The sequence below is a fragment of the Gopherus evgoodei genome, chromosome 7, assembly GCF_007399415.2.
Source record: "Gopherus evgoodei ecotype Sinaloan lineage chromosome 7, rGopEvg1_v1.p, whole genome shotgun sequence".
NCBI classification, from domain to species: domain Eukaryota; kingdom Metazoa; phylum Chordata; order Testudines; family Testudinidae; genus Gopherus; species Gopherus evgoodei.
In genome coordinates this window covers 15,016,302-15,160,480 of record NC_044328.1, presented here as the reverse complement: position 1 = coordinate 15,160,480, position 144,179 = coordinate 15,016,302, and the positions used below count along the sequence as shown (strand labels likewise).

Sequence of the window (144,179 nt, the reverse complement as noted above, 5' to 3'; positions counted from 1 at the left end):
ATACAGTTACATAAAGAGAACAATAGGCCCAGCAAGAGATGAAATAAGCAGCATGTTTCTGAATATGCTAAATAAATAATAAGCCAAGAGGGCAGCAGAAAGACCATTAAAACAGTTATTCTGAGAAACAGCTAAGGCAAATGCTAGAGCATTCAGTAGCAGAAAAAAATCAAAGCATTTTAAACAAATGAAACCTACAAGATCATACAAGACAACTAATGTGAAGAGCAAAAGATAAATCTAGGTTAAACGAGATCTAGGACTCCTTACTGTAGACACCAGTGAACTTAGGGGGAGATATTTGGGGGGAGATTTTTCAAGGGGAGTTAGACAACTCACTCTTACTGACTTTCAGTGGGAGCTGCGGCCTCTTTGTCTTGGTGTCTTTGAAAATCTTCCCCTAATTAAATTATAGTGTCTGTGATGAGGCTTGAGTTGGGTATTTGCTTATGCACATAGCCACACATTAGACTTAAGACTCTTTCAGGTTGGCCTAGGGAAGGGCAGAATGTTCTTTGAAAGCACTGCTCTCAGTTGGAGACTGCTCATTCACTGCCGATAGTGGGAGTTACCTGAAGGATGACAAAAGCAGCAGATACCTTTTGGTGCGTGTCTGACCGGATACTGGACTATTAAGTGTTACAGAAACCATTTTCTAACACATAATGTCCTGTTTTGCTCTCCAAGGACCTAGAAACCACTGGAGCATATTATTATTATTGTCCCTGCTCCCAACCACTATCATAGTTGCAACTAAAGGTTATCATCATGTCATGTAGACAGAGGTTGGTATCCACAGACTCCAGCAGCTATTGTTACATCTCCCAATTTTAAATAAATCAAATGTAAATGAAACACAAATCACCTACTATCAATAATCTCAAACTGTTAAAACAAACACATAAATTGAGAGGTCTAGAAGGAAGGTCAGAATAGGTAACCTGAGCCCTCTAAACAGACGAGATCATTCTGCCTTTTTGTGAGTAGCTGCTAGCTCTGAACCTCAAAGATTTTCTGATCATGTGGGTTCTTCTTGTTCTCAAAACCTTCTGCAATGGCTGTTCAGTTGCGATGGTGGATCCATCATCTGGAGCCTGTGTCTGCTGCTCCAGTATGTTTCATTGTCACGCATTACTTCTGCCAGCACAGGAACACTAACAGTAGCATCTTCGATGTCCTCAAGAACCAGAGAGCCAGTGGCCTCCTTCATTTTGTCTAGACACATATTCTGTTGTTCTTATTGGACTGACCTTCAGGGGTGAGTATAATGTATGAGCTTGATGTATATGGTATAATCGTTAACTTGGTAGGTTGCAAGCCACACTCTGGTTGAAAACTAACATTCTTTCCCACTTGCAATGGGGGTAACTGTTTGGCATTCTTACAGCATTTTTTCTTTTCTAGTTTCCTGACTTTATGGCTTTTCAGTAGCTACTTCACACTTATTTATCTCTGACTCAATAAGCTTTTGGCATTAAGGTTTTCCCCTTTCTGTTCAAAAGTCTCTGAGTCAATGATTCTAATAAACCATTGAGAGGTGTTTTGTGATATTCTCACAATAGAAACTCCTTGACTCTGCCAGCATTTGGGTTTTGTTTATAATTTTCTTTACTATTTGTACTGATTTTTCTGCTAAGCCATTTGACTAAGCAGAGTGAAGGTTTGATGTGGTATACTTGAATTGATATACTGAAGACATTTGCTGCAATGAAGCACTCATAAATGGTAGTCCATTATCTATTATTAATTAATCTAAAATCCTGGAACACACAAGCTGTGATTTACAGTATGTTATATAGCTACTTAATGTGTTGTGCATCATTGGATCATTGTCCTCCACTTGTATGCAATGTGTCCTCTATATTCTCAATCTTTACAATCGATCCTCACACGGAAGACTCTTCATACCGCTAAGTATTTTTGTCACACAACTCTGTACCACACCAGTTTCTGATGTATCTTTTAAGTGAGGGTGAGTGGAACCGAATAAAATATTTCAGGTGAAGATGTCCTCTTGGTTAATACAATGGCTTTATAATATTTTCTGTATTATTTTCTATGCAGTTCTTTATACTGTCTACCATTTTGTTTGTTTATTGTGATGGCTGCTGAACATTTTGTTGGCTTATTTGGTGGCTGCTGCACATTTTGCTATTCACAGTGACACCAAGGTCATCTAACAGCATGGCTGAACTTAATTTAGAATTCAGCAGTGTGAGTGGTTCAAATTACACCTTTCAATGTTTTTGCATTTGTTTGCTTTGGAAGATCAAACTCCTAATTTCAGTTTGTGCACAATATGGGGGCAAGACTGCTAATGCAAATATATCCTTCTAAAGATTGCAGTACCTGCTAGTTTAGTCATGCATTTAAGTTGGTATTAGTTTTGAAGATGCCAACTAGACATTCCCCTATTAACCTGGCTGACTTTTGGAAAGACTGATTCTCTTAAATTGAAATCTTGGCAACCTGTGCAGCTGTCTCCCAAATGCTGGGCCCAATTCTGTCTTCAAACTGATGTCAATTTAGAGTCAGTCAGATTGCTGGTGATTTACATCAGTATAACTGACAGCAGACTTTGGCCTATTCCTTAAATTAGCTAAGCTTCCATCTTGACTTTGTCAAGGTAAAAAGGCACATCTAACTGAGCAAGATAATGGGTAGCCATCACATCATCCAGTACCTCTCAGGCATCTATTGGGCACTGACTGCTTATCCTTTTGATCTTTAACTATTACTGCTCCCATGATGAACTGTGCCCCATGTGTCAGAGATCATAAGTGGGGATGATAATAAAATGGACACTGTGGCAAAAAGCACTAGCCATAGCATGTTATATACAGCAGGGTATTGACTGCTTACCTGGTTTGATTGTGGCATTGAAACAGAGCTGGAGGCCACTCTGTGCATCAGTGGGCTGAGGAGGTAGTGTTAGGAACCAGGTTTAACATGGCATTCAGGTTTCAGGCTGAATAAGGGTTTCAACAATGCAGAAATCTCACATGTCCTTGTGAGGTTTTGGGACAACTTTGCAAAAATCTCACTCAGGAGACTGCAGTATCTTGAGTGGATTAAATGTAATTAAAGCAGTGATAATCACAAGATTTTTGTCTATCTTTGTTGGTTCTCAATCTTGTGAGGCAGATATTCTTATGAGATTTTAGATGCCACTAAATCAGAACTAGAAATTAATGTGCTGGCAGTTTTGGGTCCACCAGGGAACCAAAATCAACAGGGGTGTCTAGATCTGGAGATGCAAATCTAAACCACTCAGCAAAATTGTGAACTGATTCAGATTTGACAGTCAAGTTTAGGCCTGTCTACAGTAATTTGATAATTAGTAGATTTCCATTTCTTTCTTCAGTTATGCACTTTTAATTCAGTTGACTGACAATAAAGGGAGTTATGCAGGATTATCTGAGGGCTGAATTGAGCACTGTGTGAACAAATTAGATAGTTGGAGAGGAGTTTCTAATGATCACATCATGTTATTTTGAAGATGTCCTTGGCTGCTTTGGAATGCTTAAATAGCAGCAGTAGCCAAGAATTTTTTATCATCTGTATTTGCCCAAGAGTTTGCAATCTTTCCTTTCACATATGGACCTTGCCATAGTTTTCTATTCCTTTGTCGCCTTCAGATTAGATTATTGCAATGCACTGTACATTGTCTTGCACTTCAAGATCACTTGGAAATTTCAGCTGGTGTGGACTGTGGCTGCTCATTTAAAGATATTGATTTTATCCTATAAAGCTCTAAATGATTTGAGTCCGGATTGATTCTGAAAGCACCTTTCTCCCACACTACATCAGGTGGGATAACCCAAGAGGCTTGGACTAACAGCCCCCTGGTTTAAACAAGAGGGAGCTAGAGACGGAGTCTTTAGCCAGGGGTTCTTGACTTTGGCACTTGGTTCCCCTGTTGATCCACCAGCATCTATTGATTGGGTCATACCACATCTATTGGGTCACACCACAAAGTTTTTATGTTCTCCCAGGTTTACCTAAGGAAATGTTTGAATGAGGGAGAGGGGGTGATGTGAGGATTTAGCATGGATTTTAGTTTTAAATGTTGACCCAATTGTACAGTGGTACATAAGAACTGAATAGAAAAGATTTTAATTAATTGTCTATGTATATCTCACACTTTAATCAGATTGAGTGAATAAAGACTGTATTTGAGATTTGGTGGCCCCACAATTTTGGGTTTCTCTCTCAGCTGTTGCAGGCCTAGCATTGGCATTTTGCAACTCAGTCTTACCTACATGTGTTATGTAGACTTAGTTATATGTGTCGGTTAAGGTGATGGAATTGCATTACATAGCTTTGTGAGTTTCTGTTATGTAAGAGAGATGCTAAGAGAAGATACCATTCTCACGTTGAGAAGTAGCTTAGATTCAGAATAGCCTCACCAATTTCAGTGATACTACTCATGGAGTAAAGTACTACTCAGCAGGAGCTAGAGTATGAAAATCTGGACCTAATATTTTAATAGGCTTTATGTGTAGGTTCATTGGGGTGGATGCCATACAGGTAAGTGTGACAATTACAACATTTTGCACTGCAATATAAAAATAGAATACTAATGCATTATTCCTTTTGGGTTATTTTAGTTGTAATTCCATGTTTGGCATCAGCTTTGCATTCTAAGTGTATTCAGATTCAGGCATTTGATTATAATGTGGTAAAGCAGTGCTCCGGGGGGCACTGGGCACTCCGGTAGATCAAAGCAAGTTCGATATAACACGGTTTCACCTATAACGCTGTAAGATTTTTTGGCTCCCATGGACAGCGTTATATCGAGGTAGAGGTGTACAATATTCCTGTTACTACCCCCCAGAATGATACTAGCTGCCTCCACCAACTACATCATATTGTTGACTGATATTCAATTTGTGATCCACTATAACTCCCAGATCCTTTTCAGCAGTACTGCCACCTAGCCAGTTATTCCCCATTTTGTACTTGAACATCCCATTTTTCCTTAGTAAGTGAAGTACTTCGCCCTTGTCTTTATTGAATTTCATCTTGTTGATTTCAGATCTATTCTCCAATTTGTCAAGATCATTTGGAATTCTAATCCTGTCCTCCAAAGTACTTGCAACTGCTCCCCGCTTGGTGTCATCTGCAAATTTTATAAACATACTCTCCGCTCCATCATCCAAATAATTAATGAAAATGTTTAATAGTACCAGATCCAGGACTGACCCCTGCAGGATCCCACTAGATGTGTCCTCCTAGTTTGACAGCAAACCACTGATAACTACTCTTTCAGGTCCATCTGTCAACCAGTTGTGCACCCACCTTATAGAATTTCATCTATCCCTAGTTTGCTTATGAGAATGTGTAAAAAGCCTTGCTGAAGTCAAGATATATCATATCTATTATTCCCCCCATCCCCTTTCCACTAGGCCAGTAACCCTGTCCAAGAAGAAAATTAAGTTGGTTTTGCATGCTTTTTTTTCTTGACAAACCCATGCTGGCTATTCTTTATAATCCTATTATTCTCTAGGTGCTTACAAATTGATTGTTTAATTTGTTTCAGTACCTTTCCAGGTATCGAAGTTAGGCTGATGGGTCTATAATGCCCTGCATCCTCTTTGTTCCCTTTTTTACAGATAGGTACTTTGCCCTTCTCCAGTTGTCTGGGACCTTACCTGTCCTCCATGAGTTCTCAGATATAATCACTAATAGTTCCAAAATTGCTTCAGCTAGTTCTTAAATACCTAGAATAATGTGACAATAACATATTTCATTACTCATTGAAATAGCTGCATCACTCACACACGTGGTGTCTATACGTTCAGTTTGTAACTTGGAATATAATTTATAGATAATATCATTCCCGATTCATTTATCTAAGGAAAAAGCCTCTCAGAACTCACATCAGTGAACAGAAAGCAGTATTAGACATAAGAAAACTTGTTTCCTTATAGCTATTTATTTCACATCTCATCAACATAATGTATCCACATTGAAGTTTATAGGCCTTGACAGAGTAGCACCTTGGGGGAGAGAGAGGATGACAGATAAAATTTACTTTTACAAAGTCAATCCTTTTGGATCTGTTTTGGACAGGTTAACACCAAAGGCTATAAACCCAGACAGGAATCTGAAACCTTTTCTGCAGTGACCTTGTTTTGGAAAACAGTATTCTTATCTCTCGGCACTATTCTCTGTGCAGTCACTTCTCACTTGTATGTTCCTCATGGGACATTCCTTCAACTGGCAGCAGAAAGATTCTATTGAAATCACTTGATTTCTTGTTTCTTTTTCTTCTTTACCACCACAGTTGTGCCTGAGGCCTTATCCAGGTGGGGGCCCCATTGTGCTAGGCACTGCACTAGCAGATACTAAAGAAGAGTGGTTTTCTTTCGTTGCCTTTGAAATTATACACTCGCTCTCAGACCCTGATATCCTTATTCAGACAAGCTCCCTCTGAAATCAGATATTTCACATTTCATTGAAGTCAGTGGAAGTTTACCCAAGGGCTGCCTGGCTTCCAATAGGCAAGAAGGATATGTCTTTACTGCAGAGCTAACTCATGTGAGCAGCCGCACTGCAAAGTTGTATCTAAGTTGCTCTGTTCTCACTGGTGCTGCATTCATCTGTGTATGTTCCTAGGACTTCAGGGCACACATCCCATTGATCTTGTGCTTGCAGTAAGCTGAGGCACTCTGATTCTTTCCCAGTGAATTGTAGGAGAACGTGTCAGTCTTTTTGGGCCCATGATTGGAACAGTGGGAAGGTATTGGAGGACTATCAGCACTAAAGTGCTTAGCCTGCATCCTCACTGCAGAGTGGGCAGGTTCCAGCCCAAATGAAAGACTCACTTGGGTGTTAGCCTATACCCCAGGATGGACCAGCTAGCTCTGGTTAAAAGCACCACACACTTGGCTCAGAAGTTGCATATGTGGATGGGAGCAGGGTTGGAGCAACACCCAAGTAAGAGCCAGGGTTAACTCTGTGGTGAAATTCTTCCTACTGCCTGGCATTTGTTAGAGGTGGCCTCTCCTTCCTAGAGGCCCCCATTGTTTAAATGTGTAATGTAAGATTGTGCCCATTATGCTCAGCAGTCTAAAAGCAGCCAGAGACTGATTCATAATCCTTTTTTGTGGTAGGGAGCTCACATACAATACAATTGATGTCACAGCTTTGAACTACATGGCTATCATTAGCAATAGGCTGAGAGATGTCAAATGTATTGTAAAAATTGTTTTCACACACATTTGACTATTTCTAAATAGTGCTGACTATTCCTCTTCCTGTGACTGTTCAAGATACTGGGCCAAGCAAGCAGTTATTTTTGGAAATGACTTATTGACTGGACTTTCACCTGGTCCAAACGTACATATTTTTTTCCCACAAAAACTATTTTAACAAACATGTAAACTCGCTTTAAAAACACTTTCCTCTTGAACCAGGCAACCTTATATCAGTCAGGATAGTCGAAGGACCGCTCACATAAATCTCTGTGCATTTGATCTGCTTGGGTTTCCAAGTGTCCTTGCTAAGATCAGCTGGGCTTGCAGGATCCTGAAGTCAATCTTGTCTCTTTTTCAGCTTACATTCCCTTTTTAACAATGACCTAGAACAATGTCCCACCATGTAGCATACTTTAAATGAAAATAAAACCCCATCCTTCGGTGAATACAAACTGTGACCATTAGTCTGATGATGCACAAAAGTGCAGTTACTATGAAATAATACGCATTAATAAAGTGATAGATAAATAGTAACTGTGTTGGAAACACAGGTTCTTGTGTTATCTTCACCATATTTTGTCCAGATATCCATGTACTTGTAACACCAGTGCTTTGAGGCCAGAACCAAAGTTCATTGAAGTCAATTGGAGTCCTTCAATTGATTTGGATGAGGCCATGTATTAAAGTTGTGATCACAGACCTTCTGTGGATCTTGGAATAATGAGGCAGACCTGAGTAGGTCCATGCGTCCCCGTTTGATCTCAGATATGGCCATAGAGAATGTATAACATAATCAGATGCATCTTTTGCAAGATGGTTGCCCGCATAGCTGAAATAGGAAACAGACCTTTTGCCTTTTGTTGCAGCTTGTCATGTCAATATGATACATTTCTCTTTTTATCAGTGAAGATGTGGATCAATATGACGTCCGTGCATTTCCTATAGGAACTTCAGCATCATCTTTCTGAAAATAAGAAAAAGTAGTTCGTGGCAAACATTTTAAGGGGAATATTAGTTTTTCTTCTGAATAAATTCTTGGTTTGTTAAATTAACAGACTAAAGCAGTTTAGGCTAAATGTTAGAAGACACATTAACAACATTCTTTTCTGCTGGCATGGATGACTGAAATCAGAAATATTTATTGGGAGTACTGTGAGCACATCCAATGGATGTAAAAGTGGGGAAAGACATTTCTGGTCTTTAAATGTTTTAGTGCAATTTTGCTATATTTAAATGATGCATAAATAGCATATTTATCTTAATCATAGCATTACCCGCACTTTGTCAAAACAAATATTTCAGAGACAGAGGCTTATCTCAGTTATGCTTATGTAAAGGGGAGCCTCTCTGTATTTACACTTTGTAACCAAGAACAGAATCTGTGGTTCAGCCTAATCATTATTTTGCATGAAATAATGTTAAAGAAAGAGAGAAAGAAAAAGAGGTGTTTTTTTGTTCTCTGTTTATGTAGCAAAAGCAGCAGTAGTGTCACATTCCAGTATTCATGTTTAGGCAGCCTTTATATAAAATTATATAAAAAATTATTCTGTGAAACTAATTCTAATAAGGTGCACAGTGTTCCTTAGAGAAAGAATTGTCATGCCCCACTTCTCTTTGACGGCACTGTTCCTGTTGCAGAATATGGCCTTTTTGTTTATTATTTGCAACCATTCACGTTAAATTCTTAAATTCACAGGAACAGACTGGCTTTCTGGTTGGTGTGAGGTCTTTCGGTTTAGTTCTAGACAGCTGTATCTAGGGATCTCTGAAAACTGGCATTGATCTGTTATTTCAGAATGGCCGACTATTGGAGTTAGTGATGGAGTGATCTGGTCTTCTGTATCTGATGAAATGCCAATTCCATGAAAAGATTGTGCTCAAGGGAGAAGAAAGCTAGCAGACGGTCTCAAGGGCTGGCACCTAAAGAATGTGAAATTTAGATATTAAAGTTGCAATGTTTATTTTGGACTTCTTGAAATTGGAGTCAGTGTGGGGGGAGGGAGGATTTTGGGAAGGGAAATGTGTGGTCATCGGAAATGAAGACAAAGCCACATGTTAAGGACTTTAGAAACCCTGGTAACAATCATCAATACACTATTCATTTCAGTACTTCAGAATAGCATTGAGCAAATTATTTGTAATTATTAATTTACAGATGATTTTAGCCCTTTATCTGTTAGCAAATTGTACTTCACTTTGATTTTTACAAATCTGTTCATTATTTTAAATTGTTTGAATACATTGTGTGAACATATTTCAGTCTCAAATATTCCCTTGTGCTATTAGAGTAGTTTCTATTTTGTTTTTCCTGATTCATGGTGCATGATAGGTCACTTTACTCACATGGCAATATTTCCACTCCCTGACTGGATAAATGACACTTTTTATAAGAATATGATTGTCTCAAACCTTTCTGTGAATAACATTCCACAAACAGCTTACACTTTGGCTTTCTAAAAACATTCTTACAAACACAAATCACTGGCATGAATGTTCATAGAAAATAAATCTAAAACGATGCAAAGCCTGTTGACACCAACTCATAGTCTGTAGCCTAATTAATGTTCACAAATACATCTTTGCAATATTTGTCCAGCTCTGTTTCTGACCTGGGTAATGGCTTTTGGTTGATAAGTATCCATCTCCATCTATAAACTACAAGAATTCCCAGAGTTAAAGCCCTATGGACGCTGCCAAATGTCTATTGGAGGTCAGTAGACTTCATCATAAATTCCTTCTCCTTATTCAGTGCACTTTTCCATGAGCACTATCAGACTTTGGATCTTATTGATGTATTTTCTTTCCACATGAAAGAGTATTATTCTCCATCTTTTAAGTCAGACACTTGGGGAATTCAGTGATTCAGAATTAAAATAGGGGAGGTGTATCATTCAGTGTAGTATGGAGTGGTGCTCATCACCAGTTAATATAGGGCTTGTCTATGCACTGAAGAGGTAAACAAAACCAACATAAGAGAGAATTATATTGCACTGGTTTAACTGAAGTTCTGCTTGCATGTTACTGGTGTAGTCCATACAGTTACTCTGGATTTTCACCAGTGTAAATGAGAGCACCACTTGGTCCAATAGCTCTTCTCTTTCCCTCAGAGGTAATCATAGAACTGTAGGGCTGGAAGGCACCTCAAGAGGTCATCAAGTCTAGCATCCTGTGCTGTGGCAGGACCAAGTAAACTTGGACCATCTCCTACAGGTATTTTGTCTATCCTCTACTTAAAAAAATCCAATGATGGGAATTCTGTCTTGGAAGCCTATTTCAGAGCTTAACTCCTCTTATAGTTTGAAAGCTTTTCCTAATTTCTAACCGAAATCTCCCTTGCTGCAGATTAAGCCCATTACTTCTTGTCGTACCTCCAGTAGACATGAAGAACAATTGATCACAGTTCTCTTTATCTCATTACTCCTGGGGGAATTCTGTGCCACTGCATGTGCACATAATTAATGAGCTGTGCATATTTTTAATTTTTTGTGCAGAAAAAACTTCTGTTGAAAAGTTGCTGCAGTTCTGCCTTTTGCCCACCAGAGGGGGGCTGTGGCAATAGAACACAGCAGCAGCTCACAGCCAGCTAGGGAAGAGTAAGAGCCTTCTTTACAGTGGGCCATGTCAGCAGACAGGAGATATGGGGAGACAGCTCATAAGGGCTAGTGGGGGAGGACAGACTGGGGCAGGGGCTGAATGGGGGTGGAGGGAGGTGCAGGGCCACATGGTGATAGGGGAGGGCGTGCAGAGCTACATAGGGATGGGAGGAGTGGATGTCTGAGTGACGGTGGAGGGAGACATGTGCCTGGCTGAATGGGAGAGACTAGGAGTCAGCCAGGGTTTGCATGGAGGAAGCTCCCTAACAGTCCTTCCCCACCCCACAAAAAACTGTTTCATACTTTTTTCCCACCCACACCCAACAATCCTCCAAGTTCAGACCCAGGCTCCTTCCCAGCAATTATTTCTCTCCCCCTTAGCTCCTCCATTACTCCTGATGCCCCCAGCCGTTACACTGCTTCTAGGGTGTGTGTGGAAATATGGTTCTGTATTGTAGTTTAAATAAATTATTACTCAGGGTTCTGTATTAATACTGTATGCCTAGGAAGGAATCTCTTTGTCTAAAAACATTTTCTAAATCTTTTTTGTTGTCTGTATTGTTACAGACATACTTGCTGACAGGTATTTTGAAATAATTTTCAAGATAATTGAAACTGGTGTGATTAAATGGTGTTATTTTGACAAATAAAATATGCAGAATTTGAAAAAATTGAGCATAGAATTTTTAATTTTTTGATGCAGGAGTAATCTTATTTATCCCATGAAACTCCTTGTGCAGAGAAACCCAAGTTTATAGTTCATCCTTATGAGAAAAGCTGTACCTTTTTCTTAACCCAACAGATAGTGAAATACAATTCAAACCAGAAATAAACATCGAATTTTGTTTGAGAATAAAGGCTTGATTCACCACTGCACTGCTCCATATTTTTTTTTTTTTTTTTTTGCTAGGGGGACTCTATTCCACCATCTTAAAACCAGAGTAACAATGGTGACTCAGACCCAAAATGTTTAATTACAAGTGTCATTCCTAAATTTAGTACTTGGGGCAACCACCTTGCTAAAAAATAATATCCCTGCTTAGAATGACAATATAGAAACCCTGTATCAGAGCTTCTAAACTAGTTACAAATATGTTTTATTACCAGTTTAACTACAGTGAAAACTATACAAAGGGCCACCCTTATTAAGCATCATCAAATACACGCTTACCTTTCTTAGAAGACCACCTCCATTAATTAACCGATTTGGTCAAGCTTTGGTCAGAGATGCAAGATTCACTGTATGGTGTAAATATCTGGTTTTAAAATTAATCATTTTGTTTCACTTATTTGTCCAATACCACCATTGAACATCACTTGCTTCTTTTTCAGTTGACTTTTGAGCTTATTTTATTCCTCCACACAAAATGTGTATCTCACTGTGATATCTATCTTGCCTCCTACTCATTCAGTGATATGGGCGCCAAGAGACAGACACAGGGACGGTGAAATCTAATGACCTTTGAAATGCACACTGTAAGGCTATGATTTACTATTCTCTTTTATCCTCTATTAATCTTGAGACTCTGGTGGGATACATTCTTCTATTGTTTTTGCGTATTCTAAACACATCTCAGATGATCTGAAAAAATGTAACCAGACACATGCCTTTGGAAAACAGTTCTTGGGAACTAAATCTGAGACAATATTTTTCTCTGAGATTATTCAGTTTGTGGAAATTTTATATCCTCCAGTTGAAGATTTTCCAGTTTTATTTAATTTTTTTTTGAGCATCATGCGAATCATGCGCTGATTAACTTGCAGCATTGTTGCTTTTTATTCTGGTATTTAACTGAACCACGGAAAACATGCTTAGATAGAGTCTGGTGCTTTATGTATTTCTGTGATGACAACTGTGTGCCTAAATGTTTGTGGATGTTGATCAGTTTCTGAATCCTCTCCCCTAACACAACCCAATGTTACCTTTTTAAAGTCACTCCTTGCTGGGCATATTTTTAAAGGACCAGATTCTGCTGCTCTTACTTACATTGGGTAGTACTTTACAACTTGAATAGTCTTATTCAAATCAATGAGACTATTTGCAGATGAAAATACAGCACAATGCCCCCTATTCAGCACAGCACTTAAGCAGAAGCTTGAGAGTTTTCCTGACTTGAGGCCATAGTGAGTAAGGGTGCCAGAATCTGTCCCTATCTGTCTAGTAGCCTAATTTTCAAAGGTGTTGAGCACTTATAACTCCTGAGGAGTTCAATGGGAGCTGCAGAGCTTAGCCCTTCTATAATCAGCCTACAAATTCTTGTGCATCTTACATATCCTGTAAACAAAACTATGTTTCTCTATTGTGCCCTACACACATGCAGCTTTGTTTCGGTTAGGAGCTACAATAAGAAATGGGCTATAAAAGAAGTCATTGCAGAGGCAAAATTAAGTTGACCTTTTAAAGATAATATGAAACATCTGTTGAATTTTTCACTATATTTATACAATATGGTGTGTATGCTTATAGAATAATGTGCTCACAGTAAGTTATATAATGCATGTAAACTGTACCCTTATCACCAATTCTTTTATTTTTTTCAGTAATGTTAGTGGTGGCAAAAGGCACTGGATTTGATTGACAGCTACCGAATAGGTACAGCATGATTGTAAGCTCTTTGGGACAGGGACCATCTTTTTGTTCTGTGTTTGTACAGCACCTAGCACAATGAGTCAATGACTAGGGCTTCTAGGTGCTCCACAGTACAAGTAATACATAATAATAACTCAACAATGGAAAAACTACAGGTTGGCAAAGTTGCAATGTGTTCATTTTTCTTTTGGCCAGTGCAACTTTTTCAAAGTTGGAGCCATTTTGAAAAGTTACAGAGTGGAAAAAAGGAAAATAAAAAGTGAAAAAGCAATGGAAGTTAGTCACTTAGTTATCATTTGTGCCTTTGAAAATATTTCCCTAAAAATGAATAAACCTTTTGAGAGAAGGTCTGTGCCGTTGAAGTCTGTATCATATGAGCATTGGAAACACTCTTGTAATATCTTCAACATAGCAGATTTGCCCTAAAGCCTATTCTGTTAATCTGTGCAGGGATAAAGTGAATCTGTGCCGAGAATAAGGAATTGTACATCTTTCATACACACGCTCTGATACCACAGAGATAGGTAATTTTATAAAACAGATGGACGGATATTGGAGAAATGGGATTGGAGGAACATCCTCCTTTTGGAGAAACCACTCATCTGCTTCAATGTGCCCACTTAGTCTTTGCATCCAAGGCTTTCTTACCTTTTGCAAAGGACCAACTAGCAATACAAAGAAATGGTTTTAGGAATGGAAAAGATTCTCCAGTGCCTACTTGTTCTTGGGGGGAGCGATATTAGAAGGAGGAAGAGATTGGTACGTGAACCAAGAGGAACTGAGAGAATTTTAAAAGTTTTGAGACCTGGAAGAGTATCTACAGTCAGCATAAAGTATGGAATTTGAAATAATGGTTGTGAAAATCCAACCAAAAAATCAGACAGAGAATGCGTCGTATGTTCCAGAAAGTGTATGGTGACAGCTCTTTGGACTGTGAATCCATTGCTTACAGAATACCAGGAAAGCAGTAGACAATGCCCTAGGTCAGGGATTGTCATGCTGTCATTACTTTCAACAGGTTTAATGTATGCAACTTTCCTTTATTTTGCTTTAAATTCAGTGTATTTTTAGGGCTTTATATAATCAACTCCCACTGACACCAATAGGAGCTGTGTGGTAGACTTCAGGGTATTATATGGTCCTTAGTGTTTGACTGTAATAACTTCTGTCAGTCTCGCTGTCACAAACACTAAAAGGGCTATATACTGCCCTTGATTTGCTCAGGCAACTTCAGTTGATGCTAACAGGAGTTGTGTGTGTGGATAGCGAGTTGTGTCTGGCCATTAGTGTTTGAGCGAGAGACTGACAGCACTTGTTAAAGTCATAGTTTAGAAAGAGTTGTTATTACTCTTATTTATTTCTGCCAAAGCATCCAAGTCCCTCTTGTTTCTGTGTCATCATTTCAGGGTTGGGCCCACTGTCAGTGACTTTCCAAGGCTAGCCCCACTCTGAAGTCTTGCCGGCAATTGGCTCTTTTGCTTCAGATTTCTCACAAGTGCTACCACCAGTTCAGCTCCACCAGCATTAGCAACCATGGGAGTGTTGGCTTAAATAAGGCAGTGGCATCCTAGTGATGTAAGCATGGTGTCAGATAGACATGCTGTGAGCAGGGTTAAATCATGGGTCTTGAGCTGGAATTGGTCATTTATAATCCAGCTCCATTAAATGCATTCTGCTGACTTAAATTCCCTCTGCAGTTTGAACTGGTAGAGTATTCTTCACTCCCTGCCCTGAAGTGCTGTGTAGAGTTCCTGTGAGAATAGTTGCTGTGTTTCACCCCAGAGGTAGGTACATTTCAGCATGGCTGAATTAATTGATCTAGGTATCAATTTAAGTTTGCATAGGGCTTTGGGATCATTTGGGATGGAAGGTGCTATGTAAATGTGAAAAAAAATGATGTATTAAGTCCCAGTTCCAAGTAGGGTTCAGAGATGGAATATAGCCCACACACCTAGCTATTTTTAGGCTGATGATGCATCCATTTTGGTCAGATAGCTGTAAATTGTAATTACAGGATTTGATGCTTAGAATCTATGCTGATGGATGCCCTGGAAATACCAATGGTCCATCAAGTCAGAATCATGCTTCTGAGAATGGCCAATACCTGATGCTTCAGTGGGGAAACAAACCTCTCCTCTCCTGCCCTCTCCATCTCTGCTCCCCCATAAAACACACAGCAATTGGTGTAGTACTGTACTGGAGAAGGTAAGAATTTCTTCCCATGCAGTGATCAAATCCCATGCATCAGGACATAAGGTGGTTACCTTATTTGAGACTTCATAACTACAGAGGATATTGCTTGTCATATAGCTATCCAGTCTTTTTAGAAATCAATTCACAATATTTATCTTTGTGTTTGTATTTATTTATGTAGACTAATTTCCGGTTGTGCTTATCAGAATCTCAGCCATTAAAACCACAAATTCTAAACAGCATGTCAAAATGACCATAAAAATGACAGACCTTCTAAAGAAAAAAAGAAAAGAAACCTTCCCAGCTTCAAATCAGGCTCAGTGACCTTCTGTGAAAGTTAGTTCCACCATGCAAAATGTTTCTTTTTATTTGTTGAGGAGGGAGAGAAATGGCAAAGGGAAAAGATCCTTCCTTCACCCCTTTATTTTTCTATAACCTAGTTTACTCTATTAATAAAGTCTCAAGAAAAAATAAGGTTCCACAGTCTTGTGTACGCTTTTTGCTCTGGACTAGGGACATATATTTTAGCTGAAGTAGATTTCTTGACATGGTTCAACTCATTAGATTTTTAACAGTGATGCTAAGTGTACAAGAAAAAGATTTGATTTTTGTTACCAGTTGCTACACACATTTGGATATGCTCTTTCTGCATTATTCACAATACCTACAACTGAGTCTGTAACTTAGGCAACCTGGTGCGATATTGAGTAATGTAGTCACTGCCTTGACATTCAAAAAGATGTTTGTATGTAGCAAATGCTATTTTTATGTGGGCATTTTGGTTGCTTCAAAGATAAACAGGAAAACTTGCTTGTATGTCATATTTTCCCTGCAATGCCAGATTTTTGTGACATGCATCTGATGAAGTGGGTATTCACCCACAAAAGCTCATGCTCCAATACATCTGTTAGTCTATAAGGTGCCACAGGACTTTTTGCTGCTTTTACAGATTTTTGTTTGTTGTTTAAATACATAATTGTAAAGCCACAGATCAGTTGCAGTTAAAGTGTATTTAATTGTATGTGAAATTTTTAGCTTGTCAGGAAACCATGACATTAACTGAAAGTTGTTTTGTTTCCTATTTCCAATGCTGATTAATAACAGTTCAATTTTTGAGCCAGACTCTAAATATATAATTAAAGCAGACTAAAGGCCAGATGTTCTCCTCTGCTGCATGAGTGGAGCAGAGGAAAGGGGGAGGGAAGCAGCAGCTCTGTCATAGGCCACGTCCACACTACAGATTAAAATCGATATTAGTAAAATCGATTTTATAAAACAGGGTTTATAAAATCGATTTTACGCGTCCACACTAGGGCACATTACGTCGGTGGTGTGCGTCCATGGTCCCAGGCGTCCATCGATTTCCGGAGCGTTGCACTGTGGGTACCTATCCCATAGTTCCTGCAGTGTTCCCTGACCCTTGGAATTATGGGTTACTACCCCAGTGCCTGATGGGGCAAAAATCACTGTCGTGGGTGAGTCTGGGTACAGCCTCACCCCCTCCCTTCCTGAAAGCAGCAGACAGCCATTTTGCGCGTTTTTTACTGGGTGAAGTGAGCAAACGCCATTTTACAGCAAGCATGGACCCTGGTCTGATCAGTACCTTGATCGTGGACGTTGTAAACAGTTCACGCATTCTCGTGCTGTCTATGCTGAACCATGAACAGCAAACGCAGGAGAGGAGGCTGCAGCTACGGCAGTGCAGCGACGAGAGTGATGAGGACCTGGAGACTGATTTCTCCGAAACCACGGGCCCCCGCGCTTTGGAGCTCCTGATGGTAATGGGGGAGGTTCTACCCATTGCTCAACGATTTTGGGCCCGGGAAACAAGCACAGACTGGTGGGACCGCATAGTTTTGCAGGTGTGGGACAATTCGCAGTGGCTGCGGAACTTTCGCATGCGTAAGAGCACTTTCTTTGAACTTTGTGACTTGCTTTCCCCTGTCCTGAAACGCCATAATACCAGGATGAGAGCAGCCCTCACAGTGGAGAAGCGAGTGGCAATAGCCCTCTGGAAGCTTGCAATGCCAGACAGCTACCGGTCAGTCGGGAATCAATTTGGAGTGGGCAAATCTACTGTGGGGGCTGCTGTGTTGCAAGTAGCCAAAGCAATCATTAAGCTGCTGCTACGAAAGGTTGTGACTCTGAGAAACGTGCAGGTCATAGTGGATGGCTTTGCTGCAATGGGATTCCCTAACTGTGGGGGGGCCATAGATGGAACCCATATCCCTATCTGGACACCGGAGCACCAGGGCACCCAGTACATAAACCGCAAGGGGTACTTTTCAATGGTGCTGCAAGCACTGGTGGATCACAAGGGACGTTTCACCAACATCCACGTGGGATGGCCAGGAAGGGTTCATGACGCTCCTGTCTTCAGAAGCACTACTCTGTTTAAACGGCTGCAGCAAGGGACTTACTTCCCAGACCAAAAAATTACAGTTGGGGATGTTGAAATGCCTGTAGTTATCCTGGGGGACCCAGCCTACCCCTTGATGCCATGGCTCAGGAAGCCATACTCAGGCAGCCTGGACAGTGGTCAGGAGTTGTTTAACTACAGGCTGAGCAAGTGCAGAATGGTGGTAGAATGTGCATTTGGGCGTCTCAAAGGTCGCTGGAGAAGTTTACTTACTCGCTCAGACCTCAGCCAAACCAATGTCCCCTTTGTTATTGCTGCTTGCTGTGTCATCCACAATCTCTGTGAGAGTAAGGGGGAGATCTTTATGGCGGGGTGGGAGGCTGAGGCAAATCACCTGGCTGCTGATTACGCGCAGCCAGACACCAGGGCAATTAGAAGATCACACCAGGAAGCGGTGCGCATCAGAGAAGCCTTGAAAACGAGTTTCATCATGGGCCAGGGTACGGTGTGACTGCTGTGTTTCTTTCCCCTTCCTGAACCTCACCCCCCGTATTGACTCCTGTTGCAAGCAACCTACCCTGCACCCTTCCCTAACAGCTTGCTTATGGAAATAAAGTTACTATCTTTTAAAAACCTTGTATTCTTTATTAAAAGTCAGTCCCTGTAAGCAACCCACCCTCCCTCTTGCTTTAAAAAGAATGTAATTAAAAATAGATTACAGAGAAATAACAAGGTACACCGCTAGTGGTTTTGGAGGAGGATGGGAGGGAAGAAAAAGGCCATTAAGGAAGCCTTGAAAACGAGTTTCATCATGGGCCAGGGTACGGTGTGACTGCTGTGTTTCTTTCCCCTTCATGAACCTCCCCTCCCGTACTGACTCCTGCTGCAAGCAAGCTACCCTCCACCCTTCCCTAACAGCTTGCTTATGGAAATAAGGTCATTCCCTGTAAACAACCCACCCTCCCACTTGCTTTGAATAGCATGTCATTATAAGAAGAGTAAGAGAAATAAAAAGGTACCCCAGGAGTGGTTTGGGAGGAGTATAGGAGGGAAGAAAAAGGCCATTAAGGACATTTCAATGTAATGACAGCCTTTTGGTTGGACTGTCCACGGGGGTGGAGTGGGCAGGTGCAGAAAGCCTTCCCCCACGCGTTCTAACACGTCTGGGTGTGGAAGATATGGGACATGGTGAGTACTGAGGGAGGTTAAACATGGGCTGGAGTGGCACTCTGTGACCCCGCAGCTCTTCCACCAGACTTCGGAGGATGTCAGTTTGATCGCGCAGCAGCTCCAGCGTTCCATTCCGCCACCGCTGATCTTTCTGCCGCCACATCTCATCTTGAGCATCCCTCCTGTCTTCACGTTGGTCCCTCCTGTCCTCACGTTCACTTGCATCTTTCCTGTACTTTGCTGCCACGTCTTTCCACTCCCCCAGATGAGCTCTTTCACTGCGGGTTACTGCCATGATTTCTGTGAACATCTCCTCCCGTGTCCTCTTCTTCCTGAGCCTCCTTATCTGACCTATTCTTCGGACTGGAGTAGGGAGGCTTGAAAAATATGCAGCTGCATGAGTGGGGGAAAAGAGTGATAGAAGGATCATAAGAGATACATTTCACAGAACAATGGTTATACTCTTTCACAGTGAACTACACTATTCACCGTACATAGCACATGTCACTTCACTACAAGGTCGCCTTTGGATTCTTTTAGTATTTAGTGCTTGCGGCTGTGGTGTAACAGATCAACACAGACGCAGGTCCGGGGATTACAAATCAGCTTGCAGGCGGACATGGTAAGGCATACATCTAATGGCAGTTAACCGTACACCCTCCTCCTTTCCCCCCACCCGTGGCTATTAGCAGGTAAAATTCATGCTGGGCAGCCAAACTGCTAAAAAGCACATCTTTTGCTTCTTTTCTTATGCCATCAGAAAAGTTAAGCACTAGAGGAAAATTGTGAATGGTTTTCCCCCCCCACTCTGCATGTCTGCTGTAATGGCAGGTCACTGAAACCTTACCCCCTCCCCCTTACCCCCCCTCCCCTGGCAATTAGCAGCGAAAATTCCTGCTGCCCAAATGCTAAAAAGGGCAGCGCCATTAGAGACACCTCCCGGTAGGAATGGGCTGCTTTCTCCCTTCCCCCCGCATGGCTAACTGCAAGGGAAGGATTTCTTTTAAGCCGCAGGAAAGCATCACTGAAGGAATGGTCATCTCTGTCCCCTTAATAAAATACATTAATTTTTACCAGGTGACCATGAACGATATCACTCTCCTGAAGATTACAGACAGAGAAAAAGAAATTATGCTTCTTGAATGCCAGCAATCCCCGGGACCATACGCAGCTAGGCTTTGTCAAGCAATGATACCCGATTATGTGCTCCAGGCATGGCGTGGTAAAGTTTCGTACCATGGTGGACGGAATAAGGCTGCCCTGCCCAGAAACCTTCGGAAAAGGCTTTTGGGGTACCTACAGGAGTGCTTCATAGAGATGTCCCTGGAGGATTTCCGCTCCATCCCCAGACATGTTAACAGACTTTTCCAGTAACTTTAATGCCAGCTATTGCATGCAAGCCCTCATGGCAAATCAATCATTAAAAAACGCTTGCTTTTAAATTATGTTTTATATTTAAAAAAGTACACTCACCAGAGGTCGCTTCCATGGCTTCATTGTCTGGGCTAGTGGCTTGGGAGGGCAATTCTGTCTGGGTGAGAACAAGCTCCTGGCTGTTGGGGAGAATGGAGTGCTGTGTGGTCTCTGCCATCTCGTCCTCCTCTTCCTCCTCCTCATCTTCACCCTCCGCAGAATCATCAGCAATGGCTGAGATTATTACCCCCACCTCGGAATCCACAGACAAGGGGTGGGTTTGTCGTGGCGCAGCCCCCTAAATTGCATGCAGCTTCGCGTAGAAGCGGCATGTTTTTGGCCCAGATCCGGATCTGCCATTTACTGCTTTGGCTTTCTGTACGCTTGTCTGGGCTCCTTCACTTTAACTCTGCACTGCACCAAGTCCCTGCTATGGCCTCTCTGCCTCATGGCATTAGAAATTTTTCAAATTTTTTTTCATTTCGTCTACTGGAACGCAGTTCTGATAGCACAGAATCTTCTCCCCATACAGCGATCAGATCCAATAACTCCTGTGTGTTCCACGCTGGAGCTCTTTTCCTATTCTCAGGAGACTGCATTGTTACCTGTGCTGCTGAGAGCTCCACGCTGGCCAAACAGGAAATGCAATTCAAAAGTTCCTGGGGCTTTTCCTGTATACCTGGCCAGTGCAGTAGAGTTCCTTTACCTGTCCAGAGCGGCCACTGGTGCACTGTGGGATACCTCCTGGAGGCCATTAACTTCGATTTCCGTCCACACTAACCCTAAATCGATTTAGTAATATCGATTTTAGGGTTACTCCTTTCGTTTAGCTGGAGTACAGAAATCGATTTTAAGACCCCTTAAAATCGATTTTAAGTGCCTTGTAGTGTGGACGGGTACAGCGTTAAATCGATTTAACGCTGTTTAAATCAATTTAACGCTGTAGTGTGGACCCGGCCATAGTGTCCTCACCTCCCTGGGAGATCCTTATGTGAACCTGGAGCAGTTGGGGCTTCTGCAAGAGTGTCTGCTGATAGTATAAGTATTGGGGTGAGACACTCTTTAGCACCAATTCTTTGTGCAGGAGAGAATACTGCATGCTTCCTTCTCTCTCTTCTTCCTGCCAGTCAGTGCAGGAAGCTCCTTTTTATGGTTGACTTGCAAAGGAGGAGGCAGCAGGGTCGGGAGCAGTAACTGCACTACATTCTCCCCTAGCCGCACAGGGGATTTTTAGGCTGAAGTCTGTCTTTCTAGGTGCTTTTAAAGGGCTCATCAATATAATATCTGTCAGATGCACACGTTTATTGTAAATCTTCTGCCACAGCTCCTCCTTCACAGAGGGACAGTGCATAGCCACAGGGCTTGGAGCTAATGGCATGAAGGATACTGTGACAATCGTGCTACAGGGGAGGTATGGAAGACAAGACCTGGCAGCAGAAAGGAGAAGCAGGCATAGGTGTCCTGCCATATGCGCGGTTTTAAGGATGCTCTGTCTTCTGGGGTTTCACAAGGACCCTGCCTTCTCTGAGGGGCAGCTTTAATGGGAGGATTCAGTAGGAACTCTGGGTGGAATTTTTGAAAGCATTCAGTCATTGACATAAAGTCAGTAGGAGGAGAGATGAGCCAATGGCTAAAGTGTTTATACAAATCCCACTTTCTAAACCCAAGGTCCGAGGACCTGTTTCTGTCTTGCCTTGCATCTTGTATGGTCATTTAACCAGCACCAAGTCGATGTAATTGCTTCACAATCAGAATTGGTAACATTAACACCCACTTTGGATTTACTGTCTATGGGTGTGAATAACCACACAGGACACAAGGTACTGGAGGCTCAGGCTAATGGAGTTTCAGGAGAACTTTTTCTTCTACTAAAAGGTTTATTTGTTGTGGTTGGAAATTAGCCCTCATTTTATTTTCTTGCTTCTAACGGACTCTTATCCAATGTTGACAACTCAGGATTTTAGCATGAGGCATGAAATATTTGATGATTTTCTTGAATCCCTAGCTCATGGAGTCATGTGACTGAGTTTCTTGGCTTATTTTTATATTTTCCTAATGAAACTTTCTAGCCCTTATGGCTGTGGAGGAGAGTTTGAAGATGTCTCAAGTGCATGCTAAAGGCCTGAAAGCCAGAAAGCAAATAAGTTATTTTTTAAAAAAAATCTCAGTTTTTGAACATTCAGGGCTGGCAATACTGTTTGTCACAGAAAATGCAAATACCCCATGCATCTTTTGCAAATGATGTTTGCCCTTGCTCCAACTCCTTATTGCGGTGGTGGTGTTTTTCTGTGCACAAAGGCCAGCCCATGCTATAAGCAGCATGCCCCAGTTGCCAACCACTCAGCCATGTGCAGGGTGTTTGGTTGTAGAACTAGCCTCATGACGCAGTCAGCTTCGTTTGCGCACCGAAAGCGATAGCAATGACAACGAAATACACATTCAAAGCTAGGCTGGCTCCCTCCCCTGAGCTTCTCCGTCCTTTAGCAGCTCCCCGAGCGAGTCTGTCAGTCGCAGCCTGGGGTACCCTGTTTGAGGGAGAAGCGGAGGGCGAGCGCACGCTCGCAGGGGAGGGGCTCTGCAGCAATCTGAGCAGCCGTAGCCCAGCAGCCCGCAGGAAAGCACAGGGGTCAGATGCTGAGCCGTCTCTCTGGCTCTCTGCACCATCGGTGGGAAGGCGCTACGAGGGTGGGGGAGGGAGCGAAGCCTCGTCTGGGCTCCAGCCTGCTGAGGAGGCAGCAGCAGCCGGGGATGGCTCAGGCTGCAGAGTGAGGGGCGCCCCGCGTGCAGCTGCAGGACGGAGAGGGGCGAGTGGCGGCTCCAGCCATGGCCGAGACGGAGGGCGGCACCGCAGGTAGGAGGAACCGCGTTCCCTAGCGCCTGCAGCGGGGAAGCCCCTGCCGGCCGGGCACGGAGCAGCCGCTCCGCAATGCAGGAAACCCCCGGGAATGCGCATGGGGCTGCGGCTCACCCCAGCCTCTGCAGCAAGGGGCCGGGCACGAGTGTGGCTCCGGGGCAGCCGCGTCCCGTCAGGGGGTGCGCTGCATGCAGAGGGCTCCCTGCTGCAGAAGGACACCGGCGGCGGGAGGCGACACCCGTGCTGCGCGGGGCAGAAACGGCTCCGACCGCCCTTGTCTGATGTATCGCCCCGGGCCAGGCCCGCCCCGCCACGCCACAGCTCGGCGCGCGGGCGTAGCTGGACCGAGCCCTCCGAGTGGCGGGGCGGGGCAGGGCTGCGCGGCCGCGGGGCGGGCTCAAGCCCGTGCAGCGCTGCTGAGGCTGGGGAGCGCTCCGCTCCCGGCACGGGGAGGGGATACTGGCCTGGGGCTGGACGGATGCTGAGATTCAGTCGCGCAGTGCAGCCGAGCGGTTTCTCCCGGGCTGCCTGGCTCTCCTGGGCGGGGTGGCCAGGCATTTCCCGAGCCTGCTGCAGTCCTGCTCCGGCACCGAAGAGAGGAGTTTTAGCCTGACATGACCCCTGGAGGGGCCGCTGCTGCTCATCCAGTGCTGTCTCGGAGGGGAATCAGTGCAGCAGACTGGGAGTTAAAAAAAAAAAATAGTTGGAGTTATACCTATCTCATCGAACTGGGAGGGACCCCAAAAGGTAATTGAATCTAGCCCCCAGGACCAAGTACTGATTTTGCCCCAGATCCCTAAGTGTCCTCAAGGATTGAACTCACAACCCTGGGTTTAGCAGGCCAATGATCAAACCAGTGAGCTAGGGTGACCAAATGGCCCAATTTGATAGAGACAGTCCTAATTTTTGGGTATTTTTCTTATATAGACTCCTATAACCTTCCACCCTGTCCCGATTTTTCACACTTGCTGTCTGGTCGCCCTAGATGGGAGGGGGCTGATGGTGGAAGCCAGGTGACAAAACAATGCAGAGGAACATGATGCCCCTGCTCACCCATCTCCTCTCTGTCCCCGGGCTGCCCCGTGGAGCCACCGCACATATGGCTGGGCAGGGTGCAGCTGGGTCGGTGGCGATCAGACCCCAACAAAGCTGCCAAATGCAGCAGCTGTTTCCCAAAGGCTAGTACAGCACCCAGCTAGCCCAGGCCTCTCTTGCTGTGTCTCCCACTGGCCAGTCTCCTAGGATAAGGTCAGACTCTGGGCAAGGGCACACTTTGTAATTCAAGTCAGGTGCTGCTGCGATTGAAATAAAGGGAAGCGGCATGTTAGACTAATAGAGAGGCAGGCCTGTCAGTGCATCAATATGCCCTGGGGTTTGTGATAAAGAATCCTCTTTCCCCCCGCCCCCCTTTGGATCACATCATATCTTCAGCATCCTGGAGCAGCCAGATAGCTCTGAATCTAAGGAGTCTCAGAGATGGTATAAAACCAGAGGCAGTTTTGCACAACCTTGAACATGGGGTTTTGACTTTGTAAAATCAAAAGCAGGAGCTGTTCTGGGTCTCCTTTTATCCAGCTCAGGAGGATTCTAATAAATTAAAAAAAAAGAAAGGAAAAAAGGGTCTATTTGTAATTACAGTGCATAGGAATAAAACAGTGATTTTGGGGGGGCAGGAACTACAACTGTGAATGCATATGTCTGTGAAGGGTGCCAGCACAGTATGGGTATTACCAGAATGCAAATAATAATTATAGGGGAATAAAATATAGCCAGTGTGATGTACTTGCTTCCTCTCCATGTGGGTGCTGCAGAGGTTTGAAAACATTGCAATTTTGAATCCCAGTCTCTGCACAAATGAAATTCTAGATGATGATGTAGAGAGAAATAAAGGGCTAGGTTTATATGAGATTAGCATGTGGTTTAGAGGAGTATATTCCTGAATAAAATACTTCAACTGCAATGCATCTTAAATGGGAATGTCTGAGAGCATCCATTTTGAAAACTCTAGAACAAAACATTGTTTGAAAAACTAGTTGAATCTTAAAGATATGTGCTTTGCTCTTTTGTTGCTTTGCTTGCCAAGAGTTGCCGGGAACTCCAATACTCTCCTTCCCCTCATGTAAAATTTTTTTTTTTTTTTAAATAAAGGCTGTAATGATTTGTCTGTCTGGCTTGATGAAGTTAACTATAATGCTGTTATAGCAGACAGCTGACAAAGGGAAGAGTAGAAAGCAGATTTGCTCATCTGTTAGATGACAGTATATTACATATTTTTACACGTAGTTAGTTGCAAATCTGATGTATTGCAATGTTTAAATTAAATGTTCCGAGATAGAACCTATGCAGGAAGGATTCCATCATAAGAAGGAATATGATGTAACAAAGTCATGATTTGTCATACCAGGAATACTTACATCTTCTGTAGTCTATGGAACACTGAAACAGTTGGAGAAAAAGGAATCTGAAGAAAAAAATACTGCTGAATGAGAGCACGTATATTGGTAGTATTAGGGCTGCAAAAATTTATAGCAGTGTGGTGTGCTGCAAAAATGACACACACCTATGTAAAATAGCAAAATGCTGTATGCGCCAGCTGTTAATCATTTTTATGGCTCCAAGTAGCACAGCACTGCAGTGTTTGCAGTTTGGCCAGCATGAGCGTGACTAATTTTATTCATAGAAACTGTTGTGTTAAAGCTTTAATAATACTGTCTTAAAGAAATATAAACCATTGGCTTATATTTGAATGACACCAGTTTAGCAGATAAGTTTTTTTCTTTAGTTTGTTTTGTTTAAAAAAAAAAACAGTGCACAGTGTGATAAGCTTTTAACTTGAATGTCTAGCACATTTTAGCCCCTAAACCAGATCCTGGTAGGGCGACATTTTGCTTCTCCATGGATGCAGTTTCCCTAAAGCCTATCAGGCCCCAGAGGATTCATCCTACACTGGGTTTATGGAAGATAGGTCCTGTCAAACTAACTTAATTTTTTTTGATGGGCTTACAAGTTTGATTGATTAAGGTAATAGTGTTGATGTTATATATTTAGACTTTTTAAAGTATTTGACTTAGTACAACATTTTGATTAAAAAACTAGAATGATACAGAATTAACAAGGTCCTCATTAAATGGATTAAAAACTGTCTAGCTGACAGGTCTCAATATGTAATTGTAAATGTGGAATCATCATCAAGCAGGTATGTTTCTAATGGGGTCCCTCAGTGATCGGTTCTTGGCCCTAGCCTATTAAACGTTTTTTTATCAATGACCTGGAAGAGAATATAAAATCACCACTAATAAAGTTTGCAGATGGCACAAAGATTAGAGAGAAGTAAGTAATGAAGAGGACAAGTCACTATTACAGAGCAATCGGAATCGCTTGGTAAGTTGGGCATGAGCAAACTACATGCGTTTGTTTACACTAGATATAAATGTATACATCTAGGAATAAAGAAGATAAGCCATGCTTACGGGATGGGGACTCTATCCTGGGAATCAGTTACTCTGAAAATCATTTGGGGGTTGTGGTGGATAGTCAGGTGAACGAGCTCCCAGTGTGACACTAGCCGGAAGGGCTAATGGTACCCTTGAATGAATAAACAGGGGAATCCTAAATAGGAGTAGAGGTTATTTTACTTAAATATGTGGCACTGGTGTGATCACTGCTGGAATACTCGGTCCACTTCTGGTGTCCACAGTTCAAGAAGAATGTTGATAAATTGGAGAAGGTTTGGAGAAGAGCAACAAGAATGATGAAAGGATTTGAAAACATGCCTTATAGTGATAGACTCAGGGCTTGTCTACATCACAAAGTTGCAGCGCTGGTGAGGGGGTTACAGCACTGCAACTTAGGAGGTGTACACATCTGCAGGGCATTACCAGCGCTGCAATTCCCTGTTTGCAGCGCTGGCCGTACTCCCGTTTTGTCTCGGGTGTAGAGGATCCAGTGCTGGTAATCAAGTGTAGACACTTACCAGCGCTTTTCTTGACCTCCGTGGAATAAGCAGGTATCCCAGCATACCTGAGGAAGCCTCTCTGGTAATCAAGCAGGTCTCCTTCCCCGCGGTTTGCTCCGGTGTTCTCCGAATCCCCCCCCAAGCGGGTCTCCTTCCCCGCGGTTTGCAGGGGGGTTCGGGGAACGCGAGAGCAAACCGTGGGGAAGCAGGTCTCCTTCCCCAGTTTGCTCTCGCGTTCCCCGCACCCCCGTGCAAGCAGGTCTCCTTCCCCGCACCCCCGAGCAAGCAGGTCTCCTTCCCCGCCGTTTGCAGGGGGGTTCGGGGAACGCGAGAGCAAACCGCGGGGAAGGAGATCTGCTTGCTCGGGGGTTCGGGGAACGCGAGAGCAAACCGCTGGGAAGGAGACCTGCTTGCACGGGGGTTCGGGGAACGCGAGAGCAAACCGCGGGGAAGGAGACCTGCTTGCTCAGGGGTTCGGGGAACACTGGAGCAAAACCGGGGAAGGAGACCTGCTTTCCCGCGGTTTGCTCTCGCGTTCCCCGAACCCCCCTTGAAGCCGCCCAACAGCGCTGCAGTGTGGCCACATCTAACACCACTTGCAGCGCTGGTTGCTGTAAGTGTGGCCACTCTGCAGCGCTGGCCCTATACAGCTGTACTAATACAGCTGTAACAACCAGCGCTACAAAATTGTAGATGTAGACATACCCTCAAGGAGCTCAACCTATTTATCTTAAAGAGAAGGTTAAGGGATGACTTGATCACAGCCTATAAGGGTATGTCTACATCTACAATTTTGCAGCGCTGGTTGTTACAGCTGTATTAGTACAGCTGTATAGGGCCAGCGCTGCAGAGTGGCCACACTTACAGCAACCAGCGCTGCAAGTGGTGTTAGATGTGGCCACACTGCAGCGCTGTTGGGCGGCTTCAAGGGGGGTTCAGGGAACGCGAGAGCAAACCGCGGGGAAGCAGGTCTCCTTCCCTGGTTTGCTCCAGTGTTCCCCGAACCCCCCTGCAAGCAGATCTCCTTCCCCGCAGTTTGCTCTCGCGTTCCCCGAACTCCCCTGCAAACCACGGGGAAGGAGACCTGCTTGCACGGGGGTTCGGGGAACGCGAGAGAACACCACGGGGAAGGAGACCTGCTTGCACGGGGGTTCGGGGAACGCGAGAGCACACCGCGGGGAAGGAGACCTGCTTGCACGGGGGTTCGGGGAACGCGAGAGCAAACCGCGGGGAAGGAGACCTGCTTGCACGGGGGTTCGGGGAACGCGAGAGCACACTGCGGGGAAGGAGACCTGCTTCCCCGCGGTTTGCTCTCGCGTTCCCCGAACCCCCCTGCAAACCGCGGGGAAGGAGACCCGCTTGGGCGGGGGATTCGGAGAACACCGGAGCAAACCGCGGGGAAGGAGACCTGCTTGATTACCAGAGAGGTATCCTCAGGTATGCTGGGATACCTGCTTATTCCACGGAGGTCAAGAAAAGCGCTGGTAAGTGTCTACACTTGATTACTAGCGCTGGATCACCAGCGCTGGATCCTCTACACCCGAGACAAAACGGGAGTACGGCCAGCGCTGCAAACAGGGAGTTGCAGCGCTGGTGATGCCGTGCAGATGTGTACACCTCCTAAGTTGCAGCGCTGTAACCCCCTCACCAGCGCTGCAACTTTGTGATGTAGACAAGCCCTAAGTACCCTCATGGGGAATAAATATTTGATAATGGGCTCTTCATGGGCAATTTAAAAATCAAGATCGGATTTTTTCCCCCCAGATATGCTGTCGTTCAAAAGAATTTCGGTGGGGAAGTTCTATGGCCTGTTATGCAGGAGGTCAGACTAGATGATCACAATGATCCCTTCTGGCTTTGGAATCTATGAACGTAGGGGAATACTCAGGTGGTATAGAGCTGATGTAACAGCTCCTATTCCCCACACTCTGAGCCAATGTAACTGAAGTGTAGGGATACCTTAGCCACAGTCGCTGTCACCAGGAGCTGGCGTGACCTCTTTGGGACGTGGACAGTCACTGCATGTTAGAGCAGCCTTTATGCTGCTCAGTTTTACGCAGGAGGACAGGACTGTCACTTCAGGTGCATCAAATCTGGCCCCATAACGAAAAGGTGGCATTTGAATCCATTCAGTTCTCTGACATCTTTTTTATTGAAATTAGGATAATACATTTTAGAAGATTTTAATGAAATACATCACCCCCATCATTTTCTGTTGAATGCTTGTTTTGCATGATCACAAATTTCCTCACTTGAAGTCCTCATGTGACTTGCCAAAGTCAGCTTCTCATTGTTTTGGGCATGTTGGTGTCAACTTTCATTCCTATTATGGGCTTCACCTCTCCTGCTGCATTAGGTTCCGGCTTCTAGTCCTTTCCTTCAAAGCTGTGCACAACTTCTGTCCTGGCCACATGCCAGATTTTGTCTCCAGTTCCCTATTCCAGGGGTTCTCAACCTTTTTCTTTCTGAGGCCCCTCTCAACATGCTATAAAAACTCCACAGCCTGCGTGTGCCACAACAACTCTTTCTCTGCATATCCAGTAGATTCAAAGCCAGGGCTGGCCTTACGGGGTAGCAAGCAGGGCAGTTGCCTGAGGTCCCTGCCACGGGAGGCCCCGCAAAGCGAAGTTGCTTGAGCCTCGGTTTCAGTCCAGGGCGATGGGGCTTGGGTTTTGGCTTCATCCCTGAACCCCAGTGAGTCTAACTCTGGCCCTGCTCTCTGGCTTATTTTGGCCGACCCACTGAAACCTGCTTGTGGCCCCCCAATGAGCCCCAGGCCCCTGGTTAAGAACCATTGCCCTGTGCCATACCAAACCTCTCTCACAGCCACTCCCTTTGTATCCTTCCCACTCTTTTTCCCATCTTGCATGGTGTTCCCTACTCTCCATGTGCACCAAACCCTCCTTTGCTCATTCAAATCCTCCCTTAAAACACAGTTTTTCTGCAAAGGCTTGCAGAGTGACCCATGAATGGTTCCAGCACTTCCTTACTATCATGCTGGTATCCCATCCACCTTCATTACATGTGTCTGGACTCTTCTCACACAATATTGGCTAAACTCATCACTGACATTACTCTGACTTCAGTGGAGGAACTCCAGGCAGGAAATCAGCCCTGTAGGTGGGATTTCCAAAAATGGTGTTAGCATAACTCTAACAGTGGGAATTTTACCTTTGACTTCAGTGAGAGGTAGTGTTGGTCTACTATTATTAAGTGTTTTTGAAAAGCTCTCACTGTCTATACTAGATTGTATGTTCTGTAGAACAGAAGCCATGAATATTTGTATGTTTACACTGTGCTAAGGTCGCTCTTGGTCTCAATAAATAATTATTGAAAGCATAAATAGAAGAAAGGAGTTTCATGTAAGTGCACTGTTTCTAGATTAGGAGAGGAAAGATCTTAACTCATTGACGTACTGTTCTGTAAAGTATTAGCAAATTTTGTGAGGAAACTGATGGGCTGTATTCCTTTTTCTTTTTTTTTTTAAATGTCAATTTAATTTGACAATTGCCACAAGTTTGCAAGTAAGTACCTCTTTGTTAAATGCTAAGTTTTGACCTATTTGTCTCTTCATAATTATTTTATTTACTCATTTATTAGGCATTTGTATAGCATTCATCAGCTTTCCATCTAACAGCTTCATTTAAGTGTTTGAAGCACTAGGAAAGAATCGAGGTGACTGACTGACACTCAGGTCTGTTCAGCTTGAATTCACCAACAGGAAAGAGGATGGAGTGTCATGCAGAACTAATAGGAGACAGTTCTAAAGCTCTTAAATATAGAGGCCCCAATCCTGGCGTGCACTATGAAGCCACTTTACACAAGCACACTGGTGCACCGTAAATAATGAGGATATGGCCGTTGGAGGAGAGGTGTCACCATCGCATAGGGGGAAATCTGAAGTGGTATTGGGCCTCTGTAGCATTCCCGTGGCTGGCATCTCTGTGTCCTGGTGACTACCAGCCATCATAAGTGCTCCTGGGAGCCTTCGTTTTGCTCTACACTGTGTCAGAGCAGCCTCAGGATGGGGGGAGGAGGATATAGTGGGTACCATTGAGTCTGTGCCTCAGATGTGCCGAACACTCCTCTGCTGTAGCTGACCCACAGAATCTGTTCCTACCAGCTGTGCTCATAGGAACACATTTTACTCAGTCCCACTGAATTGAGCTGGACGAGTCACCCGATTAAGATTTATGCTCAAGAGCAAAGTCAATGAGTAGATCAGACTCTTACTTTGGTTAATAAGGAGTGATATTATGTGTCTTAATGACAAGATATGAATGCTGATAAATATGCGCATTTGCTATGGTGATGAGTGGCATAGTAATGCATGTATGTAAGACAGAGAAAATAAATGGAAGCTTTTCATTATACCATAAGGTATTTTTAAAACAGAGAATGCAGTGTTTTAAAAGTAGGATTGCCACAGTGAACTGGTAGTGGTGGATACATAGATGTTGTAACAGGAAATTCCTCCCAAGTCAGGTTCAGAGGATTTTTAAAAAATGTTATCACATAACCGAAAAGTAAAATGCAGTCAGTCTAAAAATAGAATGCACTAAAATATTCTTTACAAAATGAATCTAAAGGACAGGAGAGAGAGCTCTCAGCACAGAGGGCCTTTGTTCTCGTCTCCCGAGTAGCCCTATTTAGGACTGCATAAGGGTGGGTCAAGGACGTACGAAAATTGCCTTTGGAAGTTGCTGGGTCTGATTTTCCACTGCCTTGTACCCTGTGTACCATTTGGGTCTGGCAGCAGGGCCGGCTTTAGGCCGATTCAGCCGATTCCCCGGAATCGGGCCCCGCGCCTAAGAGGGCCCCACGCCTTAAGCGCCTTTTAAATTTTTTTTAATTACCCCAGCTGCAATCTGCTCTGGGGTCTTCCATGGCCCCGCTCCCCTGATCAAAGCGCCGATGGGAGCGCGGCTGCCCCACAGCCCGGCTCTCCCAGCTGGAGCCCCAGCCGGAGCGCAGCAAGCCCCTCTGTCCCGGCTGGAGCCCCAGCCGAAGCGGGGCAAGGCGCCCCGCGGCCCCAGCCGGAGCGGGGCAAACCGCCCCTGCAGCCCCGGCCAGAGCGCAAGCCCTACCCTGCAGCCCTGCTCTCCCGGCTGGAGCTCTGGGCCCTTTAAATAGCCCCCAAAGCCCTGGGATAGCGGGGGCTCCGGGGGCTATTTAAGGGCCGGGGCTCCAGCTGCCTCTGCCACCCCATCCTTTAAATAGCCACCGGAGCCCCCACACCCCCATGTATTCTCCAGGGCTCCCGCGGCTATTTAAAAGGTCCGAGGGGGGTAGAAGCAGGGGAGCCCCAGGCCCTTTAAATAACCCCCAGAGCCCTGGGATAGCGGGAGCCTTGGGGTCTATTTAAAGGGCGGGGGCTCCAGCTGCCTCTGCTGCACCCCCTGCCCTGCCCGCACCAGCCCTGCCCCCCTGCCTGCAGCCAGCTCTGCACCCCGTGCCCACAGCCAGCCCCTGCCAAACCCCCTGCCCTGTATCCAGCTAACCCCTGCCACACACCTCTGTGGCTCTGCTCAAAGCCAGCCAGCCCCACACACAGCCCTGCCCGCACCAGCCCTGCACACCCTGCCCGCCCTGCCCACACCCATCCCCGCACCCCCTGCCCTGTCTCCAGCCAATCCCTGCAGCACCCCCCTGCCTGAAGCCAGCCAGTTCCACACGCCTCTGTCTCCAGCCCTCTCAACCCCTGCTGCATCCCCCTGCGGCCTCGCCTGAAGCCAGCCCACCCCACACCCCCCTGTCTCCAGCCAGCCCTGCACCCCTTGCCCTGCCTGCAGCTAGACCCTACCTCCAGTCAGCCCCTGCCCTGCCTCCAACCAGCCTCATGTCCACTGCTGCCCTGCAGTTCCCAGGGCAGTAACCCTTCACACCTGCTTCAATGGGGGGGTAGGGAGCAGCTGGGACCCACCCATGTGCACACCCACAGGGAGTGGCAGGGACCCACACATGTGAAATGGCAGTCATTAATAAGCAATCAACAGCATATATGATGCAATGTACATAATATATAATTGTATTATTTATATAGTTATGTAAAGTAAATAATACATGGAAGAAATAAAAGGCTTTTTTTTTTTACACTTTATTTTTTTTTTTTTAGTCATCCTTGCCAGGGCCCCGCCGAAAATGTTCGAATTGGGCCCCGCACTTCCTAAAGCCAGCCCTGTCTGGCAGTGTGTTACATTACCCACTTCACACTCACTGTCCCAGATCCTTGGCTTCGTTATGGCTGATTTGCACTGCTGTGGTGTCACGGCAGCTTTAAAGCCAGTTAACTGAGATTATAACTTTGAGCAACCTTGAGGCTGTGATAAATTACACCAGGGTCTAGACTGACTCTCTGCAGCTCCAGGATCCCGCAGCCACAAAAGTGGCTGTCCCTCCCCTAGCTCTCACCCCTGTGCCCCCATGCCCCCAGCATTGAGCACAACTTGGTCACTGCAGAGGACCTGACACTTTGCACAGGTGAAAATGACTGTATATAGCATGCAAGACAGTGAAGAATTGGGACCAAAGCCAGGAAGACAGCTTTATTTGCCCTTTAGAGCCACTGTGACAGCTCAAAGGCTCTGGATTTGGGGCCAGAATCTGATTTCCAGACTACACAAAGCATAGTTTACCCAACACTACTGGAAATTCCCTACTCACAGCTATAGTTAAAAGAGAATCCTTAACAGTAACACTCCACATGTTAAGGGTGAACTCTGTTCCTTTTCTCCCTTCCATTGTTGCCTACACACATTATTGTTTCCAGCAGCAATTCTCCAAAGACCCAGGAGCCAAGACCCAGAGACTCTAAAGCAGTGCTGGGTGACCTGCAGGCCTCATACAGCCTGTCATAGTAATCGGATTGCGGGCCCCAAGACATCTTGCTGACATTGACCATCCGCAGGCATGGCCCCCTCAGCTCTCAGTGGCTGTGGTTTACCATTTCTATCCAATGGGAGCTGCAGGCTTCAGATTGCCCACCACTGCTCTAAAGAATTGTTCTGTATATCTTGCTGAACTTTTAAGTTATTTTAAAATTGCTAGAAGGACCTTTAAAAGGTTTGGGGTTCAGATAAGCACCCAGAACGATACATGCTTAACTGACCATGTGGATGCCATCATCCCACCCATGAAAACCCATATTCCTCCATCCCCCAAACTCCCTCAATGAACTGTCCTACCTGCAGTTGCCTTTTTGGAAGAAGAAACCTAGAGGCCCACTGTTTATTACCTTTCAGTGAAGGATCAGTGTGGGGAAATCTGTACCATGCCCCATGCCCCACAGCATCTTCTGGGAGCATCGCCTGCATTCTCTCACGTTCTGGGGGTTTAGATCATCTATCCCACACTCCTACTTTCTCTGCTGGGGTTTGGGCACCACTCACCCACTCCCTCTCTCCACTGGAAGATGGGGATGCGTAGAGCATGTCATTCACCTACTCTCTCTCCATTGGGAGGATCTCCAGTTCCTTGTACCATCCAGTGTTCCCTATGCTGCCCTCTTCTTCATGGTCTTATGTCACGTGACACCAGGTATTGGCATCCTTTATCTTGGGAGCGAGTGGAGAATTTGAGCTATCCGTGTTCGCTGTAGGGACTGGGCTGGTTGTCTGTAACACCAAGTATGATAACTTAAATATCACAATTTCTTTAAAATGTTCTTGATGTCCTATACTACCGGGTTAGGTGGGAAATGTATTCCTGGTCTATCTGCTAACTGTTTGATCTGTTGGATTTCATCTTAGCTGTCTCCACTCTTAAAGATTTAAATAGCTGTAGTTGTACCAGACAGACTGGCAATTAGCCCCATTTCCCTGTGCCAAATAGATCTAACAAATCTAACACTTCTTTCTTAAGTTTCCATGGATACCTTCGAAGAGCGCACACACTGTAATCAAAACAGTAGGGACTGCAGTTTACAAAAGCTTCCAGTATTCTCCTCATGGAACTGTTACGTTCACGAAATAAGTCTTTGTAATAGCGCTCCCACTTAGTCAGCTCTGTTCCCCTTATGTTTTTAGGCTTATCAACTTCTTCGCATCTCCCAACTGTAGAGATGTAACTTTCATCTGCTTAGTCAATAACTTTTGCCTGATTCAAAACTTGTTGCCTGATATAGCTAAGGCACTTGGATATTACAGTGATGGCACAATACAGGAACTACACAGGCATGTTTGGGCCTTGTCTACATTACCGCTTAAGTTGATTATAAGCTACGTTGCTCAGGAGTATGAAAAAGCCACCCCCCTGAGTGACATAACTTACATTGACTTGATGTGGTGTCTACACTGTGCTATGTCGGCAGGAGATGCTCTCCCACTAACATAGCTTCCGCCTCTCATTGAGGTGGATTAATTACGTCAACTGGAGAATGTGCTCCCGTCAACATAGTGCATCTTCATCCAATGTGCTAAACTGACACCACTGCACCAATCGCAGCAGCGCCAATTTAGCGTGAAGACATGTCCTTGGTTTCTAATATACAACTGCTTGGAGTTGCAACAATTTAATGGAGTATTCTTCCATGTGTCTTAAGGGTCTGCTGTCTTCTGCCGCTGCATCATGCTTTCAAATGTAGTTTATTTTCTTCTGAGATCTACAACTATTAATACCACTTGTTACCAAAAAATCCATTTGCTGAAACATTTTCAGTATCATAAACAGGCAATAAAGATAATATATGTTAGTTCTTGTTTTTGCTATGAGATGTCACTTAGATACTAACCCCCTAATCCTAGTCTACAGACTCACTGTTGGCTCTGCCAATGAATGTTGAAATTTGACACCATCCTTGTCCTTCTGCAACTGCTGACATTCTCTTATTTCCCCATCTGTGAGCAAATGTAGGACTTTTAGCTTTGTAGAATGTCAAGGGCTTTACTGATAACTCTCATTGCCATGTGACCATCTGTTGTTTGTTTATTTATTGCTTTTCACAGTTAGACTTTTCCATACTAGCCTGTTCTACTTTTCTTCTATAATATTTTTGCTTTTATCTGGATCCAAGAGCATCTTTGGTATTCCCAAAAACTGTGAAAGGGAAAATGTTTCCAAATATAATGCACATTTAAAGACGCAAAAGTAATTGATGTCATTCTGTTTAGTGAATGACAGAAGTTTTTGTGTTCATCTAACAATTGTGGTGAAAGCTGAGTAAGTGACTAATCAGCAAAAGATAGTAAACAATACATCCAGAGTAGTTTTCTGTTTGTTCACATTAGTTGTATTTTCTATACCAAATCTCTTGCTTTATATGTAATGCTTCAGATCAGGAAGAGCTCTGTGTAGCTCAAAAGCTTGTCTCACCGGCAGAAGAAGTTGGTCCAATAAAATATATTACCTCACTCACCTTGTGTCTCTGATATCTTTAGACCAACATGGCTACAGTAACACTGCATATATTTATCTAGCAGCCCAGGTTTGCATGGAAAAAAATTAGGGCATACAGTGTGTCCTGAAAAGCTTGCAATCTAAGCCATTTGGATGATATGATGAGAGATGGAATGAGGAGAATGAACATCAGGAAACTGCACTTAGGAGAGGATAGTTTTACACAACATCTGGATTCTGTTTCTTTGTGTTTTCTATTTACTGGGGGGAAAGAGGAGGTTGCTTGTTTTTTATGAAGATGTGGGCAAAGGTAATGCCTGATTGGAGATTATAGTGCAGGGATGCCAGAAGGAAGTGAGTTTGAGGGAGTTTTCAGGGGGAAAAGGAGGTTGCTTGGTGCGCAGAAAAGGTGCCAGGCATAGGGTACAGTATGACAACAGGTGTGAGTGGGAGATGGCAAAGGAGGAGCGTGATTGTTCTTTTTCATCCAGCCTCCAAGGTATCACTGGGCTGAATTCTGTGTTCCTTCAAGAAGACAAGATCTCAGAGAGGGTGAAATTCACCTCTGAGCAGTGTGCCAACACAAAGCCAGTGGTCCACTTAAACTCTGATTAAGTTAGCTATCTGCACAGGATTATCACCCATAGCAAATACATTGAGGTTGTACGAATCCAAAATTCTTTCTGGTAATAACAGTGTAAAACTGAAAAGATCTTGAGAATACTTGATGAAAGAGCATAGATGTGGCTCCTGGGTTGAGTCATAAAAATGATCCAAAGCAGAGTAGTTATAATAAACAGGAAAAGGCATTGGTTCTGGTGAGACAAATTTTATTTGTAGATGTTTACTTCAACTGTGCAGATATCTTAGCATTTAGAGCACAGTAATAGTGTGTTAAAGGCAATCAGTGAGATTGCACAGCAGTATTCTGGCTGATTGATTGATTATTATGAAAAGTTAACAGAAAACCTAGATTTGGAATGGTCATTAGCTGGGGCAATCTCCATGGAAGTGAAAGGTATTGTACTCTTCAAGAAATAAGGTGGGAAACCTGCTGATGTTTAAAATAAAGTACCTTACCCTATTTTCATTGAAGTTAATAGCAACACTCGTTGACTGCACTGAGAGCAGGAAGTATTTATTTTTTATGCTGAATATGTTCTTTTCATTTATATATTGAAATGTTTTTAATTTTTGTATTTCTGTCTCTTTTTGATTTTCCCTTTTTTCCTTTCAAAGCATTTTTGTGTCTGCACTAAAACCCTCCAGGCTGTAGATTGTGCCAGGTTGTTGTGACACTTTTGTAAGCTCTGACATTTTGCGTTCAATCTTGTATTTAAGGTGAGGTAGTATCCCAGCAATACTTTACTTAAGTGTAACCGAATAATATTGTCTGCCTCAATACAGTTTTTGCCAGCTGTGTTGCTTCCCAAACAGCCATGTAGTAAATCCTGCATTTCCTGTTGTGCGAACATCACTGACAATGTGAACTATACAGACTCACCCGGCTTTGCTTCCAGGAAAATTCTCTAGATAGTTAAAATGAGTCAAAAGAGTTTTGAATTGCAGTTTGTACTTACTTTACTGTGAGACCCTATGGTCTAGAGGATTGAGCACTGGACTTGGGAGTTTGGGGTGACTGAGGTTCTGTTCCTGGCACCTTCATTGACCTGCTGTGTGATCATTGAACTCTCTGGGCTTCTGCTCTCACTTTTTAGTCTGTTTTGTCTTTTTATATCTGTCATTTTTTGGAACAATTTAATTCCATTACCTGAAGTCTTTGAATAAGATAGGATGTCTTTCTAAAAATATGCTCTAGCTCAGCCAGATATGGGTTTCATGCAGAAGCTACTGGGTCAAATTCTGTTGCCTGGGTTTTGAAGGAAGTTGCATGAGATGATCATAATGATCCCTTCAGGCTTTAAAATCCACAAAATCTTTTTAGATTGTAAATTTTTCAGGGCAAGGCTAGTCTCCCATTATATCTTTGTACAGAACCTCTCATAATGGGGCCTCTCAGCTCGAAGGCAATGCTAGTAATAATAATTGTTTAAAAAACTTTCTGTGTTTATTCCAGATAAAATCCTAGCAGGAATACAAAGGACATTGTTAAAATTCATAAGGAATAAGAAAAGATCAAGAGTGAATGCAGATACTTTATACAACCCCATTAAACAGGCTGGGCTAATTGTTCCAAATATTCTGTGGTACTGTCAAGCCAGCTGGTTCAAACCAATAGCGGACTGGGGCTTTTTAACCCAGTCAAACACTGGGCCCTTATTGAATAGGAAATTGGGGCAGTGTAAACATTGCTAGGCTAACACAGATTAATAAAAAATCATGCCATCCAGAAATTGATATGCCTATTTAGCAAAGGCTACTCCATGTGTTTGTGATTGAGCTAGAGTTAAGTTCTTTTTCCTCACCAATGACAGCCTTGCAAATAATCCAGATCTTAAACCAAATCATGAACCAGAGATCTTCAAAGATTGAATACACATGGAATACACCTGGTTAGCTAGCTGTTCAGTAGAGGAACTTTTCTAACTTATTTAGAGATGAAAACTAACTTTAACTGGCCCTCTCTCTCCTGGTATCAGTATTTCAAGTAAGGCATTATATATCTCAAGTTTTTAGACAGTTAACTTTAATAGACGTTATCGCATCGTGTCAATTAAGAAACAAAAAATTGTCACTAATGTATATGAATTTTTGCAAGCAACTCTCCTAACAAAAAAAATCCAAATATGACACTCTAGGTAAAGGACCAGGACAAATTGCCCAAGAGGAATGAGGTTTGAGCTGGAAAAGAGTACCAGCAACCTCAGTCTATAGCATAATAAAAGAAAATGTCTTTAAGATCCTGTTTTGATGGTACTTCACACCAGTTAGGTTAAAAGATATATAGAGATTGAATGGGAATAAATGTGGGAGAAATTGTGGTGAAAGAGCAGCTTTTATGCATATATGGTGGACATGTCCAGGCATTACAGAGTGTTGAGAAGCAGTCCATAACCAAATACCACAAATTGTTGGATATTTACCAAATGATCCTTTGGTAATCCTTTTAGGGCTCTCTAGCTGAAATGGTCACATAACAGGAAAAAGAATTAATCCTTGCTAGTAGCTGCTTGGCTATTGGAAGCCTCTCACTGAAAAAGAGAAAAATAGCCCAATAGAGGAATGTCTCAAAAAATATGTGAGGTTGTGGTAATGGAAAAATTAATATGCCAATTACGTATGCAGTAGAATAGAGGAAAGATAGATACTAAGATATTTGGTTACTTTTTTTTTTCAACACTCAGACAAAGCACATTCATCTGCAACAAAACCAGCAGACTTGTCCTTTTTTTTTTTTAATATTAACATTTGATAGACAAGCCTGGTCTAGTATATAGGTGAGTATATAGGGATTTTAGTCAATTTATTAAAATCTCTAGAAATGACATACCGTATTATAGGCTTTGTAATGATGCTTACTCTGTAATATGGTAAGAGCTTGTTAAATAGAAAAATCTGATGGGTATATTTCTGGATAGTGTCTCTTTAAACAAAAGCTAACTGTTTTAACAATTGTTTTAATATAGTACAATAGCAGATTGTAATTCTTTATATTGTACCAGTGGTCTGTAGTAATAAATAAATGTTAAGGAAAATACAATAGTTTACTACATGAATACAATCCTGTGTATGCTTCTTAATAATGGAACTAAAATTTTAGAAATGCAGAAATGAAATAGGGAGCAGAATTGATCGTTTTATTAATTCAGAAGTGGGTATGAGTGTGGGTAGCAGGCATTTGATATGTATGGCTGTCCCTGCAGAATCATGGTGGGCCCAGCTGACTTTGAGGTTCAAACACTGGGACTCACCACCATAGGAGGGCTTTAGATGTTAAGCATGGTTTCATTTAGAGAGAATATGTCACAAGAACCCATCCCCAGTTCTTTGTGCTACGACAGTAATAAGAGTTTCAAATCAGTGTAAGTTCCTAGTTGTTCACCCTCCATGATTTCAGTAGTAGGCTTTATAGGCGGGGGTCCTCACGGATCAGGTTCTGGAAGAGTGTGCTACTCCCAAGGCCCTAAGCTTTCTTTATGAAGCATATTTCTAAAAGGACCACAGTAAGAGCATAAACAACTCCATGCTAGTGATCTGAAGGAAATCTTGGGATTCTGTCAGTACCTAATAAAAATGCCATGTTTGTTTATGTTTTTAAGTTGCTTCTTTACATCTCTGTAAGCTGGTGATGTGAGGCACATTCCATGATGCTCCTAAACCTGTTCTGATTGCAGTATATTGTGCTGGTTAACAGCATGCCCCACCAGCTGAACAACTGCTTCCGTTTGTCTGGTGAAATTCTTATTTAGAAACCTTTATGCACTTGCAAAATCTTCAGCTTATCTGTTGTCTAAACTTGAGGTTGTGAGGAACCTCCTGCTGAGATTGAATGCATTGTTATGGCATGCTACTTTGCTGTTGAAATGAGCGATTTCCCCAATATGTGAAGCAGAAAATCTGCCATTGGTGCCTTACGTATCAAAAGAATGCAATAAAGAGAAAACAACATATTGAATCTAATGAAGGAGGAAATAGTCTGTGCATTTGGTTAAAATAATTTATACCTAGCATTAGCATCATTTCTATTACTTACTTACGGCATTTACAAGCTTACTGCCTTGAACTAATCATCTAGGGGAAAATTCCTAAAGACTTCAGAGATTAAGATAAATGGAATCCCATCATAGTGAAATGATAGTCATCTATCTAGAGTTTCATTTATGGAACACTAGAAGATTGACAGATGACAAGAAAGAGAATGACGCAGTTATGGGTCCTCTAAAATCTGTTTTTATGGAGAGTCCTATAGAATATAATAGACAATTATAGCTTTTTCTCTAGCATTTTATTTATATATTTATTTTTGGTTTGAACTATTCTATATAGTTTAATAGAAAACTATTCTCTAGAAAACTATCATTATCAAATTCTATAAGATGGTTAAAAAGCCAGTAGAATGGATATTATTTTCCATTACATTCTGTAGACTATTAAAATAGTTCCTATAGAATCCTTTTATATTTCCATAGGGCTTTTCTTGAAGGCAAGCACAATACTCCATCAGGGAGCTAAGGAAGGCACTGGAGAACTCAGGTACAAGAGGATGGTTAATTCTGAACTTCTTAACCTTTTTCATTTCCTGTTAGAGCCATATTCTTTTTCTGACGTAGCTTTCATTGGGTGCAGTTTGAAAGACAGTGAGCAGCGATTCTGACATTGTGCATATCCTATGGCTAGACCTGTGGTGACTAGCTGTTCTTGTATCAAATACTACAAATAACGATGCTTTTAATGGGAAGAGTAATACTAGTAACCTCTGCTGCTTTCAACTCCACAAGGTGCTACTAACCCATCCACATGATGCTACTGACCCATCCACGTGATATAGCTGGAGTAGATGGCCCAGCACTGAAATGGCTCCAGTCAGTCCTCTCCAACAGGTCCCAGAGAATGAGAGACCCTTCTCCTTTCAAAAAGTCCTCACCTTCAGAATTCTGCAGGGATCCATCCTGTCTCCATTGTCCACATCCACATGAGACCATCTGAAGAGGTGGATGAAGGCCACAAGTTCCACTGACAGTTATATACCAGTTGTACCAAGTTGTGTATCTCACTGTCCACAGATGCAGTTAGTGCCATGACAAGGAGATCAGAATGCCTAGAAGAACAGCTGGATCAAACTGAGGTGGTGCTGGTAAAAAGGGGACTATCTAGCTATGACCATGTCTTCCCTATCCATCCTGCCATTTGTCAAAGAAGTCATTGCCTCAGGGCCATATTCAGCCCACCACTGAGCCTAGAGGATGAGGTAGTAGTAGTGGAAAAAGCATTCTCCTGTGTGCAGCTTGCTAGGTAAATCTTCCTCTAACGCCCAGATGAAGATCTGGGTGTAGTGATCCATGTGTCAGTCACTTTCTGATCAAATTGTTGGAACTTGCTGTGTTTGGGACTGAACAGGGAAACAGTGCAGGGGCTCCAACTTGTGCAGAATGTGGCTGCTCATCTCAGTGGGGTTAGCTGCCCCAACTCTCTTATGTACTGATCCCTCCATTGCCTTGGCAGAGAGCTTGGTACTGCCTGAACTCCAAAGCCATCAGTGGGTCAGGATCCAGTTACATCTGGGACTACGTCTCCCTTATTTCATCTTTATCTGGTCAGGAAATTGTGAGGGTTTATTTCAGATGTGGACTTCACCATTGTCATCTGTACCTTTGTTGCCTAAAGATTAAATAACTGCATTGGACTGCACCTTAAGTCAAGTCTAAAACGGATGCTTGTGAAGATTGGTGCATCACTTATCCAGTGGTTTATCTCTCAGGAGATGCACAGCACTAGCGCTCTGCGATATGCATTGGCTGCATATTGCTTTCCAGGTGAAGATTAAGGTGTTGGTTTTATTTCATAACTGACCTACATGTCATTCTGCCACTGTTGCAGTCAGCTGAGGCTCTCAAGCTAGATACTCTTCAGGATAAAATACAAAGTAAAGACAAATTGCTTTTTGTATGCATTATGCCTTTAAATATATAAATATGAATATTAAAAATTTGGCTTCAGTGCATGGGCAATATAGTCTCCTCTTGTCATGTTTACATCATACATGCAAAGACATTAGATGAAAACATACAATTGCCTTGCTGGAAGCTTGCAATTTAACACTGCTTCATTTCTTAGAATTCAGAACACACAAGAATCAAAAACAGAGAGAACCAAAACAGGCTGCTCCCTAAAGCAGAGAAACAGAACTCATGACACTTTATTGTAAGTTGGTTCTTCTTCAGACTGGGTCTTCTAGGCCAAGATCTCTCAATTCACTATAGAGCCCCCTAGCCTGGAAGCAGGACCAGCCTTTAAAGTGAGAGCTTATAATTTTTACAGTTTTCAATATACCACACTCTTGAGCTGATACACTGAATTAACATCTGATCAAGTTTCAGGAGATATGGGATGAATTTTTGTATATAAAAATGAGCAAGAATATAAAGTATTCTTTGCACTAGATGAGGAGGGTGGCAGATACCACACATTTATGGTTTTTCTTCTTTTTTCTCCTTTCTATCCTAATTCTCTTTCTGCAGCTCTTCGATTTTCCAAGGTGTTCTTTTGAGTCTGTGTATTTTCCCATATTATACATCTGCTGTTTTGTTCTCCTTGCACATGTGTGTATGCATGTTTACATATATACATGTTTATATATGTATGTGTATGTATAGGCATGTGTATATTCTCAAACCATAATAAATGATCAGTAAATAGGCAGCACACAGATAATGTGCACAAGTGTAGTGTACTTTGTGTGCTGAAATGTGGTTGCCAGAGTTTTTGTATCTGAACAAAAATGCAGCCAGCATAGAAAAAATTGTGTGGACTAAAGCCATTTCGTTTTGATGACTGTGGGCTAGACACTGCAACTCTAACTCATACAAGTTATGTTGAAGTCAATGGGACTACTCCCATTGAGGATAATCTGGTCTTTGGTAGACTATTAAAAAGCTGAAAATGTATTTTGACTGATGCTGATTTATTTGCTGAGGCACTATGGTATGAAAAGATCTGAATTTGAATACCGGTGTCCTCTTCTCAACTCCTGCATCTGGAAGCTCAAAGGTAGAACTCCATGCTGCCTGTTAGGTATGTGAAACCTGATTCTCCACCTTGTGTCATCACTTACGTCTCTGCGCTATGTGTCTCAAACAATATAATCGTCATTGGATAATATTTTATATTTGCTTTGCACTGGTGCAAATGACAAACCATGGGGGGAGGCCAGGGGTGGGCAAATTACAGCATACGGGCCAGGTCCGGCCCATCGAGGCTTTGGATCTGGCCCACGGGATTGCCACTCCCTTGGCGCTATGGGCCCCACGCTGCTCCCAGAAGCGGCCGGCACCATGTCCCTGGGGCCCATGGTGGGGGGAGAGAGGGGCAGAGGGCTCCATGCGCTGCCCTTGCCTGTGGGTACATCCCCCCACAGCTCCCATTGGCCGGGGAACCGCAGCCAATGGGAGCTTCAGGGAGGTACCCACAGGCGAGGGCAGCGCGGAGTCCAACCCCCTCCCCCAGGGGCTACAGGGATATGGTGCTGCCTGCTTCTGGGAGCAGTGCGGGGCCAGGACGGGCAGGCAGGCAGGGAGCCTGCCATGGCCCCTGTGCGCGCCACTGCCACCCTGGAGCAACTCCAGGTAAGCAGCGCCAGGCCAGAGCCCAAACCCCTCCTGCACCCCATGCCCCAACGCCCTTCCCTGAGTTCCGTGCTGCACCCTGCCTGCATCCCAACCCCACACCCCTCCTGCACCCCAACCCTTGCCCTGAGCTCGCTCTCTCTCTTCCCTGCATCCCTGTCCTGGGCCGCCTCCTACACTCTGCACCCCAACCCCCTTCCCTGAGCCCCCTCGTACAGCCCACACCCCTCCTCTGCCCCAACCCCTTGCCCTGAGCCCCTTTCTGCACGCTGTACCCCCACCCACAGTCCCTCCCGCAGCCCAACCCCCTGCCCCAGCGCTACATTCATGGCCCTGCATGCAATTTCCCAACTCAGATGTGGCCCTCAGGCCAAAAAGTTTGCCCACCCCAATGTAGATTCTCTTTTATTTAAAAAAAAAAAAAAAAAAAAGGTCAAAGTCCAGGAGCATTTGGCTTCCTGAGTTTTACCCAGATTTTGAAACAGCGTGGAACAAAATGTGGAAATTACAATAAGAAATAAACGTGCAACTGCAGTAGAGTTAATGAAATTGGTAGATGTTAAAAGCTTCATGTGAGGAACTCTGGCTTCCAAATCCCATAACAAAATAACTTTTTGATGTTTCTGGAAACTCAGAAATTTCACTGTTATAATCAAATCAGTTTCAAAATAGATTGAGTTAAATCTGTACAAATCACTTGTGTCGATGTTCTTAACTCATTTTGAGAGAGGCTAACACTGATAAAGCTAAATTGATTTCAGCCACTCTGTAACTGAGTTAAAAATGTCCATGCAAGAAGGTTGCATCCCAATTTAACTAAATTTATTTTTATTTTAAATGTTAATAGTTTGTTTCGGGGACTTGTAGTAGTCCAGATTTCAATCTGGACCTATGACCAGACTCTTGCAACTGCCTTAGGTGAGCAATTTTCAAGCTATCAGTGATTAAATATTTGTTTACCATATATCATTCAGCCACTAGATGTCTGTGTGCTATGTAATGTGATAAAAGATATGTCCCTGATAAACAAGGGTGATGAATCTGGAACTTGAACTGTGTGAATGTCTGTTTGCTTGTGTCTGTAATTTAACATTTTCTTTTATAAATATCCCATTTAAAAGGACTATTATTCTATATCTCATGGCACTATCCAGAATAAAGTTTTTTTTAATGGAGAAAACACCCCCCCAAGTTCTGGCTTCATCTTTTATTGCCGCTTAACCGCGTGGCCTGTAATTCTTATTAACCATCTCCTCTTCCTGCTCCCTGTTCCTTTGCAAGAACTCTCAGTCAGGGTTCTGTGGCTACAAAACACATTCCCAAATACTAGAACCTTCCTAAGCCTTCACTGTCTTTTCTACTATTAAGACCAGACTTGTAAAATTTTGCCACAATATTTCCCCCAAAAGGACAGTATGAGGCTAACATTGTAAAAATAAAATATGCAAACCCCAGTATATTTTAAAACATTTCAGTCGGGTCCTTTTGACAGATGAAATCTTGTGCTGCAAAGTTCCTACGCATAATTAATCATTCACTGGTTAGCAAATCATTTCCGTACTTGTACTGAAACACTTACCATTAATCCAAAGATGAATGGAGTGTGAGAGGCTGGATTCCTGCAGCCTCTTTCTATAAACACCTTTTCTGGCTCCCCGGTATCATAAACTGCATTCATTCATTCGCATTGCAACTCTCTGGTAATATCTGTGCCACTTTGTTATGCCATAATTCAGATTATTAAAGTTTTCCTTGTCATTGCAAACAGCTTGTCAGGAGCATTAGGAAATGTCATCAGATTATTTATGCTGTTTGTAAATGTCATAATGAAACTGCTGCCTGCAACAAAATTAGAATGGCTCTTTATGCTGTACTTACACAATAAATAGTAAGGTTTGACTAAAAGTTCAGTTTGCTATATTAGTGCTGAGTCCTGCAAGGTGGTTCCAGGCTCTGGAATTCTTTCCCTGTCTTGCTCCAGTAAAGCCCAAGGCTCAGTATAAGGTTTCTCTATTTACTCAGGTATTTGCTGGCACGTGGTGCTGGTGGGATGAATCAACGGGGTCATCACAGGGGACTTGATCTGTTTTTGTTTGTGTGTGTTTTTAAACATACTCAGATGCAGTGATGGGTTTATTTTCGCAGGTTTAAAATGACCAAAGGCCTAATTTTTCAGCAGTTCTGAGCACTTGCAGTTCCCGTTTACTTTAACCGGAGTGGTGGGTGTTTGGCACATCTGTAGATCAGGTCCTTAGAAAGACATTCTGAAGAGCATTCTGTGGCTGAGACTCATGGACAATTGATTTTAAACATTTTGGTAAATGAAAGCATATAAATCAGTTTCTCTCTGTTGTATACATTTTCTACTTTCTGTTGCAGCCCCTTGTTCTCAGCTCAGCATTTTTTTATTGATTAGAGATTACATTTGTATCTGTGTATATATTCCCCCATTTTTATACTTCTTGGACCAAATTATTCCTGCTGTAACTACATGACTTGAATGGAGTTACATCAAGCATGACTTTGCCCCATGGTGAGTGCATCAAAAGGTTATTTATCGATTGCTCTCTGGGAAACAAAGGAAGCTGTATACTCACACATAGGATTTTCTTTGTTTCACACAAGGCACACACAGTAAGAGTCTGTGATTGAGCATATGAAAATAAGAAAAAATATGCACAGAATGTGGATCACTAAAACAGAAATTTGGACAGGTAAGGATAAAGGATAGCAACATGGAGAAATGTTAGAAACACATAGGCCAACAGCGGAAAAGAATACTTTATTTCCTACAGAGTAAGCATCCTAAAGACCATTCACATCAGGGAAAGACTCGCACTGACTGACTTCAAAGGGTATTGGATGAGTCTTGAAGTATCAAAAGACCTTAGGAGGAACATGGTGCTAATTCCTTCCCACTTTTGCCAGAACATGTCCCTTTCAAGTCTAACACAAACACATACAAGTATGTATTGCAAGATGCACATGTTTTGGAACAAGGAGGAATTTATACAGATAACAAAGTAGCTGATACAATCGTCTAATATAGATATATTTTAAGCAGCCTGAGAAGTGCTGTTCTAATCTAAGAGCAGAAATTTGGCCTTTACCCTCTTTGTTCTCTACCACAAGTGGACTGACATGGTACATTTTTAGCTCTGAGAGTGAGGGTAAGAATATTTAATGATTTTTTTAAAATAGTATATTTCAGTATTTATGCAAATTACTTGATATTCTGCTTATTAAGTAAGATTTTGAATGTTGTATGCAAAACCAAAGATTAATGGTGCTTTCCTGCCTCCCAGTGCTGCTGCAGCACTACTATAACAGCTGTACCATGTGTTTCACTGTGGATGTGTTAAAGAGAAGAAACTGAGCAATGGGAAAGTTTAAGAATAAATGCTTATGACAGAGTAATTGTAATTTGCTCCTACGGAATTGTCAAATTGATTTAAACTGCTCTTTTACTATTGAAATTAGTCTTTTTTGATCTCACATCGTGTGTTCATTTTCTGTGTTTGCAGGAATTCTTAAATTTTAATTGTAAGATATTAGTGGAAGTGCACATAGTACCAGCTCTTTGAGTCTGCTGACATTTCTGAATAATGTTGCATTAAAAAATGATGCATAATATGGGAGGGCCCTCAACCAGGGAACTCAAATAAACTTTCAAAACCAAAAGCACAACTTTGTAAATTGTGACATCAGTGGAGATACTAGAAGCGACTGTTCAGTTTAAAGCTTGCTATACCAGATTACTTACGGGATTTGGATGAACTGTGTGGATTCATCAGATGACGCAAATAATAAATTAGCTGTCAGTACAGCCCCCACCTGACCTGGAACACATGTCAACTAGCAGATCTTCAGAAGAACCAGCAATATTTTTAGTTTATAAAAACCAAAGTAAACTACCATAATTATTCATAGAGCCTGGTTTTATAGAATTTACCTTCTTTATGGTTGCTTTAATGGTAGGATTGCCACACTAGACAAACTGTGCACTGGTAGACAGAGCAAACTACTCTTATACTAACCTGCTTATTCTGCTGCATAGACATTTTTATATGCTCCAGTTGCTGAAGAGTTTTCTTTCATTTTCTTTCAGCTGCAGTTTCCACACCTGCTTACTCATCCCCAGCTAAAAGCTTAGGAGATCCAGGAATAACACCATTGTCTCCATCACATATTGCGGTAAGAAATATAGGATATATGTTGTATAATGCATTGACATTATATTCTTCTGCCTGTCTCACCTATAAGAACTTGGGACTCCTGACTCCTCAGTCTCTTGGTCATCAGTTACAGAACTCACAGCTTATATACAAAAAGTTAAAGGAGCAATTCTACTAGTTCAGGAAGAAGAGATAAATTATGAAATCCTGGCTCTGTTGAAGTCAATGGGAGTTTTGTCCTTGACTCCAAGGGAGCCAGAATTCCATCCAAAATATATAAGGACAGTTGTAGAGGAAAGTGACACTCATCTGCATAAGCCGGTGCACTACCACTCTACAAAACAATCCCTTCTGTCCCCACCTTTGTCATTCTCTTGCTGTCTGATCTTGAGCAATCACTGAAATATTCCCCACTCTCCAAAAAGTGACTTATATTATATTGGGATCTCAACACATATGTGTCACACTCTCTGTCCTATCTCTCTCTCCTTCTCTCATAACAAAGAAAAATAAAACATTTACAATTGCCTAAGGGGAACACCCTGAGAGGTCAGAAAAAGTTCCATTAAAGGATACTTCTTTAACCTATCTTAACTTCCCCTCCCCTCCTGCTCAACACGGACAAATCACATTAATTTCTTTGACATACTCCACCCCTTATAGCTAAGCCCCAGCTATTGCCAACACAAGTACGGTAGAACCTCAGAGTTACAAACATCTCGTGAATGGAACTTGTTCATAACTCTGAAATGTTCGCAACTCTGAACAAATTGTTATGGTTGTTCTTTCAAAAGTTTACAACTGAACATTGGCTTAATACAGCTTTGAAACTTTACTATGCAGAAGAAAATGCTGCTTTTAATACTTCCGGTTCCTAATGCGTTCATAACTCCGGTGTTCGTAACTGTGAGGTTCTACTGTAATGCAATGCACATTCTACTGCAGGGGTAGGCAACCTATGGCACGCGTGCTGAAGGCGGCACACGAGCTGATTTTCAGTGGCACTCACACTGCCCGGGTCCTGGCCACCAGTCTGGTGGGCTCTGCATTTTAATTTAATTTTAAATGAAACTTCTTAAACATTTTGAAAACATTATTTACTTTACATACAACAATAGTTTAATTATATATTATAGACTTTTATAGAGAGACTTTCTAAAAAACATTAAAATGTATTAATGGCACGCGAAACCTTAAATTAGAGTGAATAAATGAAGACTCGGCATACCACTTCTGAAAGGTTGCCGACCCCTGTTCTACTGTAATGCATTGCACATACTACTCACAAAACAGCGGTGCTCAGAACGTGACACTGCCATTGTAGAATCCCTTTCCCAGCTTTGTCTAGCTTTGTATATCAGGTTCAAAGCTGCTAATACTTACCTTAAGGTTTTTCACAGCTCAGCCCCTGCTTAGATTTCTGCATTCTTTTCCATGGCCCCATAGTTCAACTCTCCCACTCTTTGCCTCTTTCTCCTATCTGTCCTATGAATGCACTACTTCTGCAAAGCCTTTTAATGGTGCGCCAGTGAAGTGTATAATTTGAGAAATCAAGGATATGAATCCTCAGAGTTTGAGATTAGTCCTTCATCAGGTCATCCCTGATGTGACTCTTTTCTGTGTTCTCTGTTGTAAATAGGAATCCCCTGGAGGCAGGGTTTTAGTTATTTACAGCACAGACTACACTGACATTGTTCTGTAAAATGTAAAGGGTTTGTGGCAGAATGTCATTTTCTAGACTATGAAGGCATAATTTTATAGAAGGGAAGATCAGGTAGCCCTCTGTGTGAACTGAGTAGCACATTTTCCAGAATGCCCAAACATCATCAGCCCTATGCACCCAGCAGTGTTTCCAAACTGCTGTCTGAAAATATCCAGATGCCTGATACTCAGTTTACCCACCAAATCTTCATGTTTCTGAACTCCAAGACCTTACTCCTAATCACCAATCTCCAACAAGTTCTGGCACCTAGGTGGCCCTTGAGGGAGTCAGTTACTAGGATATAGGGGCTTCAATGAAAGAAGGAATGGTGGGTCTGAATATCTACTGAATATGGAGACCCCTGAATCGGAATATCTCAAAATAACAGCCTGTTTGCCCATCCCTATTTCAGGGTGGATAAAAGCCCATTTGAATCAAATCAACAATAATTTTGAAATTGACAATCTGGGTTAGGGCCTGAATTTATTATAATCTATTAAAATCATTTAAATTAAAGACAAATAATAATATTAAGCAGTACATGTATTCTGCCAAGTATTAAAGAAAGTGAAAATACTGAATTGGTGGAAGTTGCTGGCTAAGCATCTGAAACCAGGGTTTGTTGAAGTGCTAACCCAGCTTTTTGACAGCAGTAACCTCTTCTGCAGGCTGAGAGAGAATATTTCCTTCATCGCTGTTTATTCAGCTAGTTCAGTTCAGTGACTAGTTCATTCAAAGCTAAGAAACCAATTGGGAATTGAAGAAGCTTGTTTTTCTCTTCTAGTATATGAATGAAAACTAAGAGGAGGAGACGTACCATCTAGAAGGCTGTTGTGATCAGAAATAATCAGTTCAATTCACTAACTACAGATAATACTTCCTTTATTTATTAAATCAGCTAGTTTTAAATGCAAAATGTCTTTTGATAAACTTTTTGTCTTATGCAGTCAGATTTTATATAATCCAAAAAATAAAATTCTGTTTTTGTGCATTTTTAATTAAATTTTAATTTCCACCCAAATAGAACTCAACTCAGATCACAAGTAAACAATCATCATCTAGTAAATAAATAATGCATCATTCACCATTTTCTAACATAATAAAAATGTAAAAATTAAGAATTTGAATAAACGTAGGTTATGCTATCTAACTACATTAAAGAATGTGTATGGATATAGTGTGATATCTGTTCTGTTTCTGTTATTTTAACAGAAGGACTCTGATGCAAATGACACTGTAGAACAGTCATTCCTTGTTGTTGTGGCTATTGATTTTGGCACGACATCCAGTGGCTACGCCTACAGCTTCACCAAGGAGCCAGAATGTATTCATGTAATGAGGTAAGGGCTGCATTGCAGCACTGAGCTGGTGACAGTGTATATTATCTGCAGTGGCTACATCTGAGGTCAGCATGGGTTTGGAATGACTGGATTTGTATACAGCCAACGATGTGAAAACCCCCTTTCATGGTGTAAATTTCTCTTATGTCCCTTTCTTATTTTAGTTGTTTTAATAATAAACAAAAACATGTTCTCTGTGAGTCTTATTGCGCAAGTTTATAAAATAGTGTGAACTAAAGAAAGAAATTTCTGGCTAAGTATACAGAAGCATTCAGGGAGCAGTTATAACTGTGGAGGTCGTGACTTTCTTATCCACATTAACATAATGAAGGATGCATATTTATAAAATTAATAATGGCATTTCCCAAAGTGCCTAATAGAGAAAGCACTGCACATGGGGTGGTTCAAGGCCCTTGTCCTTTTGTCTCGTAGCATACAGAATTTGGCAGGTATAAGCTGGCATATCTGCACATCTTATTATTTAGAAACCTTGGGCAAAAATTTCCAAGGTCTCTAAGTCCCATTTTCAAAATAGACCTAGATACCTAGGAGCTTGTCACTTGTGAAAGTGTGACTTAGGCCCCTAAGTCACTTAGGGCCATATTTTCCAAGGTGTTCAGCACCCACAGTTGGAGACAGATTTTCAGAAATGTTCAGCTCCCAATTAGGCACCTAAATTAAGAGGCCAGATTTGCTAAAATGCACAGTTGGATGCATTTGAAAATCTGGTCACTAGGTGCTTTTGAAAATTTTACCCCTCATCTCTAGACAGTGCAGAATGATGTGGGAGAGAGGGGGTTAAGAGAGCTAAGAACAATGATGGTTACTGCTAAGGGTGTCCTTAAATATTTTCATACTGAAGAGAAGCATTTAAGATGAAATACCATTGCTTTATGATGCTCTAATTAAATTTTAAGTAATGGTGCAGTTTGCAGTTCTGAGCAGTAGGTGCACCCTAACTGAAATAAGTAGGAGAAAGTTGTGCATATTCATTTAAAGGGGCAAAGTTTACCTCTCCTAGCATCTCAGTAGGAGGAAATGGACAGAGAGAGAGAAGGTTCTACCAGGGAAGCAGAGTAGCTATGACCCTCCATGATCAGCAGCAAGGAATCAACCAGTTGCAGTGACCATTGAACACTACAACTGACTTAAAAGTGGGGAAAGGCTATAAAAGTAAGACACACCTTAAGATGCCCCTTCTGCCAGAGGTGCAGGGAGGCAAATGGCATAAAGCTAGCTATGCCAGGGGTTCCCCAATATCCCTGGACTCCCTCTTCCCCGTTATAGCAGCTTTCCATTTGGAGCAGGGCAAAGGGGATCTGATCTTTTTCCGTCTAACGGTGCATCCATAAGTCAAGTAATGTAGATGTCTAAGGTATGGCCACTTACCTAAATTATGCTTGTATACAGTTGTGCACACAACATTTTTTGACTGCAGTTATTTGCACCCACAAATTGTTGGTTCAAAAACAGAGGCCAGTGTTTGAAGATTTGGGCTATTTAAATTTATTACTATTTATTTAATTATTTATTTTGCCATAAACCCCTGGTAATGTAATGTTAAGATTGTTAAGCACTCAAAAGTCAGAAAATGCGAAAGTTAAGCTTAACTCTACCAGTTATATGCGTGTATGCATACAAAATAGGTATTAGTTATGAGATTACGTATTGTTTCTCAAATAATATAATGCAATACAGCTTTTCCCCCTACACACTTTATATGTATGCATCTAATAATGTGATCACAAATATGAAGACTACTGTGATGGATTCACAAAAGGAAAAGAGCACTGGAAAATGAGTTCCTAAGGAAAAGTTTTGTGTTTTCTTTTTTTCATTTTCCATAATTCAAAATTGACTTCAGTCTGACTAAAACTATATTTCTTTAAAGAAAAGAAAAGGTAAATTGTATCCTTGTGCAGAGACTAAATTATGGGAAATTTCAGCTCTAAAGGTGAATGATTTGGAAAGTTGAGTGTATGAAAATATTAACTATAGCAATCACTTTTGGCGTGAGGCAACTTACTATTCGTCCTTCTGGAAGTCTGAAAATTGGAGTAGAAAGGGCTACAGTGCTGCTAACCAAATGTGACAAGCAGTGAAGCTGTCTGCAGACAGTCCTGATTGTGCACTCAACATCTGTGGTCAGTTTGTAAAAAGCCTTTCTGCCCCATTCATCAATGGTCCTTCAAGAAACCCCACAGTGCAATTCATGAGAAGGTACTTGGTGCTACCAGCTGGGGACAGGTAGATACCAAGGATCAGAGAGAGGTATGGGAGGCAGACTTGGACCCATATTTAGTAGTAAGTTTGCATATTTATTTTTGACAGTAAATTAGTTTTAAAATGAAAAATTAAATTCTTAATTTTAATTGTTAAAATAGGGGATCTGGATGAAATATTGAGGATGAGGAAGAAATGGCATTTCGGAGATTGTACTTTAGTGATCCCAAACTGTGCTAACTACAGGGCCATTCTTACAATGCCATAGCACAGTGGTGCCTGCAGCCCACTGCTGTTTAGCATCTTTAACTAAGTCTGTAACAAACTGTGGACATTGTAGGTAGTGACACCATCCAAACTTTTAGGCCCAAAATTTGACCTGTTGTATCTTAAGTCCTCAGCCTGCATTTGGATCCACACCCTGTACTTGTGCAGAACCCAGTTAAAAGCACAGGGCTCCATACAGCTGCAGAGGTCTGCCAGTGCAGATGTTATTGCAGTGTTTGACAATTAAAAAGTAGTTGCTGTACAATTGATGGAAGATAGTCTTCAAATCCTAAATATCACTTTACCACTAACTTGCTGAGAAATTATTTTGTATAGAACTTAGAGAAAACCAATGCCAACCAAGAGAACAACATGCTGTTATGGTGACATGGATCTGTGTAGACATTATGTTACTTGCTAGTGTAAACAAAGAATAAAGGAAGAAGCCATGTTTCTTTCAAGCTAGAAAGAACAAATTTAAAAGTTTACCAAGTTGGAAGGACAAAATTTGAAGGACAGTAAATGTGGTTGTGGCATAACTAGCATTTTAACAACAAGAACATTTACAAAAATTACTGACTCGGTGCTTTCACCCATGAAGTTCTGACCAGAAAGTGCATGAAATAGGCTCTTGCCAGTAACTCACATCTATAGATTTCTACTTTCATTGTCTCTTAATTACTATAGAGAATCTGGGGGAAAGTGTTTCATGATCCTGTTCCAGCTATAACATGTTTATGAAATTATGAAGTTCAATGAAAAAACATAATTTTAAAAGGTTAAGAAGTTTGACAACCAGTAGTTCAGAGGGTATTAAGAAGCTCAAAATATTTACATAATTAGAGTTACAAGTAGTATAATTTACAAATATTTGAGCACAGGAAATGTCACTTCCAACTGAACCATTCTTGAGAATGTTTACCTTAAAATGTAACGCACCAGTGATACATTGTGCTCTTTCCTTGCTAAGAAATCTTGGTTTTCTGCCTGTCTAACACTGATCATTTCCAGACACTTGGATTTCTGGCTACCTTCTAACAAAGCTGCTTTTCTGTGAAATGTTTCAAAGTAGTATCATTTTGACTTTCAACTAAAAATTCCTCCTTTGGTACAAGAGCAGACCACAACGTTTCAATGATATAGATTACTAAGTTGCTGGATCTCAGCAGAATTGTGGCATGCTATATGCATGGAAAATATAATTGGCAGGCAAACCAGAATGATCATTTTGACTCCAGTTGTTATTTGTTGTAAGCCCCGATACTTGCAAACAAAGAAAAACTTTTAGGCACTGATCCAGCAAAGCACTTAAAGCATGTGCTTAATTTAAGTATGTAAGTAATCCCATTGACTTCAGTGCTTCAAATCCAGTATGTGCTTAAGTGCTTGACTAGATCAGTGTCTAATTTACTTTGATTGCATAGTTTTAGTTTTGGTTTTACCAGTTACAATCCTTCATGCCTGTAAAGTCCTGTTAATTCCTCAGTGTTTCTATCGAGATATTTGTAAGGTCCTTACCTTAGCAAGCTCCCATTATAGGCTTCCACCGAGCCAGAAATTTCCTTAGTGAGTCAGTGGCAGAATCATGAATAGAACAAAGGTAACCTAACTCAGTCCCCGGGATCACAGCTTCTCTTCCTTAGAAGAGAACAGATGCCATAAGAGTCTTTTTAAAGGCCTGTATTATTATTAAAATTAAAGTCAAACTTCCCATTATATTTATTTATTGCCTCTTGTATGTCTGAGCAGAGATGTAAATTAAGATTTTTAAAGCTGTCTGAGGGATTTGGAGGCCAGATTTCCATTAGAAACGATTGGGAATTGGGCATTTAAATCACTTAGGTGGCTCTGGAAATCTCAGCCATAATATGGAGTGGCATGCTGGGCTGCCAGTTTAGCTGCAGCTTAAGTGTATTCAGTCCAGAAAGAGGCATAATGTACCTGTCCATAAAGAAAATAAACAGGACCATCATTATCTAGCTCCTGAGTACATTTTCTATTAATGGAACTTTCCAAAAATGACTCAGAATGAATTACTGAGGATTCCCTCTCAAAATGATAACTGTTCTGCTTCCCTGGACTTATATCTGGTATGTGAGACTTTAACATTTTGGATGAACAGTCTTTTCTGGTCATTTGGTCTACATACCAGTGTTGGATTCTTCTCTCTTCTCTTACCTCAGAGACTGGAGTCTTTTGCCTCCTTCAACGTGTGACCCAAGATTTTGAAGTTCATCAGATAAGCCCCAAGTGGCAAGTCACAAAAGATAAAATGAAAAATCAGAGCAGATCTTTTGCTACTTGCCATTGCTCATTATTTTCTACTGCCAGGACTGATCAGCTGTGTGGCAGGTCAAATGTGTTGAGAAAAATCTCTCCTAAAGGATAGAGATCAAAATCATTCCGTTGCCCATCATAACTATTCTTCTTTCAGACCACTAGGAGTGTCCCCTGAACTTTGCGGTACATTTATGTATCGCGATCTTTCTCTGCTTGTCAGGGTACTGGTGTGATGAAGAAAAGTTGACTCTACCTTGTGCTCTCTCTAAACTGCTCATGGAGTGCTATTTCAATAAGAACTGAGTCATCGGTGATCCACTTTTTAAAAGGTCTTTAACTGGAAAATGCTATAATTTGTTTTTGTTTTCCTGGGATCAGTACTGCAACTCATATAAAATATACAATAGGTAAAACAAAGCATGCTAAATTTAATATACTGTCTTATATGTAGAGGAAGTAGCTCAGCCTGTAGTTAACATAGCCCAAAACTTCTATTGTAAGACCCTGTTCTCAGTTGCTTATAACTTTGCCAGATGCTAACCTTTCAAGCTGAAATTTTCCATATCATGTCTGCTTCAAACTAGATGTTAGCCCAGTTCAACAAAAATAGCTGTCTCTGAGGATGAGAGTGAGGGAAAATATGTTGTTTTGCCATGTTTAAAAAATTTTCAACTTTTTGGTTGAAATCTCTAGTGTCTCCCATGCTTTGGAGCAGTAGGGTGACCAGATGTCTCAATTTTATAGGGACAGTCCCAATTTTTGGGTCTTTTTCTTATATAGGCTCCTATTACTCTGCACCCCATGTCCCAGTTTTTCACATTTGCTGTCTGGTCATCCTATGGAGCAGGGACTTGAAAATTCACAGCAAGGGAGGCCTTGATGTCAGCGATATGAATTTTTCTGTCCCCATGAAAATTTGCCCAAATTTGGCTAATTATAAGACTGAAAAGTCTTGGTTTGCAGTTGCTCATTAGAGATGGCTTAGAATTCAGTAGCTAAATTCTCCAGAGATTCCATCTACAGTCCCCTCATAGCCCCTATGTGTGACTGGATTGCACCTGTGCTGCTATCCCCATAGAACAGATGCACATGCTTCATCCCAGGCCTGCAGGGACTGAACAGGACCAGCGGCTGCAGGTTTGTAGAAGTTTTGATGGTGCTCAGAATGCCCAGAGTCTGCTGCCCCCAAACTCCACCCCCACCTGCCTAAGGCTCTGGGAGGGTGTTTGGGTGGGGAGAGGAGGTCTACAGTTCAAGCCTTGGGCTGGGGCAGGGGATTGGAGTGCAGGGTGCAGGCTCTTAGAGGGAGTTTGGGTGCAGAAGGCGTAAGAGGTTGGGCTCTGGGAGTTTAAGTGCGGGAGGGGGTCTGGGGTGCAGGCTCTGGGATGGAGTTTGGGTGCTGGGCACAGGCTCCGGGCTGGGGCAGGGAGTGGGGGTGCAGGAGCGGGTGAGGGGTGCAGGCTCTAGGTGGGAGTTTGGGGGCGGGAGGGAGTGGCTGGGGGCTGATGTAGTGCCAGGCACAGGAACTGAGAGCAAGAAAACTGTCTCTCTTGTGCTCTCACTGCTCCCTAAAGCTGACCAGCCTGGTCAGTCAATCTAGTCTGGTGCTTGATGGATGAGGAGAAGAAGAAAGGCAGAGAGACAATTGTAGAAGAGAGGCTTAGTCAGAAGCGTTTGCACTCCCTGCTGCATAACATGGACACACACTGCTGCTGATTCTTCTGAGAGGGAGAGGCCTTCTTTACAGAACCATAAAATGACACAGAAAAAAATAATAATATGGTCACAAAGTCATGCACTCAAAAATTAGGAAATGCCAGAAATAAGGTTGCTTGTGCAACCTCAAATTGGACTCCTTGTGTGTATGCATTATGATTATGATTGCTTGAAAATTGGCCACTTAAACTGTTTTTTGACTGAAAATTGAGTGTTTAGCTAAACTAAATCCACAATATTTCTTCTCAAAACCAGAACTATTCAGTTTGGAGTTGTCATCTCAGTGCCTCATGGGAGTTGTTTGAGTGTCTTATGCCTCCAGTTTCCTCTATGGACTGTGTTTCCCAGATAGACTACATCACCCACAATGCATCATGTCCAGAGACTCCCATCATGCACTATGGCAACTCTGCAAGAGGGGACACTGCAGTGCATCCTGAGGGAACATAGCTTGGCCAGGGAGCCAAGGCACCTGAAGATACAACTCTTGTGAGGCCCCACACAGCTGCTTGCTTCCCTCCCACCCACCCCCTAAAAAAGTCAAAATTGTCGACAGGGGAAAATGCCTTATTTTTCAACCAGCTCTAATTATGATGCAGTCTTTTATTACATGATTACATACTGTTTACACAGGTTCCCTGCCTCATTCAGTGCACAGGGTATACACTACTCGTATATATAGGTAGTTATTCAGTACTTCTTTTTATCCTCTTCAGTCAGTTTGTGGCCCCGTACCTTATTTTCCACACACCATCCAAATCTGCACTAAATATAAAACTAAAAATTTTCTTGTGGGTAAGGGTACGATTCTGTCATGGAGGTCACAGATTCTGTGACTTTCCGGGACAGACGTGACTTTGTTGGGGTAGGGCTGGAGCAGCTCTCAGCCCTGGGGCCACCAGAGTAGCAGGTAGGATTGGATCAGCCCCCTGAAGCTGCTGGCAGTCAGCCCCAGGGTCATCCAAGCAGTTGGCTGGCAGTCAGATCCAGAGGTGCTGGAGCAGTGGTCCCAGGACTGAAGCACTGGCTGGGGTTGAGTCAGCCCCTGCGGCAGGAGCAGCAGTGGGACTGGGGCAGCTGCCGGAGGTCAGCCCCTGGCAGTGCTCTTACTATTAGATGTCTTCCCCGCCCAAGAGTATTTTTAGTAAAAGTCAGGGACAGGACAGGCTTCCATGAATTTTTGTTTATTGTCCGCAACCTGTCACTGACTTTTACTAAAAATACTCGTGACAGAATCTTAACCTTGATCATAGGCTTTTCTGTGTTGTTTTCACCATGATATTTGGGTGCTTTAGAAACATTAATGAATTTATCTTCGCAACCCCCTGGGACGTAGGGATTTATTATTATGCTAATTTTGCAGATGGACAACTGAGGCACAGAGAGGAAGGCTAACATTGTTTACACTCATTTTGGATGCCCAAATTGAGATGCTGAGGGTGTAATTTTTCAGAATATTTAGCATTTTTATAGCACATTCTGCTTAAAACATGGCTCCCATTAAGTCCAGTCACAGCTGTGAGTGCTCAGCTCTTCTGTAAATATGCCCCCTAAGGTTTCAAACAAGGTACCCAGAAAATGAGGAACACACAAATCAGTGGCCAGCTGTGAAAAGTTTGTTTTAATTGACTTGTCCAGTATCACAAAATAACTCTACGGCAGAGGCAGGGATAGAATCCAATTCTCCATGGTGGCATTTGACTGGATGAGATTTTCTTGATGGGGTCTTGTGGGGTAGTAGTAAATGATCATGCATTTAAAGGCTATATTATAATGCATATCGACAAGGGGGCTGATTTAAGGTTGCCTGGGCAACAACAACTTTGCCATTTCCTAACTTCTGAGTGCTTGGCTTTGCAACCTTAATGTTCTTTTGTAGTGTGTTTTTTAAATAATAAATATTCAATTTGTTCATTATATTATTGACTTTCAGTGATCTTGATACTGTTGTCCCCTTGTTACTCCTGTGTAGCTTACATTATGGGAGTTATATACCAATCAAGGGAAGGGTATAACTATACTGTTGAAAATTTCATGACTATGTATGAAGACTGTTAAAAGTCAGGAACAAAGTTTTCTTGGATGTGAATAAACATTCACTTTTGGCCTAAAAAGGATTCAAATCCAAGTCTGCTCATGTGAAATTCTTGGGTGTAATCCACTGCCAGCTTGCTTACACAATTCACTAATAAGCATATCATTATGAACATTAATTATCACTAGTTTGAAGCTGGTTCACCTTTTTCATAGGAGATGGGAAGGTGGAGATCCTGGTATATCCAATCAGAAGACTCCAACTACTATCCTCTTAACGCCAGAAAGAAAGTTTCATAGCTTTGGTTATGCAGCAAGAGATTTCTACCATGACCTGGATCCCAGTGAATCCAAGCATTGGTTATATTTTGAAAAGTTTAAGATGAAGCTACACACCACTGGTGTAAGTAATAATTGAGCTCTGCTTCAATGGTTTTGTATTTGTAACTAAACATATTTTTATATTGGCCATGCCAGTTATCTTTAGAAATTATGAGCCAGGCATGGAGCACCAGCATTCGTACTTGTACAAAAAAATTTATTTGTTTATTAAGTGAAACTTGTAATGCCTACTGCTTTATTTTGCTTCCCTCTGCCAGCATCAAACATTCTTCAACTTTTTAATTAATGCCATTCTAAACCTTGGCAGTTGCCTCTCCTGGACCATCCTATCCTGTCTGGGTTTTTTTGAGTGAAATTCACCCCTGAGCAGAAAGCCTAAGACCTATGCACCACTGAAGCCCTATTCTGAGGGTGTAAGAGGAACTTAAGAGCTACATAGCTGGAAGGGTGACCCTCTGCATGGGAGTGAATTCACCTTTAATACTTGGTGGTATATTCCAAAGGGAAGACGTCACTATTTGACTGTACTCCCAATTATTATACTCTGATTTTAAATCTTAAAATAACTGTTCTAGAGTTCTGGGGTTGGTCAATACTTTCTTTTCCAGTTTCACGTCTTGGTAGGAATTCAAAATACATGATTGTTTTCACTGTTACCTTGGGCTTCATTTTTTGCATGCAGTTTCATGGCTGCAATTAATTGCAGGTGCAATTTATGCAAATGAGATATTTAAATATCCCCATACCAAGGTCTGCCTACAACTATTTGTAGCCACAATTGATAGGTACAAAAAACCAGGCTTGTAACAAACAGCAAAATATCACAATCCAGGAATTGTTAGATCCTCTCCAAAAGAAAGCCAGGAAAAAAACCAAAACAATGTACATCAGTTTTCCTAAGCTGGTGGGTCCCAATAAGGAAGAATTCCGTTCCCTCAAGCAGTGGGAAATGAATTTAACATTTACCTCTTATTTTCTTCCTTTAGAATCTTACCATGGAAACGGATCTGACAGCTGCAAACGGGAAAAAAGTCAAAGCACTTGAAATATTTGCTTACGCCCTGCAGTTCTTTAAGGAACAGGCATTAAAGGTAGGGAAAATACTTCCTTTATCCAGCTTCCTTTATCCAATTATATTTGTAACTAACACAAATGCTGGCCCAACAATTTTAACTGTGCTTCAGCCTCCAGCAGTGTTTGATATAAATGAAGTGGGGCAGCTGTAGGAAGTCCAGGAAAGTTGGGGACTGTGAAAGGTCCTGTATAGCCGTAAGTGATTTCCTTCCTCACAGAGAGAACAAGAGGATGTATCGGTATCACAACAATGCAGAGACTGAATGTTCTCCTAATGGAATGATGCTTTTATACCTGTTATTTTCTCGTCAAGGAAAATCTTCTTGTATTTGGCATTTGCCTGAACAAAATGTGATTAAAAATCTGAATATGGGAAACTCAGCACTTGGCACTATCTGTATATGTAACTCTCCAGAAGTAATACATCTGAGAGCCTCTTTTGGCTCTGTTCATTGTGATTCTCCTGCTGCTGGGACATTCCATATTCTGTACTCATTTAAACGCTCTCTCCTGTCTGGGAGATTGTACTGTAATCTCTTAGGGCTATAAATCCTGCTGATCTTTGTTCACACAAAACTCCAGTTGCCTGCAGTGAGTAGTCAGAAGCAAGTCAAATTAGCATGGTTTGTCCCTTAATGGAGATGAATTTCCAAAGCTTTACTGGCTTTTAGCTGTATGATTCTTAGAGTCAAAGAGCACCTCTGTGCACCTTTTGGGTGAAATTCACCCCTATACATATGCAAGTCCCCTATTCTGGAGGCTTACATGGTGCCTTGACTTTTTTCCGGTTCTCTGCATGGGGAAAGACTTCACCCAGTTGTGAACAGAAAGCAGATGTTGTTTTTTGTCCCTTATAGAGAATGTTTGTGTATAAAAAATCTCACCAGCATTAGGGAGATACCATATAGGCAACATCTGTTATAACTTATTCTAGTGTCTTGCCTCTCTTGCATCACTTCTGCTTCAAATGTAAGTGCCCACCCTTTATGTTTTTGCTTTTTCTAATAACATGGCTGATGTTTATAGATAAGAGAGGTGAAAGTGGTCTGGTTTCTTTGCAATAAAGAAAACAAAATTCCTAACATGAGCCTCACCAATTAGAGAGAATGGAATTGTATTCTCCCCTAATACACACTAAAAAACTGCAACACTTCACACTTCCTGTAATGTGCTTCCTAGCTGATGGCGAGGAGCTATACAGAATGTATTGTCCTACAAAAGACATTACTTAGGTAAACAATTCATGCTACTGTAACCTTTTCTTGGGGTGCCCAAGACTGTGAGTTACTTTGTCACCCTCTTGTCTCTGTGAGAGAGAGAGAGTTGCTTGTGCTTCACTATGTGTCAGTTCCCTAACACCACCAGTGTGTTAACCACCCAGGCAATCTCTCCCAGGCTTTGCCAGCCCTTACTTTGCATTATAGGTAATAATTGGTGCACCCTAGCCCCTCTGAAGCATCTTCTGTAGTATCCAGCCCATCACAGAAATTACCAGGTTTGCTGTCCCTAGGGGAACAGTATACCCACAGCTTGGCTGGTGCAACTCAGGATCATGAAGTAAGAGCTGCATTCTGGACTCACATAAACCAGTGCAATCTGTATAGGGATTGCAAGGGAAGAATTTGTTCCTAAAGCTCCATTCAGGCAAGTATCACTTAAATAGCCTCATTGTTAGATAGTTAACCTACTTTTTTTTTTTTTGAATGGGATTCATTTATTCTCTTTGATTGTTATCTCTCTTTATGGCCGCTGTGAGAGAAGACACCAGCCTACCCTTACATTTTCAAAGCCATATTTAGGACTCCAACTACTTTGCTTTGCTTTGACCCCACACGCAAATGTTAATGAGTCACAGAGCTGAAACCATACACAGCTTTGCGAAATTCCGAGGCATATATGCATATTCTGGGGCACCATATGCAGTGGCATGTACAGGTTGCTCTGTTGCATCCTCTGGACTTGAACTGTTATAAATAAGCAGAGTTCTGTGATATGACGTTCTGCATATATGTGTAAAATAATCAGTATAAATGGACCTTTACTTTGCATGTATAATAATCAGATCAAACAAAGTGTCCTGGGGATATCAGGTCTCTGCTTTTTTGCCACAAGTTTTGAATTGTATTGTAGCTAAGCAGACACAACACCTTGGGGAATTGCATATAGAAAAATGTTTTACATTCTAAAGGAGGTTGTTGTTTACCCTGTTTGGATGGAGGTTTAAATAGGACATATAATAATGACATTTTACTTGGAACCTTTCCCAAAACAGGTCACAAATATTCCCTAACCTGCAAATGGACTACAAGCTCTTTAAAAAAAAAAATGCTACTATTAAATGTTTGCTCAAAAGTAAATTTTTTTCAAGCCATCAACAGTCAAATGTTTTCAGATTTTTAGTAAGAGGAAATTACATTTGACTCCGTTATTAAAAAATGGATTGATTTAAAGATGGGCAATGTATAAAGCAGCCATTGACAAATTCAGATTGTAAAATACGAGGTTTGTCAGTGCTACAGCAAATAATTTGCCGTACATTGATCAGGGTGAAAGTGGGAATTCTTTAAAGCGTCTGCAAAGACCAAACTTTTACCATAAACATACATAAATATTACTTTCAGCAAAACCTGAACTCCTCGTTGGAAAAATGAACTCTTCCTGTTCCGTGTTAAGAAACGGCAGCAACCCTTTTCATGGGCCTCCTGGAGAAGGCCAGTGTTGGGACTGTGAGCATTCTTGAAATGTTGGCTAGTGATTTAAACATTCTGACTTGTAATGTAGACATAAACATTAAAAAAATTATGAAAAGGGGAAGTTACCTTTGCCGGAGCCAGCTGAAAACGATATATACTTGTAAAACAGCTGGTGTCAATTTTACATCTGGCTCTGTGTTTTCGTTTGGTTTAGGAGCTCAGTGACCAAGCTGGCTCAGAGTTTGAAAACTCTGAGGTAAGATGGGTCATTACAGTGCCTGCTATTTGGAAACAGCCTGCAAAGCAGTTTATGAGACAAGCCGCATACAAGGTAAGACTGTGAAATAAGAAAGAAGGAATAACCCCCTTAAATCTCTAGTAATTAGACTCACTCTAAAACATTTGTTCAGTATCACTAGCAAGAATGTATTCTACATAAAAGCAGGCCAGAGAGTAATGAAATGGACTGGGTTAGAAACACTGGAGGGCTGAGACGCCCAAAAGCAGTATGTATCAAGTGGTATGTTTTCACCCTAGTAGATGCCTGAGCTATTTATCTAGATTCCTGTATTGGCACCCATCATTGCAGCCTCTGATCCTTCGGTCATTCTGTGCCCAGGACTCCCACTGAACTCAGTGAGAGCTCTGCATATGAAATAGATGCAGAATTGAGGCCCAAGAACCAGACAATTTAAATACTAGTCACAGCTTTTTCTTAACTGTCAACACTGGCATCGTAACTAAAAAAATAAAGTAAGAAGAGGGAGGGCAGAAATCCTCCTCTGTGGAATTATTTCCCCCTTGCCCATATTCCCACAATAGGAATGATCTGGACAGCCTGGAGAGAAAATTAAATGCAGATATGAATTTCACTTCAGAAACAGATTACGTGCATTTAAAATACCCTGAAATCCTTTTAGAAAATTCAGACAGTGTCTATCTGTCCTTTTATTTCAGACTCAGTTTGTGTCTTTGCTATGTTAGATGCACATATCCTTCTTTTCCTTAGGATACAGGGGTGCTGGAACAATTTATATAGTGCGGGTGCTGAGAGTCATTGAACCAAACTGTAAACCCTGTATATGATGGAAACCATTTCAAGCCAGGGGGAGCTGCTGCACACCTAGTTCCAGCATCTATATTTAGATCTTCATTTTGTATTTAATTTTTCTGGCCATTAAGAACTACATGTCCCAATTACAGCATTGCCAGTTTGTAAGATCACTAGGGGTACGCACGTAACCCCCCAAAGCATTACAGGGAGGCACCCAAGTTTTTTGGACTCTGTTCTTCCTATCTCTAATGTTGAGCACCATTTTTCTTAACAGTCTTTATTGTGGGATTGCTAATCATAGTGCCAGAAGCAAAACACACTTAAAGTTCTGATGGAAGGACACAGTTATAGGTAAATCCGAAACACTAGAGACCCATCTGTTATCTATGTATACTGTTGTCTGCCTGCTGTCTATGTGCATGTGTCTTCATGAAATGGGAGCTATGTAAGAAGGAAAGAGTAGCTCTGTTGACATTTCTCATTTGTGGCACAGTGGAATGTTGTTGAATAGTGTCTGTGTCTGTGACTGTGTTGTTTTTTTTATCAGCAAGCTTGATAAATAGTGAGGACTGATAGGGCTTTAAATGAGGATGTGTGATCAGCTGAAGAAAAATGAAAGGAAATGGAGAAATAATTGAATGTATCCTTGAAACATAAATTGACTCTTTAAACATGGAAATAGAACAACAAAGGAAGAAAACTGATTCTTCTGCTTTGTAACTGTCTTGCAGTCTTATATATTCCGACTGTCAGATCCACTCTGTTGCTCAAACCAATACTTGCAATGGTTGGTTGGCTGGTTGGTTGGTTTTTTAAATAAGCCTTTGCTACTTAATATTGAAACATGCAAGTATCTTAAACATGAGGATTTGCTGCCACAAGAGTAACATGAGTAACAAGAGAAGTAAGTAGAGGAAAGTTTGAAGAGGTAACAAATGATCACTTCGTAATTGGAAATACTCTGCACTTTAGTTAGTCTAATGTGGTGTGATGGTGGCTCACATCAGTGAGCACTAGGGGGGAATCTGTCTGAGGGAGCAGGGGCTGGTGGTATAACAGAAGAAGTATGAATATCTTGGGCAAAGAATTCATATGAAGACATATGAAGTCATTACCTCATAGTATGCAGTTTTGTAAGACAAAGTATTGAAAATAATTTTGCAGTCTGTAGTAAAGGGCTTTTCTGCCCATCTCAGATGGGTTTCCAAACAGAAGCTAAATATTCCCTGGAACAGTGAAAAGGAGTAGAAGATATAACTCTGCTATGCCGTGTTCAATATCTGTCATAGAGATCCCCCTATTTCCCTGCCTCTGTTTATTCTCTCTTACCCAAAGATTATGCAGTATAGTGATGTGGTTATGCATTAAGGGGATTAATGGGCCCAATGCTGCTGCAACTGAAATCAGCAAAGTTTGCAATTAGCTCAAGGGTAGCAAGGCTAGGCCTGAGCATGGGAGTAACATGAAATAGGCTTTCTCAGGACTTTGAAAATTTTATGCTATGTATGCCAGAAAGAGGTCTTCCTGTTGCAGTACAGTAAAGGCCTCTCTGATGAAAAGATTAAAGCTATCCAAACTATTTAATAGCATTTATGGTAAATTTCATGACGTGCATTGTGTGTAATTAAATAAGATGCCACAAGTACTCCTGTTCTTTTTGCACATCTTCTAGCAGTTTGTTGCTGTAATATGTTGCTTTGAGTGGCACTTGTAACCTCTGACTGTGCCCCTTCAGACAAATGAAATTTTGAGTGCAGTAGCCTATTTATCAGGAGACTTTAATATTTCTAGTCAGGTGTCTCTTTTTAGTAGTGGCATTCTTCCAGCTCATGTTTCACTACAACTTCTTCAGACGCACTAAAGGAGTGGGAACTGCAGACTGGAATTTCTTTAACATGCCAGTAGAAATAAGAGTTAGGCAATGAGTTGGGTGTGACAGGAATATATGAATGCTGAAGCTGTAAAGTAAGGAAGTAAAGCACAGTGTGTGAAATATGATCAGTGCAGAGCAAACTAGCCTGCAGATTTATAAACATCAGTTAACTGAGCAGTTATTCAGTGATGTTGTAAACATTGTTTCATTGTAGGTTCTATGAATCTCCATACTGTGTATTCGAGTCTCTCAAAATAGATTTGTAGTTTGATGACAGATAACAGGGAATGGAATAAATTACATTCTTAGCTCATATAAATATAGAGGGAGGAAGTCGGATCTAAAGGACTAAGCACAGATCCAGGAATTCCAGTGGGTTAACTCTGGCTCTTTTTTGAATATCATGTCTGCCTCAGTTTCACTCTTGTGTAGAAAGAGAGTAATAATATTTATCTAACAGACTGGTTTTGAGCTTAACTAATATTTGTACAGGCTAGGTTGGTCAGAGGGGATAGTCAACTAAATTAAAAGGTGAGAAATGCAAAACCGATAAAAAGCAATCCTATTTCACACAACACATGATGAGAGTGTGTAACTCTTGTGCAACGGAAAGTCATTGAGGCTAAGAACTTAACAAGATTCCAAAAGGGGTTGGACATTTATATGGATATCAGGAATATCCATAGTTGTTGTAATTAATTATAACAAATTTTGCGGAAGGAATATTAATTCTTATGCTTCTGGGCTTAAGTCAATATCTCAGTATTAGGGATCAGGATGAGACCTAATGTGGGGGGCAGATTACTCCATATGCCTATTGCAGGATTCTCATACTTTCCTCCATAGCATTTGGTCAGGTCACTGTCAGAGATTACTGGACTGGACCTTGGGTCTGATCCAACTGACAGTTCCTATGCTCATATGTACATCCCTTTAAAGATGTAAAATGCTGGATAGTTTATTATCAATATTGATATACATATAAAATGTATTTGAAAAAATTGATGTTTAGGTTTCCAGCATCAGTAAATGGATTTAAAAGAACAAAGAAAAAATGGCTTTCTAATTCAATGAGACGTTGACATAGAACCATTTGTAGCTATTTTACCAAGCTGAATATTTTGCAACTCTCCAGAGAGATATTTCAAAATATGTTCTTTGTAATAAAATAGTGCAACATGCCATTACTTTTTTTGTGTGCTGTTGCCTCAGTTGTGCACATCTGTTCTATTGTCAAACATTTTCCACCAGAAAAGAAGTCGGCTTTTTGAAAGGCACTGTTTAAAAAAAAAAAAGTCAGCAATTAAATACTTAATCTTTTCCCAGAATGTATTGTAGTCTTGGCTTTCCTCTAGGATAGAGAGTGAATATTATGAGAGACAGGAAACCAAAAAGAATAGAAATGTCAGGACTTCCTGCAGAATGTGGTTATAATTAGTGAAGACTACATCAGCAGAAAGCAAAATCATAACTGGAGAAACAGTAATTGCATTAAGGGGCAGTAAAAATGCAATCACATCAGCACGCTATAGCCCGTAATGGAATGAAGCTTTCCAATTCACCAAACTTACCTTCTTGTGACCTCATGACACTGTCCTCTTGACCTGCTCTACCTCAGGTCTAACTACCATTCATTTCAGTGGAAGCTATGCCTATCTAAAGATTGCAGGCTCAAGCTCCATACATGTGGGAGGAGTGTAATTTATTTTCTTCAGTACTGTTAAAAACTCACAGACAGGATAACATTTGAAAAAGCCCCAAAGTGATTTAGGAGCCTGAGTCCCATTTTCAAAAGAGCCTTTAGGTTAGATTTTCTATTGTGTAAGCACCTAAACAGATCCTATGTTTGGCGTTAGGTGCCCTCCCTGTCAAGATGCTTTGGAAAATCCTACTAGGCACCTATCTGCATCTTCAGGTGCCTAAATGCCTTTGAAAATCTGGCCCTTAGGTGCCTAGGTCTCACTGAAAGGCTGCTGCTGCTGTTTGTATTATTTTGTATTGTATTACTATTTCATTACTTAATTCTCCCTTCATTTTCTGACGCTAGAGAGACTTAGACTGAGATGCAGTGCACAGTGTGGTTCATTTTCTGTTGGGTGCTGCCATAATAACCTTTTTTTCCTTTAAGTGTAGATCAGGTGTTTAATGCCTGAAGATGAAGATGATGTTTTGAACTTGTGAAGTCCTCATACTGCAGCCAACTGCGTTGTAGCAAGCCTCTGATGTAAACTGCATAGGAAAGGAAATGGATTTAGACATATTAGTGGCACTACAGAGACAGAAGACTTTTCTTTAATGGCACTTGTTAACAGAGACAGAATTGTGTTAATGAATTGATTGTTGTGATTATCAGAGGCTCATGGGGTTATCTTGCCCTGACAATACTTTCACTTTTATCTTTGTGAATTCTTTTTAACATAAGCATTAAAGTGTTTATAAAGTGATACTGCTGAATTTTGCAACCATAAATAATTAGGGAACTATATTGGTCATGGAGTGAAGATCTGCATAGTGGGAAATGTGCTAACAAACCTCATTTTACACCTCTTAATAACTGCATATAGGTTTACATAAAATCACCAGGCAATGGACTAGGTGAGCCATTTTATCCAGCTTTGCAAAATTCTACTCATCCACTTGCCTGGGGCAAGATTTGTTTGGTTTGACTTGTTAGAGGTAAGTGAAATGTAAGGCTTTTCATTATGTTCCTGGTAACAGAGCAGGTGGATATTATTCTGTGCTTAGGAAGTAAATTTGCACAACTTCACGAGCGTAAACTGTGTATAGCCTCCTTGAAATGCATTTGGAATCTCTTCCATAGCAATTGTCTCACTTCCTTGAAGTCCACACTGTATTTTTATGTAGAAAGGCGAGAATCTGTACTTAGAAGTGGAAATGTTAACAGTTTGCTCCGACATGGCATAGAAAGGCGTATCAGATAAATGAAAATAGTAGAGCTGATTGAAAAATCAGAATGTCCGTCCTTCCTGAGGAAAGACCACAGTACCTAATGGGATACCAGTCCACAGAGGCTAAAGAGGCAATCAGGCAACCAAACTATAACTTTCATGAGGCTCAGGTGGACACAGATTAATGTCAACCTGGCCCAGAAACATTTCACTTCAGTTCTACAAGGCAAAATGTTTCAGTCTGAACTGACACCACCCCCAAAATGAAGTATTTTATTTAAACTTTCCCAACAGAAAATCAATATTTTTGGGGGGCAAAATCAAAATTTCCTGCACTAAACTGTTTTTAACCAAGTTTGCATAGGTCTCTTTATAGAACTAGTTTGATCCACAAGAACCTATGGCAGAAAAGTAAGGAGGAAGGCTGCTGAACACTGTAATGTTCAGAAGGTACGTGAGTAAAGAGCAGCACCTTCAGTCTTGGCAGTTGGTGTGCATGTACAGTGTACAGAGAATATTCCTGCAAAAATATAACCTGTGACATTGGAGAGCTCATGAGAGTCTAATAGGCTACAAAACTGAGAGTGCTAGGCATAAAAATTCCAGCTGCTGTATGGCTGATAGCTTCCTGCGCCCTGTAAAATGTAGTATAATGCAGTCCATGATTACTGTAATGGCCCTGTTTGCTGTGACTTCATCTACTGCAGAAAAGCATCCTTAAGCAACAGTCATTTTGGAACTAGTTGCAACAAAATTACCATAGTGGAAGAACAGAATTTGTGCTAGTGCAGTCCTGTTTCTGCCTGAAGACCTGCCAGCACAGCCCTTCCTCTTGGCAAGCATTTCTTCTGCAATGTACACATTAACCTTATCCAGACTGATGTTAAATTTACTAGTGAGCAAGGAAGGAGATCTGATGCAGCAATTTTGGAGCAAGGAAGGAGATCTGAGGCAGTTCTCACCAGCAGTCTAATTCCTATGAAGATTCCTTAAAGGCAGCATGAAACAGATGCTATTGTACTTCTCCAGTGACAATCTTCATTGGCTCCCTGCCAGCAGGGATGGTAAATCATAATCTCAGCAACTGCATAAAGAAGGCAACAGAATCCCCATCTCCCCTGCATGGGGGAGGCTGGTAGCAGCAGGATCTTCACACTCCACTGTGCCCTGTGAGTTGGCAACAGATTCTTCACAAACACACTACCAGCAGGGAGCAGGCAGCAAGACGGTCACCCTTTCACACGCACAACAGTCAGTAGGCAGCCCCTCACGTGATGATTGCACTACAACATCACCTCGGGGAAGCAGAAAGGGAAGATCGTGGGGCTCAAGAAAGGGCTGTAGAATCCAGGGGTTCATGACTTCAGTGAACACCGCTACAAAATTACTTCATCCTGTTCATACAAGGGAAGGGTGCTTTGGATTTAGAATGTGCTGTCATGTGTACAAGTGAATAAGAAGGAGGTGGCAGCCATCAGAAGCAATTCCCAACACAGGCATCTGGATATTCTGAGTTCCCCTGGCTCCATCAGTTCCTGCAACCCAGCAGAGTCCACAGGCTCCCCTGGAGTTAGTGGACCTTTGGGCCTCTTGCTTTCCTAAATTATCTCCTACACACCCATAATCCATACATCGATTGCAGCTCCTGTTTTGGCTTCCTGTGAAGTCTGCATTGGTCCCTTGTTCCTGCTGATATGCTAGGATCTGCAGGTGATCTTGTGAGCTTTGGAACTAAGAGGCTTGATTGGGAGCACGAGTCAAAAGTATGAGTGAAAGCTGGGGAGAAGGGGTGAAACTGATGCACAGAGGTTAGGTAGCAAGCCAGGAATCAAGCAGAACAACTAAGCTCCACAGCTTTTCCTGCACCCTCTCATCCCAGCTGTCCTATGGAACTCCCACTTCCTGTGGGCCTGGTACCCTGTGAGCTCCAAGTCTCTGCAGGATATCTGGCTCTCTGCCTTCTTGTGCTGTCAGTGCATGTCATAGCATTTCACTTTTTTATAAACGAAGTTAGCAAAATTGAGAAGATGGAGTTGAGAAGTTTGTTGATAATGGACATGTTTCCAAGAAGCAGTGTTTAGAAACTGAGGAAGTTCAGGTTAAAATTAAAGAAACCCAAACATTTGGAAGTACAGTAATGCACAGTTAAGGCACCCAAACAACCTGGACTCTTATCTCTGTCATAATAGCTGGAGGAAAAACAAACTTAGACAATCTAACAATCATAACAGAGAAATTTGTCTCAATGAAACAACTTCGCCATATAGAACAGACTGGTTCATCTAATCAGCTACCAAAGATACTTGGATTTCCTGATCCTGAAGTGGTTGTGCCACCTGCAGGTGCCTTTACAACCACACCTAGTTGATTATGCAAAGATCATGCTGAAGGCAAACTGCATTCCTTGTTGAGATTCTAGGTGCCACCAAGTATACACCCGGGATGAAGGTACATTTTTCATCTTGTTTAACTGAATGCAGTGCCCCAATTTCTGAACAGCCACTGGTAATAAGCCCCATTACAGGCTGTACTTTCTACACCCATAATGAGACTTGCTTATTAATAGATTAGTAGATTGAAGTGAAATATCAAATAGATTACACTTTGTTGGAAATAAATGGCTAAAGAATATAAGCAGGCACATGTATAATAAGAGCCCAGCTTGAGATGCCTTCTACCTGATCTTCAAAGGTGTCAAGCACCCACAATTCCAACTGACTTCATTAGGTGCTGCAATGCACACCACTTCTATAAACCAGTCCCTGTATGTCTCAAGTTGGGACTTAGAAACTGAGGCTTCCCAAATTACTGAATCCTCTTGCAAATTTAGGCCTCAGTGATGTGGAAAGAGATCACGGAGGAAATTTGTAGTACAACCAAGAATAGAGAAATCAAATCCAGATCTCCTGACTTGCAGTCTCAGGCTTTACCCACAAAACCATATTTATTCTTTAAACAGAAAATTATTTTACTAGGAAAGGGAAATTTTTCCCAGTGCCTCTTTGCAGTTAGATGAAAGTTTTTCATGCAGGTTGAATTCTTGTTTAAACTCAGTTTGTGATGAGATGCCAATGCAATGTTCGGATTGACAGTGTACTCAGTGAAAATACTTGGTATTTGTATCTATGTTGAATTAAATGGATATTTTCTGTGTTAATTCACTTGTTAAATGTCTGATTACTGCTAAGGATGTAAGAACATTCAGGACTTCTCAAAACTGCTACACTTTTTACCTGCTCAGATTAAATAATCAGTTAGCGTGAGGAATATTTCCGTTCAAAAACAGAAGGATCAAGTAGAAATTCTAACTGAAAAGATTATTGAACTCTTTAAATAGTCTTGAGCACTTGAATAACTTCAGCCTTTTCACAGTGAGTCTGATGTTGCTGTCGTGGTGTCAGATGTGATTTGCTCCTCACTGATACACCAAGGCAGGCTCTTGACACAACAGTCACAAAGGAGAGAGATTAAGGACTTCTTGTGAATTTGGCCAATGGGAAAAGCACTGGATAGTGATAGATTCCTTATCAGCTTTTTATAAAGTGTTTTGGTCCTTTTCATTCACCAATAATATAGTCTGCAACAGACTTAGGGTGCATTCCACAGCCCTTACTTTCAGTACATTATGCTAGTCAATACTCGCAAGCATAAGTACTACCCAATATGTGTAAGGATCATCAGAGTGTACCCAAAGTAATTCCAAAGACTCCTTTGTAAACAAACCGTAGTGGCAATAGTTTATACTTTGATAGCTCCTTTCATCTCAGGATCTCAGAGGTGTTAAAATTAGTGAAGTGTCAAGACAACTTTGTGAGGGCAGCTGTGTTGCTCTGTGCATGCTACAAATGCAGATGCTGAGGCATAGAGAGGCTGCCTTCCTCCTCGGTGTGGCACAGTAGAGAATGAAAAGAAGTCCTAATTCCTAGTTCCACAGTAAACAGCAGTCAGCACTGCGTTCCAGAAGCTGTCTTGTACATCTGTCATCCTTGTATTATTATGTCACACAGAGAGCTTTCTGGGGCAAGGAACATGTCTTGCTATCTTTGTAAAGTCTTGCAACACTAAGTGTCAAGACAACACTCAGAACAATAGTTCAGGAAAAGGAGGGCAAAGAGACCTTACTGAGGAGGAGAAGTTAGGAAATGGTCCTGTTAGAAATGGGCTTGAAGGAGAAGAGAGAGGATATTTGGAGAAGTGGGAAGTGTTTGGCATTTAGGAGACAGCATGTTAGAAAAGGCTCACAGCCAGGAATGGCTAGTTTAATCTGCAGCAGATGGTAGCACTCTCTCCCTTCATACTCCTCTGGCATGTCCCCTACACCAGGATCAGGAGTGGAGGTGGCACTTCTACACCAACGAAGGATCCCTCACACTGGAGGAATCCTCAGCTGGCAAGTTCCAGCCAGTTTCTGTCCCCTTTGCTCCACCAGAGCAGCACAAGGAGATGATAGAGAGTCAGAGGATCTGACAGCAATAGACTGAAAGGATTGGGAGAAGCCTAGGAAGCAAGAGAGTGAAAGTAGGAAGAAGTGAAAGCAGACATGTAGGATTGTGATGGATTCATTCCAGGGGTTTGGAGTGGAAGGGTGGGAGGGAGGGAGAGGCAAGTGATACTAAGGGAAAGTTTGTTCAAGAAGGAACACATGCCCTATGCTTTCAAATGGTGCTGTCATGCACTATGAAGATACGAGCTACAGTATTGGCCTATTGGCTAGATAAAGGCACTAGATGGAGAATAACTGCTGAAATGCCATTAGTGAACGAGAGAACCCTTAGATAGACGCTTGACATGGATTGTTAATGTTCCAAACCATACCCGTCTGGACCAAATGGGATTTATCATCAGTATAAATTCATATGATTATACTGAGCATCTGGTCAGCACAGCGTAAAGTCAGTACTACAAGAAAAATCACTCCCCAGTCGTTTGAGCAGATGCAAAGTGTGGGAGTTTGTGCATTCAGTTCCTGACAGTTTCAAGCAAGTTCCAACTTCTGAAATTGTATTGATACTTCATCTGCTTCTGCTAAAGCTTAGGTTCTAGCAAACACAATATTGTCCTTTCCTCGTCTTTCTTTTACTAACACTAGCTTGATGTCTACTTAGCAGCCGGTATCAAACGGAGTGCCCCAGAGGTCAGTCCTGGTGCCAGTTTTGTTCAACATCTTTATTAATGATCTGGATGATGAGATTAATTGCACCCTCAGCAAGTTTGCAGATGACACTAAGCTAGGGGGAGAGGTAGATACGATGGAGGGTATGGATAGGGTCCAGAATGGCCTAGACAAATTGGAGGAAATCTGATGAGGTTCAACAAGGACAAGTGCAAAGTTCTGCACTTAGGAAGGAAAAATTCCATGCACTGCTACAGGCTGGGGACCGACTGGCTGTGCAACAATTGTGCAGAAGAGAACCTGGGGATTACAGTGGACGAGAAGCTGGATATGAGTTTGCAGTGTGCCCTTGTTGCCAAGAAGGCCAATGGCATATTGGACTGTATTAGTAGTAGCATTGCCAGCAAATCGAAGGAAGTGATTATTCCCCTCTATTTGGCACTGGTGAGGCCACACCTGGAGTATTGCATCCAGTTTTGGTCCCCCCCACTATAGAAAGGATGTGGACAAATTGGAAAGAATCCAGCGGAGGGCAACAAAAATGATCAGGGGGCTGGGGCATATGATTTACAAGGAGAGGCTGAGGGAATTGGGCTTATTTAGTCTGCAGAAGAGAAGAGTGAGGGAGGATTTGATAGCAGCCTTCAGTTACCTGAAGGGGGATTCCAAAGAGGATGGAGCTCAGCTGTTCTAAGTGGTGGCAGATGATTGAACAAGGAGCAATGGTCTCAAGTTGCAGTGGGGGAAGTCTAGGTTGGATATTAGGAAACACTATTTCACTAGGAGGGTGGTGAAGCACTGGAATGGGTTGCCTAGGGAGGTGGTGGAATCTCCATCTTTAGAGGTTTTTAAGGCCCGGCTTGACAAAGCCTTGGCTGGGATGATTTAGTTGGTGTTTGTTCTGCTTTGAGCAGGAGATTGGACTAGATGACATCCTGAGATCTCTTCCAACCCTAATCTTCTATGATTCTATGTCTACACTACCACTACGTGCAGCAAAATTTATGTTGCTCAGCGGTGTGCTGCTGTAAGGTTTCTAGTGTAGACATAGCCTGGGTGAATTCAGTACTCCCGAAACATTAGGGATTTGTAGCATTTAACTGCACATAGCTATTAGTCTGCATAGTCTCACCCTAGTCTGTGGGAAGACCAGGGTTGTGGAGTGGGCAGGGGAAGTGGTCTCAAATTCAGAGGCACAAATCCAATAGGATCCTGGCTCCCCACCCCACAGATTTCATGGCACTCTTTAGACAAACTCTCCCTCCTTCTCACTGCTGGGTATTTCCTCCTTTCTGTAGCATGGGAACATGGCAGGGCCAATAGCCATGCTTCCAATGACTCTCTGTCTGAGATGCAGTCCATGATTCCAAAGCATGTGCAGTTGGGGATTATGCTGCCAAAGACAGCATTAATTTTCCATTGATTTCCCCTTCAGATTAGCGACAGTTTTGGTGAGGAGCATGTGTAATGCAGTTGCTTCCCCACCTGACCCTAGCCATGATCACTTTTTCCTCATATGGACATGGGGTCATGCAGATATTTTGTGGAGGTAAAAAATGACTTGCTGGAAGGTGGGGGCAACATTCTGCTTTACCATTGCCCTGTCTACTGCCCCACTTACTGTTTTCTCTTCTGATTTGCTTCCTCTACAATGTGTCTAAGCAGGTAGGTTATCATATCTTTGGCTACTGCAAAATTCCTCTGGTAGTAAGCAGGGGTTTGGAGCTGTGCTCCGGCTCCGCTCCAGCTCCAGGCAAAAACCTGCAGCTCCACTGCTCCGGAGCTGCTCTGCGCTCCAGCTCCGGGCTCCCCATCAAAACCCTGGTAGTAAGTATTTTAGATGAGATTAATGAATAATATGCTGATCTTGGCCTCAGAACTCCATAATCATTTGTTATGTGAATATTTAAAATGCCTAATTTAATTCAACTGGAAAACATTTCTGAGAGATTATGCAAAGTGGGCGTGAAATCATTAGAATAAAATGCCCTGAAAAACCACGGAAAACTATTGTAGGAATCTTGCGTATCATCTGTCCTGTTTCTATCCCATTACAGGGCTTCCACTCAGCGGGGTTGTTGAATCCAGAGGACATTTTCCTTGTGCTTTCAGTATTTAAATGATGCTGGAGGATGTAATGAATGGTTGATGTTAAATGATTAAACTTAGATATTGACCCACTGCTGCATTATTTGTGCTGTTTGTATCACTGGTTTACTAGAATTTTCAGCTCCTGTCTTCAGGACACTTGTATGTTCCATACAGATGTCTATTGAGCTACCAAGTTTATATCTGGGTTTGAACTTTCCCAGAGTTCAGAGGTGTTCCGGGCATCCCTAGGGTCTAGGTGTTGTGAGGCAACCACATGTAATATTGTAAGCGCAGCTGGTAGGAATGGTTTAAGAAGCTATTGGGTCAGTGGATGCCAATTCAGACCGTAGAAGTGTTTAGAGCTGAAAACTGAAATGATGGTAAAATATGTGAAGTCAAAAATATAAGCTCTGGGAGAGCCTGTAAGCGGGCACTTAAGGAGATAATTGAGGAGCATAGGAACAGTTGTCTGTGCTCACCAGGAAGAGTGAGGGGAACATGCTAGGCAGAGAAGTATGAGTGTCAGAAGATAAAAGGGAAGAAACCAAGTAAACTAGGGATGGCACCAAAATAGATGACAGGGAAGAGGAATATATTAACAAAGGATGGAGAAGACTAGAGGACTGGACAGCCAGCACACAAGCATTTTTAAAACAATGATAAATATTGTATAAATATATAGTAGCAGTTTATACTCCATTGCTAGAAAAAGAGGAGATAAGAGGGGTCTCAAGGGAAGCTAACAGGACAGTTATACGACTGATGGCTATTAATCTTGCCCATATTGCTAATTCTCGCATGCTTTTCTCATTGCACAGCCAATTACTCCTGTGCAGTGTGTGTAAAACACTACCAGATCAAGACTGGGAATATGATAGGTGCCTCTTGATTCCCAGTCTTGTGCTCAGTCCACTGGACAACGTTGCCTTTTTAGCCTCAGTTTCCCTCATCTGCAAAATGGGGCTACTGCCTTTTGCCATAAGTGAAATCCAAAAATTATACCTGAGGATAACCAAATATGTGATAGGTGAGTAAGTATCCTTGTCACTTAATTTCACAGGTAGAGAAGTGGATGCTGAGATAAATGAGAATAACGATAATTACCCACTACATTTACATTTGTAAATGCAAAATGTTGCGTGCAGTCAGTAGCACAGATGTCCATTCTACATTAGGTGTGCACGCACTGCATGCATGAGCGTCAGAAACTTTTTGCTTAGCGGTTCCCGTTAGGCCAGCGGGCGCCTCCCCTTAGTGGTGCCACTGCACTATGCATGTATACCCCTCTGGCCCAACGCCCTCCAGTTCCTTCTTACCAACCATGGTGGCATGGGAACAACCTCTTGCTCTCATACAAGAAGCAATCCCTTAGCATTAGAGTTACATAGCTGTTATCAGTTCGTTAACATTCCCTTGTTGTGGACACTTAGTAGATTAGGTGCTTGGAGGCTTCCAGCACCGCCTCGGGCTGCGGGGCATGCTGCAGTGGAAGCACACCAAACGAGGTGGTGTAAGATTTGCAAGGCGTTCAAGCCAAGAAAAAAGAGAGAACGGAACGCCCGACGTCGGCTCCACTTCCTCGGTGCGGAGTGCCCTGGAGTCATCAAGAGACCTGGTGCCAGCCAAGCACCACAAGCCATCATCCCAGAAGACCCCAGAAGACCCCGGTCTCGGACCTGTCCTGGTCCTGGTCCTGCTCCCAATCGGCAAGAAGCCGCTCGCCGACCTCTTTGGCAACTTAACTTCGCGATGCCCCCTGTGACGTGGGACCCTGAGCAACTGCCCTGCTTACTACCCCCTTACTAATGCCGACCCTGGCTTTTATATGCAGAAAAACAGTTGCTGTGGCACAGCTGGGCCATGGAGTTTTTATAACATGTTGGGGGCAGGGGGAGCTCAGAAAGGAAAAAGGTTGAGAACCCCTGCTCTAGACCTTTGTGACCATCATCATCTCATCAAACATGCACAGTGTACAGAGGATTGTCATGACAGCCAGTGTAGTGGAGTTCCCAGATCTGGCTCAGTCCTGCAAATCCACGGATATCTGCGGCAGGCTATGAGGGCAGCACTAGGCAGGGTTAGGGTGTCCATACACTCCTCTCCATGTTGATGGAGAGTTTGGGAGCTGGGTGTGCTGGGGTGTTTTGGTCCATCGTTGGTGACATGGCCAAAGAACAAGCAACACTGCTTTGGAATATAATGAGCCACTGAAGGAAGGCCAATCTCTGCAAGACTGTGACATTTCACACAAAGTCAAATCACATTATGCTGAGGATTTGGTGCTAAGAGAGGTCCAGGTTTGTGGTTAGTACAGCAATATAAGTAGTACATACACAAGTTTGTTAGATCTTTGACTCTGTCTCAGCACAAAGAAATTGTTTTGACCCTGCAGCCCAAGACTGAGATTCATGTGTTGATCATCTGCCTAGAAACGGCACTTCAATGGCCCCCATTACCTTAGTCTCTGAGCCCCTCACAATTTTTCATGTAATTATTCTCACAATACCCCTGTAAAGTAGGGAAGTGCTATTATTCACATTTTTACAGATAGGAACTGAGTTACAGAGAGGCTAAAGCTATGTCTACACTACCACTTAAGTCAGCAAAACTTATGTCGTTGAGGGGTGTAAAAAACCACACCCCTCAGCGACATGAGTTACATTGATGTAAGCAGTGGTGTGCACAGCTCAGCGTGAGTGGGAGAGCTTCTGCCAACACAGCTACTGCTGCTCATTGGGGGTTGTTTAATTCTGTCAATGGGAGAGCTCTTTCCCATCGGCATTGAGCAGCTATAGGAGAGATCTAACAGCATCTGTACGATTTCTACTGTAGACGTTGCCTAATTGATGTGTCCAAGGTCACACATGAAGTCTGGGGTGGAGCTGGGAATTGAATCAACATCTTCTGTTTTAAAAATGCTTGCTCAGGCCAGACTGCTCAGCACAACAAAAGTGATTTTTTTCACAATTTGTCTTCTCATCACCTTGTTCTTTTCCTCTCATTTGTAACAACCACAAGAGACCTGTACTTCCAACAAAAGTGTCACTCTCCCCACCACTACTGGGAAGGGTGAAATGGAGAAATTGTATGGTAAGTAAATTCCCACTCGATGGAGTGGGAGTAAATTTACAAAGGTTGTTCATTGGTTTGAAAGCACACAAACCATGAAAGCTTTATGGTCTGTGCTCAATTCACTGTGGACCCGGTTTGGATACCTTTACCCATGTGAGTAGCATTTTACGCCACAAGGAGTGTCACTGAATTCAGTGGGGCTTGTTATAGAGTAAGGTATTGTACAACATGAGTATGGGTGTCAAATCTGGCCACCTATCTCATATTACATATTAAAAAAAGAGACATTAAAAGAAAGGAAATGACAAGCGTACAGTTGCCTATGCAACCTCACTGTTACTCCCTTTTGTGTCCAGCCTACACACTGAAGTAGGCAAGGTTTCTGTGGGAAAAAGGTATGTGAAAAAATAGTGATAATATAATTTAAAATTATATCATAATGCAGATGCACAACTGGTCAGAATTAAGGTTGCATGTTCAACTGTCAGTTAGGCATTTCCTAACATTTGAGTGTGACTTTGTAACCAAAATAAATTTCTTTTAATGTACCTTTTTATATGCAAGTTCTTAGGTTTATTTTTTTCTAAAAGAAAACGGTAAAAACAAATTCTATTATGCACAACTTTAGTAACCTGCTCCCCCCCTCCATGCATCACCAGCTATATTTGAACCTGAACTTTAAGCATTGCAGCATAGACTTCTACTATTTGAGCTATAGGACTGACTACATTAGCAAGCAGCAGCAGTCTGTTGTCTGATGGGGGTTGGGGTTGGGTTGGCGGGCTGTTGATGCCATGTGTTGAATCCAGTGAGTAGTTAGAGAGAAGCCTGACCTGGGGCTCTCTCACTCTGTCCTGCCCTGGTCAGCTGGAAGAGTGGCTCCTGCCCTTACAGTGCCCTTAGAGTGGAGATAGGATTCTGAGGTCATGTACTGCGTCCCAAGGATGTGGCACTCCCAGTACAATGTGAGTTGCTGCTGCTGCAGTGGCAGCACCAGTGGACATGAGACCAGCTCTTCAGAATGCATTGTGTTCAGTCATTTTGACGTACTCAAAACGTTATCCTGGGGAACACATGCAGGAGAAGGTATATAACAATTTTAACAGTTGATAACTAAACCTGAATGGAATTCCGTGAGGCAAAGAGAGGGCATTTTTCTAGCCCCAGGACTTTCTCCCTGCTGAATTTCAAAGGCCAGCTGCAAACCATGGAGGTGTTAGTGTTAGAAAGAAAGAAAGAAATTTTAATCATGAAAAGTGGTATGCAACCTATATCTAGGGGTTGATACCAGCTTTCCCAATAATATATTATACGTTTGTCTCTATATTAACATACACATAATGCACAGTGTAACACATGTACGTAGAGACAGAAAGTATGGACTTATGGGGAGGAATGTGGCACTGAAACTTCCCTTACTACAGCACCCTAAATATGAATGGTACAGACACATAAAGGACAATGTCATTATCCCATGAAGTTTATGACGTAAGTTGAGGGCACACACACAAGGAGTGCGGTCGAGCACTGGGTGGAGGGGTAGAGGGAAGAACAGGACAAGGTCAACAGGAATAAAAGAACATGGCTGCTGAAGATGTTAAGGCATGGGTCTGTGGGACTAAGTGTAACTTCTGTCTTTGTGTCTTTCTTTCCACCTTTTTTCATGCTCTGAAACGTATGTGCGCACATACACATACAGCTGTTAAAAGGGGAGATTTAGGTTTTAATGGGCTGTAACAGGGATGGGCCAGGAAATGGGCCCTGGGATTTGACTCTACATAGATCAATGTGGAGATGCTATGGGTCCTACTCCAGCCTAAGCTGTGGGGCACAGCACTGCGGCCTCACATCCTGACTCAAGATTAGAAAGGTGGACTTCCCTACCCCAGCCCACTCAGTTTGCATAAAGCTCAGCTACTTATGTAGCATCAAGGAAGCAGACCAGTGTTCCCTCTACAATATAAATACATAAAAGCCAAGGCAACCCATCCCAACACAAGGACAAGGGTAGTTTGTGTCTTAATGATGACTGGATTTATCTCAAAGACTTAATGTAAATTATTTTCTATACTGAGCATCTCATTTCTGAAAATTAGTGAGTATAGAGTGAGCTAGATTGTAACCTTTCAGGATGCGGCCATGGACTCTGTTTTTATTCTCTTTGTAGAGCGCACAAAAACCATGATGCACCATGCCGATGTTTAATCATGATTAGCCAAGCAGTCTTTGATGAGTAGCCTACTGAAGGTACAATTCTGAGTGCATGCAGGTACAGCTTTGCTTTAGGCTTAGGAGACCATGCTAGCTATGGGGCAGCTACTTTTCTTGAAAAATGACACATTGTATGTCTGGAAAATGGTGACGTGCTTAAACACCAGATAACACCAAGTGAAAAGTGAGTACTAGCCATAAAAATGAATAATTTATTTAGTACTGAGCCGTCAGCAGTGCTTCACTGCTGGTGCTTGTACTAGCACTGGTATTTCTTACTGTGAACGGCACTCCAGTAAGGAGGAGCCTCTGTGTGCCACTGCCCCTCTCTCATTCAGCTTTGCATGCTCTGTCTCCAAAGGATCTCTGAATGCTCCAACACCTATTCTCAGGATTGTAGAAGCAGCCAAAGATCCATTGTGCATAGTTGCATGGACAACTGAATGAGGACAAGGAGTTGGTTTGCTGATACAGATGAGGCCATAGCTTGATGAGCTGGCTCTGTTGCCTGTAGAAGCTGGGACCACTGGAGTGCATCACTCCTACAACATTGCTAGTGATAGTTAGTTAGAAATAATTTCTAGTGACTAACAAATATAATACGTCATGGCAGGCTTGGAAAGCGTTAGACTGGCTCCAAATTAACAAACATTTAGGTCTGGATTCTGCCTCAAGATAGCGATGCTCTGAGTAGCTCCAGAGAACTAAATAGTCCTCAGTCATTTGAAATGCAGAATTATCATCGTCAGTGTTCTCAAGAACGACCCTTCTTCTCCCTAGACTAGTCTGTCATGTTACGGGACACAATGAAATATCGTTTTGATTTGAGGTTTTTTTTAAATGCAATAAAATACAGACAGCACTATAGAGAAATATTCAGCATAATTTGAGCTTTTAAGAAAGGAACATGTACAAAGCTGAGATCCAGCCTGTGTGAATGGCTCCCATCTCCGAAAGCCTCCATAATTAGCACCATCAACACTTTTGTATTTCACAAAGCCATGCACCATGCTATCATTCACTCTACCGTATTAGGCTTTATTTATTTCACAGTGGCCTACTCAAAATGAATGCTGTATTAGGGAATACACAGTCATTCACAAGGTTTAAGTACAGTTCCTAATACTATCTGTTTGAACTACTAAAGGCCGCAGTTATGGCTCTTTTTTCAAAGGACACGTTAGGCATCATTTTGCAGGCAGGATAACTAAAGGCAACAACAATAAAATCCACAGTACTGAATAATATGGCTTATCCATGAAGTACACAAATATCTTTGGATTGCAAAACTGATGAGAAGAACTGACACCAAGGGATCAATTAACAAAACAAAATTTATGCTTCATCAGTTGAATTTACCATCCTGATCTATTATGACTTAGATGTTAATTGGAGTCAGTCCCTTTATATGCACCCTCCCCTGTCTGCCTCCACAGACATATAGGTGACCAAACCTTCCTGAAACCCGCTCCACCCATCTGCCCTCCACACACACATACAAATGGTAGAACCTAGAATAAGACACCCACCACGGAGGTGGTATAAAACATCACCTCATCACCTTGTGCAGATCTCCCAAGAACTCTTCCCCGTTTACAAGGGAAATATTTGTATAAATCCAAATTCACACACAGAGAGATGGTGGTTGTGTGCCTTCGGCATATAGGAATGGCAATCTAATGGGGAGGGCACTGGGATTGGACCTCAAAAAATAGTGTCCAATTCCTGGCTCAGCCACAAACTCCTTGGGCACTTACCTACCCTGTGCCTCAGTTCTTCCTCTCTAAACCTGAGAGAACACTTTCCTACCTCGTAGGAGTATTGAAAGAATAAAATCTATTAACAATTCTGAGGCATCCAGATATTACAGTGATGAGAGCCATATAAGTACCAATCTAGACTAAGGTTGCCAGGTGTCTGGTTTTCAACCGGAACACCTGATCGAAAAGGGAACCTGGCAGCACCACTGACTGGGCTGTCTAAAATCCAGTCAGCAGCACAGCATGTCTAAGGTAGGATCCCTGCCTGCCAAGGCTCCACGTGGCTACTGAAAGGGAGAGGCAGCCAGAGGACTCCGTGTGCTGCCCCGGCCCCAGGCGCTAGCTTTGCTGCTCCCAATAGCTGAGAACCGCGGCCAATGGGAGCTGCAGGGGTGGTACCTGCAGACAGGGCAGCACATGGAGCCATCTGGCCAGCCTCTGCATAGAAGCCGGAGGGGGGATACGCCGCTGTTTCCGGGAGTTACTTGAGGTAAGTGCCCTTGGAGCCTGCACCCCTGACCCCCTTCCACGCCCTGACCCCCTCCCACTGAGCAGTCTGGCCTGAGCATTGGCTTATGAGCAAGCTTTACTTTCACTTATACTTTCTCATACAAGCAAGTTATTTCCCAGCACATACAACCAGCAGTTGTCTTATTACTGTAGTGCGAAGTATAACTGTTAAACTGTTTTGGGTTCCAGTGCAGGTCAGCTGTTCCTCTATCTGAGCCGCGTTTTGTTTGTTTGTTTGTTTTTGTATTTTTTGAAGGCTTGTTCACATCTTAGGTAATTGTTAGCCTTTTTTTGGAAAGCTCTCATGCAGTGACAGTGTATGTGCATGAATCAAAACACCCAAAAGTTGCCTGGGAGACTGACAATGAAAACAAACAAAGCAAAAAACCATTCTCCTCTTTACCAACATGCTTTAGCACTAAGGAACACAGTTTACCAATAAATAACATTAGCAGTTGAGTTGGAACTGTAGGAGCTTGGAAATGTCAGTGTTGCCTATCATAAGAGAAAATCAGAATCTAGGGCAGAGGTGGGCAAACTATGGCCTGTGGGCCACATCCTGCCCACGGGACCATCCTGCCCGGCCCTTGAGCTTCCAGCCGAGGAGGCGAGTCCCCGGCCCCTCCCCTGATGTCCCCCCTCCCCTGAAGTTATGCTGTCGTGTGGGCAGCATAGCTGGCTCCAGCCGGGCGATGTGGCTTCCAGTCCTGCCACTCTGAGTGGCATAGTAAGGGAGCGGGGAGTGGGGGGGTTGAATAAGGGGCAGGGGAACCCGGGGGGCAGTCAGGGGACAGGGAGTGGTGGGTTGGATGAGTGGAGGTTCTGAGGCGAGCAGTCGGGGCAGGAAGTGGGAGGGGGCAGGGGGGCCAGGCTGTTTGGGGAGGCACAGCCTTCCCTACCCGGCCCTCCATACAGTTGAGCAACCTCAATGTGGCCCTCGGGCCAAAAAGTTTCTCCACCCCGATCTAGGGGGAAACACCGGAGCTTGTAGGAGAAAAGAAAAATAGGACAAGAGCACACTTGCCAACTTTTGTGATATTTAGAATTTTTCTTAAAGCCCCAACTCTTGGAGTCATGTGATTATTTGAGAATCGTAGGTTTCATGGGGAGTGGGAGAAGTAAGTTTGTTGCCCTTATAGTTGTAGAGAAAACCTTAAAAACATGACCCCTAAAGGCTCACAAACCAGAAAGCAAATAAAAAGAACTGTACATGTTGTTTTTTAAAATGTCTTGATTCTTAAACCAATCTCATGATGTTTTGAAGGCCTGACATATGATTTTGAATGCATGGGTTGGCAATACTGAGTCTGCATCTTAAAGCTATTGCAGAATATGGGTGTGTGTAAAGTGATCGGAAAAGGAGAACTCAAAGTGAAAAGATGGATATCTGGCCAAGGGCATCATACAGATCAGTGACTTCAGGGGACTCCTCTTGCTGGCTTTCTGCAAGAGCTACTTGTGGAAATTTCTTCAGCCCCCCCCCCCCCCATGTAAACAAAATTTCCTGGGCTGATACAGTAACCACAGTATTATCCACTTGCTCTGTGTAGTGATAAAATAAGAATGATGCCTTAATGTTATTGTTACAGGGAAAGGAGGGCAAAAGTATGTCTCCATTTCTTCACAGAAGGTTGGGACTCTTGAGAAGTTTAGATTTGGCTGGGTTAACGAGGAGCGCAGATTGTAGACAGTTTACCCTGAATTTCAATGTGTCTTCTCTAGCTCTCTTTCTCTGCCTATCATACGCACTCACCTCATTAACTAGATACTAAGCATGGTAAGTGCATACATCTTCCCCAGTTACAACCTGCAAAGTTGTGAAAACTGAAGACATAATTTTTTCCAGGCCAAGATCCTTAGCCAATGGCTCAGCAGCTTTTTAGTGACATTTAACTTAGAAAGAAATGCAGAGCTGGTTTAAATGTTCATTGTTCACCTATCAAACCAGTCTGAGATGAAGACTATCTGGTTACATTTTTTCCCACCCCACTTCTCTGAATGATTCTGTCTCACAGGCAGGAATGGCAACTCCTGAAAACCCCGAGCAGCTGATAATTGCCCTGGAACCTGAGGCTGCTTCCATCTACTGCAGAAAGCTCCGCCTTCACCAGATGATAGACCTGAGCAGCAAAGCACCTGTCAATGGTTATAACGCTAGTGACACCATAGGAGCTGGATTTACACAGGGTACCTCTTCTACTAACCAACTTGAGATCTAGTGCCGTTTGCCTACATTAGATTTGGTCATTAGGGCAGTTTTCTTACTATTTCCTGTAGGTTATCATTGCTTCTTTGTGTTAGTGGAAAATTACAAGCTAGTATAGAAAAACTTCTCTATTTACTGGAATTTGACTATTTTGGGCACTGATCCTGCAAACGCTTGTGCTCAGTGCTTAACTTTAAGCATGCAGGTAGCACGATTGACTTTATTGGGACATGAGGGACTACTCACAGGTTTGAAGTTAAGCAAAGGCATAGTGTTTGCAGGATCGGGACCTTACTGATCCGTTTTAATGTAATTGCTAATTGTTTTCTAGTGCAGATTTAAGTTTACTTTTGTGAGCCAACAATGATGTGTTAAACTAGCTATATTAATTTAACAAGGGATTACACTTGAATTTACCATGAGACCTTTAATGTTTCTGGAATTTTTGTCAAAAGTTGGGCACTTGGTGATTTTTGGTTCATAATTACGTTGGTCGCCATGAAATAGTCAGCATTCACCAGTAGTTAGCAAACCTGTGCCACGTGATACAGCACAGCATTTTCTTTGAACTGTGAACAGAAACTAAGTATTGAGCTTCAGATACCATGGTGTGTTATCTGTTGTTACTGTGAATGTTGGTAATTTTCACTCCATGTATCTGAAGAAGTGGGGTTTTAGCCACGAAAGCTTATGCCCAAATAAATCTCTTAGACTTTAAGGTGCCACAGGACTTCTCGTTGTTTTTGTGAATGTTGAGTTTTCACTAGCTCCTGTGGTAGGTTTGATGCAGACTCATTTACACCGAGAGGCAGATTATGGAGTGTAATTTAACTGGTTTGCAGATGGATCATCTTTCACTATAGATGTTTTTGAAAACTGTCATTCTGACTGACTCTGAAGTTAGGCAGTAAAGATGGGACAACTTTTGATTGTAACGTAAAGATCCAAATTATCCACTGGTATAAATTGGTGCACTCCATTGAGAGCTGTGGAGTTGTGCCAGTTTACCCCCGCAGAGAATTTGGCAAAAGATCTTATACTTTGTCATGTTTTCCAGGTCAAAACAACAAAAGCAAATGGAAGATTCAGCTAATAAACCCGTTCAAGACATTTTATTTCTCCCTGTCCTTAATGGAAGCCACTTTTTTTTAGTTAACAGGATATGATGACACACTTTGCCCCCAGAAATTTCATAATTAGTAAAACCTGATTGAGTCCTTTTAAAACAGCATGTCTTATTTATCTAGATGAAATAATATTTAGCCACCACAATTTTAGCCCTGTGCATGCCACAAAGACCCTGATGTGGGTTTATTCAATAGTACCACAGGTAAGATCCTCGCCACTGACAAAGTCTGTGTAAAGAGGTTTTGCTCAGGGGTGTCTCTTGATGGGCAGGAGGACAGAAGCATCCCTCCTGTGCCAGAACTTCTTCACAGCTGCAGCTGGAGCTTGAGCAACTGTGCACCCCTAAGCAAGCGATTTTTGGCTGGTGCAACCATGTATTTGTCGATGCATTGGTCATGCCTCTGCACCTGCCCTCTGGCTGCCATCCGTATTCAGGCTGATGTAGCCCCTGCAGAGCACAGTTATTACAGAACATAGGGTGCAAAACTGTGTGTGGGTTCAACAAATTTTGCCCCGCCCTCTATGTAGCTGAGCCACATGCTCAGGACCTTCCGTGACCCCTTACTTGGGCTGCCAGGGCATTTGTCCCTATGAAAACGAAAGCATTTTCTGGTTTGGGGGTTAAAGGGAGCTACAGGGCTGGGCCGTTGAGCAAAATCTGTTCACAAAGTCATGGGATTCTGTCAAAATTCTTTTTACAGCTCTCTTTCTTGACTGAATAAGGTAAAAGTTGGTATAGACAAAAAGGATTTAATTCAATTAGAATTAATAGAAACAAAGCTTTGAGTGAATTAATTTGGGTTTAATCTAAAATTCAATAAAAGCATGGCAGGGACCCAAGCACAGCTGAAACGAGATCAAGAAGGAAAACCCTTTAAACATAAACAGAGAATAGCTGTTCAAGGACTATTTTAGTGCTGTGCAGTCAAAACAAAAGTTGTACTCTTCGGAATACTGAGAATAAATTTGCATTAGGAGAGGAAGCATAATCTAATGGTTAAAGGAATGTATCTCAGGTCTGATCCAATGCCTGTTAAAGTCAATGGAAAGACTCTCATTGACTTCAGTGGGTGTTGGATCAGGCCCTTCCTTGGATTCTGTCCGTTGCTCTGTCATTGACTGCGGTGTCACTTAACCTTTCTGTGTCTGCTTCTCAGTTTGTAAAATGAGGATAATATTATTTGCTTCCATTACAGGAGAATTGAGGTTTTATTTATTGGCTTTTGATATCCTCAAATGGAAGACACTATAGAAATGTGAAGTAGTATTATCATTAGTTAGCAAAATATAATTGTCCTCTTATATAAAATAAATGTACCTTTTTTCTAGTTTTAGATAGAATTTTTTCAAATGAAACAATATTTTGCTATACCATGGAATGTGTCTGCGTTTTTCTGTAGTATCATATAAATGACCTTTAAAGATGAGTGAAAGTTACATTGGAAATGATTTAGTAGTCATTTGGTTGCACAAGCTGGGTTTAGAAATACATTAGTAGAGACACTTAGCAAATCACATGACATATTTTAAATTCCATGTGGAGATTGATTTTCATAAATACATTATTGCTATAACTATGTGTTACTAGATTATACTTCATTTTTAAATCATATGTATTTAAATTGACCTATGCTAGTATGTGCAGATATGTCATGAGCCAAATCCTACAGGTTCTCCATCAAGCAAAACTCTAATTGGAATCCAGTGGAAGGTATGCCTGAGTAATCCTCACCAGGATTTGCTCCTACAGCGAAGGTCCATAGCACAAAACTGACAAAGGCCAAGATTTTCAGAAGTAACTAATGACTAGGGGTGCTGAAATGGAGATATTTCGAAGGGTCCTAATTTTTAGAAGGCACTGAGCCCCTACCCTCCAAAAACTGGGCTCCCTTGAGGCATCTCTTCTGGAGCAACCAAAAATGGGGGCACCCAAAATCAGTAATCACTTTTGAAAATCTTGACCAAAGTGTCTTCACTTCCTAGACAATTTTTAAGTCAATCCTTGATTATTTTATTATGTGTTAAGTATGCCATCTACTGGCAAAAATGCATCTTGGAACTTCTAGAACCAAAAAAATGTGTCTACATATAAATATTTCATTTTGTTTATTAAAAATATAATAAATATGTACTATTAAGAAAGCTTTTAAAGAAATCTTAGAGCATTATTTGAAATCCAATTATTCTAAGTAAAGAATAGAATATCTGATTTTTTTCTTTCCAGAACTCAATTTGTAAATTCCTAATTCTAATACAGCAATTTTTGTTCATCTGTTTTGTTAGAACCTTACTGAATGATACATAGAAGCTCTCATTCTGCTTGTGTTTGCTTCCTGCACTGTTTATCAGCTTGTTCCTGCTTTCTTATACTTAGTAATTTTCTCTCTGTCAATGATTAGCTAAGGAACACATACGTCGTAATCGGCAGAGCCGCACCTTTTTGGTGGAAAATGTCATAGGAGAGATCTGGTCCGAGTTGGAGGAAGGTAGGGTCCTTTTGTGAATTATCTTTACTCTTGCTGGTTTTATGTTGCTGGTAAAAAACCCACAAACCTTTCCCACAAATTTATTATGTGCTTTTGGTATTCTCAAATGACTAATTTAAAGGAAAATACAAGTATATGCACTGCTCTTAGTCTACAAGACTGGACTAGAATTTTGCATGCTCTAGAAGAGCATGTATTATTAAGTTGATGGGTTACAAAAGGGACAAACCCAGATTTTAAAATACAAGCCAGAGCATAATGTCCTCAGAATACACCTTATAAGCAAGCTGACACTGTAACATGTCTACAGAACTGTTAACACAATGGAACGTACACAGATGGCATGCACAATTCCACTTATCATAAAGATACATTCTCCCCACATGGGTGCTTAAGTCTGTAGCATAGGGTGTACAAGTTTCACTTCCATTATAAATCACTGCAAATTATTCCATTAGGAACTGCTAATTTTCAAGCCAGTTGTCCCCAGTACAGATGTTCATGGCTTTCTGCTCGGGATGATGGCAACATTGCCTGCAGTATTAGTATTCATATTGCTTCAGTGTTAGTAGACTGTTGTGTTTATACCAATGAAAATGATGTATGCTTGTTCGTGTTGCTTCATAGGTGACCGCTACATAGTTGTTGACAGTGGGGGAGGTACAGTGGATCTCACTGTCCATCAGATCAGGCTACCTGAAGGACATCTGAAGGAACTGTACAAGGCAACTGGTAAAATTACATTATTTACTACTCATTTCACTTGTGTAGTACTTCGAGTTTGATCTTACACCCTTACTGCCAATAAGGATGCTGTGACGTTTTACTATTTGCTTAAATTAGTTAATAATTCATCTTATATTAAAATCAACGTTCAAAAGGTCTTCCTAATTTCATGCGATTTCTGTCAATAGATAGTGTTAAATAACGTTCAGTATATGTTTACTTTGAGAAGAGTAAAACTTTCTTTGAGAAGATAAGACACAGTGTCAAACTCTTCCTCACTTTGGCTCAGCACCAGCGTTGGTCTGACTTCCATCACTCGCACATGTGATACAGCATAGCCAGAGGGCAGCAGGAGAGTGTTAGCAGGGAGCTTTATTCCCTGCAAGGGGATGAAGGTTTGCTATAGATTAACTAGAGCACCTGAAGCCAATTAGAGCACTTGAAGCCAATTAGAGCACCAGCAGTCAGTCATGTGATAAAAACCCCTGCTTCAGTCAGACAGTGCGGGAGTTGGAGCAGGAAGGTTTGGTTGGAGCAGAGAACAGTTTTGAAGAGAGACCAAAAGGAAAGTTTGGAGGAGTGCTGCGGTGGGCTGAGAAATCCAAAAAACCCTAGGTAAGGGGCACCTGGCTTATGTAGAAGGAGGGCAAGAAACCCCTTCACAAGCTGAAGGGCAGGAGAGGGAGGTAGCCCAGGGGAAGGAACCGCTAGTTCAAGTGGTTCACCACAAACCTCAGGGCCCTGAGTTGGGACCTGGAGAAGAGGGCGGGCCCAGGTCCCTCCCTCCCTACTCCCCTCCTCAAGGACACTAGTGGGGTAATTAAAATACCGATTCAGAGGCAAGCAATGGTGCCCTGAACCTTCCCCAAAGAAGAGAAAGCGCGAGACCCAGCATAACAATATCGGCAATTTGCCACACACACCAGATATCTCCCCTCTCATTTCATCTCTCCTAGGTCATCTCTAAACTATGGTGACCTGCATGGGCATTTAGAGGGTCACTATATGGCTGGCTGATAATCAGAACAAAAGATTGTTGTAAAGTCCCACCAGGCTATTAACTGAATGATTTGTCAGCAGAACAGTATTCTCCCACAGATTCATGTGAAAGCACACATGTGCCTTTAACTCCTAAAGCTAGAGCACCAAGATGGGTCCATCACCCTGAAGGGAAAGGTGTGCCCTTATCTCAAATCAAATGACATAGTGATTGGTCCATGGCCAGGAAGTAAAATTCAACTCCCCAAAGTACATTCCCACCCCCAACTCCAGATCCAGTTGAGCTTTGCCTTGTGAGCTTTGCCATTAGCCACCTGAGACAATTCCTTAGTTGTCACAGAACCCATGAAATCCTGGGTTGGTCTTCTTCTAAATGATTCCTGAACTATCATCCTTGGTGACGCCAGTGCCACCACAGAGGAACCCAGCATATGTCTTTCTCTGTGCAGCAGAGCAACCTATTCATGAACACAAGCTCCGTCTTGATCTCCTCATATACAAGATGGAACCATCAGTAATTTTAGTCTTTTCCCTGACAGTGAAAATACGCTTATCATGCTCTGGTCATTGCATTTTCATCCACTAAGCTATGTCAGTATGATCTGGATTTGTATATGATGGGCTCAAGTTCTAATGAGCAATACACTATGTTAATGTTATGTTTTGTTTCTAAAACAGGTGGGCCATATGGTTCTGTGGGCGTTGACTATGAGTTTGAAAAACTCCTGTGTAAAATATTTGGAGAGGATTTCATTGAACAATTTAAAATCAAGCGTCCTGCTGCTTGGGTGGATCTGATGATAGCATTTGAGTCCCGTAAAAGGGCAGCGGCCCCAGACAGAACTAATCCGCTGAATATCACTCTGCCTTTCTCCTTCATTGACTATTATAAGAAGTTTCGAGGTCACAGCGTGGAACACGCCTTAAGGAAAAGCAAGTAAGTAGGCGATTGAACCTAGATAGATTCATAATTAACTACTCAACTGCTGGAAAGAATAATAAACTATCCTAATAGCAGGTAGCATAATAGATTGTAGTGAGAAAATGTAATCAAATGATGGGAAAATCATACTGCCTCAGATACAGTTACCAGAAAAGAAAGTTATATTCTAGTTTTTCTTAAGAGTTTTCTCCATAACACTTGCATCCTACTGTAGACTTCTTTCTGCAAATTCCACTAGACCATCTTCATTTATATGACACCATTTCCTAAGGTTCCACATTGAGACAGTCACTTGTTTTTCTGGCTATATGTGTAGGGCTAGATTCTTCGCTGCACTGTGTTTATATTCAGTGCCGCTAAGAGTCACCTTCCCACTTATCTGATTCTGGGCTGACCAGAAGCCACAAGAGCTTCTGGTGTAATTGAAAGCAGCCTACACAACTGTAGCAGTTCCACGGAGGGTTCCACCCTTGACATGCCCTTCATACAGTGGCTTGCAGGAGCCAGTGGTGCACAGCTGGCTGTTGGAGGAATTCTGGACAGCAGTGCAAAGCAGATAGAATTGAGTCCAAGAATCTGTCGCATTCTGTACGTGGACACACCTGCACTCTTACTTCCTTTCGCACAACCCCATCCATATTCATAACATTCCCATGCAACTCTCTGCCTTCCAAGAAGCATTCTGTGTTATTTTTTTCCAAATCAATTAAAAAATAAAACACCCAAACAATTCTATTTGTCAATTTATTTATTTAAATTGGGGTCCCCATTTTGCAGATAGAGATGGAGAAAATGAGGTTCAGAGAGGTTAAGTGACTTGCCAAAGGTCACAGGGGGAGTATGTGGCTGACTAGAACCCCCATGCCTCCTTATTCCTAGACTTTTGAGTAAAATTTTCAAAACCACCTAAATGATTTAAGAGCCTAAATCCTATCCTAAACCAAAACCACTTTAGAAAATGGGGCTTAGACACTTAAAAAAATGTAACTTTCTACTTACTACAAACCCTTTTTCCCTCCCATGAATCATTCATAGTGGTGCGTTTTGGAAGTAATATAAATGCCAAAGAAATGGAGAGGGCAATGAGAGGGGGATGAAAATTGCTTAAATATATGTGAATGAAAAGGAGAAAATTACCCAGCTGTGACCAGCTCATGTAAGGGAGTCAGCAGTGGAATAACCTATTCCTGTATTCAAACATTTCCTTGCCATTTTGCCTGCACTTCACAGCACACTGCTCAGAACAGAATTGCCATGCACGTGTGGTACTATTATTTATGTGCCTAGAGTTCCCAAGCCTGTTAATCTTCTTTGCGTGCTTGCAGTGGCCTTGAGATCTACTGCTACTTGCGCTGAAAGGATCATTTCCTTCTGAGGGATGCATTAGCTTTGTTTCAGATGAGCTGACATTGGAGGGAACATAAAATGTTTCAGTAGGACTCTGAACTTTAGTGATGCTGCTGAGAGGCAGTCAGGCCAGGAAAACCACAATTAAACAAAAGGCATTATTGCTGGTGGGAGGCACACTCAAGTATGCAGGTGGACAGGGACTGGCCATTTTACCTGCTGCAAGTGACATGCTTAACACAGAGGCTGTAAATCTGTGAATTTCTTACCAGGCATGTCCTACAGCTCAAGGACCGATTTACTCTTAAAATTACTCGTTTTAACAGCCTCCTTTGCTCTTTTGTTGCAGTGTGGATTTTGTCAAGTGGTCCTCCCAAGGAATGCTAAGGATGAGTCCAGATGCAATGAATGCCCTTTTCAAACCCACAATTGACCAGATCATTCAACATCTTAGTATGTATCAAGGTGTCAAGAGTTTCTGATTGGACGTAAACTGAAGTATGATTTATCCAAACACCCATCTATCACAGCCCCAAAACTGGGAATTATGTTTAATGGAGTAATTTGACCCCATGAATGGTGGGTGAAAAATTTAATTCCCCCAAATCACCCAAAAACTGACCATCAGGGTTGCTCCAAGTCACCTAGTATCTTAATAGATATTTCTGGCTATTCTGTAGCTGTTGACCAGGCAATCAGTACTAAAGCTGCATAAACTTTATTTCCTCTTGAGCTTTCAGGAATACAAGTCATTAGACGATTGAAACCTAATTAATAGTCAACATCCCCTTTCTTTCTTTCTTTCTTTCTGTCTTTCTCATTAATTTGGATCTTGTCTAAAGAAAGACAGACAGACATATTAGGACATCTAGTTCATTTCTGTGCCAATGCAGGACTGTCCCCCACAACATATTCTTCATTGTTCTGTCCAGTTCAATTTTACCACTGACAATAAACAAATAATAAGTGATGCATCTGGGTAAAAATAATTCCAAGCTTGGTTTAAACATAATTGGATGTGTTACTATAGTAGTGGAAGATGATGTGGCCAGATTGAGAAACCCCATGTCTAAATTCTCAATCCAACATAAGATTATTAGGCTTGTATCAAGTGGAGTATATTATGTATAATAAGCATGAGAATATTATTTTAACACTGTACACAATACTGGATTGTTTATATCTAGAATATAGTGTCCAATTTGGGGCATCCTATATGAAAAATTGTATAATTATATTAGAGCACAGCATAATAAGACAACTAATATAAATGCAACAAAATAGTTTATATATGAATAGAAAATGAGAGAACTAAGATTATTTTGTTTTGACAAATAATTGAAGCAGCGTGATTGAAGCATTTAAACTAGGTACAGGTAACTATAACATTAAACTTAATCGATATGAGTGTTTTGGAGAGACCAGAACTAGAGAACAAGGGTTAAAGTAAAGAGAGAACATATGTAAGAAGAATTTAAGAAGGTATTATTTTGCAGGTGGAATACATTTCGGTTGAGATGGCAGAATCAGAAGTATTAATATTTTAAAATTGGGTGATTATATGTAATGTAATAAAGTGAGCATTAATCAGTTTTGCCTGAGAATACCTGGCTGCTGTCTTGTATATCAGAAGCTCATGTGGGATATTCATCTAGACGGCTTCCCTCTCTGCCTCCAGACTGGCTTTTGGATTGGTTTGCACAGAAATTTGCCCGCTTTCATCTAGCAAAAATAAATAAATAAAATCTGGCTGAAGATAAAAATAAGTTTTAAAATATGTATCTAGTATCTCTACTACTTCAACATTTTCTTCTGTTTTGAGGCCTATGCCCCTTCAGGCACATCCTCCATGTTAAATACAGGATATTTCTCTCTCAAAACAATAGACTCTTTCCGAACAAAAGACACTTTGGAAGTGTCACGGAGTTCATGGAGCCATTCCAGACATGTCCCTTCTTTCTGGTCCTATGCATGGATATTTGTTATGGGGCGCCCAGCATGTCTCTTGCAAGATTATTCCACAGTCTAATGCAGGGGTTGGCAACCTTTCAGAAGTGGTGTGCCGAGTCTTCATTTATTCACTCTAATTTAAGGTTTCGCGTGCCAGTAACACATTTTAACATTTTTAGAAGGTCTCTTTCTATAAGTCAAAATATATAACTAAACTATTGTTGTATGTAAAGTAAATAAGGTTTTTAACATGTTTAAGAAGTTTCATTTAAAATTAAATTAAAATGCAGAGCCCCCCAGACTGGTGGCCAGGACCCCGAGCAATGTGAGTGCCACTGAAAATCAGCTTGCATGCCGCCTTTGGCATCCATGCCATAGGTTGCCTACCCCTGGTCTAATGGGTTTTGCCATCAGGAAGTTTTCCTAGCTGAGCAGGCTTTGTCTCTCTGTTTAGGTGATCTGTTTGAAAAGCCAGAAGTAACCAATGTCAAGTTTCTGTTCCTGGTGGGTGGATTTGCCGAAGCCCCTTTACTCCAACAAGCTGTCCAGAATGCTTTCGGTTCAAAATGTCGAATCATCATTCCTCAGGATGTGGGCCTCACTATCCTCAAAGGCGCCGTCCTTTTTGGCTTAGACCCTGCTGTCATCAAAGTGCGACGTTCCCCTCTGACATATGGGGTGGGGGTCCTGAATCGATTTGTGGAAGGAAAGCACCCGCCAGAGAAGCTGCTGGTTAAAGACGGCACACGATGGTGCACTGACGTCTTTGACAAATTTATCTCAGCCGACCAATCTGTAGCTCTTGGAGAAACAGTGTCGCGCAGTTACACACCTGCCAAGCCCTCCCAGTTAGTAATAGTGATCAATATCTACAGCTCGGAGCAAGATAATGTCAGTTTCATCACCGAGCCTGGAGTGAAAAAGTGTGGCACTCTTCGTCTGGATCTCACAGGAACTGATACTTTGGTGCCAACTCGGAGGGAGATCAAAACGCTAATGCAGTTTGGGGACACTGAGATTAAAGCCATGGCCATTGATGTTGCCACTTCTAAGAGCGTCAAAGCTGGTATTGATTTCTTAAATTACTAAAAGTCCCCTCTCACCATAGTCCATCTACGAAACTCTTATTTCAATGTTCCATTTTTTGACTTTCATATATGACACAATCCACTTGAATTTCAGCAGGCTAGATGAGAACAGCCAATAGGTAGAGAGATATCAAGGTTTATTTTCCTCTTAAACGATCTAGTGAGATTTTCAAAAGTCCTAAAAGATTTATGAGCACAAGTCTCATTGAAAGTCAATGTTCCTAAATCACTTAGATGCATTTGAAAATCCCACCTCTATTAAATAGTACAATCTGTTGTCACGTGCTAAAGATTAAGCTGAAGATTCCCAGATGGTTGCAAAAATTTACTTACAGGATTGATGTGGGAATTGGTTATTTGATCAGCACTGTCTTCTGACTATGAGAACACATCACTTTTTGACAGTGTTCATTTGTTAGATATTTTGGCCAAGTTTTCCAAATCTGGATGCCTAAAGTTAGGCTTCTAAATCTGTGTTTAGGCACACAATGAATAGAGACCTGATTTTCAAAGATGCTGACCATCCACATCTCCCACTGACTTCACTAGGAGTGGACAATACTCACCAGTTGGGAAAAATCGGGGCTCTTCTGTGTTAGGTGCCTGCCTGTGAATTTAGGAGCCTAACATTAAGTCCTCCTGTTTGAAAATGTCTGCCTTTATTTCTAAAGCTCATATTTATATAAAAGTTAACTGTTACCCTGGTTTAGATGTGAAAATTCTCTGATAAAGAAACTTTCCATTTTAGGGTTTTTTTTATCAGTATTAATCTGAAATCTCTGATTACATTTTTTGACAAGTTAATCCACTGTTTTATCATTTTGGAAGAGTGCTCAGTTGAGGACTTCCCCAGAAGTGAATACAAGTTAAAAAGGTGAAGTTTTCTGGATCAATAATATTATAAATTTTAAAGTAAACATTTCAGTTGAACAAAATATATTTTGGAGGTGTGCTGCACAGGCAGTAAGTAATGTGGGAGACAGAAAACAAAAGCCCCAGTTCAGCAATGAGCACCAGCAAGATACCAGAGTACAATGCATGATCAGGGGTCTGTCTGTAATGCAGGCACAATACAGTACTGCCTGTGGCATCACCATGCTTTCCAAACGGTACTGCTGATATGGCTTCTAACACTCACACATCTGGAGTACCGTAGCTCCAGACAGGGCAGTTTTCATGTTATAAAAATCAATAAATGAGCCACTCCTGGAACCCTGCATCACCCATGAACTGGGAATCTCAGATTCAAATCCAAACCCCCATCCAATCTTGAGGGCCTGGACAAAACTGTAGCATCAGCTGAAAAACGCTGATATTTTAAATACTTTTAGCATTTTTATTTTAAACAAGGCTGCCCCTTCACCTGCTGCAATGTATTACACTTTCAAGACATTGAAAGGTTAATTGTTCAGTGGAACCGTTTTCCTTTAGTTCAGCATAGGTTACAGCCATAGAAGCCATTACTGACGACTTTTGAAAAAGGAAGCTTTATCAATCACTTGAGTAATTTATGCCCCAATTCTGCACTACTTACTTGAAGATACTGCTCTATTGGGATTTTGCCTAAGAAAAGAGTGCAGGATTGGGCCCTTATGTTCTGCCCTTGAATTCTTTGTCTCTCTCTTGCAGAATTCCCTAGTAGAATGTGAAAAAAATGTACTGAATTTAATAAAAAAAGGACTGGAAAATGCTAGTCACATTATCTGGCTAGATATTTCTTATAGAGTTACAAACTGCTTGCTAGCATTGTTTCCTGCTGCTTGCTCTGCTTAAAATGTTAAATATAAGATTTCTTTTGGTTGCCTTTCCTGGTTTACAAATAAGAGAACCTTTAAGATGAGTTATGAACAATATAATTTTATGTATATACAATATTTAAATACTGTACAGACTCTTTCTTTCTACAGTGCTATTTTCTTGTATAAAAATGCTCTTTGCCTCTGTTGGTTGCATTCAGCTGTTAATTGGAGATAACACAGTTTCTCACTCAGCTTTTGTAATTATAGGCTTTTAAAGATGGTAAGATATGGAATGTGCAAGGATGATCTTATAATAATGGGAGAGCAGTGTTGCTGTGTCAGAGAACTCAACAGTCTTCCTGCAATGCAGGTCAGACCAGTTGAGCGTACTATACAGACATGTTAGTCAGTTGCTGGGGTTTTTGTTTCTTTTTTCAAATGGTCACCATTTCATTTTCAAGAATGCATCATAATAATAAATGAATTCTCCTGTAAAATATGTGAAAATATAGAACTTATGCCCTGAGACTTCAGATACTGTGATAGGTACTTACCCAACTACCTAGGGAAGGCTGTGTATCATGACAGGTCCAGGCTATGCCAGCCTGCACAAGTTGTGGATGTGGCCCAATACTTTGTCTAATAGTGCCAAGATATGACTTGCATAAAGAAAAGCAGTTTTAAGATCCTTACATCCAATGTTAAATTATGTGGGCCCAATTCTGCATAGACTTTTACCCTGTAGAACTCCATTGATATTAAAGTATTTACCTTGCCATAAGTCAGCGCAGAATTAAGGTTAATAATGCCCTGTTACATGGATGCAATACTCACTGAATGGAGATCCAGCAGGGATTAATTTGTCCCTTTATTTTTGAGTGATGCTTGCAGCATGTTGGCAGTGAGTGAAGGGAGCTCTGCAGCCCCTCAAAAATGTAGCTCCTAAACAGCAGTGATTCTTTGCACATTTTATATTCACCTTTTCAAAGATTCAAACTTGATCCAAGCTTTTTATTCTTTAAAAGATTTTGTTGTTGTGAAATGAGAAGAGTTTCCACCTTCCTCTTTCAATCTAGTGGGAGCACCGTAAAACTTATTTTCCCAGAACTGAAGATTGCTGAGCAAATGACCGCACTGTCCCCAGTTCATTCCCCTGACCCTCCCACCCCAAAATAAAAAGTGTAGCCTTTTAGAATTAGAAATAGACTATTACACTGCAACTACATGCTGTAGTTTGTAGCCTTTTTAAACAACTTCAAAATAGAAGTGGCATATGGAAGCCCATTTTAACAACATCAATTGAACCATCTGTTAGGCTTGTAAAACTGGTAGGAACTTCAGTAGGACAGAACTAATTGAGTTGTTTATGGAATAGACATTCAAGTGTATTCTGCAGCAAATTCCCTGCAGAACACGGCATTTCAGACTATATTGTGCTATTTTAAGCGAACAAACCCTCCAGTCCTTAGGAAAAACTCCCAGTGACTTCAGTGGAAGTTCTGCTTGGGTGATGACTTGAGAGTTTGACCTAAAGCTGCTTAGCTCTTGTTCGGAAGTTAGCAGCTTGCTGTGGTTGAGTCTGATAAATGTACAGTGATGGTATAGACAGCATGTATCAGTATTCTTACACTGATTTTTATATACAGGAGATTGAATGCATTATTATGAGAAGGCCTAATTACATATTGCAGAGATTTAATAGCTGAGATAAGCTGCTTATTTATAATACGAAGTGGCTTAAATGGATGAATGGCATAAAAGTTGTTGGGCATAACATTACAGTACTCACCTGCTTGGAGTATTCTTAAACTATATTATAAAATATCAGTCATTGTGGTCTTGTTCACCTCTCTGTGCAAGATGAATTCAAATTTCACCGACCTTTGGAGCAGTTCACAACTTGTTAGGATTGTACCTGAGTACTCCTGTGTCTTCAAAAGTGTCAAATAAAATACAATAAAGCTCTGGGTTTTGTGTGGTAGTGTTTTATTACTGTTCATCTTTGATTTTAATGTAAAAATAGTTATAAAAAGTATTGCAACTGTTTTTAGAAAGTAGCAGATTTTAGCATATATTTAAATATACTTCTGCATTTGCTTATTTTTTAATGTGCGCAACAGAGCAAAGATGGCATAGTTTACATATGTCATAGATTATTAGGAGGCTCCTGCCAGATGATCCAACTCTCTCTATATTGTTAGATATAGCTAAGGCATAAATGGCTTTGTAAAGCCAATAAGCATATTATGCACTCTTGTATACTGCAGAGATATTATGAACAATGAGAGAGAGCTAGGCAATGGTTGGCAGCATAGTTAGAGAAGCGACATTGCCACCGCTTATGTATCTTAAGTTACATTAATTACACGACTTCAAGATATTAATTTGAGTTGGCCTCAAGCCTCAGAATTCAGATCAGGATTATAAATATCCCCCAACTTCGGTGGCTATTTGTATCTATTTGTATTTGTACCCAAATTCAGTGGCTACAGTTTTGATTTGGACTATTATAAAGATAGGGTCCAGCTGCAAAATTGTGATTTGGTTCTTGATTTGGCGTCTGAGTATTCTAAAGTTCAGGTCCGTTGGTTTGGTTCAGGCTTATGAACTCAGAACATATTTTGAATATTAAGTTTCTTTGCACCAATCTGAATTTTTTTGCTGTATTTTCAGAACAAGTTTGAAATCTTGCTATTTATACAAGGTGACAAAAATGAGTTAGCACTCCTATAACAGAAGATTCAGCCTTTGATTCTCTATTAGGGCTGAGTTGTGCTCGGACATAGTGGAGAATGGCAGCTGCAGGTACCCGTTTGTAGCTCCCTTACCGTTGGCCATCCAACACCACTGGAAGGTAGAGCAGCAGGGAGCTATTCTAAGGCCTGGTCTACACTACGAGATTAGGTCGAATTTAGCAGCGCTAAATCGAATTAACCCTGCACCCGTCCACACAACGAAGCCATTTACTTCGACATAAAGGGCACTTAAAATTGATTTCTGTACTCCTCGATGAGGGGAGTAGCGCTGAAATCGACATTTCTGGTTCGAATTAGGGTTAGTGTGAACTATTCTAACTTCTACCACTGGGATAAACTCCATTATGGAGCTCACATCAACAGAGGAACAGGCTGGTGTGAGCTCCACCATATCGCTTTCTGCCTCTGACCCCATCAGCTTGCCCCAGGCCTACTTACTCCTCCTTATGCTAAGGGATGGGGATGGGGATGGGGATGCAGCTGACCTAGGGGCTCTTGGGAGATGTAGTCCAGCCCGGCAGCTCAGCCCATAGAGGTCAGTGGGCATGGACATGAGGCACAGCAGGTGAGACACACGCAGATTAATGTCAAACTGACTGAAAATTAAATGTTTGTTTGGTTCCACAAACTGAAACATTTCAGATCAAAACGAGGGGAAAAATATATTTTGAGGCACATCAGAATTTTCTCACAGGAAATTTAACTGTTGCGAAAACTGCATTTTCCATTGAAAAAACATTCTGATAGAAAATTTCCCAAGCAGCTCTAGTAAGCAGTGTACATAATTCAACTTCAGCTTCCCACTGCCTCAAAGGAATATGACAGGGTTGTCCTTTCCCACCATTATTTTAGTATTCGCTCTAGAGCCCCTCACCGACACATCTAGAAAACACACAAATGTTGTAAAAGGGATGAATTCGAGAGCATTGTATCTACTAATGTTAAATGATTCTATAGAATCACTGTCACCTGCTTTGGTGATGGAGTCCATGTAAAAATTTACAGGGATTAGATAAATCGTGGAAATTTAAAACAGAAATGCTGACATTCAAGCTTTTGTGAATGGAGGACTTCAAAGCATTTGTTCTAAACCTTGCTTGTGGAGCTCTTTAAACTCAAACAGATCATTTTATAGGATATATTGAATACATGTGTTGGACTCTCAACACTTCAGGCTGCACTTCACATAGATGAATTATGTCTGTGCAATATTTATGCTATAATTCATTTCTATATTTCTACTGGGGGACTGTACCTTTGAAACAGTTGATAACACAGAAAGAGAGAACTCATTTCATTCAGTTCTATCTTCAAGTAGAATAATAATCACCAGCTGTATTAAAATACAGTAAAGATATTTGAAAAAATAATCCATTTGTTAACAAAATTCACCCATAATGACCATTTCTGCCCTATTTTGAAACAGCATTTGGAAAATAATATTTCACAAGCTAGCATTCTGGTCAACAATCAAGAGACAGATTGCAGATTGGAGATGTATTAAAATGACAGTGTGATGACCTCCCCACAGTTGAAGGATATATTTTGCTTCCTGATTACCACCAAGGAAAGTGTAATTATTTGTGTGTATAGGCACAGACTCTGGGTGTGTTAGTGAATGGTAGTAATGGCTGCAGGTGTGTGTAGCATAGGTTGTGTGTTTGTTAGAGGGTGTAGCACAGGCTCTGTGTGAGTGGGGTGTACCATACAGACTGTTGTTGGATGCATGTGGATGTAGCGCAAATTAGGTGCTTTTTAAGCCATGTGCACAGACTGTGAAGGGGCTGTTCAGTACAGATGATGCAGGTGTGTACGTAGGCTAATTGGGTGTTCGTTAGGGGGTGTAGCACAGGCTGTGTGTGAATGCAGTGTGCAGTAGTCTATTGTTGGATGCAGATGGGTGTGTAGCCCGGATTGGATGTTCGTTAGAGGTGTAGCAAAGGCTGTGTGTAAGTGGAGTGTGCAGTGCAGCCCAGATTGGTTGTTGGCTAGGGGTGTAGCACAGGTGTGATTGGTTGAGCAGTGGAGGAGGGGGTGACGGTGTGTCACAGGCAGAGAGCAGACGCTCTTTGGGGTTACAGTGACAATTGTCAGTCCCAGGCACAAATGCTACCTAGTTCTGTTGCTGCCCTGCTCTTGGGGGCTCGGGGCCAGGCCCTGCTGGGTTATCTCCCCAGCACAGCTGCACTCCCAGCCCCTGCTATCCCACCCTGGCTGGCTGAGGTCACAATGCCCTAGCTGGGTGCAGGGCCTGCAGGTAGCAGCTGTCTCGGCTGAGCTCATCCAACTGTGGAGCCCAGCCAGCATCAGGAGGCACCTGGTGCCTTCGGATCTGGGGAGAGCTCTGGGTCAGGGGCCCTGGGCTATAGTGCTGATGCTCAGCCCAGTACCTGTTGTGAGTCCAACCCTGCCCGCCATCCCCATAGTGTGAGGCCCAAGCCTGCTCCCACTAAGTCGCTGGGAGCTTTGCAGGGACTTTAGCGGCAACAGGAAGCCTTGATATCTCCAGTGCAGGGCTGGGTGAATGCATGCTGCCAGGGGAATCAACAACAAAGCCCCACTGTCCCTTCAGTGCAGAGTGGCTTCCCCTGTGGGCCATTGCGCCAAGCAGTGAATGTTTGGTTCCAGCTGGTGCTTTTTATCGGGCTCCTTAGCTGTGACTTGTTAGCTGTGCCCCCCTGAATTTCTCTGAGTCTTTTTATGCCCACAGCATAAATCAGCACTACACTAGCTAATATTGACTTCCAGAGACCACTAGCCACAGAATACTAGCTGGTTGTTAAAAATAAATAACTAAAAGCCTGGTGGTGTTATACTTAAAAACCTCCTCAAAGTAGATTTGTCCCCCTAAGTATAATGCCATTTTTACCTGCACCCTTGTGGCGTGTGAATGAAAGTCCCAGACAGGGTATTTTAATTACACAGAAAAATCCTAAATTAAAAATTGTAGACTGAGCTAAGACCCTGGATCCTGCAAACAATTCCTTGCATAGATCTCCCATTGATAATTCTTTGAGGCAAGGACTATCATTTACTGTAAGTGTGTACAATGCTTAGCACGATGGGGCCCGTGTCTAGCCAAGACTCCTAGGCATTACCACAAGGCTACTACTGATAATGATAAGGTATGTCTGCAGGATCAGGCACTAAAGCTGCAGGCTTTCTAGATGACATATACAGGCTCTCTTAAGTATTATAAACTTTTATTTCTATAAATTACTCCTGTAGTTTATCTCATATGAGTTTTTGTACTTTGACATTTTTCATCTAAGGTGTACAAAATGATTTTCGTACAATATGACACATTACAACAAGCTATAACCCACTAATCCTCCTTTGTCCTAAGCAGAGGTGTTAACTGCCCACTTTACCTTGAATGGTTTCTTGCAACATGTTAAATCCTTCTGCTAAACAATCTGTTCCACCTTGGATTTAGAAGTGACATGCTGACTACCTGTCCCAGACCTGAGAAAGAGCTCTGTGTAGTTCAAAAGCTTGTCTCTCTCACCAACAGACATTGGTCCAATAAAAGATATTATCTCACCCACCTTGTCTCTCTAATATCCTGGATCAACATGGCTATAACGCCACTGGAAATTTAATACAATATCTAATTCAGTTTCATGTTAGGTATAAGAGTCACTACAATGGAACACAGGTGCTGACTCCATGAGTGCTCCAGGGCTGGAGCAGCCACACAGGAAAAAAATGGTGGGGACTGAGCACCCACTATCAGCCCCCCCTCAGCTCCTCCCCTTCAGCACCTCCCACCTGCCAGTGGGCCCCAAGGATCAGCAGCTCCCCCTGCCTTCCGCCTATCTCAGTCAGCTGTTTTGCAGCATGCAGGAGGCTGCGGGGGGTGGAGACGAAGGAGAAAGGATGCAGCATGCTCAGGGGAAGGAGTGGAACTGGGTGGGAAGAGGTGGGGTGGGAAGAGGTGGTGCGGAGGTGGGAAAGTGGGGGGTGGGGCCTTGGGGAAAGGGGTGGAGTGGGGGCAGGGCCTGGGCAAAGCCAGGGGTCGAGCACCCCCCAGCACTTTGGAAAGTCAGCGTCCATGGTGGAACACAGCCACTATTTACTGCCAGTGTTGAACATTTCACAGCAGCAGCATACCACACTTAAGGCCAGGAAGAGATGAAGAATATATTGTCCAATAGAAAGAACAAGGGCAATATTTTGATAAATTAAAATTTAACCCTCTTACAGAAACTGCCTTGGGATCCTTTCACCTTCCCTTCCTCAAGAGTTGGGTTGTGTGGCTGTGCAGCACCAGAGCTGCACCTCAGAGTTGGACAGAATGGCAGTGGGTCCAATATGCATAATCTATAAAGTACCCCTGGGATTACAAGATCTATACACAAATAGGATCTTACTTAAAATGTGAGTGTCAGAGTATTTTGTTTGACTTTAATAAAGTTACTTCTGATATACACCAGTCACAAGCAGACCTGTCTGTCTTTATAATGTGTATGCACTGATGTCTATGCCATACATTATGTGCTCATACAGCTCCATGCTCAGGACAGCACTGTTCCAGAACAGGCACGTGACACTGGTAGTTAAGGGAATTACTCTGTTGGTGGTGGGGTTATATCCTGACTTTTCTCTTCAACGTCCATCCTTCTTTGTGGCATAAGGTACTATTGAGCATATATAAGGATGGCAGCAACTGGCCTTTATCGAATAACTACAGGGCTGGTGTTTTCTAGTCTATACCTGACCTCACTGCTCTTACTGCTAAGCAGTTATTCCTAATATGTAGCTGACACTTTAATTTCCTTACCTTGAGGTTGCTCTTTTTCTACTAGCTTCTCAGCAGGCAGTTTCTTTCCTTCATTTTATATTGCCTTGACAGTACTTTTAACATTGTGATCATATCCTTTCCCCTGCCTTGGATATTGGCTTTTCAAGGCTGTCACATGTTAGCTTGTTCCATCTCCTCCCATTTTAATCACCAATCTTTGTGTCATCTTTGTTGCTCTCTTTGTGTTTTCTTTTGTTTTGCAGTGTTAATTTTACAGACACACTGTTAGAATGTAAGAATGGCCATACTGTGTCAGACCACTAGTCCTTCTAGCCCAGTGTGCTGTCTTCTGACAGTGGCCAGTGCCAGATGCTTCGGAAGGAATGAACAGAACTGGGCAATTATTGAGTGATCCATCCCTTGTCGTCCAGTCAATCGGCGATTCAGGGACATTCAGAGCATAGGGTTGTGATTCTGAACATGTTGGCTAATAGCCATCGATGGATCTATCCTCCATGAACTTAACTAATTCTTTTTTTTAATCCAGTTTTACTTTTGGCCAACGAGTTCCACTGGTTAACTGTGCATTGTGTGAAGAAATATTTCTTTGTGCTTATTTTAAACCTGCTGCCTATTCATTTAATTGTGTGATCTCTGTTTCTTGTGTTATCTGAAGGGGTAAATAACCCTTTCCTATTCACTTTCTCTGCACCATTCCTGATTTTATAGACCTTTATCATATTCCCCCGCTCAGTTGTCTTTTTTCTAAGCTAAACAGTCCCACTCTTTTTAATCCCCCCTCATATGGAAGCTGTTCCATATGCCTGATCATTTTTGTTACCCTTCTCTATACCTTTTCCAATTCTAATATAGCCTTTGGGGCATGGGGAGATGAGAAGTGCATGCAGTTGTCAAGGTAAGGGTGTACCATGGATTTATATAGTGGCATAATATTATCTGTGTTATTATCTATCTTTTTCCTAGTGGTTCTGTTATCTTTTCTGACAGCTGCTATGCATTGAACAGGTGCTTTGAGAGAACTATCCCTGGTGACTCCGAGATCTCTCTCTTGAGTGGTAACAGCTAATTTAGAACCCACCATTTTATATGTAGAGTAGGGATTATGTTTTCCAATGTTTTGCACCTACATTGAATTTAATATGTCATTATGTTGCCCAGTAGCTCCATTTTGTGGCATCTGTTTGTAACTCTTCACAGTTAACTATTTTGAATAATTTAGTATCAGCTGCAAACTTTGCCACTTCACTATTTACCCCCTTTCCCAGATCATTTATAAATACATTAAACAGGACCAGTCCCAGTACCGATCCTATATTGCAGGTATAATTCCACCTGTCCCAAGATGTATGACTTTTCCCTGGTGTATCATTTTTTCTGGCACGTCTTTGCAGTTTGTTGGTCCAATTTCTTCCGGTTATTTTATACACAGGAATTTGATCATGGTGGAGATGTCACTGGCATCTAGATTTTCATTAAGAAAACTAGTGGAGGCACAGTGGTCACCTTTAAAACCTTACTGATTTTGCCGTATATAAATAGAGATAGTTCCTTCAGTGCAATATTTGCAGCTATACTTGTAGGAAATACTTGAAATACTGCAAATACAGAAGTAATATGAACTTAGGCATGATCTAAAGCCTAAATATAATTTAGCTAAAGCATTATCTCAAACAGCAGGCTAGGTCATAAGAGGGCCTATGTGCATACTTCAGTAGTGTAAAAATAATGTATGCATATCTGGCTAGTATTTTCCCTGGTGATAACATCATTACATCCCATCTACCTTAATGTTCCTTTCCAAGTTTCTTAATATAACCACACAAAAAACCTGATGATTTAGCTGTATATTTTAAAAGTTCTATTGTATGACATTGCTTAGTAGAAAAAGTGAATATAAAAAGAGAAATATAGTATATTCTGTTCTTGATTACACTGGAGTAATATTATTGAGTTCAGATTGCTGCAGTGAAGTTACTCTGAGTTTACACCAATGTAATAGGCTGAATTTGGCCCATTAGCTGAGTTTTAAGATTGCCTAATATTTATTCTTAGTAGTATAACAGATATGTCATGAACTGGCTTAATTGATATTAGGATATAAGTTCACATATAAATGTCCACTTTCTTTCAAACAGGTACAGAGAGAGCATGAAACCAAATAAAAAACCCATGGATGCATGCAATTCTCTGATACCTGGATACACAGGTAAATAATATGTTTGGGCCACATCCTGACCTCCTTTCTCAGCTTTATACCCAACTTAACTGGCCAGTGGAGGATTCACCTGCATCATGGAAAATCCTGCGTTCACAAAGAGCTGCAATAGCCGCTACTGTATCACGATCCTCTGCTCTATTTTACCATGCCAAACCCTGACAGCCCTGCAGTTGGGGGAATGTAAACATGCCTTAAAATAGTCCCATCCCTAGATTTTCAACTTGCACAGCTCAGCTGATCTGGAGAATTTGGGCCAGAATAGGAGCTTTGCATTTGAATTTACTTTCTTGGATTAGTTCACATAAGAGCTGGACCTGATCCACAACGTTTGGATCCAGAACTAAACCACCCCAATGTTCAGAGATAGTTCAGAACCAGGATTTTGGCTCATCATTTGCAAAGTTCAGACTGACAAAATTCAGAGACAATTGGAAGTGAGCTTTTCGTTCAGACCCATCCGATTGAAATCAGATTCTTATCTCTATTTCTTTAGCATTTAACATAGTCATAATAGATTCAGGTTCAATATAAGGGAATATGTAGTTGTGCTATATGGATCTATTCTTTATAATGAAAATGATTACACAGCGAAAGTCTGCTTTGAGGGTTGGTCCCACATAAAAGACCTACATCTATTTCTTATAATTCAGGAGTTCATTTTAATACAATCACTATTTCCAACCAAAATGAATGATCTGAAACTGCATTTTTCAAAGCATCAAAAAAAAAAGACTTTTCAAACCTGACATTTTGGTACAGTAAAGAGAATTGCTGTTAGCAAAACTGATCTGTCACAAGGGGATTGTACTTTCATAGCTCTTGTCAAAATGTGGCTTGTTTCTAAGGTTATAGGAGATCACTGGGGTTGTAACCATCTATATAATTGCAGTGTGCATGTGTAATTTGAAGAACTAAGAATGGCAGATAATGTTCTATGTTGGTTTGATAATTTCACTCTGTCTGTAAATGCTTGCAATATGTTCATTAGATCTTGTGAACTTTTAAAATGTATTCTGCTTACTCTTTTAGGCTATGTCCCCCAAAGATTCTATAGAATTGGCACTGCTTATGGAGATGATTCAGTAGCATGTATGACCTCATTCCACAATGCTACTCAAAGAAGCAGAGACGCACAGAATGAGCTGAGATACATAGCAGCCACTACACCCAAACTTCCATCTGTTTGCTCTAATGAAGATGTTTTACAAGCACTTTATGACTATAATTATAAACACCATCCTTATGTGCTAGGTACTGTATTTAAGTTGTAATGAACTTGATTTCAGCCAAACATTCAATTAACGTTACTAGTACAATATGAATTAAAATTACAGTCTTCAGGGACATAGTAAGAACCAAATTTTACCTTCAGTTGCTAGCACATTGCTCTGATTTCTGTGCGAGTTACACACATGCATTCAGTGACAGGATTTGGCCCCTATGTCTTTCATTTCTATTCTAAATCTCGAGGTTTTCTCAAATAGGTGTGTTTATTTTTAAGGACAGAGTCTCATCTTGATGTGAAACATTTTACATGGATCTTGAATCAATTGTAATTGTTATCCAGAAACCTTTCCAGAAATGGGGTTCTGAATAGACTCATGCAATAGCATGATCTCAAATTATACTATTATCTAGAAATCTGAAGCCAATGTTTTCAAACCTGGCTGCCTAACCCTAGAGTAAAACCAGCCTGCTGTTCTGAGAGGCTGAGCACTTGCTGCCCTGACTGACCGCAGTAGGAACTACAAATGGCCACCATCCCTGAAAATCCCTCATCTTATCTGGGTATCTAATTTTAGGCACTCACATTTGAAAAATTTGTCCTGCCTTTCTGAGGCTTGGTTCTGCCACCTTTACTCATGCTGATGGCTACCTTACTCTGCAAGTACTCTCATTCTTGCAGTGGTACTGTTTGCAGAGTAAAGTGCTACTGAGTATGAGTCAGGCTGGCAGCACCTGGCCTTTAGTGTTTTCTTTATTTAAAAGAAAGAGAGAGAGAGAGAGAGAGCTCTTAAAGTAGTCTTGAGGAAAAGCAAAACATTTTCATTTGATCTTGGGACTCATGTGGATCTCAGGATGTCTCATGTATCCTGGTTTTCCCTTCAGCAATAGCTTCTTTCCAAATCTTTCCTTGGGCTCCTCACTCTGGGTAAGTGAGCCCCTGTTGTGGTTCTCCATGATTCACAGACTGTGAGTATCCATGAACACCAAACACCAAGGCCCAAACGTGACTCCAAGTGTTTTGACCCAAACTGAGGTCAACCCCAATTGCCCATCATCGATTCCTAACTACCACTTGTCGCAAGTGCATTTCTCATCTGATCAGAAGCGTTCCAGAACCAGGACCACCCTGTAAAAGATGTTCAGAACTTCCTCCTGCAGTTACCTTAGAAACCCCAATGTCATCAGATAGAATGTTTCTAAGTGACAGTTCTTAAGTCTGTAACTAGTGCCTTTCTTCCTACTTCACTTAATGCACCACTGAATAGCAGCCAGCTCTGTCTGAACGTGGCAATGCACAGCAAGACAACATTGCAGCTTAGAATAGAAAGTTCAACTGTGTCCTGTTGAAACTGCAAGGCATCTTTCAGCAGGTAGAATGTAATTTCCTGTGTTAGAATTTTGACAGGCCATGGATACTAACATATATTTATATGCATGAGCCTATTCCCTACTTAGGCACTGATGCAAAACCCTTTATGTTCAATAGAAAGACTCTTACTGGCTTCAGTGGGCTTTAGATCAGGCCTTTAATGACCATTGGCCAAATTCTAAAGTCCTTTCATAGCCTGAGGAAGGACTGATTCAAAAGTGAGGAAGGACTTCAGGATTTGGCCCCATAAAAGAGAAAAAGTTATCTAGGCACCACTAAGGGGCATGTCAAAAGTGGTGAGACCCACTCTTGGTGATATAAATTGACTAATGAACATTCTATGAAGCATGTCAACTAACGGAGAACATTTGTTATAAGGCAGGAACCTTTTTATTCTCTATGGTAAATATAAGCAGATATTTTCTTGGTCAGTTAAGTGTAATTTTGAGGTGGCATTTATTTGGTCATTTTGCAGGTACTGTAATAACTAAGAGAAGTTTACTAGAGCCACCTATTCCTGGTTGGACTGGGTTTGTGCCTAGAGCAAGGGTCACTGAACTGGGATACGGTGTTCGTTATCATGAAATGACAAAAAATTGCTATCAGGATTTTAAGAACTTAAGAGATTGGGTCTGTGATGATCCCAGCAGCAATTTCCAGAGGTAATTTTATACTAAAATATATCAATTGAAAAGTACAATATAAGATGGTGGCGATGATGATGTTTAATTGTATGGTAGAGTGGAGCAGTAAATAAATATAACCTCACCAACCACTAAAGCAATTAAAGGGAGTACGACAGATACAAGGTTTACATAAACTTTAGGGGCTCTCCTGGAGCATGCCAGGAATCTGTGTAGTACAGCATTTGTAATATAAAGCATACTTTTTTTTGGAAAGACTGCAGTATGCTGTGTATTTTTCATAATTGTATTTTAAAAGCTTCCTTATCTACAGGAGGTAGTGAACATAGACACCACACAAGAACTGCTGTACACAGAAGCGCGTTGTTATATTTTGGTTATACTGATATTCAGACCTTTTCTGTTCACCAGCTGAACCACAAACATTCTAAAAAATTGTATGAAGCCCTGATGATAATCCTTTTTTCAAGTATTTCCAGTACATCCTGCTGCATGGTGGATCTAATGCCTTGCCTGCAATAATCTCAGGTACTGGTGTAGCTTAACTGCTACAAACATCTAGTGGATTTTCACTAGAGCATCATTATTTGCCCCAGTGAGGCATATACCAGTAGCTAAAAGGCCAGTATAAATAAGACCTGCAGCTCCTATGTAGGACTGAAAATTCAGTGTTGATAGGAGGAAAAACTCTTGGGAACCTCGCTTTTAATCCAGAAAAGCACATCAAGCATCTGCTTATTTCAGTAATAGAAAAAGCTCTGAATCTTTTTCTGCTTATCTGACATTTGCATTGCCAACGAAATTTCAGTTTGCCTCAGAATTTAGTGTTGACATAGCCTTAGCAGCTGTCAGCAAGAGGCAATGATGGGTTGGGAGCGGGAAGACAAGTGAGTCTGGGCTTTTGTCCTTGGGAGGACAGGAGAGTTGGTCTGTACCACTATAAGCAGAATGGGCCAGGCCTCTTACTAACTAGGAAAGGATTTGGCAGTGGAGCAGGGGGAAGAGTGTGGCTGTGAAGACTTGGGAGTTTGAATTGCCACAGAGGGGTGGTCAAGGCATCAGAAAAGGACTTTCCTTCCCAAACTTGGCGTGAGGGAGTATTTCCCTTCTTCCCTCCTTCCACTGAGTGACAGATGCTGCACCTCTGCGGGCAACTTCCTTCTGCCTCCTGCTGATTAAGAGAATACACTGGCCTCAGCACATCCATTTTCCTCCCAGTACAGTGCACAAGCCTGATTATGAGTTGGTGTTTCCTAACACACACACACACACACACACACACACACACACACACACACACACACACACACACACACAGAGCACCCTACAGGTGTCATCACTGAGCGTGTGCTAGCACTTGCTGAGGCTGTAATTGAGGTTTTGTGCTGAGTGCTTACTCATCTGTTGGAAAGCGTAAGGGACCTATGTTCACAGCTCCCCCCTACACAGCCTCACCCGTGCACCCCATTTTCCACACAGGTATACCTATGCGCCCAGTGAAGTTGATGGACTTGCATGAGTTTAGCAGAGAGCAGAACTGGATCCAATGGATGAAATCCTAGCCCCACTGAAGTCTAAAGGAGTTTTACCATTGACTTCAGTGGGGTCAGGATTTCAGCCAATTATTCTAAGGTTCTTGTATTTGAGTGTATGGATTCAGTGGCAACTGTATAATAATCTCTCTCTGTTGATGTCAGTTGGATCCCATATTCCATGCACATGCAAAACTCCCTGGAAAGGCAATGAGTGTTTGGGGTGTGCAAGGAACACATGAGTGTTGTGGGCATGTAGGGAATGCTTAGTGAGCAGAGCACATACAGTTGGAAGACAGCTAAGGCCAGGAGAGTTAAAAATTAAGTCTGATAGTTATGTAAAACACGGGGATACGTAAGCAAATTCTGAAATGATGGAAGTTAGAGGATGCGTTCTGAACTGCAATTTTGTTTTAATTTAGAGGCAAAATGCATGAAGTTAAACTTAGCAAAGTTCCCAACACATACCAAAGATTCTACAGGCCTGAAGGGATGCTGCCAAAGTACAGCGGTCATATTCCACGTAAGAATTTAGAATTTATGTCCTTTAAAAACATATGGTTTGCGCTTGACACATTACTTTCCAGCACGGATTTATTATTTATTTATTTGGAATGTTATTACTGTAGCCAATAAGAGTGCCTGTTCAATGATCTGGGAGCCCATGATAATCCTTTAAAAGCCCATCTAAATAAACCTATCATGTCAAGATTAAATAACCCCACAGGAACATAAATATACTAACAATGAATTAACCACTTCATGAAATCCAACACTGTCCCTAGCCTACCTCACCCATTCATCCATCTCCTTACAAGTAAGGTAGAGAAGATAAGCCTTGAAGCAACTTCTGAAGACTAGCAAACTTGATTAGTTGTGGATAAAGTGGAGAAGTGAGTTCCACAGGTCCAGGGCTGTAATGGAGAACAGCCTGCCAGCCACCACCTCCTTTCTCTTGCACCAATGAGGCACAGGCAACCACCACTGACTGCAACTACAGCAGTATTTCATGGGACTTCAGGGATTAAACAGTGGACATTGGTTTCTTGCAGATGAACATCTTGTCATTGGGAAAACCTTTGGAAACCTGTGCAGAAGCTGCTCGGTATGCACGCACATGGAGGAGTCCTATGGTGCACATCTCACTAAGAAACGTAATGCCACATTGAAGCTCACGAAGAACTTGAAATGTAACATAAAAAGTTGAAACGTGTGGTGATTTGGACTTTGGCAATTGATTAAAATCTGCTGAAATACTATCTGAAACGTGCATGTCATTAGGCTTGATCTCAACACTTAATGCTATGTCATCTGAGACGTACAGTGTTTTGGAAAAATTACACGTGAGGTAAATATGGAAGTATGGTTATAAACCACAGTGTGATTCAGTAGTTATGAACTCATGTAGATCAGTATTGCTAAAGCATTTCCCCTAATACTCTCTAGCATAATTGCTGGCAGTGCTTCAATATAATTCAGTTCTTTGGTTTTACTGAAATAAAAGTATTCAGTTTTGGGGCTGAAGTGAAAAGCACTGGAAAGAAAAATGCCAAAGAGCAAAAGGAATCAGTGAATTCCAGAGTGACCCGCTGGGAAAGGCAGGGTACACATGCCTACACAAACAGGAATTAAAATTTAGTCTGAAACAGCATATCCCAAACTTTTGGAAGTCGAGTCCCACTTCAGGAAAATGAAAGCAATCACATCCTGTAACCAACTCCACATATCTTCATGTATATACCTTCCACATTCCTCCCCACAGTGGCACATGCTTTGTGCTGCTTTATGGAAACACTACCTTTTGGGAAACAGAACCTTAGAAAAAGGAGGAGGAGGGGGCAAAATATACCGACCGATTGGGTTAAAGCCAATCATTTAAACCCTACTGCATTCAGAGTTGATGGGTGTGTGGAGGCGGAATCATATGCTTTCTTGTCAAAAACTCTAAGCATCCCCATTTCTCCCCAACTCCAGGCCTCAAAGGGTCACTATTTTTCTGCTTCCGCTCTAATCAGCATATTTTTTAAAATGGTGTCAACAGTTGGTGGCCTGCCTACACTAGTGTTTCCAGCATTGCCAACTCACGGGTGGAGCAGAACCATTGTTAGCAACAGACACACATTTTTGGTGAGTTTCCCTAGTGTAATCAGTGGGCTGGCTCCTCATACCTGTCCCACATGCTTTGCACTGCTCCCCAGAAATCATTTTTGCCCCACTGGTCCTATCCCTGGTCCTGTATGCAAGAGCTCTCACATGGCCAGAGAAGATGATGGTAGTAATATCAGAATTTCAAATAATCTCCAGAATCCTGACGCATAAAGGGCCAGGGACCAAGAAGATCTAGACCATAACAGTGCATGTGCTGCAAAGATCTGTTGGTATGTTTTCTGTTCAGAACCATGTTGGCCAAATGGAGCTGTTTAGAAACAAGATCAAAGAAGGGGCAAAAGCAATGCGTAAAATTCCCCAGCTTTATTCGACTCCATTGCACTTTGCAAGGCTTTGGTATCCCCATTTGGTGAGAGAGGCATATCTGTATTATAGATAATTAGCTTGCACATTATATATTGAACTCTGACAATTTGTTCTGTGAAACGTGTCAAAATCTGTGACCCAATGAGGTTGTACGGGGAAGATTTGGATTTAGATTTGCTAATCAATTCTATAATTTCTTCGAGTGCTTGCTCATATCAATTCCAATTAGGTGTGCGCGTGCCTCGTGCACGTTCGTCAGAAGATTTTTACCCTTGCAACACTCGGTGGGTTGGCTGGGTCGCCCCCTGGAGTGGCACCGTTATGTCGCTGGATATATACCCCTGCCAACCCAACAGCCCTTCAGTTCCTTCTTACCGCCCGTGACGGTCGTTGGAACTGTGGAGCGCGGCTTTGCTGATCTCCACGTCCCTAGCTACTCGTAGTTCTTTGCTGTTTTATTGTGTGTATAGTTCAAGTTCTTGTAGCTATAGTTAGTATTAGTTAGTTAGTGTATATAGTTTAAGGGGGGATCAGGGATTAGCCCCTTTTCCTCCACCTCGGTATGGGCCCATGCCCAAGGCACCAGGATTCAAACCGTGCTCGGCGTGCCAAAAGCCGATGCCAATAGGGATCCCCACGACTCCTGCCTCAAGTGCCTAGGGGAATCCCACCTTACCGATAAGTGCCGCATCTGCAAGTCGTTTAAACCAAGGACGAAGAAGGAGCAGGACTTTCGATTGAAACAGCTCCTCATGGAGTCGGCACTTAGTCCTGCAGCGTCGGTACCGAGCGCCCAACAGACTGCTTCTGTAAGGAGCGACCCTTTGGCCCCGGACCCGCTCCGGTACCGAGAAGGAGCCCTGGCACCGACCCCTACCAGCACTGACATCTGCTCGGCACCGCTCCCTGTCCCTGAAACCCAGGAAGCAACATAGCGCTCCAGCTGCTTCAGCTCCACAGAAGGAGCGCTCTTCGAAGACGGTTCGTCCAGCACCATCATCTGCCGCAGCACCGTCAACTGTGGCACCGCCGATTGCGGCTCCACCGAGTACGGCACCTTTGAGTCCGGTGCCTGACAGCTCCCCGGCTCATGCTGTGGTTGAGCTTGCCCTCCCTTCTACACCGGAGACCTTCTCCACGGCAAGGGAGCTCATCGCCTTGACGGAGCCGACACGACCTCAACCCCCGGCACTGCTGCTGCGGGTCATACAATCCATCGGGAAAACGGCCCTAGTAAGGCCACCTTCCGTTGGTCCAACAGAGAGATGTCGTTCACGATCACGGTCTCACAGACACTCTCGATCACGCCATTCCCTCTCCCGGCGCTGCTCGCAGTCCGGGCACTGCTCTCTATCGCTGTACCGGTCGCACTCGTGGCACCGTTCAACATCTCGTTCACTGGCCAGATACTCCCGGTATTGATCCGACTCACGGCACCACTCTTGGCACTGTGTATCCCACAGTCGCTCCAGACGAAGGGACTTGAGATCCCGGTCGACTTCCCTGCACCGCTATGGTAGAAGGTCCCGGTCTCACTCACAGTACCATTATAGCTCCCAGTACCACTCGCCGGTATCGCCCTGGGATCGAGCATCCAGATCAGTGGCGCCCTCCCAGGGCCTATCGGCACCGCCGTGGCCATCGAGACAGACATCGGTGTCATTGCAGGCTGGTAGCGCATCCTATCCTCAGGAGCATGACTCTGATGTCCCCAGCCATATATTTCCAGAGATCCAGAGCCACGAGCAAGGGCCTCATCACTGGCCCTTCTGGACACTGTGGGCATACCACCAAGCCCAAGATGCTCCATCAGTGGCTTCACGGTCAGCCCCGTCAGAACACTGGGTACCAGAGGTGACAGTAAGCCGCCCTTCCCCCACGGGCATAGATGAGGCTCCGATACCATCTGCAGACACCCAGGTTCCACCTGACGCAGATGACGCTCCTCAAGTACAGCAGCCTCCACAGGACACCCTGGTCCTGGGCCTCTCCTCACCTGACGAGGCGGTGGCGGGAACATCCTCCTCAGGCCCTCCACCAATTGATCTCAGGGCCCATCAAGACCTTTTGAGATGAGTGGCTCAGAATATGAACTTACAGGTGGAGGAGGTCCCTGAAATAGAGGACCCTGTCGTGGACATCCTATCGGCTGATGCACCTACTATAGTGGCTCTTCCGCTTATCCGCATCATACAGGCTAATGCGGACACCATTTGGCAATCTCCAGCCTCGATTCCATCTACAGTAAGGGGAGTAGAGAGAAAATATATGGTCCTCCTCAAAGGGGTATGAATATCTCTACATTCACTCACCTCCTTGCTCTTTAGTGGCGCAATCGGTGAATGAAAGGGAGCGTCATGGCCAGCAAGCTCCGGCTTTTAAGTCAAAGGAGGCTAGGCGCATGGACCTCCTAGGCTGCAAAATATACTCGGCCGGGGGCCTCCAACTTAGGGTAGCAAACCAACAAGCCCTCCTAAGTAAATATAACTTACACACATGGGTAAACTTTAACACATGGGTATCCTTAGGGAAGTTTACGGAGCTTCTTCCCCAGGAGTCCTGTCAAGAATTTACAGCCCTACTTGAGGATGGTAAAAAGGTAGCAAGAACCTACCTCCCAGCCTCTCTGGATGCAGCGGACTCTGCAGCCAGAACTTTGGCATCAGGAGTAATGATGAGGTGTATCTCCTGGCTCCAGGTATCAGGCCTTCCCCCTGAATTACAACAAACTATTCAGAATTTGCCCATCAAAGGCCAGGGCCTGTTCTCAGATAAGACTGACCCCAGACTGCAAAGTCTGAAGGACAATCGCGTTATAATGTGCTTGCTGGGTATGCACACGCCAGTGACCCAACGCAGGAGCTTCCGCCTTACTCTCCACCTAGGCTGCGTCAGGACTTTAGCAGAAGGTGTGGTAGAGGGAATCATCAGAGGCAGTCTGGCCCTCTAGGAGGTCAAAATCAGGCACCCCATAAACCGCCAGCGGGGCCCAAGCAGAACTTTTGATGGGACGCCAGAGGGCAGCCCACCAGTTGCTCTACCGGATCCTTCTCCTCCCTTTTTCAACTGCCTCTCACAATTCCTCCCTGCCTGATCCCAGCTAACTTCAGATCGTTGGGTCCTGTGCATGGTGGAAGTGAGATACCACCTCCAGTTTGTTTCAACCCCTCCTTCCCACCCTCCCTTCCCATCCCTCTTCAGTGAACCCTCTCACGAGCAATTCCTCTTACAAGAGGTCCAGTCACTCCTAGCCATGGGAGCCATAGAGGAGGTGCCAAAAGACGTGAGGGGCAAGGGGTTTTATTCCCGCTGCTTCCTAATCCCCAAGGCAAAGGGAGGCCTACAACCGATCCTAGACCTGTGAGAACTCAACAAATTCATGATAAAGCTGAAGTTCCACATGGTAACCCTGGGGACCATTATCCCATCCCTGGATCTGGGAGACTGGTTTACCGCCCTCGATATGAAGGACGCGTATTTCCACATTGCAATTTACCTGCCACACAGAGGGTACCTCTGTTTTGTGGTCAACCATCAACACTTTCAGTGCACTGTACTTCCGTTTGGCCTTTCTACGGCTCCGCGTGTGTTTACAAAATGCATGGCTGTAGTCGCTGCCTCCCTCCGGCGGCGTCAGGTACACGTCTACCCGTATCTCGATGATTGGCTCATTCAAGGGACTTCCCAGTTACAAGTGTCGCAGCACCTGCGCATCGTCAAAGACCTCTTCAGGAGCCTAGGTCTGATGATGAAGACAGAGAAGTCTACTCTGACACCCACGCAGAGAATAGACTTCATCGGAGCGGTTCTGGACTCCAATCTGGTCAGATTCTGCCTCCCACAGTCACGTTTTCAAGCAATGGCTTCAATTATTCGAGATCTTCAAACCTTCCCGACAACATCGGTGCGCACCTGCCTCAGCCTAGTAGGTCACATGGCCTTCTGCACCTTCATGACCAAGCACGCGAGGCTACGCCTCCGTCCCTTTCAAACCTGGCTTACTTCAATATACCAACCATGCAGAGACAGCCTGGACTCGGTGCTCGCTATTCCTTAGAAGGTTCTGGGCTCCCTAACCTGGTGGCTAAACCCCACTCTAGTCTGTGCAGGGATGCCATTCCACCCACTGCAACCCTTGATGGCCCTAACCACGAACTCATCATCTCTGGGTTGGGGTGCCCACCTCGAGGGCCTTCGCACTCAAGGCCTCTGGTCGCCTCAAGAGCTGGCCTTGCACATCAATGTGCGGGAGCTGAGAGCAGTCTGTCTAGCATGCCAGATGTTTCGAGACCATCTCCAAGGCCATTGTGTATCAGTGTTCATGGACAACACAACAGCCATGTTTTACATAAACAAGCAGGGCGGAGCACACTCCTCCCTCCTTTATCAAAAAGCCATCCACCTCTGGGACTTTTGCATAGCCCACTCAATCGATTTGGTAGCGTCTTTTCTCCCAGGAGTCCAGAACACTCTGGCCGATCACCTCAGCAGATCCTTCCTATCTCACGAGTGATCGATTTGTCCAGACATCATCCATTCTGTTTTCCAGAAATGGGGGTTTCTCTACATACACCTCTTTGCCTCCCGAGAGAACAGGAAATGCCAGGTGTTCTGCTCCTTCCAGGGACGCTCCCCAGGCTCCCTCTCAGATGCATTCCTGATCCAGTGGAAAAGGCACCTACTCTGTGCCTTCCCACCGTTTCCACTCATTCACAGAGTCCTACTCAAGCTCCTCAGGGACAGCGCCCACCTGATCCTGATTGCTCCAGCGTGGCCGAGGCAGCACTAGTACACCATGTTGTTCGACCTCTCAGTGGCAGACCTGATTCCCCTGCCACTCTGGCCGGATCTCATAACACAGGACTTCGGCGGACTTCACCATCCGGACCTGCAGTCTCTTCATCTCACAGCATGGTTGCTGCGTGGTTGAGCCAGTCTGAGTTGTGTTGCTCTGCCTCAGTCCAACAGGTGCTCTTGGGCAGTAGGAAGCCTTCCACTAGCATGACATATCTGGCCAAGTGGAAGCGTTTCTCCTGCTAGTGCGCTCAGCGTAACTCAGTCCCCAGGCAGGTGTCCGTTCCTAGGGTCCTGGACTACCTCTGGTCCCTGAAAGAACAGGGCCTAGCAGTCTCTTCCATAAAGGTGCATCTGGCAGCCATCTCTGCCTTCCACCCAGGGGAAAATGGCCGATCAATCTTCTTTCACCCCATAGTTTCTAGGTTCCTCAAGGGATTGGAATGTTTGTACCCTCAAGTCAGACACCCGATCCCTACCTGGGATCTCAACCTGGTGCTAGCCAAGCTTATGGGTGCTCCTTTCGAACCACTGGCCACCTGCTCGCTGTTGTACCTTTCCTGGAAGACAGGCTTCCTCGTTGCTATTACTTTGGCAAGACAAGTATCCGAGCTTCGGGCCTTGACAGCGGACCCCCCGTATATGGTATTCCATAAGGACAAGGTACAGCTGCGACCACACCCCTCCTTTCTCCCTAAGGTGGTGTCCACCTTTCATGTCAATCAAGACATCTTCCTCCCAGTCTTTTTCCTGAAGCCGCACCCATTGCGTCGGGAACAACAGCTGCACACCCTAGACATTCGCAGGGCTCTTACCTTTTATATCAAGAGAACAAAACCCTTCCGAAGGTCTCCTCAGCTCTTTGTAGCTGTGGCAGACCGGATGAAAGGCCTACTGATCTCATCCCAACGAATTTCATCTTGGGTAACATCCTGTATATGTACATGCTATGATTTGGCTCACATTCCGGCTAGCCACCTCACCGCCCATTCCACTCAGGCTCAGGCTTCATCTGCTGCCTTCCTGGCCCATGTTCCCATCCAGGAAATATGTCGGGCAGCTACCTGGTCATCAATTCACACCTTTACCTCACATTATGCATTGGTTCAACAGTCCAGAGATAATACAGCATTTGGCTCAGCAGTTTTGCATTCTGCAACATCTCACTCCGACCCCACCGCCTAGGTAAGTCTTGGGAATCACCTAATTGGAATCAATATGAGCAAGCACTCGAAGAAGAAAAGACGGTTATTCACCTTTGTAACTGTTGTTCTTCGAAATGTGCTGCTCATATCCATTCCAAACCCGCCCTTCTTCCCCTCTGTCGGAGTAGCCGGCAAGAAGCAACTGAAGGGCCATTGGGTCAGCAGGGGTATTTATCCGGTGCTATAACAGCGCCACTCCAGGGGGCAACCCAGCTGACCCACCGAGTGTTGCTAGGGTAAAAATCTTCTGAAGAACGTGCACGCGGCGCGCGCACACCTAATTGGAATGGATATGAGCAACACATCTCGAAGAACAACAGTTACAAAGGTGAGTAACCGTCTTATCTAATTCTTTACAACAGCATAATTTAATCTCTGCAATTTCTGCCTTCAGGTCTTTGATTTCCTTGTTAAGCATTTAAGTTTCAATTCTTTTAAAAAATCTTTTAACCTTTATCCCTTTGATTTTTTTCTCAGCCTATAATTTATTATAGTCTCCTGTCAGAGAGAGAGGTAGACTAGGTGACTTTTACTGTATTGCAAATTATAATTATTAGCGTTATTTGCATTAGTAATGGATTCATTCTTACCACTGAAAACAATTCCATTATCTGATCAGACAGTTATCTTCACACACAGTTCAGAGTGTCCGTGATCATATATTTTTATTAGGCACCTCTTCCTTAGTGGGTCAAAAGGAGAATTATTCTTCAGTATAGTAAATGGTCTTTCTGCTCCTAATGCTTCCCTGATTAAAAATGCTAACCCTACAGGGGAGTAGAACAAGACCTGCGCTTTTGCCTCCATTTTGTTCCAGTGAGATGTGCTTTCATGTCATAGTGACATGTGCTTTCATGTCACCTCGATCCAAAGCACAGTATTGTCAATGAAAGGACCCCCATTGTTATCAGTACATGTTGGATCAGGCTTATTATTCCAGTTCAGTGGGAGGCACTGTGAGAATGATTCTTGCTTGACCTTTCAACTCCTTTTATTTTTTAATTAAAAAACAAAGATGAGAGGGGCACTGTTGGGTTGATCAACTGGGGCAGGATGAATTGGCAATGGGAATGGATACTTCTTCATCTCTTGTCTTTTAAAATGGAGTGTGCCCTCACAGGGATACAAAGTTTTCACATGTGCTCACTGTCCAAATTAACCAGGGAGAGTGGGGGAGACGGGTAAGGAAAAGATGGTGCAGGGCTACAGACCAGCCAAGCACCTCTAGACGTTAAGAATAACTTGGGTCAAGGTTGGAGTGGAGACATCAGAGAACTTCTCTCTTCCATCTCCACTGCCCCCTTCCCAAGGCATCGAGTGACGGCCAGCATGGGACTAGAGGTGTAAAGGTATCAAGAGACAGCTCATAAGTCCAAGAACTTCTGATATAAGAACGGTCATACTGGGTCAGACCAAAGGTCCATCTAGCCCAGTATCCTGTCTTCTGGCAGTGACCAATGCCAGGTGCCCCAGAGGACATGAACAGAACAGGTAATCATCAACTGATTCATCATCAAGTGTCAGCTATCTTGGGATTCTCTTCATAGCATTACATGCTGTGTTTTAGTAAATACAGCTTGTAAATAAAGAGACTGTGAATAAAGAGACACAGGTCCTATGCTCAACTCTGCCACTCCCTTGTTGGGTCATTTTGGGTAAGTGCACTGGATTTTTGTGTGTTTTATCCTCCTCAGATGTAAAATTATGATATTAAGACATACAGGTCTGAAACACTTTTAGACCTATGATTGAAAGAGACTATGAAAGTGGCAAATATCAGAAAATTTCAGCTATAATTAGGTTGTAAGAATGTTATCTATTTGAGCCAAGATTGTCAGATGTTAGGGGTGATTTTTGGGTGTCCAACCTGTGTGACCTTTAAAGTATGGGTAATCAGCACTTTCTAAAAATCAACCCCTCCCCAACTTTTAAAGCCTCTCAAATATTGCCCTCAAATGAACCACCCCAAATATGTAGCAACTGCTGTACATTCTGGGCTTTGTTCTTAATAAAGTCATGTATAATTTTAATTCAAGACTGTCTGTGAGATCATTAGATCATGAAACAATGTGGTTTATTTGCAGGATTGGGTCCTTCCTTTTTCTACACTCCCTTAACTGGTTTGATATCAATAGTTATTCCCTTCATCAACAGAATTAAAGGTACAAGGATCTTGCAGTACTATATATACATAGCAATAACTGCACAGCTCCTAACAGAGTAGAGCCTTATATGACTGTTTGGGATACATATTTTAAATAAGCTTGTCTCTGCAATATCCACTCATTTTTACTGTATAATTGCATAGATACAGATGTAAGCAGAAACAGGATGAGCTCTACCCTGACATCTGGTGGTGAATTGTGGCAAGTTTTGGAAAAGAACTTCAGAGGCTGATCTTGTTTGCATAGGCACACCCACCCCGCCTAGCAAAAGCCCACAGCAGCCCAGCTGGTCACCCTGATTATGTGAATCAAGGGCAGTGGAACTGTTTTATGACAGAGGAACTCACCAACTAAGTAGCACTTGCTAGACAAGGGACATGGGTTCCAAAACCCGATGAATTGAGAAAGGCTGGAGAAAGGTATGTGTATTTGATGTTATGGGCCTCTTTTGAGGGCCTGAAACACCAATTGCACTTCCTTCTTTCTCCACTGTGGAATATCAGAGCTAATTTTGATATAATTAGGAGTCTAGTTATAGGCTGCTGAGCTGAATTCACTTTGGGCCAATGGTGCACCAGTACTGCGGCTCCCCTACTACAAGCTGAAATCACTAAAGAGCTAAAATTACTAAGACCTGAAATCATTGAGTGTAGGGGCTGAAGATATATTGCTGAGTGGCTGGCAGAGCAGAGCATGTTTGCGGGATGGCTGGAGCGGCTCAAGGGACAGCTGATGGATTGGAGTGGAGCAAAGCGGCTCGTGGAGTGGTTCGCAATGAAGGCTGCAGCAGAACCCAACAGAGAGATGGCGCAGTCAGTCTTGGACCATGTAAGGTGCCCTTAACACCCCTCTGGCCCTCCTCCCCATTTACACCCAGGCTGGGAGGTAAAACTCAGCAGATAAACATGTAAAATCTGGGGCTGCACTGACCAGGGACAGAGACTTTTGGGTTGTTGGACTTTTGGGTGATTTTTTGGGTTGCTGGACTTAAGACCCTGAGGGGAAAAGGACACTGCCAAACTTACTTGGGGGTGCATCTTTTGCTCATGGTTTGCATTATGAATCCTGTTTGTGGTGATTCCCCAACAGAATGCCACATTGTTTGTCTCCTTTATTAAAAGGATTTTGCTACACTCAGACTCCGTGCATGCGAGAGGGGAAGTATTGCCTCTTAGAGGCGCCTGGGGGGTGATATGTAGTTGTCCCAGGTCACTGGGTGGAGGCTCGAGCCGGTTTTGCATTGTGTTATTGAAACGGAATCCCTAGATACTGAACCTGGCCCTTCTTGCTGCCAACTCAGATGGGTAGAAGGGTTACATATATATAATTTCCAATATATTTTAGTTTTTTCTGGTTGGTTTTTATGTATAGGAATGAGATAGGACTAAATTGTATTTAGGCCGTAGTTAGAATTTTTCACCTAAAGCTGGTCAGAAAATAACATTTCCTTCAGATTTTGGAGTTTTTATCGAAAAACAAAAACCCACAAACTGAAAATGTTCAACTTGGGAGTTTTCAATGAAAACCTAGTATTCTTGATAAAAATTGACTTTTTTTGGAAAATACCCATTTTTTCCCACCAAAAGCTATTTTCAGTTAAAGAAAATGTTGATGGAAAATTTTTGACTAGCTTTATTTTCAAGACCTGCTTTACCTAAAGTTTAAATACAAATTTCTAAGGTGTGGCTTTCTCATTTAAGTGTTAAGCAATAGCCAAATAGCAAATGACTTATGCATTTTTGGACTCTAAAACTAGATTAGTTTTAAATTCAATTTCATAATAAAATACACGTAGAGTAAATTTTATACAAGCACTATTAATTACATTTTAGGGGGTATCCAGTAAGACTTGAAGAGAAGTATAATATATAAAATACTAGCAATAGCAGGGACAAATGTTTATCAATATTTAGGCTGGCTAAAGAAAGATCTAGTATAACAAAGTGATTAAAAAAACTTTAAAAGGTTCAAGAAGTAAATTAATCACTGTCTAATTAAGTTGCACTAAAGAAATAGTTCTAGAAAGGTGGGACTTGATTAGCGCATTGATTTATGAAACAAATCAGAAGAGACGTTCTATGGACAACACTGAGTATCACTATACATCAAGAATAATTAGAGTCAAATAAGATCTTCAGGGTCACTTAGCTGTTTTCTGATGAAGTAGACTACATGATGAAAGTACATGTGCACTCTGTGTGGAAGAAGCCTCTTTGATTCTTGAAAAAGTGGTTTGGCAAGTTAAGTGACTTACATGAGTGGCTGCCTATAGCATGTGAAGAGGAGGAAGGAGCTGAGTTTATTATATTATATCAGAGGTTTCCCCAAACAACATATATATCATCCTTCTGCTTTAAAAGTGGCCCCTTACTGGTTACTGAAAACCAAAAAGATTGTTTGCAAGAAGGCCATGGGTGGAAGTCACGATTTGCATAACCAGGGGGCCAACAGAGATTTGAGACAACTTATGCCAGCAGGGAAATTGGCCCCAAATGCCAATTGTTTTACATGTATTGGAAGAGCCTTGCTTTTTAATTCTGTATAATAGTGTCAATAGGGCTTCTGTCAGTCAAGGGGACTGGGCTCCACATGGCTCAGGAATGATTCCCCCCTCCTGCTCCCTACTGGGATCATTCCCTGATCCCCTGCACCTGCCGAGGCCTTTGCACAGGTGTATCATGGGGTTCACGCTTTGTAGGGTGACAGGACAGGAGACACATGTTTCTGCAGCATCATCTCTGTTCCCTTATTAACCTCACAGGGCATTAGCAAAAATGTCAGCGCTTAAAACCACCTTTTCTCCTCCCCTCTCTGTTCCTCCTCATGCGTAGGAATGGAATCGTGCAGGAGGTGACCCACCATTTTCTAATTACAAAGCCCCTACCTCATGAATCATTTACACACGTTTAACTTTAAGCAGGTTCTTACGTTTAATTAACTTCAGTGGAAATTAAGCACATGCATCGGTGTTTTGCTGAATCATGGCCTCTGCGTTCATATTCCCATGTTGATGGAGATGGTTTGAAAACCTGGATGGATTAATGTAGAGGTTATTCTTTCTTCTGCTCTCTTTGGAAAGGGAGCCAATTACAACACAAAGGAAAGGACAGGTTTAATGAATGCCAGGAAAAGTCACTGCATTAAAATCTTGCCTTAACACTGCTACTGCTTCCCAAAGGACTAGCCCCTCATTAGGATTACAGACAAGAAGATATGTTGCTTAGTTTACAGCGTACAGTATATATCACCAGGCTTACGCAAGTCCAATATACAAAAAAATACCTGACGGCTAAAAATACAGTACTATTGCATATGAGAGAGAGAATGCGCAGCCCAGGACAAAGACAATCTAAAATGTAATTAAAGTACCTAAGCCATTTTGTCTCTAGCATTTGAAATTCTGATAGTAACACTGCACACCAACAAAATAATAGTAATTTCTAGCAGGAATTTTAAAAACTAAACTACAGTGTAAGGTATTGGTCATCAAATAACTCATTCCGCAACAAAGCTCTCCCACTTGTGTTTTCTAGTATTGATAATAAAAGAGACATTTTGAGATCTGAGTTGTATTTCTCTTCCTTTGATGAACAAAGTCAGTTTTTAAAATGCAGTAAAAATCTCTGAAATGACGCAGGTAAAACCAAAACATTTCTGCATTTAAAGATTCAATCAAAGATTTACTGTGAATGGTGAGATACTAATGTAAAAAAAAAAATCAATGCGGTATGTATTTTGAACATGATTTGTCACAAACATCATTTCTAATAGATAAAAGTGATTATATGGTAAAGAGTGTAATTTATATATCCCAAGCACTATGTTTTTGTTACTGACATGGTTAAAGAATTTGACACGTTTGCAAGAGAACAATATATGTCAACTGAAATATATACCCATTAGCTATAAATGGGACATTGAAATGAATGATGCATGCACATGCTATAGTTAGAAGTAATAGCGTGGTTTAAAGTCACTTGCGTTTTCAAACAAGAATTCTTTTTATGTTGTCATTTTAAAAATCTAATATTTCAAAAGGTCAGGAATAAACAGCACCATTAGCGTTAAAAGCTAGCAAAAGGGAAAGTAATTTGTTGTTCATTTAACAATGCATTTTATGTAACAGCTTTGTAAAGTGTTCATTTTTATTCTGCTAAAACAAAGGGGAAGCTGTTCCAGTTCATTATTAAAGAAGGATTTTTTTATTATACCATTGTCATTTTTAATATCCCGATTCTGTTAGGTATTTGTTAAAATTATATGGTCTGCTGGAGTGGCTATGGCAGAGGATAATGCTGAGAATATCATGACGGTCAAAACAAGAGTGTGGGCAAGTATCTGCTTATACCAAGCCATGAGGAATGAAAAACAAAGGCAAAAATCTCCCTCAGCATTAGGAAGTTAATATCCCTATAGAAGCTGCCCTAGGAGGAGTAACTGAAATTTGTGAGCCAGATTCTGTAGGACAGCCCCGCTGTGATAAAAAGGACCAAGTGCTGCAATGTCAAGAGGTTGCAAGATGCAATGAGCCCTGACATCATGTTGCAGGGTACGGTGTCCATGCAACCAGGCCGTGTCTGCTGATTATAGATGGGGTAGCAGCCACTCTGCTGCTGTATGTATTATGAATGTACCCAGTAGCCATGTCCCTCACACATGTACATCTCTCATCCTGTTTTCCTGTGGAGACTGGCTGTGGAGGTCACATGCTCAGTGAGTAAGTGGCTGCAGATTCGCCTGGATGGGTCGGTCTTCTGTTTTTTTGACTCACCAGTATGACCACAATGGAATACGCTCACTTCTTAAGAGGCTATTCTGCCTCTCTGAACGAGCCAGCTTAGTATTGGATCCTGTGTGACTATGAGAGCAGGATTGTAAGAGTTATTAAAAATTATGTTTTCACAAATACCCTTTCTCCTTCGCTTCTTCATCCACAGCTTGTCCATGTTCACTTGCCTGTGTGTGACCTCTCTGAACGCTCAGACTCAGTCTGTTTTTACACATTGGGCAATGTGAGACTTATATCAGTTTGTGGAAACATTAGCTGGGCTAAACTCTGCACTCAGTTGTACCTGTGCAGCTCCAGAGACTTCAGTGGGGTCAGATGGGAGTAACTGAGATCAAGATTTACTTCTGTATGTCCTCTGATCTGAGACAACCAATTCACCTCCTTATCAGATGACAACCTCCTTGATCACTATGCTTATGTATCATATCCTTGTTCCCTATGTTCCATATGTTTGCATCTTTGAACATTTTAAGTCCCTCCATGCAGGGAGCGTGTCTTCTTGTACATTTGCATAGTGGCCAGCACCTTTTGGGTTCTACCACAATACAAATAATGATGATAAAACAAGCGGGACAGTTCTGCATTATCAACTTTTATTAATACTAACACACTGGGCTGACATTTTTGTATGTTGTTAGCACGATGTAAGAGTTTGCAGAACGTTCTCTTGCACAGTTTCGCTGCCACAGAAATTAAACCTGAGGAGAAAAAATATGTAAAGTGTTTTTAGTGTGTCTAGATTTATTTATTTTTTGTAATAGTACCAGTGTTTTTTAATAGAATAAGCCAACCTAATTTGTTTTTTGACAAAATTATGATAGAATATTGTTACATTGGCACAAAAGAACAAGCAAATGCTTTGGGTTGCTAAATGTGAAATAGTATGTCCTGCTAAACCTCCAAGGGACTCTAATCATCCTGATTGGTTGGCCTCTCTCTTTTGGTTTCATTCCTTTGGTTTTATACTTTTTCTGTTGAATTTGCATGCCACCAGCATTAGAGAAATGATGATTGTTCAGTGTTTGCCAAGACATGAATAAATAGAATAGCTGATGGGACGTTTTTGGGAACAGTGTCCCTCAGCATGTTGATCTGTTGAATGCAAAAACCAGAAGTAGACTTGTATGCTCTGCTGTACCATAATTCACTGGTCTGTGAAGATTTTGGTTTGCTTGAGATTCCCCTAGCACATCTCTATTTCAAGTGAATGGACTTTAGTTGTGTGATTTTTTTAAATTATATCCATGACCCATTGAATGTACTTCGTACTTCATTGTGTCTCCATTCAGAAGGGCAGAAAAGGTAACACAACACCATTGGTGGGTAACTGATTGAAACATGCTGTTTTAAAAGAATTAACTTAATAAGCACCTTCCAATCAGTAACTGCCATGCCGTACACTGCTTCTACAGTCTACAGTCTTAAGGCCTGATCCAAAATCCAATTAAATCAATGGGAGTCTTTCTGTGGAGTTCAGTGGGCTTTGGATCAGGTCTTTTAAGCACAATTTATAACTACTAGCTCTGTTTGTGGGACCTGAAGACATATTACCATTACCTCTTAGTCTTCCAGAGCCTGATCCAACACCCATTAAAATCAGTAGGTGGGAAGACTGCTATTGACTTCAATGGACAGTGGATCAGACCCCCTGATGTAAGTTTTAAACACTGATGGCCATTTCTAGTGTAAAACTTGCAGTACTCAATAGCCCAATATCTGGAAAGAGCTGTGCTGATAACTTAATCATGGTTTAGGTAAATCTTTCCTACCCAAAACACAGAGGTTTATACAAAAACTTTGCTCCTGTTGAAGCCAAATCCAGATGTTTTTATATTTTTTTCTTGACAATATCTGACAGAAATATTTAATGTACCAGTAAGCTACATCGGTATCTTGTGGGGAAGGAAATTTAAACTTTTCCTCTTTCTTTATTTTAAAACTCTAAATAGCTGTTCTTGTGCAAGCACTATTACCCTCATATGTCATGCTGTCCTTGTAGCTCCTAAAGAATTTGAGATTTTCACAATAAATATACATACACATTTCCATCTTCTCCAGCTTGTACTGTGACCGCTGCTGCTCCTAGTGTGGGTAGAGTTGGGTTTACGACATGGTTGTCCCAAAGAAATTTAACTTTAGTAATTCTCCCAACATTAATTTCAACGTCAATGAATTTGGCATATGTTTCGCCTGGTTTGAGGGTCCCCCTTCAAGAACAAAAGTATATAATGTCCAATGAGGTTTAATATTAATTACCAATACAGTGTAGTTGTTTGAATAGCTATAGTAGCATATAGATAGTAAACATAGCCTTCAGCTTGTCAAAGAGTAAGGATCACAGATTAGGGTTGGAAGAGACCTCAGGAGGTCATCTAGTCCAACCCCCTGCTCAAAGCAGGACCGATCCCAACTAAATCATCCCAGCCAGGGCTTTGTCAAGCCGGGCCTTAAAAACCTCTAAGGATGGACATTCCACCACCTCCCTAGGTAACCCATTCTATTGTCTCGGTTACCTCAATATCATGTAAACCTTCATGTTATATCAAAATTTGTAAATGAAATTTCCCTGTCCTCATATGAAATCAATGTTCATCAGAATGCATTACCTGCTGATCAAAGAGATGTTTGCCTGGCATGCACATGCTCTGTAGTACCTCACCTATATTAAAATATGGTGTTCCAGGAGATCCAGTTACAACACAGTGCCCTAAGCCTTGGCTGCAGCATGGTTACATTTGGTAGCGTAGACAGGGTCTTGGCCGTGTTTTGCACATATGTTAAACCTGTTTTATCTTCAGTTCATTTACAAAACACAGGCATGGTGCCATATGTGCTACAAAATGTAGGTGTGTAGACTCATCCAAGAGACATTTTCATGTTCTCTGTATTTGTACATATATCTCCTTACTATATGTTCCATTCTATGCATCTGATGAAGTGGGCTGTAGCCCACAAAAGCTTATGCTCAAATAAATTTATTAGTCTCTAAGGTGTCAGAAGTACTCCTGTTCTTTTTACAGTTGCATATTATCTCTTTTAAATTACTTGACCACGTGCCATCCATCTTCCTCTATCCCTGCCCTGCCACATCAAACCTCCACCCCCTGGCTCCTTCTTCCTCTCTCTTTGCTTCCATGCCCCTCAGCCCCATCCATGCCCTGCACTTTGGCTCCACAACCCCATCTTCCCACTAATCCTGTTCTCTTCCAGTTTCTTGCACCTCCTCACATCTCCGCATGCCAGTTAGGATGTTTCCTTCTCCTCCTTGCTGCCAGGCATGAGGGAACATTGAGGGTACAACAGACACAGTGTCCCTACTCTCAGTTCCTGGGCCTGGTGCCACAGTGGCTCCTGGCTGCCTAGAGCAACATCTGCAGGAAAAGTCTTGCTCAGCCCCTGCAGCCATGGGATAGAGCATACTCAAGAGCTTTGTTGGGATGATGAATGCACAATGTGGTTGCAGATAGCAGCTGTGAGGGGCTGGAGCATACTCAGTGCAGATGGATTCTTTGGAGAATTTAACATCAAACTCCAACAGGTCTTTACTAACCATGTGCAAACTGAGATTTTTCAGAAATATGGATGAATTTTCATGGAGATGGCAAAAGACACAGTCCTGACACCAGGATGACCCCACTGGTAAATTTAAAGTTTGCAAGGATTTCTTTAACATGGGCAAAACACTGTATTTTCCCCTTATCTCTTTCTCAGAAACACCTGAACCATTCTAGCTGAACTGTAATATCTGCCTGTCTTTCTGTCCAAAACAGACACCTGACATAGGAAATTTCAGCAGAAATGGTTAAAGTTTGGCAAAGTAACGAGCACACAAAAATAGGGTTTTGTGAAAGAAAGTGTCAGGCAACCCTGATTATAGGCCAAGCTGGTAGCACTGCCTATGAGCTAGCACCATAAACTGATACAACTTTTTACAAACATGCAAAAGATAAGGGATCAGAATAATACTAGTGTAAATCTATAGTATCATTTTAGAATTCAGTTAAGTTACATGGTATAAGTGAGATCAGGATCTAGGCCCAGGTTCTTGTATCCTTATAGCTATCAGAGAAGTAGGGCTAAATACTAACTCTTCTTCTGATATAAATCCAGAGTCAATACAGCTAATATGGATTTACACCACTGGATGTCAGAGCAGCATTTGGCCTATAGATTAAGAAGCATGAATTAAAAATAGAAGAATTAAATATTCTAATAGCAGAGAAGCTCATTTTTCATTATAATACTGAACTTACTGAACAATTTCATATTGCCTTGTGTTTCCTCCAGCGCCGTACAGGGCAATATTTACATACCCACTCACTTTACTCTTTCCAGCAATTGCCACAGATACTTTATACCTCCAACCTACACAGCAGAAATAAAATGAATTAGATTGTACCTATAGAAACAAACACAACATGCCAAATTTTCATTTTCTATCAGTACTTTATGTTTCAGGACAAAACAGAGGAAAAACATGACCGTCGCTTCACTTTGAGCTCAAGATTAAATCCTGACCTAACTGGAATGATGAGAATAGCATAGAATAGAAGAGAATGTTTTTATAGGAGAATACTAGGAGCCTGCTTTTCCACTGCTTTGCACACTCTGCAGTCATTTACAGCTGAGGAAAATGAGTGTCAAACCCTAGCAAATCACAATTCTCCGCTCACACTAGTAGTAGCATTTTATTCCCAGTTTGCACAGCGTGAATGACTACACAAAAATCCAAGGCAGAGGAAATTCATGGACTTTGTGTTTATTTGTGAAAAATAGTCCATGATGTGATAGAAGGAACATATTGCATGTCATAGTGACCAAAAGAGTATCTATTCACAACTTGGGGGAGTTGTAAGGAACAACCCTGAAGAGTGAGGACTGGATTTTCTGGCCCATAAGCAGGGCAAAGAGGACTTAAAGCATCCAACGGCCAAAGGAGTATTCCATGTAGGGCAACTTTCCGTTGACTTACAGCTGAGAAAGGTGGCTATGTAACCTCCTACTCCAGCTGCGTCCCCACCCACAGCATAAGGGGAAGGAGTTCTGCATGGGCATAGTTTGGGGGGTGAGGGGGCATCTCACCCCCAAACTGTAAGCCTTGGGCTGGCATGGAATTTGCTGCCCCCACCCCATGCATAGCTCCATTGGCCAGACTAGAGCTGTCCCCCAAAATATAGAAGTCAAACCACACCTATGGAGTTATATTGGGGGCTTTCTGGGACTGGTGTCGTCAAGACAGTGGGGAGGGGGCATGATGATACAGCACTCTGCTTCTCCACCACGTAAAGGGCCTTTGTCCAGTAAAACTAATTTAAAGTGAGAGGGAAATATTTTAAATTATGTTGGTGCTCATGTTTAAGTAGAAGCAAGTAAAAAAGTAGGAACTTACGAGCAAAATTGCTGTCCTCTCCAGTGTTCAGATAAAGTTTCTGGATCCCAGAAGTAACTCTGTCCTTAAACTTATCCGCATAGTGACCCATTTGGGGGCATCCGCCTTTGGGGCATGGGAAGCAGTTTTCCTAATCGAAATACATGTGCCAATTAATGAGGCTCTATCCCAAGGAGACAGGAAAAAAATCATTTGGCCACAGAAAAGTGTTGCTAAGCCATGTCTATGGGCTAACTCTAACTCAGCTTGAAATAAGCTGCCCTAGAGAAAGCAGGAGGTGGAAGGGCCCTGTCTGGCACCTCATGGATTTGAAGGCATGGATGTCTCCTTTGTACTTCATCACAGTTTGCTGTTCACGAGGAGGAGGCATCTCCATTTCTCTAAGTTCCCTCTCTTAAACTCAGTGCTTTAGAATGGGGGTAGCAGACAGGAATTATGCTCTCCCCGGCTCATCTAATGACTGGTTGTAAAGTGCTTTGATGGTGCAAAGATATTATTGTTATTTACCCATTGTGTGTGAAGCACTGTTCCCCTCCAGTGGTAGGTGGGCCACATAGCTAGGTTGATGAGCCTGCCACAGTGTTAGCTAACAGAGCGGGGTCATAGATGGAGCTATGGGACAAAGGAGAAAGCAGTGGCTTTTGGCCACATCCCATCTGTATTTGTTCCTTGAGGCCATCAGGTCGTCAGGAGAGTCACTGAGCATGCACTGAACCTTAAGGTAAATGATTTTATTTCAAAATTCTTTGCTGTGCTCACTTCTCCTTGGATGTGCGCAATAAATAATTATTTGGGCAGATTCTTCGTCCTGTCTGATCCACTCTTTGACCGAGGGGGTGAGAGGTTGCAGGATCAGCTCTAACGTATGCCACTGGCATGAGGTCTCTCAGGAACCTCAGGCCACTGTAAAGCCAGGCATAACTCTGCTCCACCATGCCCCTTCTGTGCCTCATCCCCATCCCCCAATGCCCCAGCGCACCCCTTCCTTCCTCTTATGCCTGCACTCACACAGTGCATAGTGTCCTGAGCCGTATAGACTCTGGTTCTACCTCATGCAGATGCACAGACAAGTGCCACTCATCCACTGGGATGTGAGAATGACTTACTGTCTGAAAAATGTCATATGAATCACAGATGTATCCTAGAAAGCCATTGGGAGAGATGATGCTTTCAAAATAATACTTGAAGCTTCGTAAATGATTACAAGCAACAAAGTCAACAGTTCCTGTGGAAAGAAGCACCTATTACATATTGTACTGCAAAGCTATTGGTTGTTAGGATTTTTTTTTTGTGTAAACTATTTAAATTGGAATTGTGGTGTTGAACTGATCATGTCATTTGAATGATTTGTAAATCCCCAAGTTACATTGTCACAATTCTGGGCAGCACCTGAGTTGCAGTTTGAGACCTATTTCTTCAGTGACTGTATTTACCCTTTGTGAAATGCACGTAATACAGAACTTGTAAAATGCAGATGTGTAACAAACATAGGAGCTGATTGTGCAATCCTTGTTCATGTTGGTGAATACTTACTCACATGAGTAGCCCCACAATGTGTGATTAATTGCATTACTGCTCGCCTAAATGAATAAAGGGCCTCTGTAGGAAACAGCTCACCTTATCGTCATATAAAAGGAAACAAAATGCAGTGTTAAGTATTATGTCCTCCTTAACACTGAGCTTCCTGGAGCAATGCTGATTTATGCAGACTGAGGATCTGGCCACCTGATTATTTGGGGAGGGGAGGAGGCGAAGGGGCATGTTATTATTTTAAATATGTTGTTTTGTACTAAAATTCCTTAAATGTTCTTGGTTTAGGTTAAAAAAAAAGTAATTAAGTGCAAGGGGTTTTTCTGCATTATTATTAATAAAAAGCTTGATCGGTACTTACACAGGCAAGAATTTGTGAGTAAAGACTGCAGAAATAGGCCAGTAATTGCAAGAAATTCATAGAATCATAATTTTTAAGGTGCTCATAATAATGTAGGAAAGGGCTAGGAAAGAAATCCCAGGAAAATGTTCAGGTTTCATGAGAGAGAAAATATGTCTGCTATAGCTGGGGTCTTGTCCTTACTGTATGTTTTGATTTATCAATGTGATTTCCCAAAGGTGTAAAGGTTCATGCTTGCAGATCCCTTTGGCAGTTTTGGGATCTTAGACTGCAAGTTTTTTGAGGGCAGGGTATGTGCTTTATATATGTCCTGTCAGGTACAACGTAAATTTATGGCACTATGTACAGGATTCTTAACAATAATAACAACAACAGGATTTGGAATATACAAAATAAGGAACAAATCTGAGTGTGCATGATCTATCATACGCCAAACGCTTTCCTAGTGCCTAATAAAAATTACATTGTTTCAGTGCAACTCAAATTGATCACAGGTAACAACAGAACAGAAACATATTTGAATATAACTGCAAAAGCTCACAAAACAATTGAAGCCAGAGATCCCATAGCAGAAATAGGCATGAATGTTATTGTTCCCACTCCCACCAAGTGCGGCTGCCAGGTAACTACATAATAGAAACAAAGTTGAATGTTGTTGTTCCAGAGCTAAACTTCTGGCACAGTTTGAGTAGAGTTTGTTTCTCTGAGTAGATAACTGGCAGCAGTATCTGATGAGATAGACCAATTAATGAATATTTGTTTTTATTGTGGAGTTACCTGGGAACAGACCAAGGGGCACTGGAACAATCACACTGAAGTTTGTTCCTGTTATTTGGCAGCATAATGGACTATTTACAATAAACTCCAGTTAATCTTGCTCCATTAGATCCAGAGCTGGATAATTTAAAGAGTGGGTCCACCAAGGTCCTTGAAGGAACATGGCTGGTGGAATCTGGGTCTTTGCAGACCCATGGAGCCCAAACACACATGGGAGGGGAGCAGGAACTATTGTTATTGCTCCTCGCCCCCAACCTTGTACAGATACCCATTACTTGACAATGCAGACACTCTGGATGGTTGGAGTTAGAGACACCAAACCTCAATCCCATCAAGTTTTTCCCCAAGCAAAACCTTCGTGCTACTCATTCTTTGATCCCTCTACCAGAATGTGTCCCCCAGAATACATTTGGACCATACTATCAGTTTCATTGTTGCTTCTGGCTGTAATTGTTGGCATTTGTAAAGAAAAGTATCAAAAATAGTTGAAATGAGAAGATTGCTGCTATGTTACATTTTGATGTTGACCCTCAATAGAAGTCATCATCTGCTTAACATATTTACCTCCCCAGATTCCATCAATGTCAACAATCTGTGAAACACGATTGTTCGTGCATCCTGGCATTTGTTCTCCTCCATTTGGATAAAAATCAAGATGTCCTATAGCCTGGCTCATTCCAAAACCTGCAATGTTTGTAACGGGGGAAAGCAAATTTTAATTTAAATACTGTCATGTATTTCGTGGCAGCAGCTCTACTGCTAATGCTAGGGCTATAGTTTGTAAGCTTTTTGAGGCAATAACTGGTGGGTATTTTTGGTTGTGTGTGTTTATTTTTTGTTGTTTTTTTCCTGTATTTGTACAGCACCTAGCACAATAGGGTCATATTCTGTGACTAGGACTCCTAGGTGCTACCACAGGACAAATCAATAATAATAATACAATGCAGCTGGAAACTTACCCAGATTCGGAATTGTGGGAGCTGTATCAGTATGAATAATATCAACAAAGGCTGCATCAGTCTTATCCAGTCTGACTCCAACTGGAGTATCTTGAAAATAAGGCTGAGCAGGATCCAGTCCTTAAAGAAATATATCCATCATTAAACATGCGTGCAAATAAATATAGCTTGCTAGCTATACTACTGTAAATAATTGAAGATGGGAGGCCACATAGTTTTATTTACTTCAGAATTAGAGTCGCTAAGAAATATATAGTGTGATTGATCTCTCAGTGGCAAATACCAAGGCTGTAACCATAGCAGGGTGAGCAGGGTAACAGCCCAGGAAGCAAAGCTGGGGGTGGTGGTAAAATGGGGTAAAAAAATGGTAGAGGTGCAAATATGCACGTTCACCCGGGCGCTAAAATGCCTAGTTATTGCACTGGTAAACAACGTGGGACAGATCTCCAGCTGGTGTAGATTGGTAGCTCCATTAAAGTCAATAGGATTATATCAATTCTTGCCAGCTGAGGATCTGGCCTCATAAATGTTTAGTCTTGAATCCCAACAACCGCAACATAGATTGTTGTTTTGGGTTAACATTTTTTTTTAAGAGTGCCTAAAGTGAGGCTCCTAAATCCATATCCTAAGCGGTCTGTTTCTCAGAAGTGCTTGAAGTCAGTGGGAGCTGTTGGGTGCTCCGCATGCTTGAAAATCATGATGCTTATTTAGGTGCCCTGATACAGATTTTGGAGCTTAAGCCCATGTCTACATTACACAGCTTTTAGTAACATGGCCGTGTTGCTAAAAGTCGGGCTGTATGAATGCTGTTTGTCAGCACTTTTGCGGACAAAATACATCCATCCCCAACAAGTGGGGTTCATGTTGTCGACAGGAATGTGCTTCTGCTGACAACGCGGGCATTCACACAGGCACTTGCCGTGGCCAGGACCGGCACCAGTGTTTTTGGCACCCCAGGCGCACGGCCATTTCGCCGCCCCACGCGCTGCTCCCGCAGCTCCCGTGTGGGGGGCTTAAGTAGCTGTGAACAACAAAAGTTTTGTCCTTCAATTGCAAGTGTAGATGTAGACTAACTTTAGACACCTGCTTTTCTCATTAGCATGAAACTGAGACTCATTTTCTTTCTCATTCACTGTATCCGTCTCAGGTGCTTGTAAAATCCTGTAAATTACAAAGCACTTATTATCCTGTGCTGGTATCTGATGCTTTCCGTGGGCAGCAGCTTTAGTTTTGTTTTTAAGTTGAAATTTGCAGACTACTAGTCCAGGGATTGGCAGGCCCAGGCTCTCTGGAAGATGCTATAATGGAAAAAAATTAAGTTAATAACATCTGAAATTGGCTTCTGTGCATGAGGGGCAGCTTTTCTGCCTAATGCACATCCCTCTTGGTCTGGCCTGTGTGCTGAACAAGGAGTCCAAACAAACAACTTGTCCGGGTGAGTGCTGAATGTCTGTAAAACAGCCTGACACTGAAGTCCAGGGGATACATTAGCTGTATTTTCAGAAATAGGTAAGTAAATGTGTATTCTGTGATAGATTGGTTTGCTGTGCAGGAGCTCTCTTGGCATAATGAATAACATTACTATAAATAGTCAAGCTGCAGCTTGTCTGGACTATATTCATAAAACGTGAACGCCACAGCCTTGGCATAAAGGAGCTTTGTATGAGTTACCTATGTGGCTGCTGAAAGGAGGGAATTCTCCACCCATCCATCAAACCCAGTACCAGGGTACTGAACACTCTGTCTGCAGCTATTACTCTGGCCCATGAGCTGTAGTAGTGGCCACAGGCTGGTGTGCTCTCTCTCTCTCTTTTAATTCAAAGAAGGTTTTGCAGCCAGTGACTCTGCTGTTGGCAGACTCAATGGCCATGCTGGTGTCACTCTTCCCACCCACTTATGAACCCTTTGCACAATCCCGCAGAGACAGCTACCATAGAGCATTGTGCTGGGGTTATGCAGGTGACTGTGGAATCCTTTTGCACATTCTGTGATGCTGCTTGTTCTCCTCTGCACAATGGAACAGTGGCATTTCTACTGAGTTCAAGCCTGCTGCATCCAAGGAGCTTAGGGGAGAGGGGGTTAGGGTTTGACCTAATACCTTAATGGCTCATGGGGCCTGATCCTGCAAGATGCTGAGCGCTTTGTCCATGCTCCAGCAAAGCTCTTTAGCATGTGCTTATCCTTAAGCATTGGAGTAGTTCCATTGAAATCAATAGGAACGCTCACAACCTTTAAGTTAAACACATGCTTAAATGGTTGGCTAGATTGGGGCCTAAGTGCTCAGCCTTTTGCAGGATCAAGCCCTAAAACAGTTGCTATGGTTAGTTTCACTGCACATTTTTGTTTTCCTGTTGCTTTTTAAAACCTAAGAAATTAAACTAAAAAAATCTGCTGGAAAAATAACATAAACTAGAAAAAATGTGTGTAAATGCATTTCCCAGATGTGAAGGCTTTGATGTAAACCTAGCAAAGCAGGGAGATTAAAGGGTTACATTTGAAGGCTCAACCTTCTCTCTTCGCTACATCCATTTCAATTAATCCTTTTCTGGGAATGGATATTGGACAGCAAAACCATGGCACCAAACAATTAGCTCTGCTCACTACTGTGCTGCCTACAGCACACTTTGCCAGGCCTCCAAACAGTGGGTGATCTTAAATACTGGACATATGGCTGCACCCGCACAAGCTGGCTTAATAAGAAAAGGAAATGATAGGAGAAAATCTACCAGGATAAGGAAAGTGGGAATCACCATGTCAAGCCTACATTGTCATAATAAGGTTGGGCAAATGCTTTGGGAAAAATCAGACTCATTAACACTGGTTCAAGTAAATTAAAATCTGTCAAATGAACATAGATTATTGTGCGTTTGCACTGTGCTGCATGCAGAATGCCATGGTGTCAAGTCATCATGTATTGAGTCAGAATAACCCATATTCCCTGGGACCATCCTTAGAGCACAGCTAGAATCATAGAATATTAGGGTTGGAAGGGACCTCAGGAGGTCATCTAGTCCAACCCCCTGCTCAAAGAAGGACCAATCCCTAGATTTTTACCCCAGTTCCCCAAGTGACCCTCTCAAGGATTGAACTCACAACTCTGGGTTTAAGCAGGCCTAGGCTCAAACCACTGAGCTATCCCTCCCCCTGACAAAAGGAGACCTGCTGTACAGAGCAGAGGCCAGCCATGTTCTAGAAATGGGATGCTGGTGTAGATCACTACCTCATGCAGCTAACCATCTCCTGTGCACTGCACTTCATGCAGAGATTCTTGGGGACAAATTCAGCCCTGATGTAAGAAGGTCTCTGGGACATTCTTCAGGGGGTATATACCTCCTCCCCCAAAGATTAAAGTTAGGACAAGAACACCATGAAGGGATCCTTATGGAGATTCCCACCTGGGTAATACCTTCCTGAGAGTTGGATGGTGTTATTGAGGGAGGGCACAATTTTGGCTGTTAGCAATATGTTATAATACAGTTGTGCAGTTCTGATTCCATCCTGTAGGGGGCAGTGGCAAACACACTCATACTCACCAGTTCATTACACTGCAGGGTTTCACTTCAGTCAGATACTGTAGTTGTTTTAGTAAAAAAACATGAGGTAATATTAAGGTCTAACAATGCTCTCTTCAAATTCTTCATTGGTACAGACTGAACTATAATTCATTAACTTACCAGTTATTCTTCCAAAGCCTGGACTCCTTCTCCCTGCCTCCCCTGCAGCATGTGCTCCAAGGCTATGGCCAATGAAATGGACTTTGGAAGGAGAGTATCCATATTGTTCCTGAGGAAAACATCAATTGTAACAAAAGGGAATCTATATTTTCTCTAATATGAGGCCTAGAGAGAAGCTCTGGTTCACACAACTAAAACCAGAAATGGGCTGCACAGAGCAGAGGTCCATGGAATTGGAAGGAGGACAGAGTCCAGGATGTAGAGCAGTAACAGAGTCTTTCAGTAGCTGCTACTACAGCCTCAAGGCATTATTAACCTCTGCAACTTCTGCACACATGTGAGATTTTGGCAGTGGATAGTCATGATTCCACCAGCCAGACCCCTTATTCCCTGCCCCACAGCTAACGAAGTGTATTTGGTTTCCTATGGACATTGTTTTAGCCAATTCATGAATGGCAAAGGGAAAAAAATTCATGGCTGCTCTTATGTAAGACAGCCTCACTCTAAGGCCTGATTGTCCACTGCTTTGCACCTTGTGTTGGAGTGAGCACCAGTGCAATGTGAGTGTTAAATACTACCATTCTGATTTGTAATTTGCACTGATGTAATTGACAATGCAGGTTGCAAGGCAATGGAGAGCCAGCCCTCTAGTATTAGTTCAGAAAATATTAGGAACCATCCCTCTCCTCATAGCTTCACTCAGGTCTGGTTGCAAGCATTTTTAAGTCATTAGATTTAGGGACAGAGGGAGAGATTTTCAAAGGCAAAAATGGCAGTTAGGTGCCTAATTCCTACTGACTTTCAACTGGAATTAGGCCCCTAATGGCCCTTTGTGCCTTTGAAAATGCCCCCCAGAGCCTCATGTGGTGTAAAATGGTGAGTTACATTGACATCAGTAGATCTATAAAAGCAGCAAAGAGTCCTGTGGCACCTTATAGATTAACAGAGGTATTGGAGCATGACCTTTCGTGGGTGAATACCCACTTCGTCGGATGCATGTAGTGGAAATTTCCAGGGACAGGTATATATATGCAAGCAAGAAGCAGGCTAGAGATAACGAGGTTAGTTCAATCAGGGAGGATGAGGCCCTCTTCTAGCAGTTCAGGTGTGAAAACCAAGGGAGGAGAAACTGCTTTTGTAGTTGGCTAGCCATTCACAGTCTTTGTTTAATCCTGAGCTGATGTTGTCAAATTTGCAGATGAAGTGAAGCTCAGCAGTTTCTCTTTGAAGTCTGGTCCTGAAGTTTTTTTGCTGCAGGATGGCTACCTTTAGATCTGCTATTGTGTGTTCAGGGAGATTGAAGTGTTCTCCTACAGGTTTTTGTTTATTGCCATTCCTAATATCTGAGATCTATGTGATTTGCACAAGCTGAACATCTGGCCCTTAGTTTGATTACAGACCCACACCCCATCTCCCTGCCCTAGAGCAGCTGGGAAGATCCCACCTATCCCCAAACACCCATACCTAGGTGACACTTCTTCATGGATTGGGGAGAGCACCATGCTCTCTCCCCCTGGGAGGTGGCTGTTGCTATCCAATGGCCAATTATTGTAGGCTTTTGTATGGGTATCACTTAAGATGGGTCGTATAGCTT

General features: G+C 42.3%; 3 protein-coding genes across 3 annotated transcripts in view; 2 read left to right on the top strand and 1 right to left on the bottom strand.

The window, feature by feature from the left end:
- The first annotated feature begins 22,980 nt into the window (after positions 1-22,980).
- On the top strand, positions 22,981-101,921 carry HSPA12A (heat shock protein family A (Hsp70) member 12A). The gene is made up of 12 exons (XM_030570365.1): positions 22,981-23,371; positions 49,014-49,099; positions 51,995-52,122; positions 60,859-61,045; positions 61,971-62,075; positions 64,966-65,082; positions 87,360-87,531; positions 91,078-91,164; positions 91,792-91,896; positions 93,568-93,826; positions 95,529-95,632; positions 97,584-101,921. The coding sequence occupies exons 1-12, from the start codon at positions 23,344-23,346 to the stop codon at positions 98,216-98,218; spliced, it is 2,013 nt and encodes a 670-aa protein (XP_030426225.1). The 5' UTR covers positions 22,981-23,343; the 3' UTR covers positions 98,219-101,921.
- Positions 101,922-109,619: 7,698 nt separating this feature from the next.
- C7H10orf82 (chromosome 7 C10orf82 homolog) lies at positions 109,620-115,674 on the top strand. The gene is made up of 5 exons (XM_030568332.1): positions 109,620-109,683; positions 110,725-110,946; positions 112,767-112,953; positions 114,890-114,990; positions 115,520-115,674. Exons 1-5 carry the CDS (start codon positions 109,626-109,628, stop codon positions 115,672-115,674), a joined length of 723 nt encoding a protein of 240 aa, XP_030424192.1. The 5' UTR covers positions 109,620-109,625.
- Positions 115,675-130,529: 14,855 nt separating this feature from the next.
- Positions 130,530-144,179, bottom strand: part of LOC115654979 (pancreatic triacylglycerol lipase-like) — a 19,666-nt gene continuing 6,016 nt past the window's right edge. The window contains exons 5-12 of the mRNA XM_030569915.1: positions 142,586-142,694; positions 138,912-139,031; positions 138,517-138,636; positions 136,391-136,509; positions 135,285-135,414; positions 134,149-134,260; positions 131,935-132,102; positions 130,530-130,593 (exon numbers count right to left, since the gene is read on the bottom strand). Coding sequence (XP_030425775.1) covers positions 130,530-130,593; positions 131,935-132,102; positions 134,149-134,260; positions 135,285-135,414; positions 136,391-136,509; positions 138,517-138,636; positions 138,912-139,031; positions 142,586-142,694 — 942 coding nt within the window. The remainder of the gene's footprint in view (positions 130,594-131,934; positions 132,103-134,148; positions 134,261-135,284; positions 135,415-136,390; positions 136,510-138,516; positions 138,637-138,911; positions 139,032-142,585; positions 142,695-144,179) is intronic.

Bases quoted from the DNA above. Each gene is read 5' to 3' on its own strand.
- HSPA12A (XM_030570365.1), top strand. From the start codon at position 23,344: ATGGCCGAGACGGAGGGCGGCACCGCAG. The intron at 23,372-49,013 runs GTAGGAGGAACC...ATTTTCTTTCAG, and splicing joins GACGGAGGGCGGCACCGCAG to CTGCAGTTTCCACACCTGCT. The intron at 93,827-95,528 runs GTAAGTAGGCGA...CTTTTGTTGCAG, and splicing joins CACGCCTTAAGGAAAAGCAA to TGTGGATTTTGTCAAGTGGT.
- C7H10orf82 (XM_030568332.1), top strand. From the start codon at position 109,626: ATGAAACCAAATAAAAAACCCATGGATGCATGCAATTCTCTGATACCT. The intron at 110,947-112,766 runs GTACTGTATTTA...GTCATTTTGCAG, and splicing joins ACACCATCCTTATGTGCTAG to GTACTGTAATAACTAAGAGA. The intron at 114,991-115,519 runs GTAAGAATTTAG...GGTTTCTTGCAG, and splicing joins GTACAGCGGTCATATTCCAC to ATGAACATCTTGTCATTGGG.